Consider the following 106,881-nt stretch of genomic DNA (forward strand, 5'->3'; position numbering starts at 1 on the left):
TCCTCCTTCTCCCTCCCTCCCTCCTTTCCTTTTGGTTTTTGTTTTGACGGTTTCTCTGTGTAACCTTGGTGGTCCTAGAACTCACTCAGTAGACCATGTTGGCCTCAAACTCTCAGATCCACTTGCCTCTGCCTCCCAAGTGCTGGGATTCAAGGCAGGCGCCACCACCACAAAGCTCCTTTCCTGAATTCTTTACACAAGTTCCCCCAGTTGATGGAGTTTAACCACATTGGTGGTAGGTTGGTGTATGTGAAGTCAGTTCCCAGCTCTGGGGGAGACGTAACATTTGTACGTTAAGCTTTCAGAGAGCGTGAAAACAATTTCTGTTTCCTGAATGCCCAGGTGCCAAGGGGACAATGACATAAAGGCTGCTGGGGACTGTCTATGAACGGATCGTGCTGACAAACCCCAACTAAACACTGCAGTGGCCCACACTATCATCTTAGCATTTAGGAGGTGGCAGTAGGAGGGTCACTTAAATTAGAGGCTCATCCTGGGCTAGCTACATAGTGAGTTCAGGCTGGACCAGAGTGAGACTCTGTTTCAAAGAAACAAAATAAGGGGCTGGAGAGATAGCTAAGTGGTTAAGTGGTTGCTCTCCCAGAGACCTGGGTTTGAGGAATTAACAAGGTAATTCAACCTATGGGCCCTCTACAATGTGGAATTCCTCTGCCTTCTCTGTTACCAAAGGGATGGCCTCTTATAGTTATTGATTTAAAGGATTGTTTCTTCACTATACCTTTCTAAGAAAACGATAAGAACAGGGTACCAGGTAGAGGGTTGGGGTGGAAACTATGAAGGTTCAGAGATTAAAAAAAAAAAGGGGATAATAATAGTGGGTAATAGAGTGAATACTTGTGAGCTATTATTTATGGATAATTTACATTGGTATAGTTTTTTTTTGTATAATGATACAAGCTCAAATTATATTTCTATTTACAATATTTGTATACCTATGCAAAGTTATTCTGTAATACTGTATACATGCATGTTTCTACCTCTGTTTAGGACATTTTGTATGTTGATGCAACTTTTAGGATATATTTTCATATTGCATTATATATTATTCTTACCTCTGATCAAGATACTCATACAGTGTTTACATTGAGGTCATTGTCCTCATTTGTTGCACATTTGTTTACAGATTAATATTCTGACATGAAGTCTTAAAGTTATACAGGTATTAAATATCATAGGTCAATAGCTATTCATGTTTGTTATACACAGTCAGATTAATTAAATTCTTTAGATATGAAGAGATTGTATTCTGCCTAGATAGGTAATCTTCAACCACTTCAAGGATCTGTAGAATATGGCATTTAGCTAACTTAGGGTTCCCTTGACATGAGATATGATTGCTCCCGACAGCACCAATCTATTCCCAAGAGAATGTTGAGCACCAAAGACACTCCACTCGGAGTGTTTTCTTCTTGGCATAAATGGCCTTTGGGCAAGGAACTACCTATGCCTCAACCACTGACAAAGCACATAGGATCCAGACTGGATAAGCAGGACACAAGGAAAAGGACTGCCAAACCTTGCCAAGACAGGTTAAGATGGTTCTGAAAAATTCCCTGCCTCTGAAAATGAACTGTCAGTTACGCTAGGCCTTAGCCAAAGTTGATTGCTGCAACGCTGCAAAGGAGACTTTGGGTGGTTGCTTAGGTAGCCAGTTGTCTCCATTATATACTACTTGACTCAAGTAATATCTCCCTTCTCAGGCCTTCGATGGGGTTGAAGATTAGATAGTTGTGGTTACCTTCCTCTTATGATTTTGCCAAGCTTATTTCCAATGCCAGACTTAGACTCTTTGGAATAGAATGTTTGTTAAAACATTTATCATGTGTTCCTTGCTTAATACTGTTTATGTTGTTTGTAATTTTATACTTGATATCTGTTCCTATTGTATATAGTTTTGTGTTGGGTTTGGATTGCTCTTGTTTAGACATAACGGGGAGGTGATGGGGAAGCTTTGCTAACCAATTATCTTCAAGAGGTGGGACCAAGAACGAGCACACAGCCCAGGTGCTCTCTCTCTGTGGTTCCCTCGCAGCACAGCTGAGCTTGGACTTCTCGTTCCTGTTTTGTGAGGTTTTTCCTTTATAATAAATAAAATTATAATTGTTTATCTTTTAGCTAGCCTTGCTATTTCCTGAACTGAGCTAACTTCTATACATTCCAATGCAGGTATTTCAAGAAACTCCCAAGCCCCAATCTTTAAAAACTAACACCAGATTTATACAATTCACCATTTGTGAAGAGGCTATTTTTGTTATGTGTTCACATGTGTGCAGGTACATGTGTTGAGGTCATTGGTCGATATTGGATGTCTTCCTCAAGTGCTCTCCACATTAGATTTGTGCAAGTGTGTGTGTGTGCAAGCGCGCGTGGCCACAGCATCTGTGTGGTCAGAGGACAGCCTGTTTGCAGGACCACTGGATACAGCAGGCTAACTGTCCTGTGCACTTGGGGAGAGTGTACTTGCCTGTCGTTTCCAGTACATGTGCTAGGACTAGATACTTCATTCTTCTGGGTCTAGCACACAGACTCCAGTCATCAGGTCTGCATGGGAAGCACTCCCCGCTGAGTCACAGTTTTCAAAGGTTTAAACATACTCATTTTATGTGTATGAGTGTTTCACCGGCATGTGTATGTACGTGCACCGTGAGGTAAGTGGGTCCTCCAGTGCTCTTAACTGCTGAGACATCTCTTCTGTCTCCCACCCACTGCATTTTCTGAGACAGTTTCTCATCAAACCTGCAATCAGTTCACTGATTCAGCTAGAATGCCAAACCAGAAACTCCCAAGAGCCCCCATTTCCGCCTCCTAACTCTGGATTAGAAGTCAGTACCTGGTTGCCTTGAAACTTGCTATGCAGACCAGGCTGGCCTCAAATTCACAGAGATCTGTCTGCTTCTGCATCCCAAGTGCTAAGATTAAATGTGTGCACACCAGGCCTGGTCCATACCTGTCCTTTTATGTCGAGTGATGAGGATCCAAACTCAGGTCCTTGTGTGTCTGGTTAACAAGCACTTTGACTCCACTCTATTTCTAGACCCTGAGGTTATTTTTTCAAATACACATCACATAGGTTTAAGGGTTACTAGGAACATAGACACACATCACAAGGGTTTAAGGGTTACTAGGAACACGTCTTGCAGACAGCCTAAAGTATTTATATTTGTATCTTGTAATTGTTGATTATCATTTTCTTTTTTGGCTGTCTTGGAACTTGCTCTGTAAACCAGGCTGCCCTCAAACTCACAGAGACCGCCTGCTTCTTCTGCTTCCTGAGTGCTGGGATTAAAGGCGCGCGCCACCATCGCCTGGCATGGACTACCATTTTCTAATGACTAAAATACATGGCAACTTTTCATATTCTAAGGAATAAACATGTAAATCATTTGAACAAGTGCTAACATAAAGTTATAGTACCAACATTGGGAGGTTGAGGTGGATCAGCATCAAATCAAGGCCCAATGCAGGTTCATAATGAAGCTGAAAGCAGTCTGGGAGACATGAGAAACTGGCTCAAAAATCAAAACCAACAAAACTCACAAACAAATAACTAAAGCAGAAACAACACATGCTGACACAAAATAAATTACTCAATCTATTTTCAGTCTCTCTCATGGTTTCTCTATCCTTTTCAAGCACAGGAAAAACTCAATGTCCAATTCCAATCCGAGACTGAAATTTAGTCTTAAGAGTTTACGGACAGGCCAGGCGGTGGTGGCGCATGCCTTTAATTCCAGCACTCGGGAGGCAGAGGCAGGCGGATCTCTGAGTTCGAGGCCAGCCTGGTCTACAAGAGCTAGTTCCAGGACAGGCTCTAGAAACTACAGGGAAACCCTGTCTCGAAAAACCAAAGAGTTCACGGACAGGACGTGAGCTCCCATCTGGGACAGGAAGACCCTTCCCATCTCACTGGTTAGGTAACAGTGACGTGGGCGCTGTGCTCAGAGCAGGGGTGAGCCACAGTTTTCTCAGAGGGCACGTTCTAGTCTCACTGTACCCTTTTTGAGACCAAATCTCATTATGTTGCCCAAGCTAGCCTTAAAACTTGCGGGCTGAAGGGATCACAGGACCGTCCTTCCCTGGTCTCCCACGGGGCTGTCCACAGGTATGCGGCACTGTTCCTACTCCGTAATTAAGTGTTGACTACACCCCATCATAACTCGTGACCTAGAAGGTAAGACTGAGGGGCTGCTGATGGTGCACCAGCTAAGAACACACACCACTCTTCCAGAGGATCCAAGCTCAGTTCCCAGCCACCATGCTGAACATCTCACAATCTCCTGTAACCCTGGTTCTAGGGGGACCTGATACCCCATGTCTCTGGCCTCTGTGGGCACTAGTACTCACATGCACATAACTCCACAGAGGTACATACATATATACATAATAAATAAAACAACCTTTTCTTTAGAATAAAAAAAAGGAATTCAAGATGTAGCACTGTAAAACTGTTTTTTTAATAGGTCAAATATCCTGAAACATACATATATTCTGATAGTCTTCTAATCCCAGTTGAATTCAAAATTTAAAGTAACACACACGAGCTAAGAGAATTCAATATTGTTCCAAGGCACTTACTGAATCTCTGTGGCTAGATGAAAACAAGACCCATCAGGACGAACAATTAGACAGTAATAATATAAAAATAACTTCTTGCTCACAATTTACAAAATGCATTATTGTTACAATCTTTGATCTCTGATAACCTGCAGCGCTGTCTGCATGAAACCAGCAATTTTAAAATTCAAAACTGTTTCTAAAACTTCAGGGCAAATAATTTACAAATAAGGTACACAAAGACTTAGACCATGCAGAAATTCTTACATCTTGTTAATAATATTTTATGACTTCAACTTTATCAAATTATATACCTACTTGCCCTGTACATATACAAAATAATGCATACATGATAAAACAGCAAAAGAGTAGTCCTTTAACTCAATTATCATAAAAGTATTACTATATTAACAGGTCTACAAGCAGCTTGTAACAGGGTTAAGAGACATTAAGGCAATAATACTTGAAGTTACAAAATAAACAATTGGTAATACTTTTTCCTAAATGTAGTATAAGGCAGGTAGACGGTCCCAGCAACAACATTAAGGTAACGATCTACACTGCTGTTAGTCCCACATTTTAAAGATGGAATACTATAAATCTGGCTTTCAGTGGCACTTGAATTTTCCAGTATAATTTAAAGTGTCTTTTAACTCCCTGAATCATGTCCATTCTGAAGGTGGATCTCTTGGTCCTTTAGGTTTTCCACAGCGATTGCCAAAACCTATAGACAAAAAAAAAATATCATAACCACAGGTTAACATTCAAAACCACTTTAAAAACAGTAAGAATGCACTCATAGTTGCTTCTCCAAACCCAATTCTCAGGGTTGCCCCAGCGCTGCAACAGAATACGGTGGCAGCCTCCCTACCACTCTGGATCTCATGACAACCACAGCACTGTGTCCCACACCCCCAGCTCAGCCACGGGCCACACCTTCCAAAACAACAGGTAGGCTGCCCATAGACATTCGCCACTATCTCTTCTCCCCCAGACCCGATTCCCAGGGTTGTCAGTTCCCTCCCCCTGGACTACGCCTCCTGGGGATCCCACAGACCATCCCCAGGCCTGCCCTTCCCCCAGCGTTCTACACCAGCAAGCATCCCCATGAACACAGCAGCTGAGCAGGCAAGTAAAACAGGCAGCACACAGCCAACACTCACCGAAAAACTCGAGGAAACAGAAACCTGGGAACAAAACACCCACCCAGCAAAGACAACCCAGAAATCAGCACTAGACCTATCTATAATTGCCCCAAACCCAGATGCTGGTATGTCTAATGACACAACCAATAACAACAGCCAGAGCAGAGTCTCCGCTGGAGCTCAGCTGTCCTACAACAGCAGCCCCTGAAGATCCCTGCACAGCGGAAGCACAAGACCTTGAAACCAACTCCGTGAAGACGACAGAGGTCCTAAAGGAGGAATGAATAAATCCCTTAGAGAATCCAGGACACAAACATATATTGAAGGAAATGAATAAACCTCTCAAAGAAAGCCAGGAAAACAACACAACTGGATGAAATGAATGCCCCTTAAGGTCAAGAGAAGAAGAGTCGAAGGAAATGAATAAAACTGTTCCAAGAGCTGAAAATGGAAGTAATAAAGAAAACACAAACAATTCCAGAAATGAAAAACTGAGGAAGGTGAACAGGAACTACAGAGGAAAACTTCACCAACAGTTACAAGAGACATAAAATCACAGGCACTGAAGATACAATAGAGAAAATGGATCCGTCAGCCACAGAAAATGTTACATCCAAACAATTCCTAACACGAAACATCCTGGAAATCTGAGATTTAATAGGATTAGGAGAAGAAACCCATCTCAAAGGCCAAGAAAAATTTCCAGCAAATCATAGAAGAAAAATTTCCTAACCTAAAGGAGGACACGCTTATGAGGGTACAAGTAGTATGGGACTGGAGAGATGGCTCAGCGATTAAGAGCACTGGCCGCTCTTCCAAAAGACCCAGTTTAATTCCCAGCACCCACAAGGCAGCTCACACCTGTCTGTAACTCCAGTTACAAGGGACCTGACACCTCACACAGACACATAACACCAAATAGACGGGGCCAGAAAAGAAAGTCCTTTCGCCATATAATAATCAAAACACAGCCAGGCGGTGCTGGTGGTGCGCGCCTTTAATCCCAGCACTTAGGAGGCAGAAGCAGGGCGTCAGAACAGTCACACAGCACACAGGTCTGCTTACACTAGACTCTAGCTTCCTGTCTCCTCCGAGACCAAGTCACCCACAGTGCAGCCGGGCCTCTCTCTCTCATCACAGGAAGATCCCCTTGAGCGGATCTTTCTGTCTGCCCCTCCCAAGTGCTAGCTGGGTCTACATGGCTGGGGCTCAAACCCAGGGCTTCTCATAAGCTGGGCAAGCAACCTCTCAACTGAGACTTCCAGGTCCTTCCTTATATTGCCATTTAAAAACTTTGATTTTTAATCTCTGCCTGGAACAGAGTAAGTTAATTATTTCATAATTTCAAGCAATTTTAACCATACATGCTTTTACTATTGGCATCATTTCAGAATCTTTTCTTTAAAATTTACTCATTCATTCATTCATTCATTCATTTATTATGTATGCATTATTCTGTCTGTCTGTATGTCTGCAGCCCAGAAGAGGGCACCAATTCTCATTACAGATGGTTGTGAGCCACCATGTGGTTGCTGGGAATTGAACTCAGGACCTTTGGAAGAGCAGGCAATGCTCTTAACCGCTGAGCTATCTCTCCAGCCCCCATCATTTCAGAATCTTAATATAATACACTATAAAGTCTGATAAGGGCTAGAAGTACAGTTACCAAGTCTGACAGCCAGAGATGAATACCCTGAACCCATGGTGGAAGAAAAGAGCCCACTTCCAAAAACTACCTTTTCATCTCCACATGTACACATACCATGCACTCTCTCACAGTTACCAGTAAATAAAAACGTATTAGCGTTATAAAACTGCCTTATGGAAATCCTGAAAAATAGTAGTAATATATTTTCTTACTCTCTAACTATGCAGACCAGGCTGGCCTTAAATTTACAAAGTTCTGCCAGGATTAAAGGCACACCTGGGTTGAAGTGCTCTCAATGAGTGATCTACGCTTCTAATTTTTGTTATGATCTTTTGAGAAAGGGTCTTATTAAGTAGTCCTGGCTTGCCAGAAATTCACTATGAATTTCTTCTTGAACTCACAGAGGTCCATCTGCCTCTGTCTCTTACTGTCCGGTGCAAGCACTGAAATGCCACCATGGAGGTCTATTAGAATTATGAGTGAGTTACCAATATCTGTGCCTTCAGTTAGACTTTCTGTTATTTCATCTTTCTTGTCGCTCAAAGGAGATGGAGAGTCTGTGCACGCCTCTGTGTGGAGGCCCCCTGCATCTAAAATAAAAAACAAGTCCATATTAGTCATCACCCTTTAAGGTGGCAGTCGTAATACTGTGTTGGATCAAGTTCCACCTCACGGCTGTCATTTCTAGAGGCTCTGATGGTAAATACAAGAAGAGTGGGCACGTGGGACAAGCTGGGTTCTAGTTACGTGACTTTCTGGTGCTGTTCTGAAGGCCCACTACATCGAGCAGGCCATTCTGTGGCTTCAGGTCTCCTGTCTCAGCCTCCTGTGCGCTAGACTCACAGAGTGTACAACAAACAGCCCAGCAGTCTGTGATGAAGGTTCTTCTACATTTACCTCATCTCGTCATTTACTCATTTAAAGATCAATAAAAAGTTTTTTTTTAAACAGTAATTAACATTTTTCCTTCTACAACTCCCCCCTCCCCCTTCCTGAGGGTCTCACTATGCAGCCCCAGCTGGCCTGGAACTTGCTCTGTAGCCCAGGTTGGCCGCAGACTGCAGAGATTATCTGCCGGCCTCTGCCTCCAGAGTGCTCTGATGTCAGGTGTGCCCAGCCCAGTCTCTACAGCTCCTGTCGATCTCCCTTACCCTCTTTCTGGAATCCAGGATAAGTTTAAAGATGTTTCCTGGCCTTAAGATGTTCGTAGCCTAGTGAAGAGTCAACAGACCTAGTAAGGTTGGTCATTTTCTTCTTTGCCCACCCCTTCCAAATTATTTCCATTTTACTAAAACAATCTTCTGTGTGCCCAGGTTGGTGTCTAACTGCTCCTCTTCCTAAGTGCCAAAATTTCAGGCAGGTATGTATCATCATGCCCTGCTTGGTTTTCCTTTAAACCGTTCACATTTCTCACTTATGAGAATGCAAAGCCATAGCTTATGTGTGGAGGCCAGAGGACAATGTTCAGTAGTCGGTCTCTCCTACTATGTGGGTCCTAGGGATTAACACAGGCTGCCAGGCTTGGCAAGAAGGGCCTTTCCCCTTCAGCTCACAGGACTTGACTTGGGGGTCATGCTGACGGCCCAGTAGGAGACACACAGATCATCTCAGCAGTGAGGCAAACTCCCTAACAAGACCCAGCACCGACACAATGGGAACGAGGTCCGGGGCCTCTCCTAAGGGAGAGGAGACGCAGACTTCAGACTGCGCTCTTAGTGATGTGAAGACGTACTTTACAAGCCAGAGCTTACAGAAGCCAGGGAGAAAGGAGAGGGTGCTAACTGGAAACTGGAGCATATGAAAGGAGCAGGTAACATCAAGAGCCCAACTGTAGATGCCTCAGAAGGGAAAGGCTTTAGGACAGTGAGGTCCAGGAACTAGCAGTGCTATAGGAATGGCGACATTGTCATTTGAGGAACCCCGTGTCAGGACGTTTGCTATGTGTTGATGTAACTCAGCTTTCCAGCCATCCTTGAAGAGAGGGAGCGAAAACTGATCAATTTAATGAGATCTACTTTACTATGGCAGAAATCCTCCCGCTGTTCCTCTTCCCCCCATTTGAGATACAGTTTGTATAGCACAGGCTGGCCTTGACTCTGAACCTCCCGCTTCTGCTGTCCACACTCTGGACTGCAAGCATGCACCATGATGCCTCATCTGTGAGGGCTGGGGAACTTGGACTTCATGCAGCCTCGATCAAACAGAAAATTTCCTAACTCGATAGTGTAACTATTGATTATTTTCAAATAAACACAAACATCCTCAACAGAAGCTCCCTACACAACTGGTTTTTATAAGCACGTTTCCACTTGTAGGACAACTGGAGCATTTACTCTGACAGAAGCAAACTTCCAAGTAATTGTAACTGTTGTTAATGTTGGTGCTAGAAATAAACTAGACCCCGCTCAGTCAGAGCTATCCCCCCAGCTTCTGGATATTTTAATAAACAATGAAAAAGCAACCATTTCCTATAAGCATGTAACTTCTAGAAATAAATGTTGCCACAACTTTCCAAGTCAGATCAATAACATGTAGGTACAGCTAGCTTAGAATTTTATCAAAGAGGGCAGGGTAGTGGTGGCACACGCAATACATTCCAGCACTCGGGAGGCAGAAGCAGATAGATCTCTGTGTGTTCGAGGCTAGCCTGGTCTGTAAGAGCTAGTTCCAGAACAGGCTTCAAAGCTACAGAGAAACCCTGTCTCAAAAAAAAAAAAAAAAAAACAAAAAAACAAACCAAAAATAAATAAATTTTATCACAGAGAAGAAGTTATCCTAAACACCTCCTACATAGAAAATAACCAACCAGTATGAAACATGACACGTACTATTTTATTGAAATCAATCTATAAAGTAAAAAGGAAAAATTAATCTAGTAACTTACCACATTTTTCATTTCCAGAGGTCATCAAGTCCTGCAAAGACATTTAATAGCTATTGCGATTATGTGCATCTTATGTGCAATAAACAGAATATTTATTATAGGTATATACCCCAAGAAATTAAGGTATACATAAAAAAACCCCTTGTTATTTTATTCATTTATTTTTGAAGCAGAATAGGATGGTCTTAAATTCTGACCTTCTTTCCCTCCTCTCCCCCAGCGCTGGGGTTACAGGTACGCACTACCATCTTGGTCTATATCTTGATTTTCACACCAAGAAAAAGAAAGCAATAGTGTTTCATTATGCTTGAAATTTTATGTTATTTTTAAAAATTCCCTTTTGTGTTGGTGTGTGTGTGCATGTGAGCGCACGTGTGCGTGGCGCTACGGGGACGGCCCTGGAGTTCTGCTGCACTGTCATTCTCTGCCTTGCTCCCGTGCGGCAGTCGTTCGCAGAACCGAGAACTGGGCCAGCAGCTGGAGCACCAGTGCTCATCCCGTCTCTTCCTCGTCCAGTACCGGGCCCTGGGGTCACAGGCATTTGAGGGCACACCTCGGTTTTTACAAGGGCTCTAGAATGGGAACTCAGGTCCTCACGCGTGAACAGCCTGCTGTGACCCACGCTACTGCCGTGTACCAGCCGTCTACTGTGTCCTACCAACTGTGGGCTCCCTGAGCACAAACTACCATGACCAACTGCCTCCTGACTATAAAACAACCTGGCTGTGTCCGAGGGGACCAGATCCCCCAAATACTAAGTACTGTTTGTACTTCCACAATAATTCAAAACACGGACTAATTTAAAATTTTTTTTCAAGAGCAGTTTGATGAAATTAATACTCTGAAGAGACGGCCTTATGAAAGTCAGGGAGTTCTTTTAAAAATGTATCTTTTTTAAAAAAAGGCTGTACCTTGCATTTTACATCAACTTGTAATCAGAAATCTTGGTGTACAGCAAGATATGGTGGTACACATGTATAACACGGAAAACCTCCAACTGAGGAGGGACAGGCAGGAGAGTCAGCCATTCAAGGGTAGCCTTGCACATAGGGTAAGTTTGACAGTAGTTTGGTTATACAAGATCCTGTCTTAACTGGGACACTATGAAAAGACTAAATCTAAGAATAAGAGGAATAGAGGAAGAAGAATAAACCCAGCTCAAAATACTTTCTTTTTAAACATTAAAAAAATGATTTATTTATTCATAAAAAAGACCCCGTTTCAAAAAGTAAAACAAAACCAACCAACCAAATAACCCCCTAAGCAATGCTAATCAAAAACGATCAACTATGGACATCAACAAAGCATGGCGTATCAAGCTGCAGTAAGACTGTGCACCTCCCCTAGTGTTAGAGCTGGGCAAGGTGACCCAGTGTGAGTCCATGGGAGGTCTGCCCTTTTCTGCACAGAAATGGAGGAGGAAAGGATGGGGGCTGGGGGCAGAAAGGAAGTGGAGGGAGGGACTGGGAGGGAAGAGACCAAACTGCAGTCCAGATGTAAAATAAATTAAAAAATTAAAAAAATAAACACTTAAAAAATCAAAAATAATAAACACATAAGCAGACAAAAAGGTCAACCATAGCAATGGCGGAAGCGGCCAAGCCAGCAGACAGCTCTAAGATGGGCGCCGAGCTGGCGCCACTCCAGCCCCCAAGGACTCACTTCGGACCCTCTCTGTTCCGACTCCTGACATGGGAGATCACTCCATTCAGGTCTCACAGGTATAGCTGAGGAACAGGAAAACGCAGTATATTAAATTCTGTCTTTAAATATAAAGACACAGCCTATACACTGTATCAACTATCTTCACAGACACCTGGCGCCCACGACTCAACGCTCACGTTAATTTACACACACTGAACAGTGAAGTCGTCCGCACTGTCACTGATGAACGAAAAGACACCAACCGCAAATACTGCAGTTAATTTAATTTTAGCAGTTCCCAGTGACTACTTCAAATTCGATCATTTAGCCCTCTCAGGAAGGGAAAACAATACTACGTGAAGGGATTTTCAAGTGAGTAATAAAAAGCTGTCAGCATCAATTAAAACTTACACTTTGATCCTAATTACTCAGTATAATAACTGCTAGATTAAAATCAGCAATGTAGAAGAGATACTCACTATGCTCACTTGCTAATACAAACGACTCAGGTGTTCGTTCAGGTAGGGGAGGAGGCGACTCTTCACTAACATCAACATCTAAATTAAAAATAAAATCCAAGAATTAAACAAACAATAAAATGCCATTCAAGCAACAAAGAACTTTCTAGATATCTTAAAAAAAAAAAAAATCCCTGCCAAGCAGCAAAGAAAATGAGTTCCAAACACCATTACCATGCCATCTGTGACGGAGCAGAGGAGGAGCAAACCACACTGCTGCTCGGACCCTGCTGACCCCGAAGACACTGCTCCGACTGCACCACGTGGGGGAGAGTCTGCAGTGAAGAGCCCACGGGCTCGCTGGGTTTGGTCCTTCAGTCGCTGAACTCACGCAGTCTGTCCAATTCTCCTCACAAGCTTTACTCATCTCTAAAGTATGAACCTGAGTCCATGCCCGGCAACTCGACTACCATTTGAAGCACAAGTTATCCTTCTAGTAGACATAACACAGCCACTAATATTTTAGGAACCACTTAGGTACTACTCCAAGTACTGTGAACAGTGTCATCTGACGCTACACCAAAGATATAAACTCAAGTCATCTTAAAGGTTTTTGCACCAGTGGAAACCAAGTTAGCACCTATAAGAGATAAATGATACTGCATTAAGCAAGCCCCACAGGTCAGCCTTACGGCTCAGGAAAAACCAGTGTGTTAGGTCATTGAAGTCCAGCTCTAGGGAAAGAACAAGGCAAGAGCATAGTGATGTGCATGTGTACGCAGACATGAGAAGAACTATAGTGAGGATCCCTACTGTTCTGTCCAGGCTTTATGCTTGTTTTCTTTGACAATGAACAGTATGGCAGGATACCCTTGTTTTATCATATCTGATACGCATAAGCACTACAAACACACTGCAAATCAAGTAAATTTCCAGCAAGCATTGCGGTGGGCCAGCCCGTCTTATGTTCGGCTGACGACAAGCACACAAGGTACAGCCTTCAGTCCACAGTTCCGATACAACACTTGATGTATCTACCCAGAGTGCCCGCACTCTCTACCTTATCCAAGAGTGGCAGTGGCACAGATAACCCCCCAGTACCATTTCTCCCTGCCATCTTATCGCTGACGACCACAGAAAGGAGCCAGCTATTTCAGGAAGGACACATGACACCAGCACCAAGTTCTGTGCACTGCTAAGTACTTATCGGGTTCTTCCTTGTCAAGGATTGTTTTCTAATTGTGGCCCTTGCTTTTCAACTGCATGCTTCTCCGTGGATCTCCAAACGGCTCTAGGTTGGAACACATTTGCTCAGATGTGGGAAGAGACCCACATCTAATTCCCAACAGTCCCTCCTCCACCCCCAAGAGTCATACAACCAGAGACTTCGCCATTTTACTACGGTTGCTGCACATCACAGTGTGTGGGACCCACACTACAAATCTGAAAAAGAATGTCAAATCTAAAAAAAAAAAATTGAAGTAAAAATTGTGCATGTTTGGTATGTATAGGCCCTGGGTACAGGAAAGAAAGCAAGAAAAGAAAGGGGGTAAAAAAGGGGATTCAATGAAAGAATTCATAGTGAAAAATTTTGTCAGGCAGCAGCTTATACAAAATACTATTTTTGGTTATCAATGCAAATTTATTGGGTTAATTCACTAACAAATTCAAATACAAAATTATCTATTTTTTTGTGTCAATTGTTTTACAAAGCAAGTAACAAGTTAAGTAATAATCAACTATAAAATAAATAATACATGATACAGTCTACAAGTAATTAGAACAACTAAAAATTACTTGCCCAGTAGTGGTGGCTCATGCCCGCTTTTAATCTCAACACTTGAGAGGCAGGCAGATCCCTGAGTTCAAGGCTAGCCTGGTTTACAGAGATAGTTCCAGGAAAGGCAGGACTGCTATACAGTGAAGACCTGTCTCAAAAAACCAACAAAACAAACAACAAACCTCTACTTGTTTTTCTATCTTATTTTATGCACACTGGTGTTTTGCCTGTGTATGTATCTGTGTGAGGGTGTCGGATCCCCTGGAACTGGAGTTACAGACAGTGGTGAGCTGCCATGTGGGTGCTGGGAACTGAACTTGAAGAGCAACAAGTATTCTTGATGACTGAGCCATTTCTCTAGCCCTGAAAAACAACTCTATTTGTGGCAGTCATAATAATGTATCCCTGGATATCTCAGAGTACATAGGATTGAGACAGAAAAATAAGGTTCCAGGTCCTTATCTCAAAAACCAAACGAGAGGGAAGGCACCATGAAGATTTCAGGAACCAATACTATACAGCAGGCATGGAGATACAAACCAGAACCCAGGACAAGGTGGGTGGAGGCGGGAGGATCCTGAGTTCCGGGCCAGCCTGGCCTTCATAAGGAGACCCCCTGTCTTGAAATAGCATATCTTACAGACATAGCAGGCTGCTTAAAGCAGAGAGGGTTAGTACAGACCGGGTATCAGGGCAAACACACACCTTCTCAAGTCTGAAGGTATCAAATGGCCACTCCATCAAATGGAGGCATCACAGCTGAATACTTTCCAGTCTGTTGTGGGTTAATGTCTCACTGAAAACAACTCTACTTGTAAGCATTTGTGAAAAGAGTTCTTTAAAACTTTTGTAGCTGGGCAGTGGTTGGCACATGACTTTGATCCCAGTACTTGGGAGGAAGAGGCAGGCGGATCTCTGTGAGTTCAGAGCCAGCCTGGTCTACAGAGGGAGTTCCAGGACAGGCTCCAAAGCTACACAGAGAAACCCTATCTAAAAAAAATAAAAAATAAAAAAATAAAAAATTTTGTAGTTAATTATAGGAAAAAAGTCCATTAAGTATTTACAAGAAGCATGGGTGAAATTAATGCTCAGCAAGTGTTCTATAGTATTTGCATCACTGATACTTCAAATTATTTTTTCTGATTTCTAATTATTTAGTCAGATAAATCTGATTTAAACAAAGCACTAGGCTACACAGAACAAGACCAAAGCAATCTTCTAGTAATGACAGGAATACTGTGAAAAACACAGCAGACAGGGGCAGACAGTAAGGAGCCGAGTCAGGCCACATTACCTTCTTCAGCTCCTGCCACGTTCTGTCTAGCAATGGACATGGGCAACACTTTCCTGGTGGAGCTGCTCTCAGCACTGCTGGCAGCAGAGACGGTAGCGCTTGCTGTGGAAATGCTCGTCTTGTTCTTGGTCACAGCACCATCAGAGTCCCTGTCCTCTGAGTCTGAGTCATCAGAGTGCAGGGGGTTGGTAAAGCTGAGGGGCGTTCTCAACAGGGGTGAGCTGCTGTGATGGTCCACGCGCTCGTGGGTGTCCGCGTCTGCCGGAGAGGCTGCTGCTGCTGAGCTCGCGGTCTTTACAGGCTGAGAATGGTTGTCTGGGGATTTGCCGTCGGATGAGTCAGATACGGGTGTGGCGTGTTCAGGTCCATGAAATGACCATGCCACATGTCCTGTCTTATCGAGAGGCAAGCGGTCTGGCCGTGGCGGCGTGTGTGAGTTCTGGGACTCTTCTGAAGAATCGGGGACTCTGTCTGAATTTGTCACACTGCAGTCCACACAGGAATTCTGAGAAACACCTTCAACTTTTAGATTACCTGAACTTAACTCCTGTGGCCTAGAGGTTTTGTCAACCACAGACGATGAAGCAGATTTAATTTTAATCGCATGTCCCCTATTCAACAGTGTGTTCCCATCAAAACTTTTGGGGCCCTCTTGGAGAGGAACTTTCTTAATCTCAAAACTTAAATTTCGCTCTAATTTTTTATCTACATGTTCAATAGGTGATTCGTTTTTCCCTGTAAGGTCTGAAGATTTATTATAATTTCTGTTGAGGTCTGCTGAATGTTGTTCTGATGAAACCATGTGTAACACTGGCTTTGGGTGGTATCTGTCATTGTCCTGCCACACAGTAGTAACGGTTGGAAAGGCTGAAGGGGGAGAAGGCGTCAAGATGGGTGGCACCGGGTGAGGTTCCGGTGGCTGCAGTATTTCTTCCTTGGCATCCCCTTCTACAAGGCAACTGGAAAACAACAAACTGGACTTTAGGAATGTTTAATATTAAAAGTTGACTAATAATTCTGCAGCAAGAACTAGAACATTAAAGCCCCTCACAATACGGCTGTGGCTCTCTCACTGTCCTTTCAGGGAGGCGTCACCACAGTCACAGTCGCCCTCCTGGGACAGCAGGGCCGTCCCCGGCACCACTCTGCCCAGCCCGTCTCACTCTTTCTTACACTCCCAACTGTATAATATACACTTTTCTTTTAAAACTGGTTTTGGTTCTAAAATTATGTTGCCTTTTCAGTCAGTGTCTCAGTGCACAGCCTAGTACACTCTCCGGGCTTGGTCCCCACATGCTGGAAGGACACCATCTCACTCACCTAGAGGACTTGTATACTTGTACCTTCAAAGGTACTGATTTCTCACAAAACTAGAAAATTCTAAGTTGAAAACAACTCTTCTCTACAGCCTTCTGATTCTGATTAAGTACAGCTTAGTTGTAGTGAGTGTCTAGCATGTAAGAGAATCATTACCGGCAAACAAAACACCAATCCCCTTTGCTAGAGCGATAAATTAATGGGAGAAAATAATCAAACAGTGGAAGCCAGGCACAGGTTAATTTCCAACATGCACACGACAGCCTGTAACTGTCTAGTTCCAGCCCAAGGGGATCTGATGCTTTTTTGTGGCCTCTATGGGTACCAGGCACACACAGGGTAGATAGGTGTAAATGAAGTTTAAACACCCAAACGCATTTTAAAAAGTAATTAAATAACTGTGTTTGAGTGTGTGTGCGTGCATGTGTGCTCATGGAGGCCAGGAGAGGACACTGGTTCCCTGGAGCTAGAGTTACAGGTGGTGTGAGCAATGTGACACGGGTGGTAGGAACCGAACCTGGGTCCTTACCTGCTGAGCCATACCCAGCTCCAGTTACTTTCAGAATTGAGAAGGATGCTTTACCTGTGCTATACTTTTTCTGATCTAGAGCAGTTAACTTTAAAAATTACATCTGAGCCCCAAAGAAATTTTTAACAGTGAAAGGAAACAATTCGACTGGAGAAAACAGAGAGCACAAAGTTGGAAATTACTGTGGGAATGAGCATAAGACCCTAAGTGTGCCAATCTGGAATTAATAACAATAACTTTAAAATGTCACGTGATGAACCTATCTGATTAGTTCAGTTAGACTGCGCTCTAAACTTTTAAGTGATGAAATGAATTAGTCTCACCTGTGATTTTCTTTATCCCTTCTATTACATCTACTGTTACAGGTCTGACATTGTACTGGCCACAGTTTCCCCTCCTGTTTCTGTTCAGGAGAGGACAGTCTCCCACGAGTATCCATAAAACATGACACATCGAGTTGCAGTCTAAGGCTGAGCAAGGCGGCCCAGTGAGAGAAGTGGAGAGTCAGAGACGGACCCTGCTCCCACTGTTAGGAGTCCCACAAGAGGATCAAGCTACACAACTGTCACACATGCAGAGGACCTAGGTCAGCCCTGTGCAGGCTCCCTGGTTGTCGGTTCAGTATCCACGAGCTTGCCTGAAGATCAGAGTGCAGAGCTAAACCACCAGAGACCAGGGAGTGGTAGCACACACCTTTAATCCCAGGACTCAGGAGGTGGGGGCAGAGGGATCCTCAGGTCAAGGCCACCCTGAAACTCTGTGTAAGAGAGAAACAGAGCTCACACAAAGGTGATCCCCGCACTTGGGTTCCCATGTCTTTATTGCCAGCACTAGGGAGGTGGAGACAGGAGTGATATGGCTGGGCAAAGAGAGGAATCTAAGGGGGGAGGAGACAGGAGCTCATTGCAGTCTTGGGAGACAGTTGCAGTCTGAGGAGAGACAATCTGAGGACAGGATTGCTCCTTCAGTCTGAACACTGGTAGAGGTAAAAGAACATTCTAGAGGATGGCCATTTTGCTTCTCTGATCTTCAGTATTAATCCCTATAACTCTAGGTTTTTATTATTAATACCAATTAGAATTCATGCTACAGTTGATCCTGTGAGTTTTCTTGACTCCTCTGGCTCCTACAATCCTTTCTTCTTTTCTGCAGAATTCCCCCAAACTCTGCCTTACATTTGACTGTGGGTCTGCATCTGTTTCCATCAGCTGCTAGATGAAGCCTCTCTGATGACAACTGGTCTAGGCACCAATCCGGTCACAGGAGATGACCAGTTCAGGATACGTATCCGCTATTACTAGGAGTCTTATCTGGGGTCATCTTTGTAGATTCCTGTGAGATTTCCCTGCGCCAGGTTTTTACTTGACCCTGAAATGCCCCCACATTTCCAGTAGTCTCTTTCAGTTTCTATCCCCTCTTCCTTCCCCCGACCTATTTTGTTTTCAATAATTTAATTTTTTATATTTAATTCATTTAACTACCCAAAGCTAAACAGGTGTTTGGTCTGATAAAAAAAAAAAATCCAAGTTTTGTAAATGGTTTTGCAGCACAGGAAAACATGACAATCTAAGTTCTGTTTAGCATATATATTCTTAGGAAAATACTCTGTGAGTGCCTGAGTGTATGTGTATGTCCTACATATACATATGCAGGAGCCTGGAAAGTTCAGAAGCATTATTAGATGCCCTGGAACTAGAGTTACAGTTTATTGTGACTTGCCATTGGTGGGGGGCTGCTAGGAACCAAACCCAGGTCCTCTGCAGGAACACCAAGTGTTTTAAACCATTGGACCATTTCTCTAGGCCCTGTATTAATTTAAAAAAAATTGTGTGTGTGTGTGTGTGTGTGTGTGTGTAGGCTTCTCTGTGAAAGACCTGGCACTCTTTCTGTAAAGCAGGCTGGCCTCAGACTGAGGTCCACCTACCTCTGCCTCCCAAGTGGTGTAATTAAAGGCGTGTGCCACCACACCTCCTCAACAAAAATACACATTCTTAACTCTACCTACTCATTAGTGATCCATTCAATACATGAACTGGTAACATGCATGTATGGGTACAGTGGACCATGTGAAGGTCAGAGGTCAAATCAAGCTATCTCCCATCATGCCTCAACTTACTGTGTGAGACAGGCTTTCTCACTGAACCTGGAGCCTCCCTTTAACTAGACTGGCTGGAGTCTGAGCTCCTGGGACCTGCCTGTCTCTCTCTCTCTCCCTCCTTTATCGGTGGGGCTAATGCATGTGCCACCATGTCAAACGTTCATGTAGGTGCTGGGTAGCCAACTCTTGTTCTCGAGCTTGCATGGTGAGCACTGAAGTGGTTAAAACCAGTAGTCCATCTCCCCATCCAGTCCCAGTGATTCTGCTTTTTTAACTAGTAGAAACAAGCTATTGGACTGTTCTAGTGAAAGCGGTCTTGTTGAGGATGGCCGTGAGCACCTGCATTTCACCGTCTGTGTGAGATGTGCACACACCACAGTGACAGTCACAAGTCAGTTTACAGACCGACTTACACCCTGACTTGTCCCCCTGACCTTTAACTTCTGACCTTTCCACCTTTACCTTCCAAATGCTGCCTTGCGTGCGTGCCTAGTCTGAAACACATTATCATTTTTAAATGGGCTGGTCCTGTCATTATTTTCCTCTAGTTTTTCTTTGATAATTGAAAGTTATATTCTGGTGTTTTGAGAACTGTGGCAAATTTTAAAAAAATTACCTTAAATATTGTTTAAAAACTCAGTAAAACCAGGTGGTGGTACATGTCTTTAACCCCAGTACTCAGGAGGGAGAAGCAGGTGGATCTGAGTTTGAAGCCAGCCTGGTCTACAGAGCAAGTTCCAGGATAGCCAAAGTTACACAGAGAAACCCTGTCTTGAAAAACAAAAAAACAAAAGAAACACCCCCCCCCAAAAAAACTACATGACACAATTTTTCCAACCAATAAACTTTAATTTTTTTATTAGCCAAAACAATAAGCCTCTACTTAAAATTCTAGTTTCTATGACTGTTTGCTAGTCAATAAATAAGTCTCTTTAAGACAACTTCTTTGGATTTAATGTAGTTGTCTTTTAAAAAAATTAAAAACTTGAGGCTGGTGAGATGGCCTGGTTTTTCCAGAGGACCAGGGTTTGATTCCCAGCACCCACATGGTAGCTCACAGCTATCCCTTACTCCAGTTCCAGGGGTTCTGATGCACCCTTCTTACATACACACACACACACACACACACACACACACACACACACACACACACACACACACACACACACACACACACATATACATGCAAGTAAAATACCACATAAAACTAAATGAATAAATCTTAAAAAATAAATACATAAGCTCACACTATTATTTGCAGCAATTCTCAAATCTGCCCCAGTTTCTTTAATGCTGGTCTTACATTGTATGCTTGCTATTTTCTCAAGTTCCGGCACATTCTATGCTGTTTGTGGGATCCCCAAATAAGATAGTCCTAAACACTTCCACGTGAACCAACAACAACTCTTTGTTTGAACCCCACAAATGTGCTTAGTTTTGCACACAAGTGTGAGAGTCCAGTTCATTTCCTTAGGCAGCACTCTGTTGGGAGCAGACATTCATGCTATTTTTTGCCATATAAAATATTCTCTCAGGAGCTGGGTGTGGGCTCAATGTTAGAGTGCTCGCTTCCCACATAGGAAGCCCTGCGATCCTCTCTTAGCACTGTCAAACCGAATGAAGAAAAAACAGAATAAAATGCTTTCTCCTTTGTGGCCTCCACACTGTTTTCCAATTGTCCTTTTCTCCCTTATGTTACACCCAGACTTAGAGATCTTACACTCAGACCTGCTGTTCTCGGCCCTATAATGAGCATTCACTAAACCTTGGCCAAGCAGGTATTTGGGGCACCTTCTTGAAATACGAACCTCTGCCTAGTTCTCCTATCCTAAGGAAAACCACTTTAATGTGCCACATCCTAATGAAATAACCAGTTATAAAACTAAGAAATGTCCAGAATCTGTAATTTTAGCTATGTCTGTAAGGTAAAAGAATCCCTCAGAGAAAATGTCCTAAGACACACAGTACCTCCTAGTCCGCGGTGGCTTTGGAGGAGGAGAGTCTTGTTTCTCACTATCAACAGAGCTGACCATATTTCCAGGGGTGATTTCATTCTGCCAAGGGTGAAAAAGGTTTCATTAAAATTACAGGAAAAATAACTTTCCTTGATTGGCACACGAGAGAACTGGACCCACAGAGCTGTCCTGTGACCTCCACAGACAAGCTGTGGTGTGTATCCCCACCTCCAGATCATGATGTGCACATACAAACACACACGTACCCCTTAACACATTTTCAAAAGCTGAAGATCCAGTGAGATCATTTAAGCTATAATGGCAATGAATTACAACATGACATAAAGGGTCTTACCGGTGGCCTGCAGTGCTGCTTTTTAAAAGAACATGTAATACACTGGGCGTGGTGATGTATGCCTACAATCCTAGCACTCGCGGAGGCTGAGGCAAGAGAACCTCAGATAGACTGGGCTACATAGTAAGATTGTTCCCCACACAAAAAAGTATGGAGTATATGCAAATAAGTACAAAATGTTAGACCCAACTTATAATTATTTAGTTGTCTGTGAAAGCGAAGGGAGAATAATGTAGTTAAGTTTTAAAATGTATCTTATACTTGAAGCAATAATGAATATTGACTTTGACATAAAAATCTTTTCTATATTTTACTTTCTGAGTCACTACATCTCTATCATACCAGTAAAAGTTAAGTAAATTAGTAAAATCTAGGTCAGATAATAATAACTTTTGGCATGAACATCTCACACAGCTATAAGACAAGCTCACAAATGCTAAGTCTTGGTAAAAAGTAAGTTTGCCAAGGCTAGTAAGCTAAGAATACTTACACCATCAGCGATTTTCTGTGCTGCATGAATTTCATACAGTTGTAGCTGTTTCTCAAACAATTGGGCAATAGCTCTATGAACAAGCTCATACTGCTCCTGTTAGAAAGAAAAATTATTGATAAACAAGAGACGATGAAAAACACCAGAGGAAACGTTTTTGAAAATATAATTTATAGAGAAAAACCAACTATACCTTTGTTTGTACTGCAGAGTGCCTCTGGGTTCTCATTTCTTGTATTAAATTAAATACATTAAATTCCTCTGGAATTTTCTAAAACCAAGAATTTAACACATTGAACTATAGACAATGTCAAAACAGTAAAACTATCAAGTTTTTCCACAGACTTTAGACACATGCTAGACACTGCAAGCGTTCACTGCGAGCTGCCTATCAGACACGGTGGCGCTATGGGCAAAGCTCATCTGAGCCTCAGCAGTCACCATGCAGAGCATGAGCACAGCACAGGGAACAGAGCCCACGACAAACTGATGGAGTAGGGGCTGAGAAGATGCTCAAGTTAGTGCTCTCCTAAGTGTGAGGACTGAGCCAGTCCCTCAGAACCCACATCAATGCCAGGGGTGCTGGCAAAGTTTAAACCCCAGTGTGGGAGGACAGCCGTCCTAGCCAAGTCAGGGGGTTTACTAAGAAACATTATCTCAAAAATACGGTGGTGAATGAGCCAGGGAGACAGCTGATGACAAACCTGACCACCACATGCAAGTGCACACACCTGTGCACACACACACACAAACATATATGTGAAACAAAGGAGATATCTACAACCACAAGAAACTGATTACTTGGAGAACTAAAGCTGTGTGGATAAAACCTAAGATAAGGCTATCTGAAATCAGGCTGTAAATAAAGAATGTGACTTCATTCTCTAGGCCGCTGTGCCCTCGGCCTCTCAGAAGTTTCATCTCCAGGTGAAGACTGTCAAACCACGGACTGAGATGACAATCCTGAGATACTCTGCCAACTACTGTTCAAGGAAAGACGGCAATCTGAACAGGGAAGGGGGATTAGAATCTGAGCTGAGTAGAGAATGGTTTCAGGGCTGTAGCTCCAGAGTCCTTACGGACGCTCAAGGCTAAGGCCTAAGTCACATACTCATGTAAGACAAAACCATCAAGGGAGACTACAACTGAAAAATACAACTTGAGCAATGCTTCAAACAGACATTTAAATCTTTTCCCCAAATCTTGTTTGCTGGTATTTATAAGTATCTCTTCTTTTCCAATTTTAATTTTTGACTTACAAAATGCGGACTGACATAGCCAATCTCAAGCTATAGAAGATTAAGTTTGCCTGTAACACAGAAGATGAAGACAGCAAGGACAGCAGAAGAAACACATATACACACACTGACCTTTGTGTCTTCCACAAAACATCAAACACAACTTACGGAAATAGCAGAGGCAGAAACAACAAGGCTGACAGTAACCATGACAACTAAAGCCCCAGACAGTGAACTACAGATCCAGAATTTTATTCTAGGCACTTGGGCCCCAGAGTCAACACTGCAGATGACAATGTGTAATAAATATAGGAGACTGATCCCAGCAGAATACGGGAACTATCTGGCAGGAGAGGTGAAGAGAGGCCTTGGTGGAGCCCTACGTCCTGTCCTGGTATCCAGTTCAGAATCCCAAGCAGTATGTCACATTTACACTCACTTATCTTTAGTTACAAGGTAAAACTAATTCTGGAAACATAGTATATCTAAGAAAACATACTGTAATTTAACAATTAATATTAATGTGATGTCACAATACACTGAATATGCTATATAAAAATCATTCTTACCCCAGCTTTTAGTAAGTTCCATGTGTAATCTATGGCACAAATAGCACCTGTTCTTCCACAGCCTGCACTAAAGATACAAAATTTGAGGGGAAAAAATAATTTTAAAAATAAAAGGCTTATTAACATTCAGAAACAAAAGTCATTTAAGAAATATGAAATTCTACTTAGTGAACAAAATACAGTTAAAGTACAGAAACAGCATTATCCGTAACATTAAAATCTGAATATTTAAATTTTTAATTCGAGGAATGTCTAACAGTCAATGACTCACAGGAAAGCCGTAAGCCTTTCCCTCTGCCAGTCTAAGTTTAGACAGTACCATCTTGTGGAGATAAAGTACAGGAGAATACTCAAGATGGCTTATGCAACAGGTATGGGAAGGAGAACGCTACAAGGCCCAGGAGTCAATTTTAGAGCCAGCAGTAATTCCATAAACAAACACAACTGACTACCATCACCTCCTGAGGGAGGAGTAGGAGCCAGGATTTTTAAAATGCCGTGTTAATTAAGTGGGGAGCATTCTGCAAATATACTGTGCTGACGGAGTACCTAAGAGGTTGAGACAGGAACATTTGCGTCCCCAGCCAGTCTGGGATAGGTCTTAAGACCCTGTCTACAAGCGCAGGCTATAAATGGACACATTTTCTCTTCTTTTGTAGCTGTGCAAAAGTTACTGAAGTTAACACATTGTTTTTGTTGTTTAAGGGAATTAAATAATTTTTGGAATCAGAAAAATTCAACTGAAACAGACTTAAGAATTATGGTTACTGACTGGGTAACATAGCAAAATAGGAAATAATTTTAAAATAACTTGTAAAAAAGTCAAGTCAAAACAACTTCTTTATCTTTCAATTCCAGAACAAAACACTTTTCTCTTTAACCAGCTGACTGCTCAACATATCACTGAACTATGAAAATTTGTCTTAATTCACATATGTGTTAGATGATTCCCAAATTCCCAACAGAGAGTCACTCTGGAGTAAGAGGGAGAAGGCAGCTCTCTTCACTAATCGTAAGACACAGTCAGGGAGGAAAACTCCAAAATTAAGATAAATAAATCTTTAAAACAGTAATTAACCAATACATCTCTTGTGTCTGAAACTTTCATTTACTTAACAAGACTATTTTATGTGCACAAGTGTTTTGTCTACATCTATGTCTGTGTATCACATGCTTACACGCTTGGTGCTCTGAAGCCACAAGAGCGAGTCAGATGCCCAGGAACTGGAGTTGTGAGCTGCCCTGGGCGTTGGGAATCAAACCTGGGTCCTCTAGAAAAGCAGTCAGTGCTTTTAACTGCTGAGATTTTTTTTTTTTTTTTGAGACAGGGTCTATGTAGCCCAAGTTGGTATCCTATTCATAATCCTCCTGCTTCAGTCTCCAGAATGCTGGGATTATAGGTATGCACCACCATCCTGGGTTTCCTTTACTTATTTCTTATAGTAAATACAATTACAGATACAAATAACTTAGCAGGATAAATTTAGAGTGATTCTGAGAAACACTGATTCTAAGGTCTTTTGAAGGACTAAGATAGAAAATAAAAAAAATTGCCTCAGGAGTAAAGTCGCTTTTATAATATTTGGAAATAACAGGTTTATCTAATGAAATTCTACATTAGGTTTTGAAATAACCTATATGTTACTAATAATACAATCATGACTATACTGCAAACATTTTATTTTTTCATGATTGACACAACATTTATTCTTTTTTTTTTTTTAAAGATTTATTTATTTATTATGTATACAATGTTCTGCCTGCATGTATGTCCGCAGGCCAGAAGAGGACACTAGATCTCATTACAGATGGTTGTGAGCCACCATGTGGTTGCTGGGAATTGAACTCAGGACCTTTAGGAAGAGCAGGCAATGCTCTTAACCTCTGAGCCATCTCTCCAGCCCCAACATTTATTCTTTTTAAAGCTATAAAAAAAATACAAAACAGAAAACTGTATTCTCCCCAACATTTTTAGACACTATACATGTAGACCTTACAAAATGAAGCTAAGGGGTGGTGGGTTGGATGAGAAATATCCTCTACAGACTCATGTTTGAGCACTTGGTCTCCAATTGTTGGCACTCTGAATGTGGGGGTGTATTATGGACCCTTTAGGAAACAGCCTTAAGAGAAGGAAACACATTATTGGAGGTGGGCTTTGAGGGTTTACCACTGCCATGACTTTCCTAACATGTACTGTAACCCTCTGTATTTTATGACGGCAACACAAGAAAGTGACGATACAAGCGGTTCACCGTTTCCCTTTGTTTAATGCGCTGCCTCCTGTCTTCCTCAGCTGTACCTGGTTGGGCTGTTGTTGCTCTTCCTCCTCCCATCCCCTCCCCTCCTTATTTCTGACACAGTCTCCTTCTCCAGCCAAGGCCGATCTTTATCACAGTCTCGCAGGCAGTGAGAGTATAGGCATGGGTCACTCTATCAAGTTTTTGGATACTTTTCAATTAAAACCAAGTCAGATATGGTGGCTCATCCCTGCTGGCCATCCCAGCATTGGTTGAGGAAGAGGTAAAAGTTCAAGGTTCACCTGAGCTACTGAGATCCTGCCTTAAAAAAAAAAAGTGATCATTCAAACTAGCCAAAGTGATCATTCAAACTAGCCACACTTCTAAAACCCTTTCTAAAAAGGGTTGCAGGCAGAGTTCTACCAGAAATGTAGCCTGCAGTGCACTGGAGTAGAGGTTGTCGGTGAGACAGAGGACAAAGGAGTCACAATATTTAAAGATATAAAAATTATACACATGCTTAGGCATGCAGTCTTAATTTCCAAGACATGGAAAAATTAAGGTTATCTTTTGCCCAACTGGAAAGTTTCTTCACTTTTTATTTTAAAAATTTCAAGGTTTATGAGTAGAAAAATAGACAATAAAAACAGCTCAATGTGTTCAATTAAAAACAGGTGGCTATCTTATTTAATTAACACAAACTCTAACACACACTTGAACACAAAATTAATCACCCCTTCAAAGATAAACACTGTCACATCCATTGCCCCAGAAGTCAAAGGCTGGGCTCACATGTCAAAATGACTAATTTTGCAAAAAAGTAATTGGAATTTAAACAACACCTGAAAAGAGAAAACACTTCTACACAGGAGCTGCATATAGATATACCTAAACTGAAGTCACTATTTATGTATATAGCGCAATTTAATAAAGTTGTCCAGTATCATGTACCAACAATTTACTTATAACTTACTACAAAAATGCCATGCCAGGTATCCTGGCACACACCTGTAATCCAAGCAGAGTTGTGGAGGCAAGGAAGGTAGCTGTGACTACTGAATGAATTAAATAAAGCCTGGTCTACATAAGACAAGGCTTTAAGCCTTCAATCCTCAACCTTGGGGGATTGACATATTTACCAATAAATAAGTGAATGCCACCCACCACAACTTCTTAAAAGGATAAGAAAAAAAAAGAATGCTAGTTTCATGCTCTGCTTAAGATTTCAACAATTTTAAGCTATAATTTCATGGTATGACAGACAGTGGTACAGACATGGGGGCTTGTTCCTCAGGAAGGGAAACTTCCCTGAATGCTTCTCACCTGGAAAATACCTTATTACTCCATTTTAAGAGCTCTGAAATTGGGGTACAAATGACATCTCTGCTGTGTAACTGGTAATGGATTCTTTTAAATTCTCATGTTTGGTAAGTATAAAATAATTTAACCTTTTCTTTTCTTCTGGATTTTTTGAGATAGACTTACTACCTATAGATAGGCCCTCCCTGACTGGCCTTGAGCTCTGAGATTCTGTCTCCGCCTCTTTGGTTTTGGGATTACAGGCATGTCCACCAAACCCAGCACTTGTCTGGAGACCAGTGGTATCTTAGACGCTCTCTTAGACCATTTCTATGCATATCTACACATATTTTCTTAAAGCCTGAGGCTTTATCATTCATGAGAATTTGCACGACATGACAGTGACTATACCAGGGAATATGTTTTTACTGTAACATTTACAGTCTATCAACTAGATTAGATTACATCAATTCTCAGGCCTCAAACATAACAGGGCCAGGAAAGCTCAAGACGAAACACATAAAATTAATGTACAAATAAAACTATTTCACAACAAACTTAAGCACCGTACTTCCCTACATTTAGAAAATTCTTTTGTACCTGCAATGAATACAAATAGGCACATCTTCATGTTCCTGGTATTTCCGCATTAAGCTGATCATGTCCAGAATAGAATCGAAGGATGAAGGAACATCGTGGTCTGGCCAGTTCACATAATGGAACTGATAGAGCCGGCGGGATTCCTTCATAGAAACGGACATTCAGTAAATATACGCACGAACTTTTCAGCTATGCATTTTATTTAACTATCATTTCTAAGTTACATTTTAAAAAGTCCAATACATAACCTTCATTTATTACTTATCATGTACCCAGTACTGATGATGTTTCATATGTAATAACTTACTTAGCTCCCACAAGGAAGGTGGTGCTCATACCATTTTTATTTTAATGGTAAGAAAATTTAGACATATTAACTTGCCTGGTGTTTTATAGGATATAACAAATGCAGGATCTAACCCAAGAGATATTAACATGCACAACATGCTCTTTATCCATTATATTTCATAACATACTCTTTAATCCACACTATAAAATTGATGATACATCATTCTTGGAATTCATTAGAGTTAGAGGGCCAAGAGAATATCCTGAAAAAGAAGAACATCTAGCTCCAAATCCACTTTCTCACTAGATTGTTGGTTCTGCATCTGTGGTCTAGGGAACTGTCTCTCTCCTCTCAACTCTTTGGGGTCAACTAAGATAGAAATGGGGGAGTTTTTTTTCCTTCCTTTTTAACAGAATAACGCTAAGATTTTACTTTCCTTTTCCTTTAACCAGCTAATGTAATATGTATTTATGTATTTAAGCTTTTTATAGTAAGCACTGAAAGCAAAAGCCCAAATAAATCAAAGATCCAAAGAAGCCCCAGCAACTCTAAAATACTTATTTTCATTTATGTGATGCGCTTTGTACCCATGGAGGTCAAAAGAGGGCTTTGGATTTTACAAAAGTGGAGTTATAAACGAGTTGTGAGCCACCACAGTTGGGCTGGAATCTAACTTGGGTCCTCTGAAAGAGCAGGAAGAGCTCTTAGTCTCTCCAGCCTCCCAGTAACTTTTAAGACTGTTCATTCTAGATGTCCACAGAAAGAACAGAGCTTGGGACTCAGCTCCAGTATTCAAGTTCTGTATCTGTCACTGACTACGCAGGCAAGTTACTAACTTCTCAAATTCCCTTTATGTGCAATACACTTTTACAGTTCAAATGACAATTTACTTTATTTACTTATATAGCTGGCGACTGAACCCTTGTGCCTGATGGACAAAGACTCCTAGCACTGAAATATATCCAGTCTCTAAATGAAAATTTAGTTTTGTCTTTAAAAAATTATGAATACAACTGAGTAATGTTATAATTTGTCTATTGTTAAGAGAATAAAACTATTTGCAACAAAGAAAGAATCATTATTCCACATATAGAAAATTGAAGTTTTTCTAAGTAAATTAAAATTTACACTATTTTATTATACAATACAGATTAAGGCGCAGACCCTAACTAAATAAAGTACATAAAAGCAAGACTGAGACTCGGAGCAAGAATGGAGAGGGGAGAGGTAGAGATGGGGAGGAGGGAGTATGGATGGAGCAGGCACTCTTTATCTATAATGGAAACCGCTTACATTTTGAAACTCAAGTAAAAGTGTCCGAATGAAGTAGTCTGTTCTTGCTTGCTCATTTTCCTGAAAGGAAAAAAAAAAACCTGAGTCAATAAAAACATACACATAATAACAAAATAATTAAAAGTATACAATCTAAGATTAACACTTAGAATTTTGCACATATCTAATAATTATTTTAAAAACCTAAAAGTCATCCCGTTAAGTATTTTTTAATGGTGCTAGGATCTGAGCCCAAAGCTTTGTGTATACTAAGATAAACACACTGATCTACAGCCTCTGCTTCCTAATGTTTTATCTAATTCTTACTTACAGGAATATGGATGGAACAGGAGAAAATAAAAAGTGCTTATTAACTGATTATTCAATCATGACTTTATCATCTAAGAGAACACAGCAAAGCAGCAAGCATCCCTAGAACAATGCTTTTAACAAAGAACATCATGCCTTAATGTCCCCATTTCAACCACACCTTCTCAACTCTCAAACAGCAGAGAGGGAAGACAACCCTGCTATTAATCTCACTGTGCTTGTAAGAAGCATGAACAACTCTTAAGTCTGACACCATCTCGTAGAGTATTAGAAGGAAGTGTGACATTTGTCTGCTGCTCAGTTCTTCTTTCTGCTTTCTTAGTTCTAACCACAGACAGCTTAGGCCAGTCATTAACAATAATAATATCCGCTATCCAGTATTATTCTAGAATGGGAATATTTTACTTATTGTTTTAATTTATGATTATTTGTTTTTTCTTTCTTTTTTTCTCCTTCCTCCTCTATCCTGGAACTTGCTCTGCTGACAGGCTGGCCTCTGCTCAGTACCAGCCTGCTGTCACGTGAGTCTCACCCACCTCTCACCAGGCACGTACCGTCATGCTTGAGCGGACACTGGGCTGAGCTGCTCGCTAGCTGTTTTCCCGTCTCTCCTGTTCCCATCCATACTCCCTCTACCCTACACCGGCAGTCCCCAGGGCACACTCATTCTCTGTCTCAGACACTGACTGCAAGCAGGCATGCTACTCTCTATGGTTATTCTGGCTAACATGCTTTCAGTTTCTAAAGTTAGTTTTGTTTTCTTTTTTCGAGACAGGACTTCTCTATGTTACAGCTCTGACAGTCCTGGAACTCACTTTGTAGACCAGGCTGGCCTTGAACTCAGAGATCTGCCTGCCCCTGCCTCCCGAGTGAGTGCTAGGATTAAAGGCGTGTGCCACCACTGCCCGGGGCATAAATTCAGTTTTTTAAAAAATATTTATTTATTTATTTATTATGTATACAGTTAGCCAGAAGAGGGTAGCAGACCTCATTACAGATGGTTGTGAGCCTCCATGTGGTTGCTGGGAATTGAACTCAGGACCTTTGGAAGAGCAGGCAATGCTCTTAACCACTGAGCCATCTCTCCAGCCTTGGTAAATTCAGTTTTTTATTTGCAGTTAAAATCAGTGGAAATGAATCCTGACTTGTCTTAACAAAAACAAACAAACAAACAAACAAACAAACAAACAAACAAACAAACAAAACACAGAAATTCCTTATTTTAAAGTCTTCAGAATGGATTAATTTTGATACTAACGAACCAGATAAGCTTTTATTCACCAAACCAAACCTCATATTAAGAGGATTTTTAAAAATTTATCTTTTAGGACAGATAAAAAAAAAACCACCCACAAAAGTCAATTCATTTTTTTCCCTGCTTATGGAACTGTTCTGTTGTTGACTGCTGAACACTAATTTACTTGAATTGTGACATTCATTACAATTATCCTGTTGCATTTAAATTCATAAATGTTAAACATAATAACCACATCGCACAGAGCTACGTTCCCTACATTGTCCTGGGACCTATGGTAGAATCATTTCTACCCCAAAAAGGTATGTCTTTACTGAAGTATATTGTGGTGTGTATTAATTAGTATCCATCCTAAATAACACAAAATGCAGCAGAATTAAAACATCTTTTGCCCAGTGTGGTAATGAATACTTTTAATTTAAACATTCGGGAGGTAGGGGCAGGCTGGTTTCTATGATGATATGCACAGTGAGACTGTCCCCAAAAAACAAACCACAGAAACCTTTAACATTGTCCCACAAACCATTAATTTTAACTATAACTTTAAGAGTATTTATTGCAGACTGAATTTGAGTTCAATTATGAATTGATTTTGGACTTCGAACGTCTGTAATTTCGTGAGCCCTTCTTTATATAATAAAAGCTTTCTACACTTCCCACCCATACTCCAGTGCCCCAAGGGTTCTGTTTCTCTAAAGCACCCTAAAATAGGTAGTTCAAGGTTTAGTTGGGCAAACACAACATTTTAGGTGACTAAGAAATAAGATATTAAATGTCACATAAATAGTTGTATTTTAGCTCACCTACATCTTACTTCATTTCCGCCCACTTCCCCTTTCCTTGTTTTCCTTCTTCACTGTTTTTAACTTCATCTTCTCAAATTTCCACTGTGGTAGCATCTGAACTTGAGCTGATCTCCAGAGACCATTAAATAGCATGGTACACATTTCAGCCCCTCTCACCCCCCCCCACACACACACACAAGGACAGGATCTCCTAGTCATCTGAACAGTGAGTGGCTCTCCACCTTCCTAATGCTGGGACCCCTACACAGCTCCTCACAATGTGGTGGCCCCCAACCATAAAATTATTTTCATTGCTACTTCGTAACTGTTTTTGGAGACACAAGTTTGGCAGGGGAGTCACAGCCCACAGGTGGAGAACCGCTTGTCTGGAACTTGCTACTGGACCAACCCTCCTGAGTGATGCTGGAATTACAGGTGTGTGCCATCAGGCCCAGCCTACACTTTAGATTTCATGTCAAATTACATGTTATAAGGAATACTCTTCACTTTTAGGGTAGCAATTCTCAAGTTTAACTTCATACATAATTCATACATAACTTCATACATAATTTTAAAATATGGGGAAGGATAATAGGAAAGCTTAATGACATACTACGGTCCCAGTTAACAATGTTCTTTTCCATTTATTTGATTAGAAAAGTGAGTATACCAATTTTCAGAGATGAGGTGAGCATAGTTAAACAATAATTATCATGAGATATAAAAGGACTAACAGAATCAACATGAAAATAAGAAAAACCTTATTTTATATATTTATTTACAGTTGTAAAAGTTATTCCCAATGTTCCTAAATTTAAAAGCAGAATAAAACATTAGTACTGATTACTACAGTAAGTGAAGGTTTGCTCAGAATTGAATCCTAGGCTTGCAGCAGCCTGAGTTCATACCATATACAAATTTCTCAAAGAATGAATTTTTAAAACAAAAATAAGTACTTACACAGGAAATTCTAAACGGTGCAAACGTTATAGGATCTTCTCCATACAAAGGCCAATATCGCTCACACTTTTTCTGTTGTCCAAAAAGAGATAAACAGGAAAGAGTTCAGTAACTGTACGATAGTTCATAAGCTTTTACAGAAAGAGCACTGTGTGGTCTAAGAAGCATTTGGGCGCTGCTAATCATACTATTCTACTGGCTGTTGTTAATTCAGAGTGATCGTCACCACGTATACAATGAGATCATTAATGAAGTAAGAGATCCTAAACTTTAAAAAACAAACAAAACAAAACAAAACTAGATGAGCTGGGTGGTGGTGGTGCACGACTTTCATCCCAGCACTTGAGAGGCAGAGGCAGGTGGATCTCTGTGAGTTACAGGACAGCCTGGTCTACAGAGTGATTTCTAGGCCAGCCTGGGCCACACAGAAAAACCGTATCTTGAAAACAACAATAACAAAACAAAAACAAAAAACAACAACAAAAAAAACAAAAAAAAACCCCACTAGATAAATAAAATTTAAATTTCCAACTATAATCAAACAATAGTAAAAAATATTAACATTTACATAGCAAATTTGGTTAGTCTTCAATTTTTAGATTCTGCTATTTTTATCTTCTGTCCAACATTACTTAACACTGGTAAACAAAGTTATTCTCAAGGAATAAAAGAAATTAGATAAAATATGGCTTCTCTATAATTTATGACATGTACTTACTTTGCTTATACAGCACATCTCAAAAATTTTAATAGCCATTTTTTAGAACTTAAAAATTACCTTTACTAATGAATCACCCAACATAAACAACTTCAAATAAAGACACTACACAACTGACTCTTTAAATCTGATTTGGGTGTTTTACAAGTTTTACTTAAGTACTATTCTTTGTAAATGTATTAACATCTTTTACAGTGGCGATCTCAGGACTGATGCTGCAGAGCATCCCCACGAAATGAAGCATCACTCACACACATCAGCTAAGGTCAAAGTCATGGGAAGCTCAGGGACCAGAGTGTTTGCTAGCATGTGTGAGGTTCTGGCTCCAATCTGAGACTATCAGAAAAGAAACCAAGCAGAGATTTCCTTTTCTGAACTCTGAAAACAGTATAAACAAAAGCTGGGTGAGGTGGCGCACACCTTTAGTCCCAGCACTCGGGAGGCAGAGGCAGGAGATCACTAAGTGTGAGGCCAGCCTGCTCTACATAGCGAGTTCTAGGGCTTTATAGTTTTATAAAGTATATAGCCAGGGTTACAGAGAGAAACCCTGTCTTGAAAAACCAAAAAAACCCAAACGCCTCAAAAAATCCAGAAACAAAAAAACCCCAACCAACCAACCAACCAACAACAAAACAGAGAGAGGAACAAAGGGAGAAAGAACACAGCAACAGCAGGTGGTGGTGGGGTTGGGAGGCAGTTCAATGAGTACAGTACCCAGTGCTTTCTAGGCAAACGAAAACCTGAGTCTGGACCCCCATCACATGGGTGAGAGTCAGAGTTAGAGCCTCTGTAACCCCAGCACTGTGGGGAGGAGACAGAATTCCACTGAAATGAGCTCCAAGTTTAGAGAGACCCTATCTCAAACCACAGGAGAGGGAGGGAACAGGGGAAGACAATACAGTCTGCATGCCGACCTCTGGTTTTTCACACATACATGCTTCACTGTACCTGTACACACATACATGTATGTATGTACATGCGTACAGGTACACATACACAGAGAGACTGGTTTTTGCAGAGACTAATCAGGATATTCATGCTATTTTTAATTCTTTCTTAAATTTGAAACAAGGTCTTTTATAGATTTGGCTGGCCTCAAACTCATGTAAACCAACTTGGTCTCAAATTTGTGGCAGGCTTCTTGCCCCTGCCTCTCAAGTTTTGCATTACAGGTGTATGAGATACCATATGCAGCTTTAAGCTTTTATCATCAGAATTACTTTAATATGCTTATTTGTTCAATTTTATAAATATTTCAAAAGCTACTTTCTAGACAATAAAATATATTTGACTTAAAGTACCATGAAACATTTGAAAACTATAAGGAACAATACACATTTTTAGTGTATTATAAAATGTATTTCTGAAATACAGAATCATTTTGATCCATGTATCATGTATAACAGCAGAGCACACAAGTGCGTACCCTTTAACTACTTGAGATCAGATTAATGTGAAGTCATAAATCAGGATCTTCTGTCCTCAAAATACAATGTGTTAAGTGGTATACATACCCTTCCCATCTCAAATTCTCGACAGGCCATGACGATGATCTAAAAAAGGAGTTGGGGTAGGAGATAAAGAATATATCAGTTAAAAATATATACTTGTTCTATATTAAAAAGTAGCTTTTTAAACTGGGCAGTGTTGGTGCATGCCTTTAATCCCAGCACTTGGGAGGCAGAGGCAGGCGGATCTCTATGAGTTCAAGGCCAGCCTGGTCTACAAAAGTTAGTTCCAGGATAGGCACCAAAGTTACACAGAGAAACCCTACCATGAAAAACCAAAAAAGAAAGAGCTTTAAAGTTAAAAGTAAAGGGGATAAGAATTACTCAGTTAAGAGAACTAGCTGCCCATCCAGAGGACCTGGTTTCAGTTCCCAGAGCCCACACTGTGGCTAGCAACTATCTGTAACTCCAGTCCCAGATGGTCCAATGCCCTTTTAAGACTCTGCAGGCACTGCACACATATAACACATACATATATGTAGGCAAACACACATAAAAATAAAAATCTCAAGAATAAGTACATGACAAAGACACTATCTTCTAAACAAGAACTACCTACACAGCCAGAAATAAGTGATGTCATTTAAAATGATTTATTTCGTTTGGATTATGCTGTGAATCTGGCTTATTTATTTCTTACTTTTGAGTTATACAAAAGGACTGTTGGGGTTTTACCTAACTTACCATTGCTCTTCACCAAATATTAAAATACAGTTAAATGTAACCTTCTAAAGGTTGAACATAACAAAATTATCAGTCTCTGATGCCTTGTTTTATATAGCACTCAGATATGAAAGTTTGAACATTTTATAGTGAAGTTGTACACTATAACCATTAACCTTTTACTGTAACTATCACTGTATTCTTATCCCTTTGTCGTCTTACTTGTAATGTATTTCAGTGCCTCCATCAGTATGTATGCAGTGGGCATCAGTATATTCTCCTCTAGATACCTCAGCATGTGCATTATCTAGATCTTAGCATGTTCAATACAACATTTCCCTTGAAAATACCTAACAATGAACTACACAAATCTTAAGTGGCCATCCTCCAAATTCTGAGAAAAGTATACCTCTATAAAATCCAAACCCCTAGCCAGACATTAGAAAATTTATTCCTGCTTTAAATCTCACTTGAAAGTGAGACGGACAGCAGACACTAAGAACTGCTGTTATCCCACCCCCCTCTTAGTCTGTCTCAAAGGTCAACACAATGGAAGAGCCAGCGCCTTAGACTCACTGTAACACGCTCATCACTGAGACGGGTTTCCACACCCACACACAAATGTCAACTCCAATGATGGCATACAGTCCAGCAGACGGCTCTCTGCAGTATCTAACAATCCTGTACCTCCTTGCTCAAGCCCAAGTGCACACTATTTCCCTTTATCTCAAACAGGCAAAGGAACTAAAATGCTGATAGTTTAGATATACTTCCAATTGAATGAGCGAGGCTTGCATGGGGAGATAGGTTCCTTAAATTCTTTTATACTTCTCTTAATGATTTATAGTTAATGTTCATACACCTATTTCCTAGGAAGATGAACTCAAAAGATCCTACTTCTAGAAAAGGGTAATGACATGGCCGTCATGGGTGGAGGAGGATGAAAAGTGACGGCTGTTAGGGAAGGACAAACAGGGTTTTTTCCTTCTTTATATTGTTTTAATTAATTTCTTTTAATTTCATGCATATGGGCAGGTCTTTTACTCGCATGTAGGTCTGTGTACTACATGCATACCTAGGGACCACGGATGTCACAAGAGGGCATCCAATCCCTGGAACTGGAGTTACAGGTGGTTGTGAGGCAACATGTGGGTCCTGGGACTCAGAACCAGGTCCTCGGAAAGAGCAGGCAGTGTCCTTAGCTGCTCAGTCATCTCTCCAGGCTCAAGTCAGTTTTCTTTATGGTATTTGGTAGGCTCGCCAGGTCTCGGGGTATGACTCCATACATGTATTTATGAGAAGCCCTAACTGGACAAGACACTGGAAGGGTGATGCATGGGGATCCCCAACAAGAGCTGGAGAGGGGAGGAAAGGGTAAATATGATGGGAATGCAGTGAATGCATCTATGAATATTGTATTATTTTTAAAAGAACATGCCTATATTATCAATCATTTTGTTAGTTTATGCAAGCATTACTATTTTTTAAAATGACTTTTTAAAATGACAAGATAAATTACAGGCATACTTTTCTTAAAATATTTGAACTAGTTTGTGAGAATTTAAAAGAGCCATATTCAAAATTTGTTTTTGTCTTTTTCAGAAATATTGTTACATTTAAACCATTATACCTAAAAAGTTGTTTTACTTTTTACTCGGTAAGACACCTAATATTTCTACATATTATGGATCTCAAAAGTGACAAGTCACTTACCACAACATTGTACTCCCATATCATCCTCCAGAAGTCTATGACCGTATTCGCTAAAGGCCCTTGGGTTGCCACATATGCTTTTGGCCCATAGACGCCCTGAAAGGGTAAAAGGTAAACTTCAATTCACTGAAGCGTCAAGTTACATTAGTAATGCATTCTTCTAAAGCCACCATTTACCACAGTGCATAAAACATGCACCACATGCCTGAGTCACTGCAGCTTTTGCTAATGAATAGTACTTTGCTTTTACTTGATGGACTGTACAGAAGCAGTAATTAAATCACTTTGTACTAAGAATTAAACAAAATCTTGGTCATGGTATCATACGCCTTTAATCCTAGCACTCAGAGGCATGCAGATCTCTTAGATCTGTGAGTTTGAGGCCAGCCTGGTTTACATAGTGAGTTCCAGGACAGCCAGGGCTACAAACAGAAAGACTGTCTCAGGAAACAACAAAAACTTAATGAATAGTCAAAAAAATTAACTATAGCAAAAATACAAGAGCAAATCCTAAAAACAATACTAAAGCTAGTTAGCACTCAGAGCCCATTACAGGGCTCTGGAATTAGCTAAGAGACAGCCGACTGAAGCACATGAGCCGCAGACACCCGAGTCAGCGCTCTAAGTACAGTTAAAAACTACAACTCTTAATACACATGTATAAAAGAATCTACATATTGATAATATCTGAAATACAATACCCATTTTGTTTAATCCACAAACTGTTTTACCGTAATAAGTAAATTAAAGAATTCTTTACCCGAAACCCTATTTGCTCAACATTACATAGACAATATTAATTTTACTACTCTTATCATCTAACATTTATTATCAACAAAATACCTATTAAAGTATTTATGACTGCCAATATAAAAATCACTGAAAAGCTGTAATAGATGTATAACTGGATTCAAAAGCCCAAAAAAACCTATGAAACAAATTTAAGCTTTTATTTAAACTCGGTCACAAAGGACATTACACCTCTTTCTTGGTAACAGCATAAACAGGACAGGTAGGGAATAGTAAAGAAAGCCTGCAATCTATCGCCAGGGAATCTAAGGCAAGAAATCTCAAGCTCCAAGCCAGTGACCACCCACCCATCCACCTATCCCTTCAATACTTTAGATTCAAGGCTGACAAAGTTCTCTAACTAGACGACTGTCACCTTATTCATTTTTTAATTTTGAGACAGTCACATTCTTTAGCTCAGACTGGCTTTGAATTTCCTGCAATCCTCTGGCCTCAGCCTCCTGAATGTTGGGATTACAGGTATATGCTACCACACATGGCTCCAAGTTGTCATCACAAATAGTAACAAATACCAAAGATTTTTAAAATTTCAGTTGTATCTTATACATTTAAATCAACATTACCTAGCAATCTGGCACTATTAATTTATCCTAAGAAACTGTGCAAAAGAATAGTGTTTATTATAATTTTATCACCAAGAAAAACTGGGAACTACCATATGGTTCAACGACATCTAAACTCAAGGGTCAATTTACTGAAGTATTTATATAGGCCTTCAGTTGTAAAGGTAGCGCAGAGAAAACTATCTCTGCTATCACTCACACACACACACAGACACACACGCAGCTTGAGCTGTATCTATAAGGCTTAGGTGGCTAGAAGGAAGGCACATAAGATATACAAGGCATTCTTATTCTATTTATTTTCTATTAGTACATAGTTGGTAGTTAAACACCTTCAAAAAACTGTATGTAGAAAGGCATTAAGTGTAGCAAGGAAAAGTCCCCTCATTTTAATATGTACCTTAATAAAATTTGCATTGATGTAGTCTGAATCTTGAGAGGGAGTCTTCAAGGTGAGCTTGACTCGGCTGTGGTCGACTACAAGAGAAAAGACTTCTGTCACTTACATGCAGGCAGCAGAGCCTCACAATGCAGCTCACAGGCACGGACCGGCTTCCACCCACCAAGTGCTGGGATCACAAGTGTGCCACCCCATCTACTCTAAACACGCAATGTGAAGTTCAGGTGCCAGGAAGGCAATTGTAACATTATTTTAACAAAAAGTAAACTCTGAGAAAAGCAAAAAAATTATAAATATATTAAAGCTGCAATCAAAATTATCTCTGGAACTTTAAAAATATAAAACATTAGACCCTGACCAAATTATCTAGGGGTGAAGCCTCAGCGTTTCTGTTTTTTAATTTAAATTTTGTCTTTAAACCCAGCACTTTGCAAGTAAAGGCAGGTGGATATGGGTTTCCAGGCAACCTGGTCTATAAGTCCCATCACATACAGGGTTACACAGAGACTGTCTGAAAAGACAGAACAAATAAACTTTATGTGTATGGTGTTTTGGCTGCTTGTATGTCTTTGTGCCAGGTGTGTGCAGTGCCCACAGAAGCAGGAGGACAGCTTCTGATCCCAAGGAAGTGGAGTTACAGAAGAAGTGGTGTGAGCTGCCACGTGGGTGCTGGGGAACTGGACTCAGTCTTTTGGAAGAGCAGCCAGTGTTTTTAACGACTGAGCCATCTCCCCAGTGAAACCTCAGAACCTTTTAATGACCAGCACTCAAGAGTTCCTTTGCCAAGGTTCTTATCAAATCTACCTTTCCATATTTCACAAGAAATTTTGAAGATAATTATGACTAACGAATTAAAATACTACAGTATGACAGGACTGGACAAAAAAAATCAGACAATAGTATGGAAAAATGCAATCTTTCTTTTAACTTCCAATATCAGAACTCATATTATTTTCATTTGCATTAACTAAGCTATGTAAATCCTTATTGATCTATATATACATGTATGTATGTGTATATATATTATGTATTCGTGTGTCACACGGAGGTTAGACTTGGTAGAAAGTATCATAACTCATGGAGCCGTACTGTCAGATTTTATACTGATTTAAAAAAAAAAATTAGGCAGGGCATAATGGCTCACGCTTTTAATCCCAGCATTTATGGAGGCAGATGCAGAAGGATTTCTGTGAGTTTGAGGTCAGCCAAGGCTACATAAGGATCTTATTTCAAAACAACAACAAAAACCCAAAACCTCATTAGCTCAAAAAATGACAATAAACATTTAGAAGTGGTTTTAGATTTAAACAAAGATTGCAATAACAGCATAAAGTCACAGCTACTTGCCACTGAGCTTCCTCTAACAGTAACACTGCTTTGAAGGGTGGAAATGTTGAATCAAGATCTTGCTATATATAGTACAGAATGGCTTAGAACTCATGATTCTTTGTACTCAGCCTCCCAAGTGCTGGGACTACAGGACTATCTCCCACGAATGGCAAGGTGGGCCATGAAGTACATACATTTTACTACTTGAAAATTAAAGGAGCCTATTCACCTGGTTGATAAGGTATGAGAACTGCCCAGTACCACCTACAGATTAGAAAAGAAGACAACACACGAGCTGTAACCATGACTATCACATTACAGTTTCCTAATCCAGACAATGAATATGGAAACCAATTAATATACAAAAGATAAATTGGAAATGGCAACAGCTATGAATATACTTCTTACTGAAATATTACAAAGACAACTGTCATGAATGACTTATTGCTCATTTATACAAAGCACTAGAGTTCTTTTTACTTGATGTTTTGGGATGGGTCTCTATTTTGGGAGTCTGTAGTTGGAGGATTAAGGAGGAGGCACTAGACTCTGAGAACTGCGCATCCATTCTCGCCCGTGCTCTCCCATTTGTTTCACTCACATCACTCGCTCTCCTCTTTTTAAATGTGATTTTGGAAAGAAAATATGTACCAAAGATGTTTCTTTTGATACATGAAAGAATGACCATATAAAGTTTCTTAATAAGGGGTCCCAATCAATAACTGCTATCCATATGGCACACCACTCACTCTCCAGTCAGTGCCTCAAAGATAAGAGTACAGCAATTGGTTCCGAAATGACAGTTAAGATCATCAGCCTACATGTAGGCTGTCTATGTGTAGGCTGAGGATTACTTTCTCACTCTCAAACTGTTCTAAGATGAAAAAGGAGGTTAGGCATACGCAAAGTGGAATAGCAGAATCTCCTATTTACCATCAGAACAGGTGGAATATCCCCAACTCACCAACTCCAAAGGCTCTATTTTAGCCCTTACAAACAAGAAAACATGGGTAAATAACCTCTTATTCTAATAGAACATAGAAAATTTTCAATTCTGGAAATAGTCTCTAGTATCCAGGAAATATTAAGCACTCTTGGCTGGACATCGTGGCCCATACCTGTAATCCCTAGACTTAGGAAGCTAAGGCAAGATGATCAAGAGCTTGGGCCAACCTGGACCACCCAGGGTTAAGACTTTTATCTTAAAACCAAGCAACAACAAAAGGAATTCTTAACAAAAGGAATTCTTATTAAGTTTTGCTTAAATAATTTGAAGACTTTTCACCAAAGAAGATATACAAAGAATCGGCTAACAGCACATGAAAAGCTACAAATTAGAAATATTACAAATTAGAAATATAACAAGAATCACTAGAAAACTGGAATAAAAAAGTCTGGGCCAGGAAAATATATAGTGGTTAAAACATTTGAGTGTGGTGGCCGACCTCTAATCCCAGCCTCAAAAGGCAGAGAGACTGCAACTGAGGAAAATTTCCAACCGCAGGTCTTCATAGGCACATATGAATAGGCGTACACACTCATGCAAGAGACCCAAACACATGACACGTAAGTGCAACGGCTCACACCTCTAACTCTAGCTGCTCAGGAGGCTGAGGCAGGCTTAGAACTTGAAGGTCTAATACAAACTAACACAGTCTCAACAATCAAAAGCCCAACTCTTCCACGAGCTGGTGGGAATGTGGGAAACTGGTTCTTACTTGCCACGGTTGGGAATGCAAAATACTGACTTGGACTAATTTATCTCAGTTTCTTAAAAAGTTAAACATAAGGTAGGTGTTGTGTGGTACATGCCAATAACACCGGCATTACAAGGCTAAGGCAGGAAGATGAAGAATTCAGGCCAGCCTGGGCTAGGGCTACACAGCAACTTGCTGCCTTGTAAAACAAAAACAAACAAAAAAAGGTTAAATATAAACTTCTGTAGGTTCTACAATTATATTTCTACATAGGCACCTAGGAACAATAAAATTGTATTTACACAAAAAGCCTTATTCAGAAATATTTTTAGTGACATTATTTATAATATATATCAAATGCAGAATGGATAAGCAATATATAATATAGTCACAGAATTAAATATTCTTCAATAGTAAAAAGATATAACTACTAGTACTATTATAACACAAATAAAACTAAAAATGTGCTCAGTTAATGAAGTCAGGCACAACAGATCACATATTATATGAGGTTTATGTCAAACATCTAGAAAAACAAAATCTAGACTCAGAAAGTATGCTGACAATTGCCTGGGGCTAAAGAACACAGAACTTTTGGAAGTAATGAAATGTCCTAAAACTGGATTGGGCTGGTTTACTTATGACATAAATTTATTTTAAAAATTAATTATATACTTTGTTTCTGCAACAACAGACATGTTAAACACTCAAAGAAAATTGAAAAATTATTTTCTGACAAATGTACATGCCAAATATAAACAGGCAGAAACTGACTAAAAGGAAGAAGAGGTCCTCCTGCCCTGACTACAGCTGAGGCTGGCACTCTAAGGAAGGCTCTCAACCCCAGCTTAGACAAGGCTCAGTTGTGCAGGCTGTGCAGCAGAGCCCCACAGTCTGCCCCTAGAGGCTGGCAGCAGCATGACAACCAAACGCTTCCTGTCAACTATCCTGGAGTGCCACAACCACCCTTTCTGGATGCAAACTGTCTTTGATCATATGAGCACTGCGATAAGCGACTTAACTCTTCCAGACTCAGTTTCCCAGCTTCAAATGTGATTACAAGAGGGAAAATCTATTTATCACAGAAACGAACAACTAATTCACCAGCACACCACTAACCTCCCCTTTCTCCCGTTTCCCAGCTCTCTCAGGGGCTTACCCTTTCCGCATTACCCTACAGAGCTCGTGTCTGTGTCCTCACTGTCTGACACCTAGGCTAGAGCATGAAGTTCAAAAGCAGGGACTTCTGCATGTTTGTTTTCTGCATCATCAGCACATAGATTCTGATCACAACTCTTTGTAAAATGCATGTGAAAACTGAAACCTGGAGCCAGTTAAGATTTATTTCTCTAGACTACAGAGAAATCAGTGGGCAGTACTGAAAGGTCACATGATTATGTTGAAAGTATCCGGAAATCCATGTCAACTCCTATATTAGTAATAGTATATTAATGCTATGGTCTGACTGCATTCCCCTAAGTTCATTGGCTGAAACCTAATTCCCAATGTAGTGGTATCAGCAGCAGAGCCGGGAGGAGGTGAGGAGGGTATGTTCTGATGAGCACAATGACTGTCTCTACAAAAGAGGCCCATGGAAACTTGTTTGCTCCTTGATCTACACGAGGGCTTGATCTACAGCGAGTAGGTGCCAGCTATGAATCAGGGAGTGTGCGCCCTGGTGCCCTCATCTTGGACTTCTCTCAATGCACTTCTGCTGTTTACAAGTCGCCAAGTCTATGGCACTTCTGTTATGACAGCCTGAACAGACTAAAGACACTGGCAAGGAAGGCGGAGCATATTCACGCAAAAGCCGTGAGAGGATACTGTGCTGGATTCGTAGAAAACAGCTGACCTATCTAACACTCCAAACAGCCCTTAGAAGTATTATCACAAAGGGAACGCCAGTCCCGGGCTCGCAGAGCGGCACTTCATCCTTGCTGTGCTAGCCCCTGCCAGTGTCACTAACACTGCACGAGCACATAATCCACAGATGGGAATCATGCAGCACAGTTACGGAAAGTACAGGATTTCTGAGGGAAGAAACCAGTGAGGAGGGTCGGAGAGGTGGCTCCGGCAGCGAGGCACTTGCTGTGCAAGCATGAGGTCCTGAACTCAATCCCTACATACACAAGCCAGACATGAGTGGTGCTTGTAACGCCAGCTCCAGAAAGGTGCACAGGTAGACCCTAGGCTTGCTGGCTGGGTTAGCTAGCCTCACTGGAAAGCCCTAGCCACAGTGAGACACCAAATCTCACAGAAAAAAAAAGCAGAAGTGGCTCCTGAACCTCTAACCCGGAGGCTGACTTCTGGTCCGTCCCTATACAAAACACAGATATGCATGCACACAAGAAATCAGTGAGGAACAGAGGGAGATAAGAAGAGGAGGAAATGATCTGAAAGAGGGTTATCATGAAGGAAGAAAATTTCAGAAAATAGACTGGCCAATGGCACACACACTTAGGAAAGAAAATCACTGAAAAAGACCACTGACTCTAGTGAGGCCACTCCCTTAGGTCACTGGAACCCCAGGGTATGTCAAAGAGAAGCCCTAGTAACGACACTTAAGGAAATGGTGCTATGGGGGTAGATAGTTCAAGACAGCTGCAGGCAAACACTGTGGCATCTTTAAGAAAAAGCAGGTCCAAGGCAAAATTTTTCTTTATAAAATGTGGAACTTATCTAGAAAACAGTATTATCTTAGCATGTAATCATAATGAAAATATAATGTTTTCAACTTTAAATATGCTTAGATACCTAGACTGCTGAGGACAGCAGACACAGGTTTCTGAGGTATCTTGTGGCCCACTTTTTCATCCACAGTTAATCAATTAAGGTTCTTCTCCGATTAAGTAACAAACAAATCAGTGTTTTAGCATTTTAAGAAACTATCCCAATTGTCTACATTACTTAAAAACCAAACCAAACCAAACCAAACCAAAACAAAACAAAACAAAACAAAAAAAAAAAAAACCCTGCTACAAGAAGGGCTTCTAAGCAGTTACGAATTATTCTGTAGTGTTCCTCGGAGGGACTTACACTACCTCCTTAGCTGCTCAATCCAGAGCTAGAGGTCACAAGAGCTACGCCGCATTCTATGTTCTCTAACAAGGGCAGTTCGAACTTACATGGCAGTATGTCCTTATATCTGTTCTTTTTAACATTCTCTTCTTTTTCTCCAGTGGCTGTGGGGTAAATCTTTTCTGTTCTATATTTGGTAGACAATCTTCTTAATCGCTTAAAATACAAGAAAATAAAATTCAAGTTTAGAGAAACATTGATATTTTCAAAATGTTAAAGATTTACAAAGAGCTCTTCAATGAATTCTGTTAACCCAATTCCTCACAACTAATTCTCCTATTCTCTAAGCTGTTAATTTCCCTATCCCTTAAAAATTAACCCTAAGAATAATTTCTTTTTAGAATAAGTGTAATTGTAAGATTGTTTATTCCAAATGAACAGCAAAGGGAACTAGAAGTAATTTTACTTAAAGGTATCAATAAGCTGAGAATGTGTGATTAATACAGGGTCTTGTACAGGTCTCTTCTCTCAGCAGCCCAGGAGCACCCATGATGAACCAGGCTCTTTCCAAGGCATACGCTAATAATTACTTGTAAAACACTGCAAAACAAAGTTCCTTCATACTGGATTGGCAATGCTCAACAAAGACTAATTCTGCTTATTCACTGCCTCACAGAAGTGGCTTGTGGGTTAGTGACAAATTCTTACCACATATGGCAGTAGGGATGTTCTTTGGGCTGGAATATTTCTGTTTGTCAGTAATACACTTCCTGCTTTCAGAAGAACTGAAAGTTGGCATTGTGAATTGTTTAGATTCTATGCAACTACACTTCTAAAAATTAATTTCAAAGGAGATTACTTCCTTGATGGATTAAAGACATATTGAAAGCACTCTGATTTTAGGACTCAAATTATTAAATACAAATGAAATGAAAAAAAATCTAGTAGCAACTGAATTTTTTCACCAATTTATTTTTGTAACCCATGATACTGAAACTCAAGCAATTAAGAATTTTCATGACTGTTTTTAAAGAAAAAAAATCACAGAATTTTAACACAAGAATCTTGTCGTTGTTATGGTGTTACTTTAAATCATTTTACACACGGGCACTTACATAGGAAATGGTTATTTTTGTTTTACTCAGAAAAAAAAGACTAAATTTTAGAAACCAAACACAGGAATACACTTTTTTCTTTTAAGAAAAATCATGCTATATACTGGCACAAAGCCTAAGTAAAATTTTACAGGTCTATAGTGACTTAAAAAAAATCTCAAAATATACAGATGTGTAAAAAACCCAGTTTTCCTTACGCCTGCAACCCCAGCACTCATGGGAACAGGTCACTGGGCTACACTAGAGCCAGACTTCAGTACCATGTGTGTCCAAACAAGGTATTAATTACAGTTACAAACCCACCCATCTTACACGTGCCTCAAGATAAAGCTGGCGCAATATGGAATAATGTACGCCCAAAGCTCTTTATTGCAATATGTTCATAATAAAAGTTCACAAACAATAAAAAAACAGCCTATTAATAGGACTGGATAAATCTGTTTCATACAATCAAGTATGATATGACTAAAAAGCAAGTAAGAAAGCTCAGTCTTGAATACAGTAATATGGCACCATATCAAAAGTTCTCATTAAATGTAAAAGGAAAACCCAAGACTGTTCTACTATTGGCATTAAAGGATTTAAACCATATCTGCTTGTACACACGCATAAAACATCTCCCCAAGAATCGAGCACCACAGGCTACAGTGGAGGCAGGGAAAGAGCTGAGAAATGGACAGGAAGTAGAGTACTGTGTCTTTTCACACTTCCGTGTTGTATGAACATATTGCCTACCCGGAAAATTAAATGCAAAAGTAAAGCAATAGAAAAGGCAAAAAGATTGCTCACAGGTTTCATTATTCCCTGTTAATAATATCTTGCATATCCATTTTCTCTGCTCAAAGATCTGACATCAGAAAAGATGTATTTTAAGATATTTACAGTATCTTAATATAAAGCTTTTTTTGTGAAAATTAAACTTAAAGGATGTCGGTTTAAACAGTTGAAGAAGCGATGGCAGAAAAGAAAAGTACTTTACACCACTATTACTGAACCAAGAGTTAACTACAAAGGAAGGAACAGGGCCAGGCTGGGTTACAAGCTGCTGTCGCACTTCTAGAGCACCTACTACCCATGCCAAGCACTTCCTTGTGTTACAATTACTGAGAAATATATTTACAATGTTTTTATGTGAAAGCTGATAATTATTACAGAATGTCTTTGTATCATAAACAAATATTCAAGTTTGAATTTTTATTTATCTAATAGTCTTAAAGCCTGACATATCATGGAATGCTTTATATGCTCAACTTTAAAATGAATATTTTATGAAAATAAAGTTAAAAACCTAGAGTCTACATAAATGGTATAGCCAGTGAGATCTGATCATTGCATATTTTATATGTGTATATAGCCACAGATTATATACATATGTATTAAAATATTTAATAACATAATATTAAAAACATATTTTAATACCTATGTTTTATATATATCGGTGTTCAGATATGATTATTATGTGTAAATTAAGTCACATATAAAATTAAATATATTTTAAAGATCATGATATACATTAGAGATATGCAACATAAAAACAGAATAAAACTTTGTTTTGCACTTTGAAAAAGATCAACATCCAGAAAACTCCACCAAGCTGCATTAAAGACATTTAAGTAGAGACTTTGCTCCCATCAAAAATATAGTCAGCCTTACAATTAGTTGCATTAATTAAAATTTTGGTTTTGATAATATACATCAGTTCATTTAATCCACCGTTACAATCTTTAAAAAAAAAAGATAAGGCCTCCAGACTCAGCAAAGAGTCTGGCATATGAATGGCTCAATAATCATTAATTACTATTAGCCAATTAAAAAATTCTTTAAATATTACTTGTACTTCAGATTTGTTTCTTTGAAACCTTTCCTAGACTGAGTCTCAAAGAGAAATACATTGTGGGTCACTCTGTCTGCTTGGGCTGTTGTGCAGTGTAAGGCAGTTTGTCCACCTAACCTGAGCTGGCTTTGGAATCAAGTGGACGGTCAGACTGCCGAGGTCCCCAGTCATTCAGTGGGTCTGGGGCAAGTTAACTAGAACACTTTCATTCTTAGTCAGTTACCAGGTGCTGCTGCGGTACGTCTGACCAAGTCTGTGAAGGAGTATTGACTAATTCGCTTGGTAAAACACCAGTTTTTCCAATTATTAGGTTTCTTTGTATTTTATATATAAGTTTGTAGTATCAAATAATTCCAAGACGCATAGGGCCTTTTTTATAGGAAATTGGGGAGGAATTAGTAAGGGTGAAAAAGGCAGTTAAACAGTCTGGAGGGTGGACGAAGAACACCACAGCTGGCTAACGGAGGACCGAAATGTTCTGAAGTCACACAGGAAGAATCTTAAACTGCAGGAATCGTAGACTGAATGTAGTAGATAAGCGAGACTGGCAGCAGCACACGGTTTCTGAACACAACCAAGATGGATCCAAAATAAACACATAGCAAACCCGAGGTTCTGGCGGTGCTTGCCTGTGATGCTCGCCTGTGATGCATCCGGTGACTTTACTACAGCTTTTTCTGAGCATGCAATGTGCACCCTGTGCCTGCCCTCATGGTATGCAACACAATCACTGCCATATGAAATGAACTGTAGTACTGTTTTGTTTGACTGTGCACACAGTTTTCAAGTCCTAAAAAACAAATGGTTTAATTGCAGAAAACAGATTTTAAAAATATTGTTATTAGCATGTAAATATCAAACTAGCCTATCTCTGGACTGTACGGGTTTAGAGTGTTTGATTAAAGTCAAACTAGTATGACTGAGTTGGTGAAGTACAGTTGCATTAGCATGGGACCTCAGTTCCATCCCAGCACCCACGTTATAGAGCTGGGCTCTGCATGCCATGCCTGTGATCGCAGCACTGGGGAGGCAGATAGGAGGATCCCCGGGACGTCTGGCTAGCCAGAACAGGTGAACCAGGGAGCTCCATGTTCAATGAAAGCCTGTCTCAAATAAACAAAGTGGGGATAGAGGAAGACACCCAACATCAACTTCTGACCTCAACATGCACACACATGCACACACCCAATGTTTGTAAAATACCAGAAATTAACCCTGTATAAACATGGCACAACTTTACATTATCAGGTGAAACTAGTAAAAAACCACCACTTTTTTCATTTGAAGCTGAAAGTCAGGACTGATTAACAAAGGATATATGATGTAAAGGAGAATCTCTCAGGACCTTTTAGGTAAACACTCCAGTGGACCTCTGTGCTTCATATATTCCATCTGTCTCTGCTCTCAGTACACCAGGACAGAAACGCCCTGAGACGTTTTCCTGAGACTACTGCTGTGACATACTCCATCATCCACTCCTCCCAAACTGCTTCCTCATCTCTAACTCAGCTCTTCTACGCACTGCCAATCAAGGACACATCTCAACACACAAACATCATCCTTGGCAGAACCAGAACTTCCTGAAGATACAGCCAGACTTCACATTGTATTAACAGCAGCATCACCAAATTCACGACGGACACTCTTCCCCACCTCTGAAGTGCTGGGACCTCAGGTATATACTACCACTCCTAGCTAGAAATACAAACTTTTAATATATATAGGGAAATAAAAAGCAGAGTATCACTTAAATCAGAGGGAAATAAAATTATGCCATACTGGATCAGTGAGATGGCCCAGCAAATAAAGATGCTTGCTTGCCCTGCAAGTCTGATGAGCTGATACTGACCCCCAGGACTTACATGGCGGAAGAACTAACTCCTGAAAGCTGTCGGCTGAACTCCACAGGAACACTGTGGTCAGACACCCCAAATAATAAATGTGATAAAATTTTGTTATACATGGCCGGGTGTGGTGGCAAAAGCCTTTAATCCCAGCATATGAGAGGCAGAGACAGGTGGATCTCTGTGAGTTCGAGGCCAGCCTGGTCTACAAAGTGAGTTCCAGGATATTCAGGGCTACACAGAGAATCCTGTCCTGGAAAAACAACAACAACAACAACGACAAAACCTGTCATATTTATTAGTTTTACTGAACAAAGTTACCTAAGAAAAGTTTATTTTGCACAGTAAACTGGACAGAAGTGGGTATGTTTGCACACATGTTCCAATTCACAGGGCAGGCTCACTCCTACTATCAGCACCTTCCTCTTCTCTACATAACGCCTCTCCGCCCACTAAACTCATGAGCCAATGTCTACTGACTTATATTTCTGGTTGTGAGCCTAGCCTTTAATAGCCGAGCCATCTCTCCAGCCTGCCTACTGATTATTAACTCCAATTCCAAGGATTTTTTTTCCTCCCTGTCCCCACAGTAAATGTCTCAGAAATTACAAATTCCAGGCATTAAAACTATGGCTACTGATCTGAGTAGTAGTGGGGCACAACTAAAACACCCCCGTGCCTGGGACATTTAGGATACAAAATTCAAGACAATGCTAAAATTGTACACGTCTTTAATCCTAGCACTCAGCAGAGACAGAAACAGGCAGACCTCTGAAAGTTCCAGAAAGACCAGGACAACAAACTGGGACCCTGTCTCAAAATAATAATGATAATAACAATAAAGAAGTAAACAATTCAAGGCAAGCTCTGGCTACACAATGAGTCTGATATCACCCAGGGTTGAGACCCTGTCTCCAGCAACACACACAAAATAATACCTTCCTTCAAATTATGATGTATCTTACCTTCAAGAAAACAGTCAACAATTTTCACAGGGGACTAAAGCAACCCATCATTAATAAAATTAAGAACATCAAGACCCACTGCTGTACCTTAAGGGACAATAACATCAATTCTCTTTATCTCCAACTAAAAAACAAACCAAAGACAACTCCTAAATTTGTAGCATGGACCAATTATTTCTCACTGCCAAAACAAACACAGCACAGACCAATTATCACACCTGCAGTTTAAACAGCTCAATATACTCACCACTATATGGAAAATAATTATTTCTGCAAGACCAGAGTGCCACAAAGCTGTGGTCAATAAACCAAAAGTTTTAAAGAGAAAACCTACATTTCCTGGTAAACTACCAACCTTCTGAAAAAAATTTTTTTTGTTACAACTCTACTGAAATTACGTTTAGGAGTTTGTCGGTAATCTCAAGAGACACCAAAGCTCAATACTGAGCTAAAAAATTTGCAACAATAACAACAAAAAATAAGATTCAAACGCAATCATAACCATTGATTGATTTCAGGTCATTTTTTCCTGTTTTAGAACTTACTATTTACCATCCCTGGTTTTTAATTCCATCGCTACTGCCAATGACTATAAACCACTGTCTGGGAGACAGATGCACTCACTCACACCTCTGTCTTCTCCACAGTGCTAGTGTCTTCTCACATGAGGATCAGACTCAACACCACAGCTAATGAACTGGCCTCCTCCTAATCACATTTATAACACACTCACGTAAGCTACATATAGAGCCTGTACAACTGGAGAGAATAAAATGCTATTTAAAATTTGGTCTTTGTTATTTAATCATATTGATTTGAAACTGATTGTAAAAAATGAAGTGGAGCAGTTGGCCTCAACTTGTCCTTCCATCTAATCTAACCAGACTGAACATTCTTTGCATCTGAGACCCGAGGAAGTAGTGTACACTCAGGGTGGTGTGGACACGGTCGTCTTGTCTTAAATAACATACCTGAGCCAAGGTTTTTTGGTTTTGTTTTCAAGACAGGATTTCTCTGTGTAACAGCCCTGGCTGTCCTGGACCTTGCTCTGTAGATCAGGCTGGCCTCAAACTTAACAGAGATCCACCTGCCTCTGCCTCCCAAGTGCTGAGATTAAAGGTGTGTGCTACCACCATGCCAGGCTCTGAACAAAGTTAATTCACTTCTTTATTACCCATAATCTGACCAGGCAAAGCTTCTATTTCAATTTCAGCTTCTTAAAAAAAAATTCTGATTCCTGCCTGGGGGCAGGGTGATGAGCGGGACACCTGGCACACAACTCCTACTTCCCAGCTGGGGACAGCTCAGTGGTACAGCACTTATCTACACGCAGGAGGCCAAGGTTCAATTCCCAGCAGCATACAAATAAAACCTCATCCTGTTTCCTCTGGCCTGCTCATCAGCCTACTTCCGATTCATCTCCTAATCTTTCCACCTCACGGGCCAGGCCCCACTAGTCTTCTGTTTCTCATGCGCATCTGCTCCCTCCTGAAGAACGTTCTTCCCCAGTGTGTCAAGAACACCAGCTGTCCATCAAAATCTGCTTTCCAGGACTGAGGCACTGTAGTCATGTGCCAAACAAAGGGGTGAGACAGTACTTACATATAAAAACCCTGCCAAAGAATCCAGAGCGATGGCCAAAAGATTCAAAATAAAAGCAGCAAAAAGAAAGGTGTGTGAAGCGAAGCCCAGGAGAACAAAGCCCGGAAGTACAAGTTTCCCAGAGTTCTCTCCTAATGACGTCAAAAGGACCCATGAATTCCTGAAGCAATCAACTGTGACACCCTTTGTAAAAGTGCCCACTCAGAGTGGAGAGTGGTGCCCAGGATGCACTTCAGCCACACGGGCAGTCTTGGAGTAGCACATCCCAGCTGTCTAAACTCCCACACGGAAGGCAGGTGTTCAGTATAAACACTATCACTCGCTTCAACAATTGACACACAGTGAAGCGAACCCTTCTAAAAACCTAAGTTCCCAGATATCAGCTAAGGCTCAACCAAACAAAGCAGATCTTCCTAAGAGCAATTCCAGGTCCACTAATAACCCTTTCCTCCACACAAGTGTAAAGTGAAAATGCACAAGCTCTCTCTCCTTCAAAGTCCTTCTCACCTTACACACATGTCAGCAGGGTAAATCACCTGACTAAAAGATACTTTAGGTTTCACAAAAATCTAGGTGAAATACTAAGACACACCAGTTTATAACACATACCCATGAATTATGGGCTCAAGAACCTGACGTGTCAGACAGCATTCTATTACAAGTGGCCAACTGCTTTCCCATGAACAGACCTAGAAATCACTTTTTCTATACTTTTCTCTCCTGCTATTGTTTCTAATTTTTTCCAAATCAGTTAGGCCCTCCAAAGAAAATGATCACTAATCTGTATTTCTCTCATTATTGGGAAGGCTGGTAGTTTGTTCCCCCATATTTAATAATTATTTATCTTCTTTCCTTAATTATCATGCTATATATCTAAGTTTCTACATTCTTAATGCTGCGACCCTTTAATACAGCTCCTCACGTTGTGGTGACCCCCAACCATAAAACTAGTTTCATTGCTACTTCATAACTGCAATTTTGTTGTTATGAATCATAACATAATATCTGGTATGCAGGATATCTGACACGATCCCTGTGAAAGGGTCATGCGACCCCCAAAGGAGTTTTGACCCAGGCTTGAGATCCACTGTTTTGGTTTGGGGGGGTGGCTGTTTTGATATTTAGAAGATACTTATGTGTTTGGATAATAATCTTCCATCTGTTTTATCTTAAAATTACTGAAGTCTCTGCATCACCTCTTGTAATACAGATGTGCATCTGAGGTGAGAGGACCACTCACCGCGGAGCAGGCTCTTCTTCCACATGGGCTCTGAACAGCTGACATCCCACCTACAAGACTTATGATTCCAGAAACCAGAACAAAATAAAATGTTGAAAAAAAAATGAGGAATTTCTTACTAAGTTGCAAAGGGTGGTCCTGAAGTCGTACACACACACACACACACACACACACACACACACACTGCTATGTGTATATGATGGTGATAACAGGGAATAGGAGGGGAGTAGTTAGTACTCAGTCACGAAAAGCGCCCCTTCCCAGGCTCATCTGTGAAAACCCGAGTCTCCGCTGGTGCTGCTGTTTGGAGATGACATTAGGATGTAGAGCCTTGCTGGAAACAGCGTGTCACGGAGGACAAACTGTAAGGGCTTATCACCCACTTGGAGCTCACCTTCTGCTTCCCACGTATCTAGGTGCGATGAGCTCGAGCTTCCTGAGCTGCTGCCATTACAGACATCTAACCTTCTAACCTTCAATTGCTCATTCATGTTGTTCACAGGGGTATTACAACATATAGGTCAATCACTTTAAAATGTGAACAAAATACAAATGACAGAAAAGAGAAAATATTAGTAACATAATATGCTCAGTGAAAAAATCAAAATGCAAAAGAGTGGAAGATAAAAGAGAACAATGAAAATATAAAACATAAATGTAGCAGACACTGCTGTAAATTATCAATTATTTGAATGTCAATAGTATAAATGCATCAATTAAAAGACAGATAAGGAGGGAAAAGTAAATACATGCAGAAGATTTATCATTCTAAGATGAGTCAAGAAAATAATCATACTAATTTTGGATACAGTGGACTTTACAGCAAGCTAAATGATGGAGACTAAAGGGGTTATCACAAAACAAGGGAGTCAATCCTCTGAGAAGATAAACTATGTATATACCTAATACTAATTCATTACAATAAGATGTAACAATCTAAGTATATGTCTAACACTCATTCAGTACAACATATACGCAGAACTGACAGACACGGAAGCAGGAGGACTGGAGTCCACTTGCTAGTTGGAGACTTCCCGTTTATCAGAAACAGGCAGATGCTGCGGGCAGAGAATCAGTAAGGACACACTGAAATCCACACCACCATCAATCGACTAGACATAACGCTCTACAGAATACACGCTCTCCTCAAGTGCAAAGGACCCTGACTAAGACAGACCATGTAATGGGGCATAAATATGGGCCACAATAATATAAAACTTAACAAATTTACAAGAAAAGAAATTATATAGTGTTTGTTATTAAACAGAAATGGGATCCAACTAGAAATCAGTAATGGCAATTCTTGGCGATTAAACAGCACATTTCTACGAAATCCACGTGGGCTAGAGGCGAGCCCAGTGCTACCACTCAGTACCAGCACTCGTCTAAGAGAGACTGGGTCTCGGATTCAATGTCTACAGTAAGCAAATAAATAATGAAACCTCGAGAGAAAACTTACTCTGAACTGGTCAGGTGCGGTAGCCTATGCCTGCAATCCTAGCATAAGGGAGGCCCAGGTGGATTTTCATTTCTAAGCTGAACTAGCCACCTCTCCATAGCCCATCATTTCATGTGCTAGCTCAGGAACTGCTAGGATCCTCCTTCCCTTTTACTTTTCTAGTGCTAAAGACCAAATCCAGGGCTTCACGTATGTAGGTAAACCATTCCAACAAAGAACTAAACCTAAAGCCCAGACATTTCCTTCAAAATGAACAAGTAAAAAGCCCACCATTTCAAAGGGAAATAAATGAAGTATTCAGACTTTAAGCAAAAATTCATGTTTTTCACACACACACACACACGAGTTCACCACAAGCTTAACAGCTTTCAATATTTAATAAACACTTTGTACTTTTCTAAGTCACCATTCCTGTAAAACTAGATTTTATTTCCATCATTGTAAGATAAAGAATTCTACGAAGCCAAACTTTAGTGAGATCTGAAAAATGCCATTTTTCTCATCATTTTTTTTTTTACATCGAAGAGCTATCTCTTGAAGAAAATTTATATATAGTCTTGGTTTATTTTGAAATGAAGATTTTTCCGTTTCAATTTATTAACTTGTCTTAATTCCACATAACACAAAAGGGAATGATTTTTATCAGTTTATGAAGTACGACTATGGACAATGTTGTAGAATATTTTTATGAGTAGGAAGATGACTCAAGGTTACTTTAGTTCCGAGCCTATTAACTCAAAATATAAACGTTTTATAGTAACTACTAGTATGCAATTAGAGATCAATGGGGGGGGTTGGAGAGAAAGAAAATAAGTAAGTGTAAAGGTGATCCCCAAATTACCCCTCGGTAATGGGCAGCAGATGAAGCTGCTTTCTTCTGAAACGGTTTCATCATGTAGCCTTGCCTGGCCTGGAACTTGCTAAGCAGACCTCAAGCTAACAGAGAGCGGCCTGCCCCTGCCTCCCCAGTGCCACCATGCCCACCTCTCTTTAGCACACTGCCAAGGCTAAACACCAGGCACTACGTTAAAGTAACTTCATTCCTCCCATGTCCCGGGCACGAGGCAGCTCATCAGAGTCTCAGCCATGACACACCGCTTTGTTGTATACCTTCATGAACTGGAACCTCTCAAACCAGGCCAAACACACCTTCTTACCAATCCCGAGAGCACAGACCTCTAACCCCAGATCCCAGCCAAGTCAAAGGGCAGCACGAGCAGTTTAGCAGGACCCCGAATCAAAAGCAAGGGTGCTGGAGAGATGGCTCGGCAGGTACAACATGGCTCATGTCCTAGCACCCACACGGCAGGCCGCAGCCCTCTGTAACTCCAGTTCAGGCCTCTGAGGGCTCTCTAGGCACACACGGTGCACAAGTATAAATGCAAGCAAACACTCACACACGTAAAACACCAACACTGACTTGGCATGCGCTGCGGAATAGCAAATGCAAACAAAACATCACCTTTCTCTTCTAAGAGGTGACAGCCTCAAGTATTTATTTGTTTCAGTAACAAAGGTGACTAAAAGATGGCTGGAACCTTAAAATAGTGGTTTTGGGGTTTGGCTTTGAAAACTATCTTGTCTTACACTACACACTTAAGCTGCCTTCCTCCCGGTAAACACCTTTCTACTCAGAAGTTTCTCCACACGAGCAAGCTCTCACCTTGATCGACTTCACACTCGTACAACAGAACACACACCTCACTGCCAAGTTGCCTCTTAGTAACCCGAAAGCGAGAAGTAACAATTCTAGTCATTCCGAGCTTTCCCCTCACACTCCAAACAGACTAGTTAGTTACTGTAAGGTGAAGGGGTGCCTTTATTAGGCAGAAATGGGCAAAACAGAGGAGTGCAGAGAAGCAAAGCCAAGTAAAAACAGCCCCGCTACGTCAGACACACATGGGAAGAATCACCTAGGCAACAGATTCTTCTCCTTTAATCTTAACCTAGTATAGTGTAGGCTATTAACATCAAACAAAAGGTTGGGGAGGCTTTATGAATGCTCTGTGACTGACAGAGCAAGTGTTAGCCTAAGCAGCACCGTGTGGAGGACAGCGTCTGTTCTCATTCTGTGTCTTGAGTTAAACCCAGCCTGTTGCCTTTCAAGACCCATTAACCTTAATTTCCAGTTTCACTATTTTTTAAAAAAATAATTTATTTAACTTTATTTTATGTGCACTGGTGTGAAGGTGTAAGCTGCCGTGTGTGTGCTGGGAACTGACCCTGGGTCCTCTAGAAGAGCTGTGCACCTGTCCAGCCCCAGCTTCAAGTCCTTTAACATCAGTCTGTGACTCCAGAGTAAACCACCCTATACAAAAGTCGGGGAGAAAAGACCTAGAAACGCCCTTTACATCTGACGCACGGGATGTGTAATTCCTTTTCTGCTTGTTCTCAGCACAAATGCAACCTTAACACCTACACTAAGGACATTTTTAAATGTAATTTATTTGTAGCATGTGAAGGTAGAGAAAGGACTCAGCAATCCACAGGAGTCAGTCAGCGGCCTCAGGACCCTTTCCCTGGATGACAGACTACAAACTATAAAATGATATAACCCATTTTCTCAAGTTACTTTTGGTCATGGTGTTTTATTACAGAACTGGAAACTCTAACTAAAGCAGCCCAACAGCAGTTATCACTGGCTTATCATGTAAGGTCCTGGAATGAATCCCCATCACCAAAAAGAAAAGAAGAAAAAAAGCAAAACCCAAGATTTTTTTAAAATGTGTTTTGTTTTCTTACAGTGCTGGAAGGGATCCAGCCCAGGCCTTGTAGATGCCACCCGAGCACTTTCCTACCCCAACCCCACAAATAAGGAAATAATCTAACAACTGGGAAAAGAGGAAACAGGACAGCACATATCTGAATTAATGTGAAATTATCAGATTTAAGAATACTATTTATTAAAATGTAGTGGTGCATGTCTGTAATACCAGTACTCAGAACACCAAGGCAAGCTCCAGCAAGCTCCAGGCCAGCCCGTGCTACATACTGAGTCGCTGTTTCAAAAAATATCCAAAACAACAGTGACCATATGGCCAGAACTCGATTTTGAAAGGTCCTACTCTATGTGATTAAACAAATAATAATAGGACATAAAATATTCTTTAGTCTAACATTCAAAAACAAAGATCAAGTTCCATTTAAAGCTGTCTCCCTTTGGAAATGTCATCTGTCATTAGACAGCTGCTTACTGTATACAACATAACCCCATCCCTCCACATCTCTGAAGCGTTGTTGGTTGTCTTGACAAGATCTTCCAGAATCAGCTTAGAGTTGGCAAGATTCTCGGGGGTAAGGGAGTTTCCTAAGCCTGACAACACCCACGACAGAAGGGGACAGACTCCAGTAACTCATCTTCTGACCACCACAGGCATGCCCCTCCCCACAGTAAAATTTTTAAAGTAATTTCAAAAAGAAGAGTCAGATTAAATATGTTATATTTACTGAACTGATCCATGATCTGCTCGGGCACATTTATGCTTTTCCCATCCCTCTTCTAAATTTAAATATACTTTTACACAGTATCTTCAACTGCCACTGACAACACCCTACACACATATACCTTGTCTTCCCAAGTATCATATCCTCAGCTTCTTCAGATACCGTCAGTGTCCACTCCACACACGGTGCCTGTAACACGGTGGGCACTCACAAATCTCAGTAAGTACTTTCTTGTATAACTAAGAACAGGACGGAGACCACAGATGTAAAAGGACAAATCTATGACCACCTTTAGTGCCTACCAGGGTACTCACTCACATCTGAAAAGAAGCTCTTACAGGAAATGCGTCAAGACTAACAGGATCCCCGCCTCACACTCCAAAGCCACGGCTGCTTGTCTCATGTCTACCACTGTCAGTAATTACATAAATCTAAGAAAATGTAGCCACTGTAAGAATAGGAAACATGCTGAAAGAGCTCAGCCCCTCTGAGGAAGAGTGGTGGTTCAGAACAGCGCATCACTTCGCTCATCTTAGGACTTCTTCAGTTCAAACCTAATCAAACCTTTTTTCTTTTTCGAGACAGGGTTTCTCTGTGTAGCTCCAGGTCACCTGGAACTCACACTGTGGCTCTGGCTGCCCTTGAACTCACAAGAGATCTGCCCGCCTCGGCCTTCCAAGGGCTGGAATTAAAGTTGTAAGCCACTACCACCTGGAAAAAGGCCTTTTTTTTCTATATAGTATTAAAAATACAATTTTACAGTGGAAAACAAGTACTTTCAGATCAACTACATTAATATATTTATTCCATAAAAGCGGAAATTAAGTACACGTTCTCTTCTATACTTTAGGTAAATAGTGAAATCATTCTAAAGTTTTAATTGTCAGAGTGTGGTGATTTAATTTTGTAATTCCAGCACAGAAGAGGCTGAGGTAGGACTGTTCCAAGTTTGAGGCCAGTTTAGACTACAAGCAAACAAAATTAGTTATTTCTCTCTTTATTAATTATATATATATATATATATAAGACAAGGTCTATGTAGTCCTGGCTGCCCTGGAGTTCTGAGATTCTCCTGTCTCTGCGTCCCAAGCGCTGGGATTAAAAATGTTTGCCATCACACCCAGCCTCAAAATTTTAATTTTTTGATCTTCAAAGTTCCAGTCTGTAAAAGGCAAACTTATGATTTCTAAGAGGATAAGAAGTATGCCCAACAGTACACCACAGATATGCAAGATTTCATTTATTTGGTAAGAACATTCAAAGATGAGAAATAACTTATTTCAGAAAGAAGAACCACAAACCACCAAGTACAGAGAGGTAGTGGGAAACTCTGAGGAGGCTTTGGAAGGTCAGGCCTCTAAGCCAGGAAAGAGTGCTTTGGAGACAAAGCTCAGTAGTGGTACCTTGAAGGCCCTTGCTTCAGTCCCTGGAGAGGAAGAGAAGAGCGGAAAGTGAAGAAAGGGGGAGGAAGGGAGAAGATAAGGGTGGAGAGAGGAGATAAAAATGAATCGTGCTTCCAGTGAGTCTTATACAAACGTACTGAAAGAAACCATACACCCGGGAAGGAAGAGGTTAAATGTCTGTCTCCTGATTTTACTAGCATGGTTCCCTTTAGTGTAAAGATGCCAATTTCAGGAAAGTGAGTATGATCTATGGGATGGACTGAATGAGAAAAACTAGAGGCAAGGAGACAGCAAGCGCTACTTTGTAATTACTCCCCAAACACCCACCAGTTCACCCAAGATCACAGCGACATGGTTACCTAGATTTTATTAATTAAATTCAAAACCAGATGCTTAAATTGGGTATTTATTAAAAAGCACATTATTTATGGGATATGCCCCACCTAGATGAACCCTGGATATCTAAGTATTCTAAGCAGCACTCACAGAAACAGAGGACAGAATTAGTCAGAGTTTTGCAGAAGAAACTGCAAATAACAAACCACACTTTAAAAAAAATTTAAAGGTTTTACTTCAGTCTAGCATTCTTTTTAAACTAGAGAAAAACTTAGTGATCTATTTCCGTAAATGTCAATGTGGACACATGTGACTACAGGTGCCTGCGGAGTCCAGAAGAGGGTCCTTGGGAGCTAGATTTATCAGACAGTTGTGAGACAACAGATGTGGGTGCTGGGAACTGAACCTGGGTCATCCGTAAGAGCAGCACGAGCTCCCTCTCCACACATGTATGTGTGTATGCACGTCACAGTGCTCTAGTGGAGATCAGAGGATAGCGTGTGGGAGTCAGCTCTGTCCTTCCACCATGTGCACTCAAGGGATTGAGCACAGGTCCTGAGGTTAGCAGCCAAGAGCCTTTCCCCACAGAGCCATCTCACCCACAATTCTGTTTTCTTTCCCAGTGACTGCTCAAAGTACTACCACACTGTGTAACACGGCAGTGCATAGGAAAGGGGGAAAACAGCTCTCACGGTAATCTAAGACTACTATGGACTTTTTGAAGAATTCACCTGATAAATCTTTGTCTTAATAGCAGTAAACCTGGCTACAATCCCTACCTGTACAATGGACAGCAATGCTTAGCCTACAGACAAGGCATAGGGGAAGATCAAGAATTAAGTGCTGTCTCTAATCTAGGGAGATTTTTCAGCTGAGGTTAGTCAAAAATGTAAATGTTTATAAGCTTAATGAAATGAGTGGTATAGAAACAAATGTGTTTAATGTATGAAAAATTAAATTTATCTGAATGTTAGTCTATTTCATCTAAATTTCAAATACTGAAAAAAGCCACTTATATTCTAAAAATATAATTACCTAGAAATCATTCTAGGAAATTAACAGGTTAAGCAAATTTTTAGTGCACTGTATCAAAGATCTGGGAAATTAAAAGGTTCATTGCCACTTTTGAAATTTAAAATTTAAGTATGTCTGGCTGAACACAGAGGATGGCCAAGAAAGCAATAATTAAATTAGCGACACTAAACATTGAAATTAGCTCAATTTTAGGATATTTAATTATAATATTCAAATATTTCCTATGGCTGGCTTTCAAAAACCAGTTACATATACAAAATTCTTCAAGCTAACCCAAGATGTTATTTCACACCTGTACAGACAACAACAGTCAGAAGGACAGACAGCAAACTGGCCAGCACATATGTCCTATCGTTATGTGGGTGTTAGACAGTCCCGACAGTTCTCAGCTGAGCATCTACGAGGACTGAGGACATGAGCCCACACAGTCACGGTCACAGCAGCACTGCTATGCCAGTGGCCATAGGGGACAAGTCAAATACCAGCCAACAGACCAAGGAATGAAGAACATGTATTCTCCCCATACAAGATTATAATTCAGCCGGGCGGTGGTGGCGCACGCCTTTAATCCCAGCACTCGGGAGGCAGAGGCAGGCGGATCTCTGTGAGTTCGAGGCCAGCCTGGTCTACAAGAGCTAGTTCCAGGACAGGCTCTAAAAAAGCTGCAGAGAAACCCTGTCTCGAAAAACAAACAAAAAAAAAAAGATTATAATTCAGTCATAAAAAGTACTATCAATCCACACTGATAACACATCAGCCTAGTGTAGCGGCAAACTGTAATCCCAGCACTGGGAAGGAAGACTGAAGCCAGCCAGCACCCGGACAGCAAGGACCACACAGCAATATCCTAACTCAAAGAAACCAAATCAATAAAAACAGAACAAACCAGGCGAAACAGAATATTATGGGAAGACAGTCATAAAACCGACACTCCAATCCTATTTACACAGACCGTCCAGTCAGGTAACACCCCCCACCCCACAGAAGGGGACTCCTGAAGGCTGCGACTAGGAGTGACCGCAAAGACGCTTTGTACTGATTGTGACGACGGCCGTCCACAACTGCATACTTTGAATAAACTTAATGGTTGGCAATTATATATCGCTATAAAGCTACTGCTAACTTTAAAAACAGTATTTCAAACGTACCTAGAGTCCGAAGCCTAAGATCTCTGCACACCTTTAGTCAGTCACCCCCCTTCAAATACAAGCACCGAATCTCAAGATTCCAGGGTTAAAATGCATAGATAATAAGGAAAACATTATCTCTCAAAGCCTGGGTCTTTTCGTAGATTCTACCATCTAGTTTCAAAATGTTAAAATAAGTGGAAGAAAACTATCCTACATTTCACCTATTTTTTTCTTTAAACCATTTTAATCTGGTCTCTTCCATACTCTAGTCCCAAATGCTTTTTCTAGATAGCAAAACCCCTCTGGCCCAATGGAAAGGGTGCTTTCCCAACCCTACCCTAGTCCCACTAGCACTATGATCTGAGTCTAGGGACGCTCCTTTCTCACATCCTCCCTTCCTCAGGGCCTCCATTCTGACCACACCTTCCCAGGAGCACTCAGACACATTTCCCTGAAGCTGGCCACCCTTTATGCCTGTCTCCATCAGTTAGGCACTCGATCTGCCTCTATCTCAGACGCCTGTGACTCCCACCTCCTTAAACCCACCCTGGGATTAACAGTGAGCTCCACGTGCATACCGGACACTGCACAGGCATTTAGTATGTCCCAAACTAAATTCATCTTCTGCTCTGGAACCTTTTCCTACGATCTTGTTTGATCAGTTCTACTAATTTCTTCTCATACGTCTTTATCCACTGTACTAAATGGTACCTTATAGCTTGATTATATCCCCAGCTAGAAATCTCTGAGTTATAATACTATGTTTATTACCTAGTAAATCATTGAGACATCTCTCTCTTCTTCCTTCACCCCCAGTCTAGTATTTAGGCCTAGTTTTGAACTCCAGGATCCTCAGCCTTCTGAGTCCTGGAACCACCACACTGGGCTTAAGGCTCGTCAATCCTCATCAAATCTGTTCAGATCAAGCCCTTCCTGCCAAATAACTACCTTTCTTAAAACATTTCATGGCCCTCCAGAGCCCATTTTCTCTGAGTAAGATAAGGCTTCTAGAATCTCAGAGGGCAGGCTGGAGAAGGTGTGGTGTGGAGAGAGGAAGGAAAGCCACAGGAATGTTAAGCTAGCACATTTGCTGCTCTCGGTAATCTCACTTTCCCTGTAACCCTAAAAGGTATTTCCAACCTGCAGCCTTCCACATACACCCCAAGATAAGGAAGAATGCGGCTCAACCCCAAACGGCAAACTCATTTAACATACTAAGGTTTTTCTGGAGCATTTTTTGATGACAATTTGGTGTTACAATGTCAGAAGGCTGAATATGCCTGTAGGAGATGCAAGGGGAATTGTGTACATCACCATTATGACCCCACAGAAACTATAAATAAAGTAAGATCCCTCATGAAGTGGCAGAGGGAAACCTCTCTTCACAGCCCAAACCCTACCTACCTGTCTCAGACATCAGCTTTTGTCTGCACTATATACTGGCTCTCTAGTCCTCATGGTTCAAGAATGCCTCCTTGTCAATCAACTCCAGGGAAGTTTATGGAGTAAAACCTGACTCTGGGGCTGGAGAGATGCCTCAGACTCCATTAAGGGCACCGGGTATTCTACAGCACCCATAAGACAACTCACTATGTCTAACTATGATTCCAGAATTGATACCCTTTTTTGAGCTCTTCTGGGCATCAGGTATGCACACGGTACGCTAACATACACATAGGCAAAATACCCATACATATAAATAACTCACTCACTTAAATAAAACTGTTAGAAAACCTGTCAAATACCAATGAGCACCATCATCTTAGACTAAAAGCCGAGAGTAAAGATGAAGTCCAGACCTGTCACCAGCTATTTAACAAAATTAGCATGTCATGTCGGGACTCATGTGCCCGACACAGTTTGCACAATCTTGGTGCCCATGCTTCTCCTCTTGAGAGTAAGGCAAGGCCAAGAACAAACCAAACGACGGTGAATTCCTTCTTTCCTCCGTCCACCTTGCAGACAAGGTCTCACTCTCATATAAACTAGGCTTGTCTGAAACCCCCAACCTTCCCGCCTCAGCTCCTGACTGCTAGGACCACTAAGGTAGACATCAGTAGTAATCAAGAAATTCACGCTATGCGTGATGGCAAATATTTCTGGCACTTGAGTCGTGGAGGCTAGAGAATCCAGAGTTCAAGGTCAGCCTGTACGCGCAGGCAGCAAGTTCAAAGCTAGTCTAGGTTCTGTGAGATCTAGACTCAAAAACACCAGGAAGAAACGAAAAAATTCCAAACCAAACAAGATAAGATTTCTAAACTATTAAATAAATCAAGATAATTACTATATATGTAAACCTTACTGACATTTGTCTTTTTAAAGTTGTAAATATATATAAATGTTGTATTCTCTGATACAGTACACTTCCTGTAAAGAGATTATTAGGCAATAAACAATGTAGAGGCTTTATTCATGTTAAAGTATTTAACAGAAAATACAACAGACTAAACATTCGACTATAAGCAATTGGTAAACTATAGTCACACTGTGACACTCACTTAAATTATTGCTAGAAAGTAGCTGTAATTAATAAAAGACACCAAAAATCTGAGTTTAAAAAAAACCCCAGAAGACAAGAATATAACACAGGTATGGCAGGCTCATCTTAATCTCCAAATTAATATTGGAAGGCAGGGATCAGTTCAAAAGCAGCCCGGGTCACAGTGAGCTCAGTTCCCTGCCCCCTCGGGAAAAAAACTCCCCAACTACCTAAAAGGCCTGTGTACTTATTGTGACATAGACATTACAAACAAACACAGGGAGAATAATGGAAATAGTCACAGTATGAATGACCAATCCACTTTCCCAAGCACAAGCATTACCATTAATGGTTACTACTGTTAATAGTATTCTAAAATTTCCAATATTTAAACTATATTGCTTTATAATGAAACAGCTGTTATAGTGTTATAGTGGTCTCTTAAGATTCAGCTCTACAATGTTAAATTTTTAAAATGGAGTTTTTAATCCACATCAGAAGATAAGAATAACAAGTCAGAGTTTATCAGGATCATCTTTGATTCTCCTTCCATAACAGAAGATAGTTCCTTTCCAGCCTTCTAGTTAAGGGGATAAAAAGAGCCAACCACCAAAAGTCTTAATTATAGCTGTTGCTTATCAAGTCAGGAAATAAAAAAAAAAGCAAGCACTATAAAAGAATAGCTTTAGTCATCAACTCTCTAACGTAGAACTGCCTAGCTACTTTGGTATCATGGAAGAATGGGAAGAGAGCTGGTCCTTGTGAAATGACACCTCCAATAGAAACCCCTGACTCACCTCCAAAGCAAGAAGCCCAAGGCTGTATCCCCTGTCTACAAGTTCAGGGGCTGGGCACCTGTCTGAGCGGCCTGCATTACCAAACAATGCTCCTTGACAGAGTATAGCCAGGAACAGGCAGGGAGCAGCCAGGGACCACATGGCCCTTCCATAACCAAGAAGGGCTGGAACCATTATTTTTAAACAAATACATAAAGTAAGTTGTTTTCTTCTACTTTCCTACGGAGTAGTAAAAAGGGGACTCATCTAATTTCGTAAATGACATTCAAAAGAAACTAACACAATCAAAATTCTTGATGGTAGGAAGGGAAAATTACACTTTAACCTTTATAGATTAAAAGTCCTTTCCCCAAAACAGTACCTAAATAACAGAAAATGTTTAAAATAAAGGATCTACATTTCTCAGTCTTCACCATATACTAAATAAAACCTTGCTCCTACTTTCTAGTTTTACAAATCTGAGAGATGGAAATCACAAAACTCCACAATGCCATTAAACACTGTGCCAACTTTAACACTAAAGTCTTATTAGACAGAAGTCTCTTTAAAATATGAAAACCTTCTGTACTAAAAGTCATTTCGTCTGCACTTTGAAATAAAAACTCGCCAACGTTTCGGACCCACTCATTTTTATAGACCTCAACCTTGTATGGCTCTTCGTAACCAAATTTCAGGTTGAGATGAGTATTATTAGAAGCGCACCTTGTCAGGGAGCACATTTTTCCCTAGCTCATTTCCCAGCCCCCGCTAAGGAGAGAAGGACTTCCCAAGTCCAATTTCCTTTTCCATTCCCCAGACCTCCAGGGTTTCCAACGCCCCAGTCTTGCGCAACATCCGTAGGAGCAGCAGCCGCAACCACGGCCTCGTAAGCCGGGAAACAACCCTTAGAGGGAACATTGTCCAGCAGAAAAATAAAAGGAGCGGGGAGGGGGCAATGTAGGAAGCCGGCTGCCGGTCTCACGCCTTCGGAATGGGCACCCCCCAATTACGTACCTAGAGCAATTTCACCTACTGGATTTTAACCCTCACCCCGACTCAAGCCTGCCTACACAAGCAGAGTGCGGAAAGGGGGGGGGCGGCGGAAAAGGGGGAACGGGAAGGTTATCTCCCAGTTCAGGGCTTCAGCCCATATAGTCGCCTCCACCCCACCAGGACTATTGTTCCCAAGTTCCCCACCCCCACCCCGGATAGGAAGTGATAGTCACATCCCCTCCGGCCCCGGCAATATCCCCTAGGGTCCCGAGTGAGCTTCCTTCACGATAACCCCCAACCACCCCGAAACCCCTACCCCACCCCACCGCACCCCCGCCAAACCTAAAATCACGCCGGTCTCACAGACCACCTTAACCCCGGGTCTCAGAAGAAACCGGACCGGACCAACGGAGATCAGGTAGAGCACGAGATTCCGTACGGACAACCCTTTGGCAAGCGGTGATAATCACCGTGAACTCGGAGCCGGCGTCGTCCCACCGTCCCCTCGGACCCAGGCCGGCAGCAGCGAAGGGACTCGGCGAGTGAACGCCAACACCGCCCTCGCTCCCCGCTCCGCCGGCCGCGGCCCGACGGCTCGCCCCGACCTTCCCCGGAGGGGCAGGCGGGGAAGGCGGGCGTGGGCAGGCGAGCCCGCACCCCAGCCGCCGCCGCCCGGCCGCCCTGCCGGGAAGACAATAGGGAGTCGCGGACGGCGGGGCCGGAGCGGGCTGGGCCGGGCGGCCGCTCCCTCGGCTCCCGGACCGCGGAGAACCGAGGCCACGGTGGGGCGGTGGCGACCTCGCCTCCCGCAAGCTCGCCGACGGCGCTGGCCGCGCGCCCCGCACACAAAGCGCTGGCGCATCCCCGGCCCGGGCCGACTCGGGGGAGAGGCGAGGGGAGCTCCGGGGAGCCGGCGACCGACACACGAGGGCGGCGGCTCGGACGGACACTCACCATGAAGTCCCGGGCGAAGTTGTCCTCCCCATTGTGGTCCGGACTCTTCATGGCCTGCACCCGCTGGATGAACCTCCTCAGGATCTCCACTTGCTCCATCCTCCCGCCGCCTTCCCCCCGCCGGCCGCCCGCGCGCCGCAGCGCCCGCTCCGTCTTCCCCAGCTCGCTCCGGCCCGGCCCGCCCGCCCTCCCCGCCTCCCTCCCGCCCGCCGCGCCGAGGCGGCTGCGGCTGCGGCGGCACCGGCCGGGCTTCCCCGCGCAACTTGAAAGAGCGGCGCGGCTTCCCTCAGTCCCAGGCGAGCCGCGGGCTAGCGCCGGCCCCGGCCCCCAGCCGGCCCCATCCTCCTTCCCCGCCCTCCTCCGTCCGAGCCGCCGCCGCCTCAGGAACACGGCTCTCCGCTCGCCCTGCCCCCTTCCCGGTTCTTCCTTTTCCCCCCCACCCCCCGCCCGCAGCCGTAGCCGCCTCTCCCCGCGGGCGCGCCCCCGCCGCCACCCAGACGCGCGGGCCCGAGCGGCGGCCCCGCCCCACGAGCGGCGAACCAGACACCGCCTCTCGCCTGCCGGGCCCGCCCCCCACCCTCTCTGAGTGGCTGGGAGTCGCTTCCGGGGCGGGGCGTGTCCCTCCTGCGCTCTCTCTGCGGTGAGCTTGGCTTTTGGCTGGGCCGCCGGCGTCTGGAAGCGGGGCCGAGCCGACTGGGTCAGACCGTAAACTTCAGACGGGACCTGCGCGTCCCCCGTCTCCGCCCCCGGGAGGAAAGGCGACTCCCAGAGTGCCTCAGTGCTCGCTCCCGCCGGCCGCGGGCCAGGACTCCGAGACCCCGCCTGCCGGGACTGCCCGGAGCCGGGTGGACAGAGGGATGCTGGGAATTGTAGTACAGTCACAGCCACCTTCGCCGCCCGTAGGCGCTCTCTGTACTAATGGCTTGGTGAAGGGCATCTCGGGCTTTGGCACTTCGGCTAGGAGAAGCCAATCGTTTCTTGAATGGAAGGGCGTACTCTTTGCAAATTTATTTAAACCCCAGTGAGCGGGAGCTCGAAATTCAGAGAGCGTCCTTCACGCCGCACATGCGATAGGAGCCCTGTTTGCCAAGTGGAAGATAATATTTCTTCCTACCTTTAAATAGGTACGGCTTCAGAACTGAATGGGAGATCTTCCTTCGTAGAATAGAATCTGACTCTTAACCAGAGAACATGCTGGTGTAAGGTGTCCTTTCATAAATAAAGTGATTCGCCCCAAGCCCAGCCCCACCCCTAGCGCGTTCGTGTAGAGTCCAAACCAGAGCGCAGGTTCCTTTGCTTTGACTCCGGCAACACACACTGCCTCCCGAAGAGACAAGAGTTTGTGGTGGTACTATTGCACAACTGAGGGATTGATCCATGGACTGACTTTGCTCACTTACATCACAAACATGTTTTTTCACAGAGCTGGTTGCCAGGAAATTCGGTTAAGGTAGGAAATAGCAATGCAGGATCCATTTCCTGAACTAATGTTTTGCTGCACCATGAAATTTTAGAAAGCTCAAAAGAACAAATGTGAGCCGCAATATACAATTACGTTTTAAAATAAAGTACAGAAAATAATGTACCTAACTCATATCAACCCATTTCTCTCAGAGAACTGGTCTTTCAGATGTGTCCCTTCCAAATATTTCGCTACACTTTTATATATGTGTACCTGTAAAGAGAGTTTTGTTTTGGTTTGGCTTTTAGAACAGTCTTAGTAGGTAACGCAGACTGGCCTGGTCCTCACCAGCCTCCTACCTCAGCCTTTCAAGTGCTGGGACTGTTTTGCTCTATTTTAACCACTCAGGAGCCAGGTGTGGTAAGGCAGGCTTGTGATACCTCCAGTCAGGAGGAGAAATAGAAAGATCCTGAGTCTGAGGCCAGCCGGGGGCTCCCTGCTGATAGCCTGTTTCATAAACTGAATCACTTCAAGGGGTACTCTCATTTCCAATATACACTTTTGAAAAGAGTGTCTGTTGGAATTTAACCCGCCACAAAAGCTAGATTTCACTGAATGTAAGCAAAAGTATTCGGGCTTGAAGGCAAAATAGGTAGATGGCCTTCACTTGAGCTTATTTACTTTTATAGTTTGGTTTCTCTGAAGCAAGGACTCACTCCGCAACCCGAGCTGGTCTTGAACCCATGGCAGTACTCCTGCCTCAGCCTCATGTGAGTGGGGGGTACAGGCTTGGGCCACTGTGACCGCCTGCTCTTATGGTATGTTCAGAGAATGTAAAGCCAGCTAGTGATTGGTGGGCGCTGTATGGACTTTATACCAGAGCTGCTGGCAGTCTGATGGGTAGCAGACAGAGTCTGATTTGGGCTAGAGTAGGGCTTCTCTCTTCTCCAGGAGAAAGTGTGTGCAATGCCTGAGGGTTTCTTGAGTTTACAGCAGTCACTTTGGGTCAATGAAAATCTAAGCGTCTCTGAAGGGTCCCGCTGTTTAGAAAGGCTTAGCTTTCCTTATGAATAGCTGACTACTTCTTTTTAACTTTTCTTAGGATTACAACTTGTACAAAATAATTTCATTATGATAGCGTCGCACATACATCTCATTTTCTTTGCTGATATTCGTCCTCTCGTTGCCTTTTCTTGTCCTCCCTCCTTGTGTCCTTCTGCCAGGTTTCCCTCATCCAGATACATCTGGAAGGCCATCAAAGGGCTCAGTGTGTACAGGTGCCTTCTGCAAGGGCCAATGGCCTGTTGCCGGGAAGAAGAGAGGCTTCCTTAAGCTGACCTCCACGCACCCATCCCTGCCACACACAAATAAATAAATGTATAAATAAATCCAGAATGTCCTAAATATATTTGGGTCTTGTTTCAACCTTCCCCCCGCCCCCTGCGTGTGTGTGTGTGTGTGTATATGCTCGTGTGCTTGTGCACACACACACACGAGATGCATACAGGTGCCCTTAAAAGCCACAAGAGGGGTCAGATTGTTTGGATCAGGAGTTACAGGTGGTTGTCATTTGCCTGCTATGGGTGCTAAAAGCTGAACTTGGGTGCCCTGGAAGAGCAACAAGTGTTCTTACTTGCCAAGTCATCTCTCTAGCCCTGTATCTTTATTTATTTTCAGTATTTGGTTTCTGAGGCAAGGTCTCATTACATAATCAAAGCTAGTCTCAAACTTGCTATGTAGGCGGACTGGCCTCAAATTTCTGGCCCTCCTGCCTCAGTCTCCCAAATACTGAGACGGTAAGTGTGCAACACTATGCCCAAGGCTGTTTGTCCTTTTGTATTCTGAATATTTTGCTATTCAAATGTATTGATTTTCCAAAAAGAAAAAAGTTATTCCAAATGGTAGGAAGAATGTCAGTATCTTTTATGGAACACGTAAATAAAGAGTAAAGGAGGCAGGTCTTATTTTAGGATTTTTTTTTTTTTTTGAAACAAGGGCTCATGTAGGCCAGGCAGGCCTTAAACTTGCTATGCAGACAAAGACAGTTATGAATTCCTGATTTTCTGCCTCCACCTCCCAAATGCTGGGATTGTAGCACACACACCCATGCTCTGGTGTGTGTGTGTGGTTTGCTTGCTCGCTTGTTTTGGTTTTGTGGCAGATGGGAGGCTACAGGCAGTGTCATCGATTTCAGGGGAATTTAATGTCTCGCCACCCTCCGCTGTACTTCAGTGTTTGGGCACTTACTTCAGTCCTCAAGTTTTCAGTCCACAGAGACTGCCCAGTGGCCTGAGGCTTGGTATGGGAGGGTGATCTCAGCCCGTTGCTTCTCATAGGAATCTGAACTGGGGAACCAAAACAGAAGTCATTAGAATAACGAGGGCAGGAGGTATGCTGCCGCGAGGTAGGATTGGGTTCTGGTAGCTGAAGTCAAGAGGCGAGGCAAAGACACCACGACAGAGAATCTGACTGGTAAAGAACAAGAAGCAGGCGTTTGGCTGGGTGGAGGGTTAGGGTGCAGCCCATGTGGTCGCCAGGGAGAATCCTTGGAGCAGCCTGACTTCTGATACTTATGAGGCTAGGTTGGTTGACTTTTACATAAATCAGCTCAGAACAGGCAGCACTACAGAACATGGGCTCTGAAGTCAGAGAAAGTGCTCTGCCCCTGACATGGGCCAGTCACCGAACCTCTGCGAGTCTCCCAGGAAAGCCTCCTGATGGTCCCGAGCTGCTTCTCAGCATCGCTGTCCTCTATAATAGATCATGCTTGCACATAGAACACAAAACAGAAAACTAGTTAAACGTGGTGATTTCTACATTTCAAATTTCTTCCCTCCTGTTGTCTCTTTTAGCTCTTTTCCTTTTCCTTCTTCCTAGCCACCTACCCTGCAGGGAAACATGAGGAATTGGAAGGGAGCCGAAGAAAATGGTAAAAGGGATTGTACTTTTGTGGTCTCAGCAAGAAGAGGTTCTGAAGAGTTAAAAATCTGAACGAGGTTTCAGTGTATCCGTTTGTTCACACTCGTGTGTGCTTTCACGACTCACTTGCAGAGATTTGAACTACTGACTCTCCCTTCTCATAACAGCTGTGGCCATGACAGCTTCTAGCATGAGTGCAGCTTCTTCTTCTTCTTCTTCTTCTTCTTCTTCTTCTTCTTCTTCTTCTTCTTCTTCTTCTTCTTCTTCTTCTTCTTCTTCTTCTTCTTCTTCTTCTTTTCTTCTTCTTCTTTTCTTCTTCTTGAGAAGCAATTTGGTATCACGAGCTTCAGTAGCAGAAGAGAATCTAAATAAAACGCAGGGAGTGAACATGATTAGCTCACTCGATGCAACAGCCAGGAGACTCATGAACATGACACACAGATCCTGCGTTCCCAACTTGTTACACAAGCCACCGAGGCACCACACTTACACCTGCTATAATTTGTGTGACACTAAAGGTGACGATTGAAACCATTCCTGAGATTCCGGAGCTGACCCCACATCACGTTTTGTGCCCCCCAGTCCGGTCAAAGCTGAATCCCAGATGGATGCCCAGCCGGGAATTTCCAGGGAGTAGCTGCGCAAGAGGAGAGTCCTCTCTCCTTTATCCTTGCTGTCCGCTTATTCTTGCATTCCTCAGTCTCATCCCAGCAAAACCAGTTGTTGGCCATTTTCTTAATTTGTGTAGTGTTTGTTGAAATTGTTTAATCCAATAAAAAGGAAACTGAGCTAAGGAAACACACTTTTTAATGTCTTGGGGGCAGCAATATTTACTAAAGAAAGGATTATTAAAACAACTTGGAAATGATAAAATTTGATAATCTGTATTCCTAAGGCTTAATATTGACAACTTTTAAACACATTAATCTCTGTTATCTTTATCTTTAAAAGTGCATTAGAATAGTAGTGGGGGAGAGGTGGAAGGTAAGCGCCTATCGCTGAAGATAACATGCACTTCAGAAAAAGACCCAGAGACCCCTGAACTGGAATGGATCCGAATGCCCCCTCCATAAGGACAAGATCTCATGGAACCAGAAGATACCATGCAGACTCCCAAAGGAGGGAGGCTACCTACCCAGCTGTGAATGCTTATGAACGAGCTCAATGACCAGCATGGCATGCTAGCTCTAAGGGTGCAATAGTGGCATGCTTACCTTGGCAGTCACCAACAACACTCTAACTGGACTCAACAGAATGGAAGCCCTGCCTGGCACCGGGAACCTTACTACTCAGTGCTAGTGAAGTCATGGTTGTTGGAGGAGAATCCACAGCCACTTTCCTAAACCAGCATAATCCCTGATAACAATCTCTAAACCTTTGTCCTCATTCATACAGGTAAGTGTAGTCTACACTCCTCAAGTGAGACTTCTATTCACAATAGGTGGAGGCTACTACAGAAGACCACACCAATCAAAACACACAATTGTAGAGCCCAGTCCTAGTGGTTGTATTTATAAAACACTCCTGCACCCCAGGCTTGGGGAACATTGTAGAAAACGGAGCCAAAAGATGGTAAGAGCCAGAGGATTAGGGAGTTTGCTGTGAGACTGTGTCTCCTACTAATGTCAGAAGCTACACCCATAAAGTCTCACCAACGTGTCTGCCCAAGCATGAGTGGAATAAGGGTGACACCAGGGAAGATGCCACATGGGATGGGGCAAAGGCATCAACTCTACACAAAGACCTATAGACAACCAAGGAAATCTGGGAGTGGTGTATTTGGTTTTCCCAGGGAAAAGCACAGCAATTAGTTGAACACTGTCAAATGGTCAGCTCTGAAAGCATACATATTAGTAACCTATGGAATGATCAAGTTATATTAAGGGATATATATGTACATAAACATATGTGCGAAAACAATGAAGAAAGAGACCATGAATTTGAAGGCTAGTGGGAAGGGAAGAGAGAAATGTAATTATAATCTCTAAAATAAAAAAATGGGGGGGGGGGAACTGAAGAGTTGACTCATTAGTTAAGAGCACTGACTGCTCTCCCAGAGGACCTGAGTTCAATTCCCAGCACCCGCATGGCAGCTAACTACACTCTATAATTCCAGTTCCAGGAGATCCACCATCCTCTGAGGGTACCGGGTACAAAAGTGCTTCATGTGCATATATGCAGGCAAAGTACCCATACACATTAAAATACCAGCAGGGAAATTCAGTGGCTGACACTCGACTCGAGGAAATTGCAGCCTGTTAACAAAGGCTAAGTGTGGAGTAACACATACCGTAGGAGAATGCGGTAGTCAGATCCACCCTCTCTAATTTTTTTCTATCTCATCTTTCCTGTGCCACTTAACATTCAAAGAAAGATAAAAAAAAACACTTCCAAATAACTTCAAAGGAAACGTCCTACCTAACATCTGATTAGTGATGCTTTAACATGATTTCCCATGAGGGTTCTGCCCTTGAGTTGCTCATAATCTTATAACTAGTCCTGCCCCCATTCACCTATCAGTAACCCCAGTAAACTCATTCTTTCACAAACTAGAGAATTGTTTCATCGGTCTGTTGTTTGTGTCCTTCCTGTAGAATAGGTAAACAGGCATTTGTTCACGGCTCCTAGGAAAAGTTACACAATCACTTCCTTCCTGAAAGTTAATTTTAACTTTAGTTAACATTAGATCGAGATATAATTGACTGTGGTTTTATGTATACGTGTTTCGTGTTGTGTATGGTGCAAGCAGGTGAGTGCACGGGTGTGTATACATGTGGGGTGACCACAGCAGGATGTAGATGTTCTTTCTCTCCCTTGCTTCCTTGAGACAGTGTTTCTCACTGAATTAGCCTCTGAGATCTCAGCCGGTCTCTCCCCCTACCCAACTCCCAGTGCTGCAGTGCTGCAGCCGGCCTTGCCCCCTTTTATATAAGTATCAAGGGTTCAGACTCAGGTTCTCATGCCTACAAGCAAGAGATCTTATCCACTGAAACATCTCCCTAGCCCTCAGTTCCTTAGTTAATCATTGTTTGTTTGTTTGTTGAGACAAGGTTTCTCTTTGTAGCCTTAGCTGCCCTGGATCTTGCTCTGTAGATCAGGCTGCCCTCAAACCCATAGAGATCTGCCTGCCTCTGCCTCCCAAGTGCTGAGATTTAAGGTGTGCGTTACCACCGCCACTACCACTACCACCATCACCGGCTTAGTTAACCGTTGTTAAGTGAACAGGTCAGGGGTGTTTAGTATATCTCGCAGTGTCTGCATGATGCTCCCAAAAGGAGACCCCATCCCTACCCAGTGTTTGATCTTTACTCACTCCTTGTCCAAAACTCTGACAGCCACTAATTTGTATTCTGTCCCTGTAAATTACTTAGACTCTGTGTCTTGTATTACAGAATCATATACTATATGACCTCCTATGTGATTTCTTTCCCTTAACATACTTTTGGCTTGTTAATCATTTTCTTGTATGTAGAATGTTGAGTAGGGTGTTGTCGCTATTATCATCACCATCGTTATTATTGTTGTAAAATGCATGCTGTCGTCATAGTGCCGGGGATGCTGAGGCAAGAAAGATTGTTGTAAGTTCAAGGGCGGTCTGTGCCACAAAGCAGATTCTGACTCAAAGAAGTAAGAAACATGTAACATAAAGTTTACCAACCTTAAGTTTAACTTTTAATTATTAGACATATGCACATTGTTTGAGACAAATCTCTAGACCTTTTCCATCCTGCAGATCTGAAATCCAGTGTCAGCTTCTACATCAGCATATACCAATCATTATCAAGTTAGTTGTGTTCATGTGTGTGTGCACGTGTGTGTTTATAATCTCAAAAGAGTGAGAACTTGGATTCTTGCTCTAGAAAGGGGTGCCAGCTGCTCATTGGAGAATAGCTGCCTTGCGCACTGACCCAGCAACTCCCCTCTCTAGACGACTCTTCCGGTTGACTCCAGCCAACTCCTTCTTAAGTTATATTGCTCCTTTGCACACTTGCTCTGGCCTCCCTACTGTTCCATGCAGCTCCTGTAATGGCCAGCATCTACAGTGTGTGTGTGTGTGTGTGTGTGTGTGTGTGTGTGGTGTGTGCGCGCGTCTGTGTGTGTGAATTTAGCTTTTGACTCATATGACTGTGGCTTTCAAGAAAGCAACACAAAGCATATGACCTGGAATAGTGCTATACTCTCCTCCATGCAGTAAAAATTGATTGACTCATAACTGGCTCTTTAAAGGTCCTTTTGTATTCCTCTCCTCATTAAGAGGATTGGCAGCTCTAAGCTAGTGTTGAGTGTCCTATTCATGGTATAATTAGCTGACTTGTAAATTTATTTATCAATCATTTGCCTCCAGGTGTTAAAGGTAATATATGGTGTCATCTCTAAGAGTAAAAAAAAAAAAAAAAAAAAAAAAAAACGGGGAAGCAGTGTTAATACGCATTGATCTGCGGTCATGCTATTTCCAAAATTTAGTATGTTTATCATTGCCTACTCCCAGAGCAAAAACAGGTCAGTGGTATAAGTGGGATTTTAGGACGTTGATCTGCATATTCAAAACCTAACTTGCTTGCCAGTAATCATGTGGGGTGATCACTTGCTCATCTAGCCAATATTTGTCAAGCACTGTATGCGTCAAGGATTGGTCAACAAGTGTAGGGGCAAACAAGGCTTATTGTGCGGACCTTTAAGGAATGTATAACCTAATAGAAGCCCAGCAAGTAAACACCAAAGTGCAATACAATGTGATAATATCCTAATGGACAGTCGGGGGGGGGGGGGCTAGTGAACATGAGAGGGGGTCAGACACACAGGATGAAGTAAAGGTAAAAAGCCACGAGGCAAAATATAGATTAACATAAATGGGTTAATAGGAACTAATGGGGCAAGCCTAGGCTAAGGCCGAGCTTTTATAATTAATACGAAGCCTGTATCAGCTGGCATCGCAAAGAAAAATCTGACTATACAACATGAATATAGGTAATAATAAATAATAATAACAGGTACTAGCACATGTGATAGCCTGTCCTGGCTGACTCTTCTGTAATTAGTAATGAGAAACATGATGTCAACACAAAGAGTAGATTCTATATGTGTGTGTGTTCCAAAACATACTATGTGCCTTAAATATACACATTGTATTGATTATCTCTCAATAAAGCTGAATAAAAAGCAAATAAAACCATGAGGTTAAAGTAAGGAAGAGTGGGGACCGGAGAGATGGTGCTCAAGGACGGCAGCTGCTTGCTCTTCAGAGGACCCGGACTTGATTCCCTGCATGTAACTCCAGTTCCAGAGAATCCGGTGTCCTCTTCCGGAGTCCCCTGGTGTAGAGACATATTCAGACAAAACACCCCTATGCATCAAAATAAATATATAAGCAAAACTTTAAGAGCTCAGGAAGTATGGGGCCATTCAATACTAGGGAAGCAGAAGATGAGAAGCTGCCTGGAAAGTGGGTTTGGGGAAGACTGAGTTTGAACGTGTTAGGGTGGCTTGATTAACAGAGGCTGCACAGATGAAGTGCGGGAGCATAGGTTATTCTGAACTGACACTCAGTAACAGATGTAACCGCTGAAGTGAGCTTCCTTCCGTCATGGAAAGCAGTGCAGAGGGAAATGGAAAGAGGCAAGAACAGAACGTCAGGGGACGCCCTTCAGAAGGAGTCAGCAAAGGCCGGTATTATCAGGAAAGAATGAGAGATCCGTCCCGTCTTCCGAGTTCCGGGAGTTGTTTGTTTGCTGAGTTAGGGTCTCACTGTACCATCCTGGCTGACCTGGAACTTGCTCTGTAGACCAGGCCTCAAGCTCACGGAGGCCTGCCTAGGTTTAAAGGTGTGTGCTACCACACCGCTGGTCAAGGAGACATTTTTAAAATTTAGAGTCCTTACAAACCTTGAGTAGCAGTAAACAGATTTCCACCTGAGATTCCCAGCATGAGAGAGAAAGAGAGAGAATATAAATATGATGTGAGTGAACCGCCATTGGTTGGGAGTGGCCGAAAGTAGTGAGCAAAAGGCACAGCTTCATGAAGCATGTTAGATCATATAGAGCCAACAGACACCTCCTGGATCCTTCCCGTTTTAGCTACCTTTACACTATAGAATATTACTAAGAAGTTTCCCTGGAATTTCTAAAGAAATTTCTCCCAGGAAGTTAGTAGGAAGAATTTCTCAGCCTACCATTTAATGAACTCCTGATAGAATCTTAGGCATTTGAAACAGCGGGAAAGCCTTGGATATGAATATGGTATTGGATGGTAAACCTAGTTACATATTAGAATCGTGTGTGTGTGTATGTGTGTATGTGTGTGTATGTGTGTGTATGTGTGTGTATGTGTGTGTATGTGTGTGTTATTAGGGATTGAACTCAAGGCCTTGTACGTGCTAGACGAGTACTTACTATTGAGCTGTGTTCCCTACTCAACCTGTGAGAAAACGTGATACACAGCCCCTGATCTGAATCAGTGTAATCAGAGGCTCATCCTGGTTGAGTCATCTACATTTTCAAGGGTTAAAATTCCTGACCTCCTAAAACTGAAATCACTGGGAAAACTTCGGAGAGTTCGTCCCCCTTTAAGGGCTGCACACTAAGCCAAGCTTTTCCGTCGGTCTCAATCAAGCCAGGCTCTGGTATCTTCCACTTTGCCAAGCTCCACATGTTTTGTGTCATTCCGTTAGTAGAAAATACTTTAGCCTGCTGATACACAGTTACTACCCTCCTCGTAGGTGGGCACATAGCATCTAAGATGGGTCTTAGAGATTTTTCCTTCCTGCTATTCATGCCCTAGCATGGGCTTCCTCCACGTCATCCTAAGGTTGGTCTGTGTGACACAGAATTCGAGAGGAAGGATAGTGTGTCACTCCGAAGACAGGATCAGATGAAGAATTGAGGCCTCCCAACAGCCATCACCACCTTGCTATACGCGCGTGCGCGCGTGCGCGCGTGCGCGTGCCTCAGAAGCGGATTCTCTAGTCCCAGGTGGAACTCTAGAGGACCGCCGTAGTTGATGACAACAACTCTGGGGCCAGAACTGTTTAGCTAAGCTGTTCCTAATAGAACATAGGAAAGACAAATGAGTATTTATCGTTGTAACCCACTAAGTTTTAGAGCATTGTTTATTTACTAACATCGCAACTAGTATATATAGGGTACCCCTTCAAATCCAAAGATTTCTCCAGCGTACTGTGCACTGATTCATTTAGCAGGCTTGCATCGTTCTGTCTCTGGCCCAGAAACAAATCCTGAGCTCTTTGTCCTGGAACCACAGAGCCATTAAAACTTCCCATCCGTTGTTGGCAGCCTTGGGTATTGTGTCTCTGGCTTGAGGAAACCCTTCTCTGTGTTTATGCCTATAAAACTTTTCGGTCTTTTTAATAGACATCAGAAAATTTGAAGAGTTGCTGACTTTTTTCATGTTACAATCACTACTGAGATGGTGGACACGAGGCACAGTATCTCCTTGAAGTCATGGAGATGTAGAAGAAAGAAAAATTATACTACTGTATTAGAATTATCAATGTGTACTGAGTGCTTACTGTGGTTATTGGACATAAAAGTTACTTTGTTTCATTTGAATTACCTTAATAAAAGGTTACTCTTAATGAAGACACTACCGTTGAATGTACATATTTAAAAAAAGAATGCACATATATAAGCAAATATATCTCAAATCCAGCTAATCAATCTATTGGTATTTTCTCAGTCTTAGTTAATTATGTCAAACTCTGTCTCCCATAGGAAATATCTATGGGATTTATATCTAAAAAAATGGAAATTTGAGAAACAGGAACAATGGGTACTTTTCAAACTGTAAAAATCTCTACCTGGTAAAGCCAGCTCGGTAACCTGTCTAGGGCCTAACACACCCTAAAATACAGAGTAATTTTAAGAAAAAAAACATATTGTAACAATGTCTCTCTGCCATTCCACGTGTTAGTGTAGTGAAAACTTTTATAATTGGGTGTGGTAGTGAATTCCCTTCATCCCAGCAATGGGGGTGGGGGACAGAGGCAGGCGGACCCTTGTGCGTGTAAGGCCAGCCTGGTTGGTCTACATAGCAGTTTTTAGTCCAGTCGGGGCTAAACAGAGCGACCCTGACTCAGATGTTTTTAATTTTCCCATTTATTCATCTGCAGGGGCAGGTTTGGGTGCTGTCTGTGTGCAGAGGTTACAGCATAGATCTCTGAGTCAGTCCTCAGCTTCCACAGGGTGGGCCCCAGGGGTGGCGTTCAGGTCGTAAGACTTGGTGGCAAGCTCCTTGCTTGCTGGTTGGTCTCACCAGCTATAAAACTGAGTGAGTGTGGACTCACACGGTCACAGCATAGAGGCTGACTTCGTAGATCTCTTAGTTTTGAGGAAGCTCTCTTAGTTTTGAGAAAGACCCTCTCTTGCTGAATCCCTGCAGGGCTCATCATATTGGCTGGACCGACTGGCTAGCTCTAGGGATCTTCCGGTCCCTGCCTCATTGGACACTTAGACTACACCACACTTGGCTTTCTTATGTGGATGCTGGGGATCTGAACTCAGGTCCTCGGGCTTGCACAGCTACGACTTTACCCACAGAGTCACATTTCTTGTGTTGCAGGTTTCCAAAGGCTTTCTAAACCTGCTCCACCCTGCACAGGGTCTTGCTGTCCAGTCCAAAGTGGCCTCAGACTAGCTCTGCAGCCCAGATAGGTCTTGAACTCAGGATTACCCTACCTCTAAATCTGGTTTGTTCTGGAAATAATTATCTAGATCTTTCACAGAACTTTAAAAATATGACCTACCAAAAATATCGAGTAAGGTGCCCTGTCAATAGTAAAGATGCACACTGCACAATTTCTTCCAGTTTAATTCTTAGTGGAAGAAACAAATCAATTCATAACAATGATCATGAACTGAATTACCACATGGTGTCAAATAAAAGTTCTGAAGATATGGATATATTTTCACATCTAGTACAATAGACACTACAAGGAAACGATGTATTTTTCAAAGAGGTCAGAATGGTGCCTGTTGATAAAGTGAACTTGAGCAGTTTGTAACTATGCTGATTGGCTTTTGCCGGTGACACAAACCTAGACCTATCTGGGAAGAGGGACTCTCAGTTTAGGAATTGCTTCCATTAGTTTGTCCTATAGGCCATTTTCCTCATTAATGATTGATGCAGGAGGGTCCAGCCCACTGTGGGTAGTGCCACCCCTACACAGGACATCCTGGGTGCTATGAGAAAGCAAGCTTGTCTGGGTTAAGGGTACACGCCTCTAGTCCCAACACTAGGGAGGCAGAGGCAGGTGGATCTCTGGGAGTTCAAAGCAAGCCTAATCTACAAACCCGAGCCCTACCATGAGACTGGATCTCAAACAAACTGAAAGCAAGCTGGGAGAGTCATGGGGAAGCCAGTGAGGTAATTTCCTCCCCAGCCCCAGCTTCAGTTCCTGCATCCAAGTTCCTGTCCTGAGTTTCTTCCCTGACCTCCCTGGTCAACTGGAAGATGAAATTAACCCTTTCCTCCCTAAGTAGTCTTGGGCCATGATGTTTATTGCACCGATGGAAAGCAAACTAGAACAACATACATATAAGATCTACAAATGTTGTAGGCTTTGCTGGTATAATACCAAATATGCCTAAAGCCATGAATTGTGCTTTGAAGTTATAAATAATTGGTTTTTAGTGTTACAGTTCTTATAACTTAACAGAAATATGTGTTGCCAAAAGGCAAGCAAAAATAGAAATATGTTTTAGTATTATAAAATAAACATTTTGACTAATAATGGTATGTTAGGTTACTCGAACCAATCTTTCTAAAAATAAGTTAAAATGCTGGCAAACACATAAGGACATAGTTTAACAGCGTTGGGGAGAAAGGAAAAGAAACCCAGAAGAGTTAGCACAGAAACCATTTGCTAAAGACATGTGCTGACCTCCAGCAAATCACAGCTTTCATTTTGACTACAAGGGCACAAAGCCCCTGGTCATCACCACTGGGAGACTAGCAAGCAGCAAGCTGAGTCTTTAGGAGAATACAACGCGGGACAAAGATAAACCAGTGCTCCGTGTCACGGTCTGGGCTAGCATTAGCTAGGTGGCTGAAAGTGACTTCAGGATTTAACCGAATGAAGGTGCTCTATCTCCAAAGAGTGGTACCCTCAGGCCCTACTGAGATGTAAAAAAAAAAAAAGGTAGAAACCCTTTCTGGAGGAAGTCAGTTTTGTGTTTGGCCTCACATGATGCCTTTCGGTAATTCCCCTCAGTGCCTGGAGATAACACATGTGATGCTGTGCAAACCGCTGAGTGGCCATACCTCCCTCTTCTGCCTTGTGTGGATTCTTATCCATCACTGTTGTGGCTGTGCTTCATCCCTCAGAGAGTGTCCCAAAATACCTGATGGAAGAATGACTTCTGTCTTCTAATCCAGAGTGGAGCCTTCCTTCCTTTGACGCCCCTCCCTTGGAATTACCTAACAGACAAAACCTGTAGTGGTTTGAATAAAAATGTTCCCCATAGGCCCGTAGGGAGTGGCACCATTAGGAGTGGGCCTTGTTGGAGTAGGTGTGGCTTTGTTGGAGTGGGTGTGACTTTGTTGGAGTGGGTGTGGCTTTGTTGGGGCAGGCGTGGCTTTGTTGGAGTAGGCGTGGCCTTGTTGGAGTAGGTGTGGCCTTGTTGGAGTGTGTGTGGCCTTGTTGGAGTAGGTGTGGTCTTGGAGTAGGTGTGGTCTTGTTGGAGTAGGTGTGGCCTTGTTGGAGTGGGTGTGGCCTCGTTGGAGTAGGTGTGGCCTTGTTGGAGGAAGTGTGTCCCTGGGGGTGGTCTTGAGGTTTCAGAAACTCAAGCCAGGCCCAGTGTCACTCTCTCTTCCTGCTGCTTGCTGATCTAGATGTAGAAGTCTTAGCTACCTCTCCAGCACCAGATCTGCCTGCATGCCTGCATGTCTACATGCTTCCCTCCATGACAATAATGGACTAAACCTGTGAACTGTAAGCCAGCCCCAATTCAATGTTTTTCTATATAAGAATTGCTATGGTCATGGTGTCTCTTTATAGCAATAAAACAACTATAGTGTATCCTTTCTAATATGACCTTTAGTGGAGATACCCACCGCTCCCCAGTCAGTGATCTGCTTGCTACAGCAAACGATAAACCCAACTTGCTGCTTATTTCTGGAGTGGTTTCCTGAATGGCATTGGTGCTAAGTTACTGATAGGGGCAAGAGTAGTTAAAAAGTCATCTCTGCCTGAAATCATCATGTATTCAGTGAACACTGGATTCTATTATCACAGAAGAGAAGGAATAGGATCAACTGATCATTTTCTCCCTAATCTAAAGAGCGAGGAAAGCTAAGAGGCTTTTACGTGCCACTATCTAAAACAGAAGTGTGCTAAGAGGCAAGCACAAGCTTAGAGAATCAAAAAGCCGTGTAATTAACAGGCAGTCAAAAAAGCCAGGCTGTAGGCACAAGCCTCTTAGAGAAAGAGCAAGCTGTCCCAAGTGAGAACAGCATAGGCTCAACAAAGGCCTGCAGGTTGCTTACAAAAGAGAAATCAGGTGAATCAAAGCCAGCTTCAAAGAGCATGCTGTAGAATAAGACATCCTTTGTACGATCCACATCGACCAGAGCAAACGAAACGACTGTTGATGGCAAGAGCGGAGTGTTGCTAACTCTGAAGACTGGGTAAGGAAAAAGGGAGGGTCTGCTTCTTCCCAGGAAGGGAGAACTGTTAGCGCCAGCCCCGCCCACCCAGGCAGTGTCTCACTTCTGAAGAAGAGGTGGGAAAGGGAACAATAGGTGGATGGGTTTAGAGCTTTCCTCCACCTCTTGCATTTGATGCAAGGTTATTATTATTATTTTTTACAGCGCTCCCAGGGGCTGGGTGGAGAGATGGCTCTGCAATTAAGGTCACTGGTTTTCCAGGGGACAGAGTTCAGTTCCCAGTGTCCTCAGCAGGTGACTCACAACTGCCTGTAACTCCAGTTCCAGAGATCCAATTTCCTCTTCCAGCCGGCACCTGTACCAAGGATGCACACCATAATACATACGTAATTAAAAATAAATCTTTAGAGAATGCTTAAAATGTGATGAGATTTTTTTTTTAAATTAGAAAAAAAAAGATATAGTTGCAGCTCAAGCTTCATGGGAAAAAGTGTTTGCTTAGCATGCCCAAGGCTGTGGATTCAATCTCTACCAGAAATTAAGTGATAGATATGTAAAAATAGACAACTGCATTGGTGTCAAGATTTCATGTTGAGAAGTTATTTTTGTTGTCTTGGACCAGCCTTTTTTATATTTCTAGTTGTAATCGGTAAGTTTATTTGATTAAAAATGATAAGAAACATTACTGGGTTCATTACATAAGCAATAAAAAGTCAAAAAGTTATGACAGCAAATAGTATCTGGTCTCTCCCTTCTTCCTCTCCCTTTTCCCTCACCCCCTGTCCCCTCTCTCCAGGGTCTCACGTGGCCCAGGCTGGCCTCAAACTTGCTATGAAATAGAGGATGACTAAGCATTAGGATTAGAGCTGTGGATCTTTAGGTCTGGCTTTTGGTCTGTTTCTTGAAAAGTAATTATTATAACAGGATTATGTGACCTAATAAATTTACTTCTTGATTTGTGATTTTTGTAGACCAAAATGAGGCAGAAGTGATGAAAACGTGGCAGGAGCAATAGACAAATAGGGAGAGATGAAAACGTGGCAGGAGCAATAGACAAATAGGGAGAGATGAAAACGTGGCAGGAGCAATAGACAAATAGGAAGGGATGAAAACGTGGCAGGAGCAATAGACAAATAGGGAGAGATGAAAACGTGGCAGGAGCAATAGACAAATGGGAGAGATGAAAACGTGGCAGGAGCAATAGACAAATAGGGAGAGATGAAAACGTGGCAGGAGCAATAGACAAATAGGGAGAGATGAAAACGTGGCAGGAGCAATAGACAAATAGGGAGAGATGAAAACGTGGCAGGAGCAATAGACAAATAGGAAGAGATGAAAACGTGGCAGGAGCAATAGACAAATAGGGAGAGAAGAAAACATGGCTGGATCAATGGACAACTAGGAAGAGATGAAAACGTGGCAGGAGCAATAGACAAATAGGGAGAGATGAAAACGTGGCAGGAGCAATAGACAAATAGGGAGGGATGAAAACGTGGCTGGAGCAGTAGACAAATAACTAGGAAGAGATGAAAACGTGGCAGGACAAATAGGAGGAGAACATCACTCTTACATCACATTGGCCTGTCACTAAATGCAATGTTAGATGGCTGGTTCTATAGCTTTATAAATAATAGTAGCCAACATGTTTTTATCCTTTATACTAACGTACGTTATTTCATACAACTGAACAACTCAGTTGTTGTGGAATATTAGTTGAAGAGGTGTTACAATCTTTTATGCTTGGAATATTTGTTTAATGATGCAAAGATGTGCTGCATTCTTTTATGTTGTATTTTTTTAACTCTGTGAAGCGGTGTCACTTTGCCTGCCTAAAACACCTGATTGTTCTAATAAAGAACTGAATGTCCAATAGCTAGACAGGAGAGAGGACTGGGGGGCTTCCAGGCAGAGAGAATAAATTGGAGAAGAAAGAGAGAAAGGGGAAGAGCGAGAAAAGGAGGAGAAGAGGAGGCATGGGGCCAGGCACCCAGACACAGAGTTAGAAGGAAAGAGAGAAGGAGCTGAAGAGACGGCTCAGAGGTTAAGAGCAGTGACTACTTCTCCAGAGGTCCTGAGTTCAGTTCCCAGCAACCACATGGTGGCTCACAACCTCCTGTAATGAGATCTGGTGCCATCTTTAGGCCTGCAGGAAGAACACTGTATACATAATAAATAAATTATTTAAAAGAAATAAAAGAAGGAAAGAGAGGTATATAGAACAGAGAAAGATAAAAGCCCAGAGACAAAAGGCTGATGGGATAATTTAAGAAAAGCTGATCCCCAAAGAGCAAAGAGTAAAAAACCACTAACAACACTCAGTGATTAAGTTTGCATTTATTTTAGTTTTGTGGATATCAGAGTCACACAGGATGGAAGTGGCACAGTTGAAATTTAAATATGGACTTGTACATTTGAGAATTTGAAATTTCCTTTTCTGATTCTTACTCTCTGCTTCTGGCTCTTGTTCTTTCTGCCAGGCACCAAACCCGGGGCTTTGAGCCGGCTAGGCAATTGCTCTACTGTTGAGCTACATCAACAGTGCTTGGTTTTCTGAGAAAGGCCTTCTATGTATTCTGGACGGATTTGAACTTGAGATCCTTTCTCATCCCTATCCTGAGTGCTGGAAATATAGCCATGCACAATCTCACTTGGCTTAGAATCTGATTCGTTAACAAAGATTTATTATTGTTATTTTAAAGCCACGTGTGTTGGGTGGTTCATGCATATGTGTGGCTTGACCGTGGAGACCAGTAGGGACTGTCAGATTTCCCCGAGCTGGAGTTAGAGGAATAACTAATTCAGTTGTGAATAACCTGACATGGGCATTAGGAACTGAACTGAGGTCCTCTGCAAGAACAACTTATGTGCTTTGAACTGCTGAACTCAAGAATCTCATAATGATAATAACAATATTCCAAAATATGCTAAAAATAAAAATGCTGTTTAAGTAGGATGAAATAACCAGTGTTTTGAGCTAACTCATGTTATATGCCTGTGACTGGGTCCTAACGTCTTCCTCGGGGGACCGGGTGAAAAGGTGGAATGTCAACGTCTTAGACACTGGGAGTCAGGTAAAAGGCATAGCAGACTCGTTTATTTATTAACAACGGGGAGGGGGGAACTTATATATCTGCCCAGCACCAGCTTTGGAGCCTGTCCTGGAACTCACTCTGTAGACCAGGCTGGCTTCGAACTCACAGAGATCCGCCTGCCTCTGCCTCCCGAGTGCTAGGATTAAAGGCAGGTGCCACTACCGCCTAGCTTTATAATTCTTTTTTTTAATATTTATTTTTTTAAAAAAATATGTACACCACACCATTGATACACTATTTTCTTTTTCTTTCTTTCTTTTTTTTTTATTGGTTTTTCGAGACAGGGTTTCTCTGTAGCTTTGGAGCCTGTCCTGGAACTAGCTCTGGTAGACCAGGCTGGCCTCAAACTCCCAGAGATCCACTTGCCTCTGCCTCGCGAGCGCTGGTATTAAAGGCAGGCACCACCGCCTGACTGGCTTTATAATTCTTAAATAAGCACAAGTGTATGTGCAGAGGTCGGAGGGCAACATGCAGGAACCATTGGTTAGTTCTCTCCTACCATATGCGTTCTGGGGATTAAGCCTTAGACTCCTAACCTGTGGAAACTGAGAAGCAATAAACACTTGTTGTGTTAAGCCGTTGTTCTTGTAGGTAAATTTGCTAAATGACAGCAGATTGCAAACATACACTCTTAAACTGATAAACTAGGAAATATAGGGGAGGGTTGGAGTTAGTTACTTGGTATATATATATATATATCCTAATACAGGCATGAAGAAGGGAAGAGTCTGCTTGTTTCTAATCTGTATTTATTCATTTTATGTACATTAGTGTTTTGCCTGCATGAGGGTATCAGGTACCTTGTAATTGGAGTTACAGACAGTTGTGAGCCGCCGTGTGGATGCTGGGAATGAACCCGAATCCTCCAGAAGAAAGAAATAGGTTGACAAATGTTAAAACACTTTTAATAGTTGTTTTAAGTGTATGTTTGTTACCGTAACCAAATACTTAACAGGAACATGAAAAGGGGAAAGAACTAGTGTTTGATTCGTGGTTTCAGGGGTTCAGTTCATTGTTGGCTGGTACTATGCACTCAGGAAGAACTCAGGTGGTGGGAGAGGCCCTTTACTTCTTGAAAGATAGGAAACAGAGAAGTCTGACCCAGGTCTCAATTTTACTTTTCACGACCTCCCCCAGATCATCATATTGTGAACCCATCAAGGGATTCACCTTGATTAGGTCAGAGCCCTTTTGATCTAGTTGTCTTGGGACAAGTCCACTGTAGGCTCATGGCAAGGCTTGCTTCATTATTCCCATACGTGTTAATTCACTCAAGGCGAAAACCAGGATTAACCATCACAGCTGGGTCTGGGTGTAAGCATTTGAAGGCTTGCCCGAAGGTGGAGGACCAGCCATAAGATGGTTCCCTCACACGTGTGTCGGCTTCTTTCTGTGTCTTGTCTAGAGCCCTAAGTTCCGTACTGCCTGTCCTTTCCTCTGGGGCCATGACACAGCAGCTTGTTTATCCACATCGCGTGGGCCAAGAGGGCACCAAGTGTTAAGATGTGGTGCTTGCTGCGATCACTCTCCAAGGTAATGCTCTGTCGCTGTGCTTTTTTTGTTTGTTTGTTTTCACAAGCAAGTCTATAAGTCCAGGTCATGCTGAGGAAGGGGAATTGGTCTCCAAAGTCAAAGGACTATTATTAAAACATGTGTGTGTTGTTACCATCATATTACCTGTCTTGCACTGAAGTACAAATTGGAAAATCTGTGCCCCGTAGGTCTTGTTATAAAGGTACAAAACGAACCAAGTGTGATCCAACTGCAATGCCACAAGATGTCTAAATGCTTCTCACATGGTCATTTCAACATATGCTTTTGACATGATTCTAAGAATGTATTGGCAAGCGGATTTCTGTGAAGGCAGAAGGACTGGAGAACAGTTTTGCAATTTGAGGAGACTGGTGATATGAACAAGGACTCCGTGCTTGTTTTCTGAGTATCCCTGAGTACCATTGCTTTGGTAAGCAGTGGCAGAAATATGAACACATTTTAAAGAGCACAGACCTGAGACCTCATTTTCATTCATGTAGCTGGTATTTATTGGCTTAAATACATGCACACCGGTTTCATGTGTGCCCTAGAAGTTTCATGACTATTCATCACAGAATAGAGAGCCCATGAGTAATAATAGATAATGCACGTGTCTTCTCAACCTGGTCAAATTCTAATGCAAAAACCAACAACAAAATTTCCAGCTTCTTTTTTCTTTTCATGGGAATTTGTGTGTGACATTAATGTGGAGGGCATGAGGGACCTCCCCAAAGGCTGGACAAAGGACAAGGTCTGCTTTATTGGGCTCTCTAGAGAAGAAAACATAAAGCATTATGGTGGACAGTTCCACAGAAATTAAATGTTCTGAAACCCCAACCATAGCCTCTCACTCATGAGCAAAGAGGTAGACACCTTGACTGAGAAAGAAAAATGGTCAAGATAGCAAGAACATGAAGAGGTTGCTCCAGAGGGAGCTGGGCAGCTTCCCCATAGTCCAAGACCCAAGACCTAACTTCATAGTCCACATGCAACCTGGTCGGTGTGGCGGACACGGAAGAAGAGTGTGGTGGACATGGAAGAGTGTGGTGGACACGGAAGAAGAGTGTGGTAGACGTGGAAGAAGAGTGTGGTGGATGCGGAAGAAGTGTGTGGTGGACGCGGAAGAGTGTGGTGGACACGGAAGAGTGTGGTGGACATGGAAGAAGTGTGTGGTGGACACGGAAGAGTGTGGTGGACATGGAAGAAGTGTGTGGTGGACACGGAAGAGTGTGGTGGATGCAGAAGAAGACTGTGGTGGACACAGAAGAGTGTGGTAGACGTGGAAGAAGAGTGTGGTGGACACGGAAGAGTGTGGTGGACGCGGAAGAAGAGTGTGGTGGACGCGGAAGAAGAGTGTGGTGGACACGGAAGAAGAGTGTGGTGGACACGGAAGAAGAGTGTGGTGGACACGGAAGAGTGTAGGGGACTCGGAGGAGTGTGGCGGGTACAGAAACACACTCTTAAAGTTCAAAGAAAGCTGGGTGGTGGTGGTGCACGCCTTTAATCCCAGCACTCAGGAGGAAGAGGCAGGTGGATCTCTGTGAGTTTGAGGCCATCCTGGTCTGCAGAGTGAGTTCCCAGACATCCATGGCAACCCATAGAAACCCTGTCTTGAAAAACCAAAAACCAAAAACCGAAAAAAAAAAAAAAACCCAAAAAACCTTCAAAGAGGCATCCTAGACCTTGGCAGAGAACAAAACAGCTCATCCAGCACCCAGTTTTTCACAGAAGAAACTGAGGCACCCTAGTGCTAATTTGCTTTCCGATGATAACGACGGGTGAAACTGTTGGGTTAAATTAGAAATTCTTTGCTTAGTATGTTACAGACGTTTATATTTTTAAAAAGGAACCAAAGGATGCTATGGTTATTATTAGTGGTTTGTGGTAAGAATGTTGCCGGCAGGGAAATCATCAATTTCTAAGTGTTTTTCTAAGCTCCCCATGTTTCTTCCAATGCCACCACTAGTGTGTGTGTGTGTGTGTGTGTGTGTGTGTGTGTGTGTGTGTGTGTGAAAGGAAGCCAGAGATTGATGTTAGATGTTTTATTTAATCTCTGTCCATCTTAGTTTTTGAAGCAGGTGCTTTCTCTGGACCTGAACCTGGAGCTTAGTGTTTGGTAAGTCTGTCTAGCTACTGAGATCCATGATGTGACTCCACCTCCCCCGTGCTGGATTTCTGTGTGGGTTCTTGTGACTCAAATTCAGGTGCACGTGCTTTTGAAGCAAACACTTTACCAACTGAACCATCTCCCCACCTCCTGCCCCAATTTCTTCTTTTTTTCCCCCATGATACAAATGATAAATTGTATTTATACAGTAAATAACATGTCAACAGTCAGCATAAATCCAAAACCAACCACCAGCCCTGGGGCTGAGAAACAGCTTGGTGATTTCCCTAGGGTGTTCATCAGGAAGGGCATGGTGGAATGTGTGACCCGTGGCTTCATGATCAGTGCAGCGGGTAACAGGGACATGCACTGCTGGATGGGCTGTGGGAGAAGGGAACCCAGTGGGTGGCTATTGGTGTGGGGCCTCAAGAAGGACTCCCATCTTATGCAGCAGAATCACAGGCCCCTAGTTCCCTTTTCTATGCTAATTAAATTTCATGAGAAATATTAGAGGTGCATATTAGGAGATAAAGTTACCCCCAAACTAGCCTGCTCTTTGCTTATTCAGTTGGAGAGACAGTGGTAGAGGTGGCTGAATTCCAAGACGAGATGGGTGGATCTAAAATCCCAGAGTGCTCGGTTCTCCGTGTTTGTTTATGAAGTCTCTTGCAGAGTAAAAAGTCCCCTGAAATGTGATGCTGTCTGCTTTTGTTGTGGGCAGAAACAAACACTTAACTCCGTATTTGATTTTCACAAGGACAGTCTCTTTGCCTCTCGTGCAGTCAAACTTGCTTCTTTAGCTGTCTCCAACCCTGTCCAGACAGCGGCGCCTCATCCGTGGGGCTGCTTTGTGTTGTACATGTTTCCTTAAGAGAGGTTTCCTTGCCCAGAATGAAACTCCCACAGATTCCTTCTTTAATGTGTGCATGTGTATTTGGGGAGGGGCCAGTGTTTGCTCATCTTTAAGCCAGGAAGTTCCATTTGTGTTTACCTCGTGTGATTTCTACTGACCCTCTGCTTCTTCTACCATGGAATGGACAGAAACTGGCTCAGATGGCAATTTCCCCAGCTCTACAGCAGATCATATTCAGTGGAGTGGCTGTAGCCTCAGGATGTGCCAGAGTGCATTGCTGTAAAGTATAAACCCCTCACTGGATAAAGTCACAGCCTGTGGTGCTATTTTGTTTGTGTGCTAACAGATAAAGCTTGCCTGAAGCTCAGAGGGCAGAGCTAGCCACTAGTTAACCATAGAGTTCTGGAGGTCTGTATAGACAGACAGGAAGTGATATGGCTGGGCAGAGAGAAATATAAGGTAGGAGGAGACAGGGTTCATACCCTTTTTTGGCTGAGGAGTTAGCAAGGTAAGAGTTGGCTGTGGCTTGCTCCTTTCTCTCTCTGATCTTTCAGCATTTGCCCTGATAGCTTGCTCTGGGTTTTTATTAGTAGGACCAATTAGAACTCATGCATCAACTGTCAAGAGTTCAGATACCTCATGAGAGCCAGGCAGATGCAGCAGCTGCCTGTAATCCCAGCACTGGAGAGTCAGGGACGGGGAATCCATGGGACAAGATAACTAGCTAGATTAGCTAGAATCGACAAGCTCTGTGTTCAGTAAGAGACCATTTGTCAACAAATAAACGAGAGAGATTGAAGAAGACACCAGCATCAACTTCTCTACACGCAAACTCACATATATGCACACATATACACATACATACACATACGCATGCACACACACACACACACGCACACACAGACACCCACAATGTAAAAGGACTTACTATGTACTGTAAAGGACCATAGTCTCATTTTAATGTTTGTTTCAACTGGCTGCCTAAGAAATCTCAGTACCTTCAAATTATTTTATTCCCCATCCATCAGAATGATTATTTATTAGATGTAAAAAATGAAACAAGAGATTATGTAATTAAATGTTTTCCAGTTTGTTGTGTGGGCCTTTCCTGGATAGCCATGAATAAATGTCTATATTTGGAGCACCAGTGAGAGACCAAAGGAGTGATTCCTCCCAAGTCCAGTTTGGTGACCCAATGGGTTTATTGTTATTACTGGAGCATGGATAAAAGTTTGGTTATTTATAAGAGCTTGGGTGACCTTCGAATAGCTTGCATCACCAAAATATCCCACGTAGCATGCTTGCTGGCTTCCTCATAGCTGCAAAAATAGAAGCCACCTTCAGCTAACATTTGATCTCTATACATGCTGGCACTTCTCGAGACCAAGAGCATCAGGGTAGAATTACATACATCTGGGAGAGTAGGTCTGGCATGGGTGCCTAGACTCTCAGATGAAGGTCTAAGGATCTTCCCCATCCCTCCCGTGGGGGAACGGCAACAGGACTGATCTTGGGAGGCCTTCCTGTGGGTCATCAATTGCTCTGACACAGGTCACCGTGGCCAGGCTGTGCTCAGAGGACAGCCTTCCACAGTGCATCTGACCTGAATGCTCGAAGCAACTCTTTGTTCTCCAGGAAGCATCACAGAATAAAATGCTCAGTATTGAAAGACATTAGCACTCAGGGTTCATGTTACTTCCTTTGTTGATAGAAAATTTAGAAGTAGTAACAGAACGCTCAGAACTCTTAAGAAGGCTGCATTCGTGTTGATCTGTTGCTGCATACTATATCGATTATCTTAACGGCAAAATAATCTTTGCTTTCATGTGGATTTCTGTGGCTTATATGGAAGATTTTTAGTCTGTTTTGTTAGTTCTGGAAGACAGAATATACTCAGGAGCTCAGATTCTTAAATTGGTCCTTGTAGATAAGATTATACGTTCTTCAAAAGTTTTGGTTGCCTTTCCCTGGGATTTCCAATTAGTTTGTAAAATTTGTACAAACAGGCATCTTCCAGGATTTCTATAAAGTGAATACACTTTTAATATAGAAAGGCAACATAGAAACATTGATATAACTAAGACCCAACCAATGGGAGAACAAAGGATGGTGTGTCTCTTGGTAAATTTTACATTGCTGATATGTAACAAAATTATATATATTCCTAAATATGCTGCTTTTTAATGCACATTTAGGATGGGACTTTTCCCTAAACTTCTATTCTTTCTATTCATTTTTCATATACTGCGTATTGTATAAAGTACATTCTTGTGTTCTTTTTTTCCCCCATAAAGTGATTCTACTACAGGAATCTCACAAAGCATTTTCAGTTCTTATCCACTCATTTCGATCTTGTTGAGACTTTTCATTTTCATGAAGTTTTTCTAGTTTTGGAGCTCTCTGCAGTTTGGGATTACTTTCAATTCTTGCCACGCAAAGCACTGATAAAAATGGTAACTAGTGGGCCAGGTGGTGGTGGTGCACACCTTTAATCCAGCCTGGTCTACAGAGCGAGGACCAGGACAGGCTAAGGTTCAAGACCAGTCCTTTAAGACTGTGATAATCTACAAGATTCAGTTGGCATAGAGGGAAATACGGTTACCTTATAAAGGTCGAGAAATACATAGAAGAGGAACAAAACGAGGAAGAGAGAGGCAGACGGTGAAAGTGAGAGAGAGCCAAATATTCAAGAAGGATGGAAGTATAGAGACAAATGCAGATATTTGTCTAACCACAGAAACATAGATGCATAGGTAATAGGTGTGTGTGTGTGTGTGTGTGTGTGTGTGAACACTGTTAATATGTACCCATTCCAGTGCCTATTTTAAAATACGTTTTCAGCCAGTCTTGGTAGCACATGCCTATAATCCCAGCACTCTGAAGGCCAAGGTGGAAGGATTGCAAGCTCCATGTCAGCTGGACTACATAGAATTCCATTCCAGATCAGCCTGAGTTACGTGAGAAAATACTGTCCAAAAGTAAATAATTCACGGCTACAACTTTATAGTAATTAATAACATATACTTAGTTGTAGATAGCACATGGAGACAGGTTTTAATTTAGTTGTACACAGTATGTTAGAACAAGCAGAAGTTTGAAAAGCAGGCAAATCTGGGTTCAGTTATAACCTATGAAACCTGGAGCCATTGAGTTATTTTGCCTTTGGTTTCCTTTTGTGCAAAATGGGGCTAATGTTAAAATATTTCAGGCATTAAAAAAAAATTTCAGGCATGTACAAGTTTTGAACGTATGTAAAATGTGTTACAGAGAGTATACACAAGACAAACCGAAGATATTTTTATAAGACCATGTAGTTCAATTGGTCATAAGCGAGTGCTATTTCTCTTCTGGTTTCTTGGCATTTAATATCAGGGAGTGTGGATTTCCTCGCTTGATATGTTCTGTGTTTTGTCATTAACACAAACATTTACTTTTCACACCACTGACAAAGGTAACTATGAAATTTTATCAATTTTTTTTTGTCACCCGCAGTTTATCTTGTTTTCCTAATGGGCATCACCACAGTTCAGTGATCAAGCTCATCTCACGGATGAGGAAGCTCTCAGCATGTTCTCCCATCATCACTTAGTAAGTATTCTTGCCCAGAACATAAACATCACTCTAATAACGAGAAAGCACAAAGAAATCCAGATGAGAGGATGGTATATAAAAACAAATGGACTCAACCAAAAAAAAAAAAAAAAAAAAAAGCCGGGCGGTGGTGGCGCACGCCTTTAATCCCAGCACTCGGGAGGCAGAGGCAGGCGGATCTCTGAGTTCGAGGTCAGCCTGGTCTACAAGAGCTAGTTCCAGGACAGGCTCTAGAAACTACAGGGAAACCCTGTCTCGAAAAACCAAAAAAAAAAAAAAAAAAAAAAAAACAAAAACAAAAACAAATGGACTCCATACTAAAACAATGTTAATGTTGAAACAGTCTGAGCAATTTTCAAAACTGAAGCAGATTCACAGATTTCTTAACTAAATGCAGTGAATGATTCTGGGCTTTTATTTTAAAATGACCACTTATTTAGTGTGTATGTGAATATGTGTACACACACACTCATGCATTCAAGAGTGCACATAAACACACATGGATATCAGAGGACACGTTTGGCTATTGGTTCTCTCTTTCCACCATGTGGGTGTGGGGATGGAACTCAGTCGTCAGGCTGGGAACAAGCACCTTCTGAATCTGCTCCTTTGTTAGTGGCCGCCTTGAGTGGAGCTGAGATGACCCAGAGCTCCTGGCTATATTGCTTCTGTTCTCCAAGGGCTTGGGTCCCGGTGTGCAACGTGACATCCATTCAATGAGTGGTGTTGAGTTGGACCAGGGATAAGTTTTCTATAAGGAACAATTTGGGGGCACTGGAGAGATGGCTCGGGTGATGTGGGAGTCCCCTCTGTTGCTATGATTACTATTAATGAATAAAAAAAACTGCTTTGGACAGAACTTAGCTAGGTGGGGAAAACTAAACTGAGTGCTGGGGGAAAGAAGGGCAGAGGCAGAGAGAAGCCATGGAGCCACTGGAGACAGACCCTGTCCAGAACTTTAGCTGGTAAGCCACTGTCACATGGTGATACGCAGACTAATAGAAATGGGTTAAATTAATATGTGAGAGTTAGCCAATAAGAAGCTAGAGCTAATGGGACAAGCAGTGATTTAATTAATACAGTTTCTGTGTGATTATTTCAGGTGTAAGCTAGCCAGGCGTCTGGGAAGAACAAGCGACTCACTCCTCTGCAACAAATCTCTCTCTCTCTCTCTACACACACACACACACACACACACACACACACACACACACACACAGCACACAGATAAATAATAGTCACTGCAGACAATAACCGTAGATACTAAGACAGACAAAGCAATCACTAAGGCAACTGTGTCAAACCTGATGGCATCCTGTAAGTTTGAAGTTAAAAAGGGCTTTTTGTTTGTTTGTTGTTTTTAAGAAAAGCTGTTTTGAAGCTGAGGCAGGAAGATGGCTGAGTTTGATGCCAGTCTAGGCTACAGAGTGAGTCCCTATCACAAGGAAAACCATAACGAAACAAAATCTTGTTTTGTAGAAAGAAATTGGTGTCTTGATGCAACTATTTTTCTGAAAGTAGGATTTACTTAGAAAGAGCGAATCGGTCCGAATCAGTGTGCCTTGGGCAATGTATGACTATTAATCTCTCACCATGGGTTCTGTATCTTGTGTGTGTCCTTGAGCGAAGTAGTGAGGGGTGAGGAATTCCCTCTCACCCCTCCAGCGAAGCACATGGGCACGGACAGGTCTGCACGTAGAAGTTTACGTTGTTGATGTAAACTGAGTTCATGATTAGCTAGAAAGCAGTGGCAACAATGAATGGTTTTAAAACTTACACAAGCAAATTTGGATCCTGCAAGTAAAAGTAAAACCTTTGGGAAAAAAAAAAAAAAAACCTTCCAATTTAGTACATTGGCTTTCACAGTCAAATATTAATATATATTAACAATTAACAAATAGTATATATTGACAGTTTGTTTAAAGTGTTTTAAATGTCTATCAGTCCAAATTCTTAAATAGGTGTGTGATGTGGGATTTCCCTCTGTATGCTGTGAATACCACTGGTTAATAAAAAAGCTGCTTTCGGCCAATGGCTTAACAGAGTAAAGCCAGGTGGAGAATCTGAGCGGAGATATAGAGAGAGAGTAGGCGGAGTCATGGAAAATCCACGTAGCTGCCTTAGGAGACAGGTGCTGGATGGACACCGGATGGAATCTTACTGGTAGGCCACAACCACGTGATCATACACAGATGAATAGAAATGGGTCAATTTAAGATGTGAGAGTTAGCCAGGAATATGCCTAAGCTATTGTTGTAATTAATAGTTTCTGTGTGATTATTTCGGGTCTGGGCAGCCAGAAACAAACAAGCAGCCTCTGCCTACACGTGTGTGTTGTGAAAGTCCATGTATGTGTGGCGGTGGTGGGTGTGCCTGTCCCGAGGAAGACAATCAGATGTCTTGTTTTATAAATCTCCCCCTGTTCCTTCTGAAAAAGTCTCTCACTGAATCTGGAGATGGGATATTGGCCAGCAAAACCTAGCAATAATTTTGCCTCCATCCCTCCCATCTAGAGACTCTTTTGGTCATCAGTGAATTACAGTGCAGCCTCTCCCGATTCTCATCTGGGAGCTGATCCATGCTTAGGTCTCTGCTGTGCACGCATGAGGACCAGAGTTCAGATTCCCAGTTCCCACATAAAGGCCAAGAGGGCACGGCAACCTGCTGGTTATCCTGGCACTAAGGAGGCACGGCAGCCTGCTGGTTATCCTGGCACTAAGGAGGCACGGCAGCCTGCTGGTTATCCTGACACGAAGGAGACAGAGAAAAGGGTTCCCTCTAAGTGAGATGGAGACCTAGACGAGGCAAACCAGTGAGCTCTGGGCTCAGTGAGACCCTGCCTCAGTAAGGTGGAGCGAGACGGGGGAAGACAACTGCTGCCAACTTCTGGTGTACACACACAGACACACACCACACACAGACACACACCACACACAGACACACACAGACATACAACACACACAGACACACACAGACACACAACACACATAGACACGTAACACACAGAGATACACGGACATACACAGACACATATACACAGATACACACACATACACACACCACACACACAGACACACAACACACAGAGACACATGGACACACGCAGAACATATACACAGATACCACACAGACACACACACAGACACAACACACACAGAGACACATACACACACAGAGAAACAACACACGCAGACATACACACAGACAGAACACACACACACATACACACACAGATACACAGATACACACACATACCAAGAGGGAGTATTAAAGGTTTTAGTTAAACCTTTTCTTATCACTGCAACTTCTATATATGTAATAATCAAAATACAGTATAATATTCTGCTCCCTTTCCCCGCTCTGTCCACACACACTCTTTATTTCCCAATGACAGTGGCTCTCACAGGTATTGCATGGCAGACAAGCACAGGCACCACATAAGAACAACCTTAAACTTCAAAGTGTTTGTCATTTACTGATTTTCACCTTCCGACAAATCACTTTCAGATACCTTTTGCATTTTTCTCTCCATTAAAAAAAATTTGTGTATTTACTTCTATTATGTGTATGAGTGCTTTCCTGCATGGATGTAGGTGCACCATGCATGCCTGCTGCCTGTGGAGGTAAGAAGAGGGTCTTAGGTCCCCTGGTAGAGATGCAGGTAGTGTAAGCCACCATATGGGTGTTGAAAATCCAGTCTCAGGTGTCTGGAAGAGGATTGGTGCTCCCAGCTGCTGTCTGTAGAGCAGTCGGTGCTCCCAGCCGCTGTCTGAATAGCAGCTGGTGCTCCCAGACCTGTCTGTAGAGCAGCCGGTGCTCCCAGAACTGTCTGTAGAGCAGCAGGTGCTCCCAGCCGCTGTCTGAAGAGCAGCAGGTGCTCCCAGCCGCTGCTGAAGAGCAGCAGGTGCTCCCAACCGCTGTCTGAAGAGCAGCCGGTGTTCCCAACTGCTGTGCGATAAGAAGTTGGTGCTCCCAACTGCTGTCTGATGAGAAGTTAGTGCTCCCAGCCGCTGTCTGACGAGCAGCCGGTGCTCCCAACTGCTGTCTGAAGAACAGCCGGTGCCAACTGCTGGATCTTTTCCAGTAACGTCTCTCTAGTTATTGAAGTTTTTTTCTTTTCTTTTTCTTTTTCTTTTTCTTTTTCTTTTTCTTTTTCTTTTTCTTTTTTTAGTTTTCATTGGCAAAGTTGTATATATAAACATCGTATAATGGTCAAATCTGGATAATTAGTATGTTCTTTACTTCAGATTCAAAATCCTGTCTTCTGGCTTTCTTGAAATGAACAATACATTATTGTTAGATGTACTTATTCTGCATAATAAAAGTCCAGAATTTATTCTTCTTATCTGACTGCATTGAACCTGTTAAGCAACTTCTCACCCACACCTCCCTGCCCTCCACGGTCGAGACCCATGCTTTCAGTTTCCTGCATAGAGAGAGCATATGGTCCTTACCTTTTCTGTGCCTGGCTTACTGTTCTTAATATAATTTTTCCAGGCTCATCCATTTTCCAGCAAGTTACAGGAGTTTACATTTTAAAAATGGCCAATGGGTCCTCTTCTGCGCATTTACACATTGTTTTCTGTTCCAGTCGGAAGCCCTTGTTCATCGTGAATAGTTAGTATGCAGTGGGAGTGCAGACATCTCCTGAAGATGCTGACTTCATCTCCTGTGGACAGATCCCTAGCAGCTGGATTGCTGCACACTTCACTAATGGCGCGAAAGAATTCCCCTTCTCTGCCAGCTCAGCATGCGTGTTGCTGTTTCCGTTAGAAATGGCACTCTAACCGGGATGTGCATCTCCCTGATGGTTAGCGGTGCTGATGCTGACATTTCCACATGCTTGCCTCCTTTCGGGAAGTGTCTGTTCAGTTAAGGTCCCGTTTTACTGTCGTTGCATCAGGTGCAGTTTGCAAATATTTTCCTCTATTCCTTAGGTTTTTCTTCACTCTGTTAGTTATTTCCCTTGCCGTGCAGAAGACTTTAGTTTGATGTAAACCTATTTGTCGATTTTGGGCTTTGTCCTATGTGCTTTTGTCTTATTTAAACATTTAGGCCAGGGAGGTGGCCGTTGGGTAAAAATGCTTGCTGCCAAGCCTTACGACCCACCCGAGCTTGGTATCTCCCACCCTCACGGTGGGAGGAGAGAGCCGACTCTAGCAACTTGTCCTCTGCTTTCACATGTCCTCTGTGGCATAGGAACACACACATGCACACACATGCACACATATGCATGCACACACACAGTTAATGCAATAAAAAACTTAAAAAACCTTTACATAGTTAGCATCATGAAGCATTTTCTCTGTTTTCTTCAGGTGGATTTAGATTTTAGTCTCATATTTAAGCCTTTAATCCGTATTAAGTTGGCTTTTATGTGTGATGAAAGACATACACGTGGTTTAATTCTTGTGAATGTAGACATCCTATTTTTCTAGCAGCATTTATAGAGGAAACTGTCCTTTCCTGCACATATGTTCTTGGTATCTTTGTGAAAATCGTTTGGCAATAGTTGTGTGTGTTGTTTATTTCTGGGTTCTCTATTGTGTTTTTTGTTTTTTATGTGTGTATATGCCAGTATTACGCTGTTATATATTTATAAAGTCAGTGGGGTAATATCTCCACGCTCACTCCTTTACTTGGTTGTTTTGGCTGTTTTTAGATGTCCTTTGTTAAAATGTGATATTTTTAGCACAATAAAAAAATAGTACTAGTGTTTGTGTTTTTATTATTTTTATTTTCCATACTTTTTGTACATGAATCACTTTTAAGATATAATTTCAGATTCACTTAAAAATACTAAATTTCAGCTAGGTATGACAGCTCATACCTTTAGTCCCAGCATTTGGGAGACAGAGGTAGGTGGATCCCTATGAATTTGAGGCCAACTTGATCTACAGAGCGAGTTCCAGGATAGCCAGAGCTACACAGAGAAACCCTGTTTCGAAAAACCAAACATATTGAAATAAATAAATGGAAAATAAATTTCCTTTATAAACTCAGTAAAGAAACGTGCTAATTTATTTTCCATGTTTCCCAATTGAGAAATGGTCAAACCTATGTGTAACAAGTCAGAGAAATGGTTCCTATAATGCAGAGGCTGAAGTGCTCTTGTAAGCCCTTGGGTGGTCTAGCTGGATTTCCAGGTTGTTATAACAATCTTCTATGTCATGAGATTCCTTGCCCAGGTTGTGCAATGCAGCCATTACAACCCAACGAGCCTGTTGCTCAACAGCTTCGGTCCTGTTTCCTCTTCATCCAAATCAAGTTATTTCCATGCAAACATGGTGTAAGAGATTCTTTAAAACCACCTAAGAGAAGGACTGTAAACGTTTCTGCAGACTTGCTGATTATAAAGAAAAAAAGAACTACTTTGAAAATACACTGTGAGCCGTTGGGGGCTCAGAAGTCTTTATTATCTCGATTAAATCCAGGTCCAGCCAACAGCTGGTGACATCAGGTACAGTTGTTCTTTTACAGACTGGCTCTCTCTCTCTCTTGTCTACCCACACAGCTTTCCGCAGACTCTTTCACCAGACACCCTGGGATTATGCCGCAGGTGCTAGGCGTGGCACATGTCACCGGCACAAAGCTGGAGGAGATGTCGAGGTTCCCTGCCAGCTCGAGGGCTGTGCTGGGTTCCTGTTGGAGCCGGTGGTCTTTGCAGCTGTTTGTTTAGCTTTTGTTTTTACTGTGGGACAGAAGGTGGGAGAGGAAGAGCGGTCTATGAACATTCCAACAAGGGATTGGTGTGAGTACGAGTCTGACTGTTTCACATTTACATAGTTTCAAAACAATGAACTTGACACTCAGCCGTCTATTTCCTTTGAGTAGGTGATTTTTTTTCCTTTATAGTCTGCAAAAGAGGGTTTATTTTGAGAAGAATGTGGATACAGCTAACTTGGAAGTCAGTTTCAATTTCTACTTAATGCATTAATTTGTCAACTTGGTTCTGAAAAGCAAAGCAAAATGATATCCCCCCCCCCAATGGATTTGAAAAAGTCATCAGCATTTCCTTGGGCAAATCTGTTCCATAACTTTCTGTTTCAAAGATGTGGATCTTCCAGGGACTGTGTTTGCCAGAGCTGCATTGTCGCTAGGTGGTTCACTCTCTGTTTAGAGACTATGGCTATTTTGCCATATTGTGAGGACATTTTAGGGGCCAAGCCAAGTGAAGATTATTGATCTCATCTATGCAATAAACAGACAATTTCTTTAAGATGTTGTATTCTTTTTTATTTTCTTATTTTTTTTTTTGAGACAGAGGTCTCGCATAGCCAAGCATGACCTTGAACTTCTGACCCTTCTGCCTCAAGATCTTGTGGGCTGAGGCTACAGGCGTGCACCCCAACACTCTGTGGTACTTGAACCCAGGGCCTGGAGCATGCCGGGCAAGCATTCAACCAATCGAATTACATCCCAGTTTAGATCACTTTTTATTTGTATCACAACATACTGATGATGGAATGTAATGAGTTCTGGAATGCAAAGGAGGATGTTGCTTTTACACCTGCTTTTTAGTCTTTGTCCACAGTTAAGCAAAAACACACACAAATGCACTAAACACATGGATTTCTGAAGACCCACTGTGAGCAAAGTCATTATTTTAGTACCAAAGACACAAAAGTTAAGTTACATCTCTATTTGAGGATACATAAATACATACATGCGTGCATGCATCATACATATGGATGATAAAAAGCCATCATCAAGATTAAAACAGATACTTACAAAGTGTAACTGTCTAGTGGATTATACCAAAGAGAGGAATGTAGTAATATTTACTCAGGTTCTTGAAGGATGGCTGGAGATTCTCTCAGTGGTTCTGACCCAATGGGACTAGGTATTCTAACCCCAGAGAACAGAGATTGCAACGGCGTGAAGGCCTGAAGTGTAAAATAATCCCGGAAGTGACTGGGAATCGCTGGAATTTACTGCAGAGATTAAGCATTACAACATCCATGCTGTAGTTGGCCCTCTTAGCTGCTGCTCGCCTTCTCCTTAGTTCCGGTCCTGCTTCAGCTTCCAGGCGGCAGAACTCTTTCTCACGCTAATGTCTCTTGATCATTCACCTCTTGGTCCGCTCCGTGCAGCTACAGTCTGTGTTTCAGAGATTCTCTGAGGTCACGGGGCTGGGTGGGTTTGGGGGATCCACGTGGGGGGTGTGGGTGCAGCCTTCCTGCAGCAGGCTTGCCTGTTGGCTGGCTGTGTCTGGCCGGTGAATGGATGATTTCTCACCTGCTTTACAGCTTCACCGGGCTCGGGATACAGCTGGCGCCTCTGTGTGCCTGTCGCTCCCCAAACAAACCTCTGCTGCCCAGTCTGATCGCTCCCACTGTTCACTGAAGTCTTCACGACTGTTTTCAAACTACATCTATCTTTGAAGAGTGAGGGAGCGCCATGATTTGGAATGCTTAAAGTCCTGAAAGTAACCCTGAGGAGGATTTTGACAAGGCTGACTTTTAAGATGATTTTTACGATGATCTTTGAGGGCAGGAGAGATGGTTAAGTAGCCCAGAGCGTTTGTCGGTCTTGCAGAGGACCTGGGTTTGGTTCCCAGCATCCACATGGTCGTTTATAAACCATCTATAACTCCGGTTCCAGGTGACCTGAGGCTCTCTTCTGACCTCTTTGGGCATCAGGCATATACACAATGCATATCCATACATGGAGGCAAACACTTATGCACATAATATTAGCTAAATCTTTAAAAAAAGTTTTTTTTAAAGAGAATACCCCTTCTGATGTACAAATTCTGATGTGTTTAAAAATAAATCACCTGCTGTACCACATGTCTGCGGTTTTATATGACTGGGAGGCTGAGGTAGGAGGCTCAATTGAGCCCAGGTGTTTTGCACCACATTAGATCACTGAAGGTGACTGTAATATAACTACCATCATTTTCCCATTCCAGTTTTCCCTCAGTACCCTCCTGTATCCCTCTTCTTGCTCTCTTTCAAATTCATGACTTCTTTCATTAATTGTTGCTACACGCATGTATGTGTTTGTACATATATTCCCAAATATAGCCTAATAAGTTTGTATAATGTTCCATGTGTGTAGTTTTTAGAGCCGATGATTTGGCATTGGATAACCAACTGGTATTCCCTTCCCCGGGAAAACAGTTTCTCCCATACTCCATTCTCCTTAGTTGCCTGTAGTTATTTGTGTACTTCTCACTTTCTCTTCTATGAGGTTCATTGGTGGTTGGTTTTATGTTGAGATCTTTGATCCATTTAGACTCGAGTTTTGTTCATGATGATAGATATGGATCTATTTGTATTCTTCTACATGCTGATATCCAGTTATGCAAGCACCATTTGTTAAATATGCTTTCTTTTTTCCCATTTGATATTTTTTGCTTCTTTGTCAAAACTCAGGTGTTCATAGGTGTGTGGATTAATATCTGGTCTTCAATTTGATTCCATTGGTCCTCCTGTCTGTTTTTATGCCAATACAGGCTGTTTTCTTTATTATAGCTCTGTAGTAGAGTTTGAAGTCAGGGATTGTGATGCCTCCAGAAGTTCTTTTATTGTACAGGATTGTTTTGGCTATCCTGGGTTTTTTGCTTTTCCATATGAAGTTGAGAATTGTTCTTTTGAGGTCAGAAGATTTTTCTGGGATTTTGATGGGCATTGCGTTGAATCTGTAGATTGCTTTTGGTAAGATTGCCATTTTTACTATGTTAATTCTACTTACTCCAGAGCATGGGAGATTTTTCTATTTTCTGTTGTCTTCTTCAGTTTCTTTCATCAAAGATTTAAAATTCTTGTCATACAGGTCTTCTACTTTTTGGTTAGAGTTATCCCAAGATATTTTGTGTTATTTGTGGCTCTTGTGAAGGGTGATATTTCTATGATTTCTTTCTCAGCCCATTTATTATCTGTATAAAGAAGGGCTACTGATTTTTTTTGAGTTAATTTTGTATCCTGCTACATTCCTGAAAGTGTTTATGAGTTGTAGAAGTTGCTTGGTAGAATTTTTGGGGTCACTTATGTAAACTATCATATCATCAGCAAATAATGAGAGTTTGACTTATTCTTTTCTGATTTGTATCCCCTTGACCTACTTTTGGTGCCTTATTGCTTTAGATATAGCCTCAAATACTATATTGAATAGATATGGAGAGAGTGAATAACCTTGTATTTTTCCTGATTCCAGTGGGATCGCTTTGAGTTTCTCTCCATTTAGTTTGATGTTGACTGTTGACTTGCTGTATATTGCCTTTATTATGTTTAGGTATGTTCATTGTATCTCTGCTCTCTCATGAAGGGTGTTGTATTTTGACAGACTATATATCTTAACACCACTGGTTCATCACTTCCTTTATGGGTTGGGGAAATCTAAGTGCTTTACAAAAACCTCATTACTTTTTCTATAAAAACTTCTGATATGTATTCTTACATTGGCGTGGGAAGTCCTTCTGTCTTTGTTGCTTTTATTGATTAATAAATATGCTGCTTTTGGCCAATGGCTTAACAGAATATAGCCAGGCTAGAAGATATATATATATCTTCTATATATATATATATATATATAGAGAGAGAGAGAGAGAGAGAGAGAGAGAGAGAGAGAATAGGCAGAGTCAAAGAGAAGTCATGTAGCCACCAGAGGGGAAAGACATGGGCCGCCTCCTGGACAGAACCTTACTGGTTAACCAGGAGCCTCGTGGTAAAATATAAAATAATAAAAATGAGTTAATTTAAGATATAAGAGTTAACTAGCAATATGCTTAAGTGATTGGTCAAGGAGTGTCTTAATTAATATAGTTTCTGTGTAATTATTTCAGGTCTGAGCGGCCGGGAACAAATGAGGAGTCTCTATCTACACTGTGTAGATAAATAGTGTTTAGTAATTTAAAGGTAGACTAAGTAGGCCACTAAACATTGCAAATCTGACAAACTGGCGTATATTAAACATCCCACCTCTTTCTACAAAGAATGCAGTACTATTTTAGCCATGTCTTTATTGTTTTACAGCATAGCCTCTGTACAAAGACTTCATGAATGACTATTAGCATGGGTGTCGTGGATCCAAACCCAGGTTCTCACTCCTGTCCTACAAGCCCTGCGCTCACCGAGCCATGGCTCCTGAGCCCCGAGATACGGTCTCCTTACATAGCCCTGGCTGTTCTGGAACTCTCACTGTAGACCAGGCTGGCCTCGAACTCACAGAGATCTGCCTGCCTCTGCCTCCCCAGTGCTGGAGTTAGGTGTGCACCAGTTCACCCGGCCTTATAGTCCCAAGAACTAAACATGGTATAATTTCAATTTATAAACTTTTATTATGGTATTTAAGATAATGCAAAGAGTGTCAGGAATTAAAATATAGAAGAGGGGCAAATTCTTTGTTGTAAATAGAACAGAATGTGAGTTGAAGAAGAAAAAGGAAAGAGAAACCTCTGATTACAGAGCAGCTTGTCCATGCATTAAAAATAGATGATGGGATATTAGATCCTATTAGACAGATTTTTGTTTTGGGGGTATTTTGTCCAATTGTTTAATAATTTATTTATTTGTATCATATGTACATTGGTGTTTTGCCTGCATGTATACCTGTGTGAGGGTGTTGGATCCCCTGGAACTGGAGTTACAGACAGTTGTGAGCTGCCATGTGGGTGCTGGGAATTGAACCCAGGTCCTCTGGAAGAGCAGTCAGTGCTGTTAACCACTCTCCAGCTCCTGCTTTTTGCCTTTTTGAAACAAGGTTTTTCTGTGTAGCTCTGGCT

General features: G+C 42.0%; 1 protein-coding gene and 2 pseudogenes across 3 annotated transcripts; 1 reads left to right on the forward strand and 2 right to left on the reverse strand.

Annotated features, from left to right (window-relative positions):
* Positions 1–4,453: 4,453 nt before the first annotated feature.
* On the reverse strand, positions 4,454–68,206 carry Ptpn12 (protein tyrosine phosphatase non-receptor type 12). Of its 3 annotated transcripts, XM_038315324.1 has the most exons (18): positions 68,038–68,206; positions 45,536–45,644; positions 39,385–39,461; positions 37,612–37,707; positions 35,242–35,280; positions 33,010–33,081; positions 29,701–29,760; positions 28,119–28,261; positions 23,980–24,046; positions 22,366–22,443; positions 22,173–22,268; positions 21,341–21,426; positions 15,429–16,387; positions 12,376–12,453; positions 11,915–11,979; positions 10,253–10,283; positions 7,857–7,958; positions 4,454–5,299 (listed from the first exon to the last, which is right to left on the reverse strand). In XM_038315324.1, the coding sequence occupies exons 1-18, from the start codon at positions 68,134–68,136 to the stop codon at positions 5,238–5,240; spliced, it is 2,319 nt and encodes a 772-aa protein (XP_038171252.1). In that variant the 5' UTR covers positions 68,137–68,206; the 3' UTR covers positions 4,454–5,237. The 3 variants fall into 3 exon arrangements, with proteins under 3 accessions (XP_038171252.1, XP_038171253.1, XP_038171254.1); XM_038315325.1 differs by lacking the exon at positions 7,857–7,958; XM_038315326.1 differs by lacking the exon at positions 45,536–45,644 and having other exon boundaries at positions 68,038–68,161.
* Positions 68,207–102,578: 34,372 nt separating this feature from the next.
* LOC119804112 lies at positions 102,579–102,712 on the reverse strand (annotated as a pseudogene).
* Positions 102,713–106,171: 3,459 nt separating this feature from the next.
* LOC119804039 overlaps positions 106,172–106,881 on the forward strand; it is a 4,102-nt pseudogene continuing 3,392 nt past the window's right edge.

This window comes from Arvicola amphibius, chromosome 18 (assembly GCF_903992535.2).
Source record: "Arvicola amphibius chromosome 18, mArvAmp1.2, whole genome shotgun sequence".
Taxonomy (NCBI): Eukaryota; Metazoa; Chordata; class Mammalia; order Rodentia; family Cricetidae; genus Arvicola; species Arvicola amphibius.

Bases quoted from the DNA above. Each gene is read 5' to 3' on its own strand.
- Ptpn12 (XM_038315324.1), bottom strand. From the start codon at position 68,136: ATGGAGCAAGTGGAGATCCTGAGGAGGTTCATCCAGCGGGTGCAGGCC. The intron at 45,645-68,037 runs GTGAGTGTCCGT...TTGTATTTTAAG, and splicing joins ACTTCGCCCGGGACTTCATG to CGATTAAGAAGATTGTCTAC. The intron at 33,082-35,241 runs GTATGTATACCA...TTTGGACAACAG, and splicing joins GAGAATTTGAGATGGGAAGG to AAAAAGTGTGAGCGATATTG.